The sequence below is a fragment of the Monodelphis domestica genome, chromosome 7 (genome assembly GCF_027887165.1).
Source record: "Monodelphis domestica isolate mMonDom1 chromosome 7, mMonDom1.pri, whole genome shotgun sequence".
Lineage (NCBI taxonomy): Eukaryota > Metazoa > Chordata > Mammalia > Didelphimorphia > Didelphidae > Monodelphis > Monodelphis domestica.
This window is the reverse complement of record NC_077233.1, coordinates 95667939-95812117: the sequence shown is the minus strand read 5'-3', so window position 1 is coordinate 95812117 and position 144179 is coordinate 95667939. Positions and strand designations below refer to the sequence as shown.

Below are 144179 nucleotides of genomic sequence, written 5' to 3'. Positions count from 1 at the left end.
AACATCAGGGTCTTTTCCAATGACTCCTGTCTTCTCATTATGAAGCCAAAGCATATTAGCTTCAGCTTTCATATTTGACCTTCCAGTGAACAATCTGAATTGATTTCTTATTGTTGTGGTTGTTGTTTCTAAATTAATTTATTTAAGTATTGAATAACTTGAGCTCCTTGCTGTCCAAAGGACTCTCAAAAATCAATTCTGCATCACTCAGCTTCCCTTACAGTCCAACTCTCACAGCCATACATTGCCACCAGAAAAACAATAGCTTTGACTATAAAGACCTTTGCCAACAAGTTGTTGTCTCTGCTTTTTAGTATGTCATCCAGATTTGCCATAGCTTTCTTTCCAAGGTGCAAACATCTTTTAATTTCTTGGCTGAAATTGTCATCTGCAGTGATCCTCAAGCCCAAAATCTGACACAGCTTCCATTTCTTCTCCCTCTCTTTGCCAGAAAGTGATGGGACCAGTTACCAGGAAATTAGAGATATCGAGGGAATAGTTCCTCCAAAACTGGGCATGATAAGAGATCAAAACAGGAGGGATTTAACAGAAGCAGAAGAGATTAAGAGGAGATGTCAAGAATATGTAGAAGCATGGGCTATCATAATAGCATCCTAAAAGGGGGTCTTCAATCTTTCTCCTACCTCTTTAATCCATGCAAACTGAACATATCACTAAAAGACTTGCATTCTGCAAAGATCCAGAATCTCATTTTCTCACCATCGCGCTGTAGGTCCACTACAGGCACTTCGATATTTATTGAATTGCATCATTAACTAAGAATCTCCTTGCCTTCTTTTCCCCAAGTTTTTAGCTATGGCAAGTTAGCTGATGATATTCCTTCCTGGCATCCAGCCCATTCTATGTAGCAGGAAAAGCCCTGCAGTGGGAGTTTGGGGGACTAGTTTCAAATTCCAATTCTGCTGCTAAATTCCTATGTGACTTTGGACAAGACTCTTCCCCACTCTGGGTCTCTATTTCCTAATCTGTGAAATGAGGGAGTTGGATTAGATCATCACTAAGGTTTCTATGAGAAAGAAAGAGTCTGCCTCTCAGGAGGAGCTCCCAGAAGCTTTTACTTCACTAATACAGTCTCTGAAAACCTTTGGGTCTTCCGTGTGCCATGAGGAGACATTGACAAAGGATGTTAGTGGAGAACCGCCATATTAATAACCTCCAAACCCAACTTTCATCAGGTTCCTCCACTGGCTTCCCAATCATTCCAAGAAGAATTCCCAATCTCCTCTCTCTCCTATTTTTATATTTATTTTTATATATTTATATAATATACTGTTGTAATTATATATTATATATTTAAATAAATATGTATTCATTATATTTGTATTCTGTCTCCTCCCCTATGCAAATAATACATTCTAGACAGGTTAGTCTCTTCTTTATATAGCAACACTATACACAAACACCCAGATACACACCATGCTTGTTACTGCCTCTTGTTGCTAGCTCTCACTCCTTTCTCTTTCTCCAAATCCTCATGGAGGGGACAGCACACAGTGGGGTTAGAAGATCTGGGTTCAAATTCTGTCTCAAAATTCCCTTCAAATCATTAAACCTTTCCAGGACTCAGTTTCCTTATCTATAAAATGAAGATTGTGACCTAGATGACCTCTGGAATCCCTTTCAGTTCTAAAATTATGATTCCATGACCCATCCTTCAGACTCTGGTCCAAGTGCCACCTCCTTCAAGAAGACTTTCCTGACTGTCCCCTCACAGACATCCCCCCCCCCCCGTAGACACCTGCAGCAGTCTCTGTGCCGTTGTCTAACACTATTTCCTGGTAGCTCTTCTACTGGTGTCCTGCCATTTTATTACTCTCTTGTCATTAAACTTTTCATGAGATATAACAGGAATTCCCATTTTCATGTGCTTTTAGGATTACAAAATGTTTTCCCAACAACAGTCCTGTGAGAACGGGAGTGTAATAAGCATTATTATCCCTATTTTACAGATGAGAAAACTGAGAATCACCACGGGCAGGTCCTAGAAATTAGAGATGGCAGGTAAAATATAGATAGACTCAGTGGTGAACAGGGACCATAAGGATTATCTGATCCGTATGTCCCATTTTATACCCCAAGAAGAAGCAGCTGGAGGGTGTAGATACACGTAGTGGGTACTTGAGCTGAGGTTAGAATCCACATGCTCTCACTGCCGCTATATCAAACTGTCTACTAGACTGCAAGTCCCCTGAGTGCAGGAATGATATCTTACCTGTCTTTGGGCCCTAATGAGAGTCAGGCACTTAATCAATGTTCACTCTATGAGGAAATGGGCAGCTATGTAAGGTAATGGATTGAACACTGGCCTGGAATCGGGAAGACTCATCTTCCTGAGTTCAAATTAGACCTCAGACACTTATCTGTCGTATAACCCTAGGAAAATCACTTAACCCTGTTTGCTTTAATTTCCTCGTCTATAAAATAAGCTGGAGAAAGAAATGGCAAGCCATTCCAGTATCTTTGCCAAGAAACTCCCAAGTAGGGGAGAAGCTAGGTGGCTCAGTGGATAGAGAGCCAGGCTTGGAGAGAGGAGGTTCTGGGTTCAAATGTGGCCTCAGATACATCCTAGCTGTGTTACCCTGGCCAAGTCATAGCCCCCATTGCCACTCTTCTGCCTTAGAACTGATAGCTAATATTGATTAAGATAGAAGATAAGAGCTTGGGGGGGGGGACCCAAATAGAGTCATGAAGAATTGGACATAACTGAAACAACTGAAAAACAACAATACATGAGTAAATGAATGAATGAAAAGCACTGATGTCAAAAGAATGTTGTAGGATGAAATATTCAGATAAAATCATAAATTAATCAATAGTTTAAAGAAACATAGGAATCAGTGGCTTTAGAATAGGAAGGAATCCAAAAGACTTAGCCCAAAGCCTTTCCTTTTATAAATGAGAAGACTGGAATTGAGAGAAAGGAGGCAACTCCCTAAAATACAGTCTCAAGGTTAATCCATGCTAGAGTCAAGATTCGAACCCAGTTCTCCTCACTCCAAATCAAGCTATCTTTCCAGGAGCCATGTTTGCCCTAATCTCTATAAGTTCAACATTGAGTGCCTCTTACTTGAACTGTTCGATCTCCAAAGGTGGAGACTGGTACCATGCTTGGTTCTCTGAACTTAAGGAGATATCTCTTCCTTTGATAGCAGCTTGCCTCTGTGAGCAGGCAATGAGTAGAGTTATAAATGCAGAGCCATGCCGGTGCTCTTCAGTCATTTTTCAGTCATGTCTGACTCTTCATGACCCCATTTGGGGTTTTCTTGGCAAGGATACTGGAGTGGTTTGCCATTTCCTTCTCTGGTTCATTTTACAGATGAGGAAACTGAGGCAAGCAGGGTTCAATGACTTGCCCAGGGTCACACAGCTAATAAGTGTCTGAGGCCAGATTTAAAGTTGGGAAGAGGAGTCTTCTTGACTCCAGACCTGGTGCTCTATCCACAGAACCACCTCTCTGCCCTCCACACAGAGCCATCCTTGCCCACAGACTGGTTCTGGCCATGGTGCATGTTTATGAGAAGAAGTAAAATCCACAACTAAGGGTTAGAGTTTAATCAATGATGAGGGGGTAGGTTTAGTCTATGGCTTAAGTCAAGGCTCCATCTGTAGAAGATAATAACTGGCTCATACTCTTGGCCTTAGTAAACACCAAGCACCGGCCACTTAGCAACCAGGCACAGAATTGCCCCCAAGAAAGTACTTGGTGAACTCTTTGGGGTGAGGATGAGAACACCTCCCCACCCCGGCCCATAAATGCATCTTACCCCAGCCAGAGGGGCCCCCTTGGCTGCTGTGGCCGTTCCACATGAAAGCCAGGATTTTTCTGTCTGGAAACCATTTCATTTGTCTCTGAAGAGTCATTTTTTAAAGTGAGAGAGAACTTACATCTGGTGTGAAACACAATCGCCTGGTGATGTGAGTATCAGAATGGCAGCTGGACATCTCTCCCAGGCCTCGTCATCAGGCCCACCCTGCTCCAGGAGGTCTTTCTCAGGAGAAGTGGAGTAGGGAGAGCCGCAGTGCCCCATGCTTCTGGACCCCCAGTGCTGGCCCTGGCGTGGCTAGAGCTCGAGGCAGAGTCGAGGTCTGGGGCTTTATAAAGGATCTTTCCTCAAAGAGCAGCCATGGAGACTGGTCCCCGCCACAGAAGGCTATAAACCATGAACCGGTTTCCCCAGCTTTGGATCGAGGCTTCGGACAGGCAGCTCCGGGCACTCGTCTGGTAGAGACTGGCCCAGGCAGCTTGGGGAAGGACATCGTCCCCGATTCCTCTTCTGTGGATCACCGGGGAGGATCAATTTCACAAAATATTAGAACAGAAAATAGAAAGGCAAACAGTCAGAGCCAGGAGGGTCCTAGAACATGGAACTCTTAGAATATAGAACAAGCACAGGATTAGACAGGATTAGAGCTAGAAAGGGCTTTATGACATATAGACCATCAGAGCCAGGAGGGAGCCTAAATCAGGAGGCTCACCCTGGAGACGCCCTGGCCACAAGCAGCCCCAAAACTCCAGAGCCCAAGAGGAATCAGATTAAAATGGTATTGGGAAATGTTGAACAAATAAGAATACAGTGTTGTTAAGCTGTTTCATTTGTATCCAACTCTTCTTGACCCAGTTTGGGTCGAGAATACTTGGCAGAGATACATTTCTTTCTCCAGCTCATTTTACAGATGAGGAAACTGAGGCAAATAAGGGTAAGTGACTTGCTCAGGGTCAAACAACTATTAAGTGTCTGGGGACAAGTCGTTCCCTCTCCAAGCCCAGCTATATGATATAATATAAATAATGTTAATTTGAGGTTTTCCAAGTCAACATGCTGCCACAGGAACTCATTTTTATTTTAGTTTACATCATTGGATCTTAGACTTGGGAGAGATCTTATAGAGTAAGAATAGAATGTTAGGGCCAGAAGGAAGTATAGCACAAAGACTATCAGAGCTGGATGGGATCTCAGAACAAAGACTATCAGAGCAAGGAGGGAATTTTTATATACAATATTATAGCTAAAAAGGACCTACAGACATATAAAATATCAGAGTTGAGGGGGCAGCTAAGTAGCACAATGGAAAAGCACCAGGTCTGGGTTCAGGAAGTCCTGGGTTCAAAGCTGGTTCCAGCCACTTCCTAGCTGTGTGACCTTGGGCAAGTCACCTAACTCCCACTGCCTAGCCCTTATTACTCTTCTGCTTTGGACTCAATATAGAGTACTGATTCTAAGACAGAAAGGGGGGAGGGGTTGATATTAACAGACAACATGAATAATTCTGTGATCCTCGGTGCTGTCATTTTCATGACACCTTCCCCATCTAGTCTTTTGTTTCCTGAACTGATCAGAGTTCAGGTCTTCATCACCTCTCCCTCAGACTACTATGGCAGACTCCTAAGTGGGCTCCCTGCCTCCATTCTCTCTCTTCTCCAATCCCTCCTCCACCAAGCTGCAAAATTACCTAAAGCTCAGGTACGAGTATGGCAGTCCTGCTCCCAAAATTTCAATGTTTCTTCTAAGACAAAATATAAACTTTGCAACCTGTGTAAAGTGTTCCAAAATGTGGCTCCAATCTGCCTTTCCAAACATTTTCCATCACTACTCACACTCATGCTCATGGCTTGTTACTTGGTCATCATGTGCCTCAAACAAGAGAATGAATATAAAATATCTCTGTGTGTGTGTGTGTGTGTGTGTGTGTGTGTGTGTGTGTGTGTACACTGACGTATGAGGGAAGGCATAGACAGAGAGAGACAGAGACAGAGAGACAGAGACAGAGAGACAGAGACAGACAGAGAGAGACAGAGTCAGAGAGAGGAAGGGAGAGACAGAGAGACAGACAGAGACAGACAGACAGAGACACAGAGAGACACAGAGAGAGGGGGGAAGGGAGAGACAGAGAGAGAGGAGAGACAGAGAGACAGAGGGACAGAGAGAGAGACAGAGAGAGACAGAGACAGAGAGAAAGAGACAGAGAACGAGAGAGAGACAGAGACAGAGAGAGACAGAGACAGAGACAGAGAGAGGGAGGGAGAGACAGAGAAAGGGAGGGAGAGACAGAGAGAAAGAGACAGAGACAGACAGACAGACAGACAGAGACAGACAGAGACAGAGACAGAGACAGAGAGGACAGACAGAGACAGACAGAGACAGAGAGAGATGCATGGATGGATGAATAGATACAATGATACACAGATAGATACATGGATACAAAGACTGATAGACAAACAAATAGGCAGATTTGCATGTGGTCTCCCTCATTAGACCATAATTTCCTTAAAGGCAGAACCTGAATTTTTTCCTCTCTTTGTATCCTCCATGCTTAGCCCAGTTCCTGGAATACAGTAGATGACTCATAAGTGCAGGTTGATTGATTACTATTAAGGGAACTCCCAGAGTGCTAGTCTTCCCATAACAATTGGTCTTGACATGACCAAAGGATCAGTAGAGCACATGATCGGTAGTTATCACAAACTATCCGTAGAGCACCACTTCCCGTCTTCCTTTTCAAGCATACATTCTTTCCTGGGATCTTCTTTTTAGTTCCTTATTTGGTATGCGCCACAGTAGTACACTTACACCCTCCAGTACTTCTCCATGGTCCTCTGGGTGATAAGAAGGATGGAAGAGCCTACTTTCTAGTTTTTGTGACCTCCAGTCCTAGATCAGTGCTTAGAGCTCCAATTTTCTCCTTCTCTTTGCCAGTAGAACTTCAATATGAATCCAAGGAAATCACCAACCCTCTTTCAAAATGCAACAGGTCAATGTATTCATTTTCCATTTGTAACTCTTGTGTCAGTGGCTGCCTCCTGGTCACTCTAGGGACCTCTCAGTTCTGTTTCATTCCCCCCATCTGGCTTCAGTGTATGGTACTCCCCCCAAAGCATGGTCATTAGCTCCCCTTACAAGCAGTCAGATTCATAAAACATCAGGCCCAGAACAGATTTATTTATTCAATAAGGAAAATAGAAATGACTCAAAGCCCAGCTCTCAGAGAATCCAGAGAAGCCTTCCCAGGGGAAGTTATTCCTCTTCCTGGGGATATGGTGCTATTTCTCTAGCAGGAAGACCATTGGGAGACTACAATGGACCACTAACTGACAATATAACTACTCCTCTGGGACTCCAGGCTCATAACAGCTTCAAATTTAACCTCCTGTTCTTTATCCCGGGTCCACACCACCACCTCCCAATCAAAGGACTTCTTTAATGGCCAAAGGAATGCTCTTTCCACTTTGCCTACTCAACTGACTGTCTATTTTCTACTCTTCGCTGAGTTAGGCAAAATAAATCCCTTGTGCCCTCTCCCTCTTCAGCTCCAATTCACTTTTCATCCCCTCCCTGAGTTGAGGGTCCTGAGACCTTCTGTTCTCCTGGTCCTCACTTATCTTCCAAATCCCAAGCCAAGTGAATTATTTGGGGTTTTTTAATTTATTTCAGTTAAAAAGCATTTTCCCTCCCACCTTATTCCTCCATTTAAAAAAAAAGCCAGGGTAACAAGCATTTAGGGGGAGCTAGGTGGCTAATATCTCAGTGGATAGAGAGCAAGGTCTGGAGATGAAAGGTACTGGATTCAAATCTGCCCTTAGACACTTCCTAGCTGGGTAACTCTGGGCAAATCACTTAATCTCCATTGCCTAGCCTTTACCACACATCTTCCTTGGAACTAATACACAGTTATTGATGGAACCAGTACACAGTTACTGATTTTGAGATGGAACCAATGCACTGTTATTGATACTAAGATGGAACTAATACACTATTATTGATTCTCAGCTAGAACCAATACACTGCTATTGATTCCTTTTTTTTAAACCCTTAACTTCCATCTTGGAGTCAATACTGTGTATTGGTTCCAAGGCAGAAGAGTGGTAAGGGCTAGGCAATGGGGGTCAAGAGACTTGCCCAGGGCCACACAGCTAGGAAGTGGCTAAGGCCAGATTTGAACCTAGGACCTCCTGTCTCTAGGTCTGGCTCTCAATCCACTGAGCTACCCAGTTGCCTCCTGTCATTAATTCTAAGATGGAACCAATACACAGTTATTGATTCTAAGATGGATTTTTTTTAAATAACAAGCACTTATATTAAGAAAATTTTTCCTAATTGGTCATGTCCCAAATATTGGCTTCATTTTCCATTCTGAGTCCATCACCTCTCTGTCATTAGATGGATAGCCAGCATCACCATCAATCTCCTGGAATAATGCTTGTTCATTGCATTGATCCGAATTCTTAAGTCCATCAAAGTCATTTGCCTTTTAATGTTGTTGTTATTAGATAACTTGTTCTCCTGGTTCTACTCACTTCACTCTGCATCAGTTCATAAAAGTCTTTCGAGGCTTCAGTGTGACCCATGCCTTTCGTTATTTTATGGTATGATAGTAGTCTTTTAGTATTATTATGAAAATACTTTTGATGCCCTGGATCCCTCTTAAAGGGTCCTGGGGACCCCTGGGATCTTGAGATCAATGCCGCTACTTTGGATCAATGCCGCTATGGACAAAGGCTTGTCTCCATTTTCTCATTTGTAAAATGGAGATAAGAATAGCACCTACCTTTGAGTTGTTATGAGGATAAGTGAGATATTTAGAAAATTCTTCTTCATCCTTAAAGCACTATATAAATGCTAGCTCTTAGAGACGACTACAGTAACTGCACGACCATTCAGCTGAACTGTGCTGCTTGCTAACTCTTGTGCACACACTTCATGCTTTCTTAACTTACTTCCTTTGTTGATGCTATTTTCCGTACCTAAAAGGGGCAGCTAGGTGGTGAAGTAGACAGAACGTTGGACCTGAAGTCAGGAAAACTTATCTCCTTGAATTCAAATCCATCTTCAGACATTTGTAGCCAAGAAACCCTGGACAAGTCACTTCACCCTGTTTGCCTGCCTCAGTCTCCTTATTTGTAAAATGAGCTGGAGAAGGAAGTGGCAAACCACTTCAGGATCTTTGCCAAGGAAACCTTATATGGAGTCATTTTACATTTGCATTTATATGCCACAATTTTTCAACCACTCCCCAATTTAAAGGTATCCTCCCTACTTCCATTTTCACCACCACAAGGAGAACTATTACAAATACTTTTGTACATATGGGTCCTTCTCTTTTCTTTGATCTCTTTGAAGGTATAGGCCTAATAGAGACAGGTCAGTAGAGCAATGAATAACATGCTGGATCTAGAGGACCTGAGTTCAAATCCAGCCTCAGGAACTTATTAACTGTGTGACCCTGGGCAAATGGCTTCATCTCTGTCTGATTCAGTTCCCTCAATTGTAAAATGGGAATAATAATAGCTATTCTCCTAGGTTGTTGTAAGGGTCAAACACTAGTATATTTATAAAGCACCTAGGCCAGTGCCTGGTACAGAGGGGATGCTTAATAAATGCATGTTTCCTTTCCTTACCTCATAGAGCTATTGCTGGGTCAAAGGGTCAAAGGGCACCCTTTATTTTGGTGCACTTCCATTGGCCTCTGACTCCAACAGTTCCTTTCTTGGCTGTGGAGAGCACGTTCATCATGAGCCAAAGGGTACAATTATAAGGATAGAGTTCCAAATTTCTTTCCAGCAGGCACCATTAATGGTATGCTGATGCACCTATTTTCCACATCCCCCGCTAGCTTTTTTTTTAAGCCCTTGCCTTCTCTCTTAGTGTCTAAGATAGAAGAATGTCAAGGACTAGGCAATTGGGGTTAAGTGACCTACCCAGAGTCACAAAGCTAGGAAGGGCCTGAGGCTAGATTTGAACCCAGGACCTCCTAATTCCAGCTCTGGCACTCTAGCCATTGTGCTACCTAGCTGCCCCAGCCTCTCTAACATTTGTAATTGCCTTTTTACCAATCTGGTAGGTGTGATATAGAATCTCCGAGTCATTTATTTACATTTCTTTCATTTGATGTGATTTAAACCATTTTCTCAAATGGCTAATGACAGCTTTAGACTTCTTCATTTTGAAGCTCAGGGCGAGTCCATCGGAAAGAAAATAGTCTCTTCTTCAGTCTTCTCCCTCTCTCCCCTGTCTCCAATTTTCAAGCCTAGCTTCCATTTCCTCAGACACATTGCAGGGCTCAGTGAGGAACTTGGGGATCTCAGGAAGAGGATTAGAGTCTCAGTGAGGAGTTTCAAGGGTTCCAGAAAGGGGCAGGAAAAGAATAAATATTTAAATAGCACCTACTATATGCCAGGTGCTGCGCTAAGGGCTTTACATATTTTATCTCTTCGGATCTTCACAACAACCCTTTGAGGGATGTGCTATTATTATCCCCATTTTGCTGGGGAAGGAACTGAGACACACCAATTAAGAGACTTGCCCAGGGTCATATGGCTAAGAAGTGTCTGAGAGTGAATTTGAACTCAAGATCAGTGCCCTAACCATCGCTCCAGCTGACTGCCTTTAGGCAGGAATGGAAGCTCAGCCGGTTCCTGCTGAGTGGGTATGGTGGTGTGGGGGGCCCAGTGAGAAGAGAAGAGACTGAGGAAGAAGGAAAGGGCACTAAGTTTCTTGAGAGGGAACCTCTGGTCAGCATCTCTGCCCCTATCTCCTGGTCCCTGGGGCTGCTGGTGACACCAAGCTTTTCTCCTAGGTCTCTCCTGCCACCTTGTGGACAGAAGCGAACACCAAAAGCTCTTCAGCCCTTTCCACCGGGGAGCATCACCTGTTTCAAAAGCAATCACAGGACTATCGAATGCATAACCTACAAGAGGTTTAGTCCACCCTTCTAGTTTGGGGAGAGGAAGAGGAATTTCAGCCCAGAGAAGAGTAGGCCAGGGCTCAAAGGACCCTACGTCCCGACGCTCAAGGAAGAAGGCAACTTTGAAGTCACGAGACTTGGGTTCAGATTCTCTCTTTGCTGCTCACTATTGGTGTAGCTTTCAGCAAGTCCCTTCCCTTTGGTTCAGTTTCCTCAGACTTAATGATCGCCATGGTTTCTTTCAGCTCTAAATCCCAAGTGACTATGGCTGCTGTTGGGAGCTTAGTGAGGGGACCAAGGGCTCAGAAAGAAGGAAATGAGCACTCCCTTGTTGATAGGGCATCCCTTGGGTCACAGAGCAAAGTAATAGTAGAGACAAGATTTGAACTCAGTTCTTTGACTTTGGATCCACCCTATATCTTTAGACTAGGCATAGTGCCTAGAATGCTGCCTTATTCAGTCTCTAGAGAAAGAATTCTTAACCTGGAGCCTGTGAATGAGAGAGACAGAGACAGAGAGAAGGAGAAAAAGAGACACAGAGACACAGAGACACAGAGAGGCACACAGAGACAGAGAGACACCGAGACAGAGACTGAGACAGAGCCTGAGACAGGCACTGAGAAATTTGGATAGATGAATGGATAGAGATTAAAAGGCAGATAGTAGAAATGTGGATAAATGGATGGATGTATAGAGAAATTGAGAGAGATAATAGAAAAGTGGATCTAAGGATGGAAGAATAGAGATTGAAAGAGATAGATCACAGAAAGGTGGATGGATGGATGGATGGATGGATGGATGGATGGATGGATAAATGATAGAAATGTTTATAGATGGATAGATTGAGGGAAAGAAATTGAGAGATTGGGGGCAGCTGGGTAGCTCAGTGGATTAAGAGCCACACCTAGAGATGGGAGGTCCTAGGTTCAAATCTGGCCTCAGCCACTTCCTAGCTGTGTGACCCTGGGCAAGTCACCTGACCCCCATTGCCTAGCCCTTACCACTCTTCTGCCTTGGAACCAATACATAGTATTGATTCCAAGATGGAAGGTAAGGGTTTAAAAAAAAAGAAATTGAGAGATTGATGATAAAAGGTGAATACATGAATGGAGAAATTGAGAGATGATGGATGGATGGATGGATGGATGGATGGATGGATGGATGGATGGATGGGGAGAGCAGTGAGTTTTCCTGACTCTAGGCCAGGTACTCTATCCACTGTACTTCCTAATTGGCCATACTTATCTGCATAGTAATGATAAATAGGTCCATGGGATTGATGAGGACACTAACTGAGAGAGTATAGAGAGAGAAAAGAAAGGACCCCGGTAGGTAACAATTAGGAGTCATTGTATGGATGATGAACCAGCAAAGAAAAATGAAAAAGAAAGGTCAGATAGGTGTGTTAACCAAGAGTTTCAGCTGTCCAAAAAGTAGAATGGGTTGCCCTGGGAGTTAGGGAATTTCCCATTGCTGAAGCTCCTCGAGTAGTTATAAAGGGTATTTGCACTCTGTGAGTTTGAGTGAGTAAAATGCAAAAGGACGAGGAGCGAAACCGAGAGACAGAGAGAAAGGGAGAGGGGGGGGGAGGAAGAGAGAGAAAAAGATAAAGAGAGAGAGGAAGAGGGAGAGAGAGGGGGGGAGAGAGGGAAGGAGGAAGGAAGAGAGAGACAGAGACAGAGAGGGAGAGAGAGACAGAGACAGAGACAGAGACAGAGAGGAACTGTTTCCCCACAGGGAGGTCCACCATCTGCATTCTCTAGAGATGCAAATACTGGAGGTCAAGGGAAATAATAGGGACCTAAGTTCCTCTTACACGTCTGCCGCTCTGGGGCCACCATTCAAAAGATTGTTTTCTTTCTCTCTGTGTCTCCCCACTGTACACACACACTTTCCTCTCTTCCCTCAGGATCCTCTCTGGAAGTGTCCCTACAACCAACCAAAGGAAGTCCCTTCTACAGGTATGCAGCCGCAGTCAGTCGGGAATCCTCTTTCTTCTGTGGCTTGTAGCTCCCTCACCCCACCTGGATATGAACAGGTGTCACATAGAGTAGAGATTGGAGGAAATAACAAGAGAGGGAGACAGCTTTATTTCCATCTCGCACTAAGGAAATAGCATCCAAAGACTGAAGAGCCCTGCAGACTTGTTCTAGTCTTGCCTGATAATTTGGCATACCAAGTGGCACTTCTGCATAGCTTAGAAAGATGCCTAAGTTGGAAAGAGAAAGAAACAATCTACAAGCCAGGGGACAAAGGCAGCCCTTGGGGGGTGGGGGGGGGCTCTGTGTGAAGAACCTTCTAACAGGACCAAGACTCTGGGATCAGTGTAGATCTTTGTGACTAGTCGTTTCTCCAAGTATGCTTTTTTCCCTTCCTTTTGCTAAAATTTTCTTATGAAATACAAAGTGTAGGAAACTGGCATCCAGAGATTTGCCACAAATACATTTTCTCCTGTGTCTTGAGCCAAACGAGCAAGAGAAGAAGTTGTCCTCAAATTCACCTGAGTCAAAGTATTCCTTTGAGTCATGATCATCTCTGACATAAGTATGTCATAAAATGAGACTGATGTGTTCACTCGGGGGGCAGAGAGAGTAAGGATGGACATCAGTTAAAGATTATAGAGTCAGAACCTCACCTGTGATGTCTTACCTGATGGCACCTTCTGGAGGCTGAGCTGGGAAGAGATCCAAATAGGAATATTGATGATCAGAGTAGAAAGGGGATGATCTTGCTCTGGGCTGACATCCTAATAAATGGACCCAAAGTTCTACTGACCCTTGTCTTCAGTCGTCTTTAGTGTGAACTTCTTGAGACCAAGAACTATCTCTCATCTGCCTTGCCATGTCCCCAGCACAAACTCTGAAACTTAGTAGGCACTTAATATATATGGAAGAGCAGTCAGGTGGCACAATGGATAGAGTGACAGACCTGGGTTGAGGAGAGCCTGGGTTCAAATTTGGCCTCAGATACTTCCTACTTGTGACCCTGGACAAGTCATTTAACCTGGTTTACCTAGTCCTTACCCTTATGGATGGATGGATGGATGGATAGACAGACAGATAGGTAGATAGACAGACAGACAGATGGTGGGGGTGGATGAATGAATGAATGATAGATAGATGGAGAAAGACAGAGAGTGGGGAGTAGATAGGGAGGGAGGGAGGTAGAAAGGAAGGAAGGGAGATACGTATTGACCAACTGACCAAAGATGAAACAAAGCAGCAAAGAAGGCACAACAAGGCCCTGAAGAGGATGCTGAGAAAGTGACTTGAGGACAAGTCACTGCTCTGAGACTCCTATTTCTTCTTCTCTAAAATGTAGGAGCTGGACAGTCATCTTAAAGGTCCCATCCTCCTCTGATAATCTATATCCTAAGACCCTTCCCAACTCTGACGTTCTGTGTTCTAAGATCTCTTCTAGCTGTGAAATTCTGTAATCTCTTCCTATTCTCATTCTGTGTTCTAAGGTCCTTCCCAGGAAGAGCTATGGTGGAGCCAACAAGTGAGGCCTATTATAAAATTTTCAGTGTGCACATTTAGATCTCAGAAACCAGCATACTCTACAAATCAGAGTTTTGATTTAGTGTTATATTGTTTAACTCAACTTAAGAATGTGATGGAGAAAATGTTAATAATGTAAGTTAAATATGAAAGTATATAGTACATACACTTCCTGTCAGAGAACCAATTGTTAAACATTTACCTCTGTTTCCAAGCCTTGCATTCTGTGACTCTAGAATTATACTGAAAGATCTTCTTTTTTTAAACCCTTACCTTCTGTCTCGGAATCAATATTATGCATTGGTTCCAAGACAAAAGAATGGTAAGGGCTAGGCAATGGAGATTAAGTGACTTGCCCAGGGTCACACAACTGGGAAGTGTCTGAGGTCAGATTTGAACTCAGGACCTCCCATCTCTAGGTCTGGTTCTCAATTCACTGAGCTACCCAGCTGCCCACTGATAGACCTTTGAACACTCTGGCTGGATTAAAATAAGGGGAATCATTTGCTCACATGGACAGAGATTTCAAGAAAAGGCTAATGTTTTCCCCCAAAGACCACAAGCAGAATGGGGTTTCTTCAGTGTTCTCTCACATGTTAAATTGGAAGTTTCCCAAAATGTTTCCCTTTCCTTTTTCAAATTCAGTTTTGAATGGAAGGAAAACCCAATTCAAGTTGACCGACATTCCTGAGTCAAAAACATGTTGGTAAAGCATTGCCTTCCAACTTTCTTCTGTCCTGACAGAACTCCTTGTGTTTAAATTAAGAGGGAAGGGGAAAAGGTTTTGGCAAACTTTGGTTTCACTGCTTTCTTTTCTTTTTCTTTTAAGCCCTCACCTTTTGTCTTAGTATCTATTCTAAGACAGAACAGCAAGAGCTAGGCAAACAGGGTTAAGTGACTTGCCCAAGGTCACACAGCTAGGACATATCTGAGACCAGATTGGAACTCAAGGTCTTTCTGACTCCAGACCTAGTGCCCTTTCCTAGTGCCCACCATTCTACCTAACTGTCCCAGTTTTCTTTGCCTAAAGGTGAGGATGTCCTTTGGAGTATCAGAAGTACCTGGAAGACAGACCAGAATCTACCAGAATCCTAGAACTGGAAGGGATCTCCAAGGCCTCTAGTCCAATTCACAAAAGAACCAGAATCGTCTTGAAAACATGCCTGACAAGAGGTCACTCAAGTTCTGTATGAAGACCTCCAAAGAAGGAACTCACCACCTCCTGGGTCAGATCATCATGCCTTTGGAGAACTCTCATCATTAGGAACCTTATTCTAACATCAGATCCAAATTTACTTCTTTGGAGCTGTCCCTCTGCTCCACAGTGTCCTTCTAGAACCCATGGGAGTAGGGCTACTCCCTCTTTCTAGGGACAGTGCATCCAACACTTGGAATCAAGGATCAAGGAATCGATGATACTAAGCATCACCTGTAAAATGGGCACATTGTCCTAAGTGAGATCTAAAGAGCCTCCTAGCTCTAAATCTTTGGGCTCCTACAGATCAAGACATCTGACCTACGTCACACCTCTAGTCCTGGAGAACTCTCAGTCCCACCCCCATTATCTTATCTGGTCTTTGACACAGCCCCCAGGAGGTAGACAATACGTGTGTCATTGTTAATCATTTGTTTTTTTTTAATTATATGATTCTTTTATTGATAGTGGTAATGACTAGCACTTCGAGTGTCGGACTTGGAATCAGGAAGATCTAAATTCAAATCCTGCCTCAGACATTTTGCTAGAACCCTAGTCAAATCATTTAACTTTTCCAACTTCAGCTTTTTCATCTGTAAAATGAGGATAATAATTACACTTCCCTCACCAGGTTGGTTGTACCAAATGAGATACTTTGTAAAATGGAAACAAGGAGAATAACACATCTAACTTTCACAGTGAATTTCTTTTGAGAGTAGAAACAAACGAACATTAAGGTGTTGATAAACCAATGTCCAGACACCATGCAACCATTGAAAGGGACTTTCAGGCATTTTTCAATCCAATGGGACCAATTGTTTTTTTGGCACAAGTACTGGAGTGATTTGCCATTTCCTTCTCCTGATCATTATTTTAAACCCTTACCTTCCGTCTTGGAGTCAATACTGTGTATTGGTTCCAAGGCAGAAGAGTGGTAAGGGCTAGGCAATGGGGGTTAAGTGACTTGCCCAGGGTCACACAGCAAGAAAGTATCTGGGGACAGATTTAAACCCAGGACCTCTAGACCTGGGTCTTGACCCACTATGCCACTTAGCTAAAGTCGCTCACTCCCTGGCTCCAACCCACTTTTCTGGGCTTATTATACATGACTCCCACTTACCCACTTTTCAGTTGAATCAGACTGCCTTCTAGAGGCTCCTCACTCAGGATTCTCCATCTTCCATCTTCTCGTACAGATTCTCCTCCCATTCCCGGCATGCCTTCCTCATCTCTGTCTCTTACAATCTCTCATCTCCTTCAAAGGTCAGCTCAAGCTCTGCTTTCTTGGTGAGGTCTTTCTGTGGCTCCTCCATGTACAAGTGTCCCTCTTCCCCCAATTAACTTGTTGTACCCATTCTGTATTTATTGATAGGGGCTCATTTAGGTCCATATCACCTCTCTCTACGCTCCTCAAGGGCATGGACTAAGGATCTGACTAAGGATCCACAGTGCCCAGGACAGGGTCTGCCATATATAAATGCTTGTCAATTGATTGATAAATGGATAGGCTCGTTGAAGAAACTGATGGGGGAGAACATTGATTGGTTGCCCCATAAGGTCCCTAATGTTGCTAAAGTTTGTGATTTCCATAAACTTATTTCTATATAAAATGATTTTAATTGAACTGAATTGATTTGAACCATTCCAATTTGAGAGTAGGAATGGCATTTCCATGGCTGCACTTTTCTATGTTGGCCGCTAGAGGACACAGTCTACTCTAGAACTGGGAAGGGATTCCATAAAGGAAACCAGGAACATGGGATTTGGAGAGTAGGGAAGGAACCCGTATTGCCAAACCTGGGAGTATAGTGACTGTGGTTTAGTCACTTAGGATCACAAGACTTTGGAACCAGAAAGATGATCTAGAGCAACTCCCTTCTTTTACAGAAAAGGAAACTGAAAACAAAGGGGGCAAGTGACTTGCCCCAAGGACACACAGCTAGCTAGTAAGGGGCAGAGCTGGTCTTCAAGCCCAGGTTCCCTGATTCCACCATCCTCTACTTCTCCAGTGTCTTCATTCCCACAGGAAGCATCCTCTTCCCGAAAACCAGGACATCCTACTGGGCTCTTGCCTGTTACTAGAATGCCTCCACTTTGGGTTTGGAGAGTTGAACCGAATGGCCCCTGAGGTCCCTTCCCACAAATCTTGTGAATCTGAGATTCAGCAGGTCATGAAGCAAAGTTGTCGATTCTTTCACCTCAAATCTTGAAATGGGTGGTCCAAGTTTGGGTCTGAAGAAGAGGTGAGAAAGTGTGCCTCCCTCTTTTCTTTGTAGAGGGGCACCATGCACCATGGGGATGGAACATCGAACTCCATGCCTGAGACACTATTTCCCCTCATTCTTTGTTTAAAAAAAGGTGGGAGGAAGAGATGAAAATGAAGGATATAGAAAAACAAAAGAGATAGCCAAATTTTAAAATTACCCGTCATTAAATGGATAGTTCTTCTCTGAAGAAGAGGAAACTACTCACGTATCCAACCCAAACGCAACAGTGTCCAAATTAAGATATCTCTATTCTTTTATAGTTTGGGTTTTTTCTTTAAATTCCACTGGTCAGGTCTGGGGTGTTTATTTTTAACTATGGAGATGGAATGGTCTTTGAAAAGTTAGGCACTTGCTTTTACGATCAGAGAATTTGCAAGAGAAGAGATAATGGGAGAAGCCCATTGACCCAAATGAGTTGGAATGGAGGTCTAACGGGGAGAAAAAATTAAGACTTAGAAAACAATCCCATGCAAAAGAAATAGATAGATAGCTTTTGAAAGAATTTGAATGAAGAGCAGCAAGGTGGTTCAGTGAATGGAGAGTCAAGCAAAGAGATTGGAGGTCCTGGGTTCAAATGTGACTTCAAACATTTCCTAGCTGTGTGACCCTGGGCAAGTCACTTAACCCCCATTGCCTAACCCCAACTGCTCTTCTGCCTTGGAACCAATACACAGTATTGATTCTAAACCAGAAAATAAGGATTTTTTTAAGAGAGAGAGAAAAAAAGAAAGTGCTAGAACAAGAGTGGCAGAATAAAAGTGGTGATGGATGGAGAAGAATGTGGAGGCAGAAAGATCAATTTGGAAGCTATTTTGGAGGAAAGAGTCTATCAAGGTCTGAACCAGAAGAGAGGCAAGCAGAAAAAGACAGGGAGGGGTGAATCTGAGAATGGCTAATTGGTCACTAATTCAGTTCTGTATTAAGTACCCTTGCAGAGATTGAAACACTGAGAGACGATCTCATTAGACTGTCTGGAACCTCTGTCTTTAAAGCCTTACCCCTTGCCCACTGCTCAGCTCCCTCAAGCCTCACCATCACACTGGCCTCGCTCTCTCCAAAGCCACCAAAGACCTCCTGATCACCAAACCTAATCCCTTTTTCTCTAGCCTGTCCCTTCTTGACCTCTCTGAAGCACTGTGGGCTGTCGGCCAACTCCTCATCTAAACACTTTTTCCTCATTTGGCTTCTGTAATATCACTCCCACTGGCTTCTTCTTCTATGGACTGCTTTTCCATCTCCTTAGATGGATCAGCTTCATTCCCTTTTTGTTTACTTTTTTCGTATGTTTTATTGACGTCTTTAATTTTTATATCACCCTGATTTCTCTGTCTCCTCTTCCCCTACCTCTACCCAGAAAACCATGCCTTAAAACAACAATGAAAAATGGTTTAAGGTTGAAATCTATTTTGTTTTACTAATTATATGTATTAACAAATTTTCACATAAATTTTCCAAAGTTATATGATCGAACTTGTCTCACACCCTCCCTTCCCTTCCCCCTCCCAGAGCTGGCAGGCAATTTGATCTGGGCTATACATGTATTATCACGCAAAACATGTTTCCATATTGTTCATTTTTGTGAGTGAGTAATCTTGTAAAACCAAAACCCCCAAACATAAACCCAAATCAATAAATGAAAAGGCGTCTGCTTTCATCTGCACTCCAACTCCAATAGGTTTCTCTCTGGAGCTAGATAGCATTCTATCAAAAACATTTTAAACATAGAGAAAAAAATTCAAGAAAACCAATTAATTTGTTGTTTTTACAAATCTGACTTTATACATAGTGTTGCACACTTCTGAATCACCCCATTCCCTCCACACACACATCTCTACAAAGGCGTAGAGAGGGATAAAAGAAACTGGGTGGCATGGGGAATTGAATACCGTAGACCTGGCTCTTGATCCATTGTGCCACCTACCTGGCTCCAAATCATTTTACAGATGAGGACCTGAGGCAAACTAGGTGAAGTGATACATATATTATCTCATTTGAGCCTCTCAACAACTTTGTGAGACAACTCTGTAATAGACATGATTATTTCCATTAGACAGATGAAAAAACTAAGGCTCAGAGAGGTGAAGATATTTGGTCATGGTCAAACAACTAATGAATGCTTGAGGCAGGACTCAAATATAGGTTTCCCTAACTCTTAAGTCGATCATTTTGTCCATTATACCATGATTCCATCTATTCCTTTAATATCAATATTGTCCTAAGATTGTGTCTTTTGGCCATCATCTGTCATCTTCCTACACCAAGCTCTCCCTTATGATTTAATCTGCTTCCTTAAACTCAACTACTACCTCCCTCCAGATGATTCCCAAATTTATCTATCAAGCCCTCCAAGCCCACTTTTCCGCCTGCCCAATGTCTATCTCAACTCGAGTATTCTAAGGATAGCTCAAATTCAACATATCTCAAATGCAACTCACAATGGAAAATCCTTTCAACTGAGCATCCAAGTTTGCAAAGCACTTTTCTTCTAACAACCCTGTGAGATGGCTAGGTTGATCCTTCTTCCCAGTTCTAAAGAAAAGGTAGCCTTTGTCTAGCCCTACTTGTGCACCAATCTGTAGACCATCTCCTCATACTGTCTGTCAGAGATTATAAGAGAGGTATGCCTTAAACCGAAAGGCTTGCTGCAAGAGAAAGACCACATTTCATTTCCAAGTGGTATTCCCGAGCTGATACTCAGTACTATTTGCTGGGGGACTTTTCAAAATTTACTGAATCCCTCTAAGCTAGGAGTGTTTGGTTCTTCCATAGCACAATACATCACAACACAACACACACACACACACACACTCATCTGTCTTCATCCAGCTACTTCTCTTAGGGATCTTGCGTATTTGTTATCATCATGCAATATGGTGGCCCTCTTGGTTCTTTACATCTTTTCCCTACCTGAACACACACTAAGAATGCAGGTTATGTACTGCAAAGAATATTAGGCCAGAAGTCAAGGGATCTGGGTGTATATCCTTAGTAGTGTTACACGGGACAAGTCACTATTGAAAAGTGAAGAGGAGATGGAAGAACCAGATAATCTGCTTGGTCCCTTCCAACTCAAAAGCTATGATCCCAAACTTATTATCCCATTTTACAGATGATCTATACTTACAGTTCTATTCCAATTCCTCATCTCAACATGAAGGTAACCATGAGGTATCCAAGGCTGTCAGCAGCCCAGAAACCCTGGCAATTTCTACCAATCTGGAAAGGTTTTAGGTAGAGGCTCAGTGACAGACTGTACATCCACTTGTCCCTGAACCAACCCAGATAACTTTAAAAAGGCATCACATCTATTGGCATGTAAGAGGATGAATTTTTCAATTAAAATGAACACTGATGACCTTCTCTTAGATTACAGGATGGTTGCAGTCTTCAACACTTTCCTCACTGTACAGATGATATCACAGAACTTTGATATAGTGAAGAAATATTCACAGATGAGGAAACTGAGGTTCAGAAGGGAGTTAATTGTGCAAAATCACATATCTAGAAAGTAGAAGATCCAGAATACAAAGTCAGGTCCCCCTGACTCTCAGATTTGGAATTCTTTCCACCATCCCACAGTTTAGTAATATCTGGTTCCTCCCTGTCCCTCTCAGCTTACATCTTATCAGTTACCAGGTCTATTTTGGAAATATTTTTCCCATCTCTCTCCTTATTACAACTTCCAGTGACACCATGAGGCAAGACCTAGTCATTCTCTCCAGCCTAGATTGTTTTTTTATAACTGGCTCCTAATAGTTGTCTCTTTCTCCAGCTTTGTCCCTTCCAATCTGCCCTTCACCCTTTGCCAGAGTAATGTTTGTAATGGCAAGAGACAATTAACATTTGATGAATTTAAATTTGAAATCCACTCCTCTACTCAAAAACCTTTAGTACCTTGCCCATTAATTAACTCCCTAGAGCTAGACCTCTAAAGTTTAAACCCCCTATCATGGTCCTCCAAAATCTAGCCTCCATGAATCTCTCCAGATGGGTCTCACACTTCTTCCTTCCACAGCCCTCAGCACAGCACATAGTTCCTGGCACATATATGTGCTTAATAAGTGTTTGTTGGACTATTTATCTCTGTAGCCTCCAAACTGAGGTGCTTGGAGTGTTCAAGGAGGACCAGCACCTCTGTGAAGTCTTACAAGAGATTGTTCAGACATCAAAGATGCCAAAGTCATCCATTGCATCCTGGATCATCACCAGTCATTGCGCTTTTGTCTCACCATTGGACTTCGTGACTCTGGAGAAGAAAATAAGGCTGATGACTTTGTGCAATTCTGCCTCACTTAAACCCAATGCATGCTCAAGTCAAGACATCATCCCATGATGTCACTGACCCTCTTTGAAAATGAAGGACAAACAACAATAGGTACTTGACAAATGTTTGCAGGATTGCATTGAATGAGGGTAGAATCTAGAACTATAAGATACATTAAAGATTATCTAGTCTGAATGCCTCATTTTACAGATGAGGAAACTGAGACCTCAAGATGGAAAGTGATTTGCCCATGGTCATACAGATAATAAGAGCAAAGCTGGGTTCAAATCCAGATCTCGTGCCTCCAAACCCATTGTTCTTCCCACTACATGCATGCTCCTTTTTAAAGATAATTGAATTGATTGAACTCAATTCATGACACCAATTAGCTGAATTGATCAGCATTGCCTCATCTCTTTCTTTCATCCTTCTACTGATGGCCTAATCCTATAAAGGGGATTCACGGGGCCCTGGATAAGCAGCTCCCTGTCCAAAACTCAGCATTCTCATCTGCATCCTTACTCATAAGGGAACGAGTAACTAGAGTGATCATTAGAACTCCTTGAGACTCCTCCAAGATAGCTGAGCATATTCCACGGGTTGGTACCCACATTCTGGCACCTTGCTAAGCTACCTGTGGTTCCTGGTTGGTGCTTGCTTGTCCCTTGGTGCTTACCAGGGGGCTGTGCCAAAGACATAATCATCCCTGGGACCTAAGGAAAATACTTTGCAAACTTTAAAGGGCTAAAGAAATGGAACTTACTCAATTATCCATGATTACTTCAAGGAGCCATTGTAATAGGCCCACCCAGTCCATGCAGGCCTTTTCCTAGCTCAAAGGATTCTGGAAGGGCTTTCTTCCAGGTATTCAGTTTTCTTTCTTTCTTCTTTGCCTTCCCCCCTCCCCTCCATCGTCCTTGTTCATCTACCTACTCCCTACACTTCACCAGAGGAATTGGGGGGGAAAGAAGGTAAAGTGTTAGATCAGATTTTGGTCACAATTCCCCATCCCTAACTCTAGCCTCTTCACCAATGCTGGGACACAAGGCAGAGACAGGATTAAATTGCTGACACTTCCCACTCCAAAGCTACATATTTCAGTTTCCTTTACTGACCAACCTAGGAACTTCTCTGGCCCTTCCAAAAGGTACGGCCGTGAGGAAAAAAGAGGCTTGTATACCTGAATGACACAGCACCTAACAACTTCTAAAGCATGCTGTGGTTGTTCAGTTGTGTCCTACTTAGAGCCTCAAGTTGCCTGGTACCCTGAGAGCTTTATCCAGGCTCATACAACCAGAATATATCAGAAGTTAGACCTGAACTCAATCATTCTGACTTCAATTTGGGTTATCTAGCCTCTATAGATGTTCCTTTCCCATCTCTTGATGCAGCCAACATCAGAATTCTCTTTTTCAGCCACCATATCACCATGTTGATTTATGCTATTTGCAATTTACTAAAAGCCATAGATCTGTTTCAAGTACATTACTATCCAGCAACGTTTCTCTCTCTCTCTCTCTCTCTCTCTCTCTCTCTCTCTCTCTCTCTCTCTCTCTCTCTCTCTCTCTCTCTCTCTCTCCCCCACACTGCCTTGTGTCTATCACTCTCTCTATATATGTGTGCACATATACATATAAGTATGTAATAGCTGTACTAGATTATAGATATGTTAAAAATTATTCCTTGAGTACAAGTATAGAATTTTACGTTGGTCCTTATTAAATATCATCTTCTTATATATGGCCTGGCATTTTACACTATCAGTGTCTAATGAATGAATCCTGGCTTTGTCAACCACCTCATTGTCTTCCTATTCCAATTTTAAGTCTCCTTTGCCTTTATCCATTTCATTGATAAAAAAAAAAAAGTTAAACTGCAAAGAGCTGATCAGAAATCACCGCATTAGAGACCTCCATGCAAAATGGATTTGTATCCTCAATGACTAATCTTGGGGCCCAGTCATTCATTCACTTAGCAAGCTACCTTCCTTCAAGTCCTACCTAAAAGTTCACTTCCAACAGGAAGCCTTCACGATTCTCCTTAATTCTAGTATCTTCTCTCAACTCATTATTTCCCATTTTTCCTATACATAGTTTGTTTGTATGCAGTTACTCACACAAATTCTCCCCTCTTAGATTGCGACTTGCTTATGGGAAGGGGCTTTCTTTTACCTTTCCTTGTATCCCCAGGGCTTCACAAGGTGACTGGCATATAGTAGGTGTTTAATAAACATTTATTGAGTGAATGAATAACTATGATGTAGCCCACTCCCTCAACCTTGCTCACAAGGATGTTATGAGGGTCCCAAATCTTCTGTTACCTAGATTCCAACCAGTGTCCCCTTATTACCTATATATTCCTCCATTTTCTTTCCTGTTCCTATTTAATTGTTATGTGTCTTTGCTAATCTCTCCTATAAATATTCAATTTTCTTCTATCTACTCCATGCAAATGGCTGATCTAAACTTATAGGTCATTGATCAACTGGTGGCTAACCAAATTTCTTCATTCCATCCAACTCATCTCCTTTCCCTAAATCTCAATCCATCCCAAGTCCCCACATTCACTCCATCCATCTAGTATAAGTATTCTTATATAGCATCTTTTTAACTTCATTTTCCATGCCCTGCCAACAGCTCTGATTGCAAGGCCCCTTGGAATTTGGCCTGGGGAAGGGAGAACCCCATATAAAGAGTGCGTTGAGCAATCTTCCCATCAATTGGTCCTAGAATGATGGAATTTGAGGATTTACGACTATAATCTAGAACTCACTTAAATACATAAGCAATTTGGTGGGGGGAGGGCCTGGGTCTTTGATTTCCTTGGTTTAAGCAATTCCTTCCACCAATACAGATTGCTCTATACCTTATAATCGTAGTGCCAGGAGGCACCGATTTGCCCAGGCTCAAACAGTGCATATTGGAAGCAGGACTTGAACTCATATCAGCTTGACTCCAAGACTGGCCCTCCTTCCACTGTGCCTTGTTATCTAAAACAAATATATTTTTAGTAAGGATGATGAGTGAAAATTTGATGCTTCTGATTCAGATCTCAGGTTCAAAGTAATCTTTTCACTAGAAAAACCTACATGAATTGATGCAGAGTGAAATAAGCAGATCCGGGAGAATAAAGTAATTAAAATATTGTGGAACAATCAAATGTGATAGATTTTGCTACTAACAGCAATGCAATGATCCAGAACAAATCTGAGGGACTCATGAAAAAGAATGCTATCTACCTCCACAGAAAGAACTATTGGGATAGAAGTGCAGATTTAAAAAATATGATTTATCACTTATTTATTGGGGTTTGTGTTTGGGGGGTTTGGTTTTATAAGATTATTCACTTAAAAATGAAAAATATGAAAATATGTTTTGCGTGGTAATACATGTAGAACCCAGATTAAATTACTTGTCAGCCTTGGGAGTGAGGAGGGAAGAAGGGAAAGAGACAATTTAGATCATATAAGTTTGGAAAACTTATGTGGAAAATTGTTATTAAAAAATTTTAAACTGAGTGAAAAACTTACTCTTTTCAGCACTTTTGCCAATGACTTGGATGAAGGTATAGATATTGACTAGATTTAACAGGGTAGTTGATGATGCAAAGTTTGAAGGGAATAGCTAACGTGGTAGATGACAGAACTGGCATCCAAAAAGACTCTGACATGTCAAGTGAATAAGCCAAAACTAATAAGACTGAATTTAATAGAGAGAAATATTGAGCTCTATATTCAGGTCAAAAAATTCATTGTATAATGTAGGATCATTCAATCAATCATAAACACTTCTTAATCACCTACTATATTCTAGACAATGTCCTAAGAACTGAATATACAGAAACAAGTTGTATCATCATTTCCCTGAAGTTTATATTCTATCCAGAGAGATAATATGTATACATATAAACAAAAAAATATATAGATATGAAAACCAACATTCTATCCAGAGAGACAATATATACACATATAAACAAAAAATCAATATACAGATCCTATAGTCTGTCCAGAGAAACAATACATACACATTTAAACATATAGATACAATGTGATAAAAGAAGAAGGAAGGCTGATTAGAAGAATGCAGAATCATCTGTATCTGAAGAGCTGTCTGGGCTTGTTACCTTTACTGCCCTCTGTGGGTTAAAAGGGGAAAACCCCTCCTAGCCTATAGAGAACAGACCTGATTAATAAGGCAAATTCAAAACTTAAGGAAAATTCATTTTATTAAGAGAATGTCACGCTGTCCTGTTTTGCTAAATATAAGTAAACAACACTTTATCAATGCTTTACCAGGAGTGGCTATGTGCTAAAAGAGTTTCCAGAAATAGCTTGGTACAGGAAATAGAAAATGTTGTACATCTGTGAGGACCAGAAGGGGAACAGCTAGTAGGGAGGCAGTTTTCCCCAAATGGTACATGGTGCAGCCTGTTCTCCAAAGAGATTAAGAACATCAAGGCCTAAAATGCAGAGTCATGGATTGCCCCAGGCACATGAATTTTCCTACTCATTTCCTACTCACTAGTAGATTTCTATAAGTGTATGCCCATCTCCCACAATACTGTATGCTTTGGTAGGGAGTCTGATTCAGATACATGGGTGAACTATGAAGTTTTGATTATTCTTGCTTTTGCCTTTTATTACGTAAATGTGATTATTCTTATATTTGGCTTCTCCTTTTGCAAATGGTTCATGTCTTAAGATAATCATGTCATTGTAACTGATTTTGTATAAATTGGAAGCACCCTCAATAGGTTGTCCCCCCCCTCCATATCAGGGTTCCTTCTAGGACTCTAGGGCCATCCCTAGGGCTTCTTTTTATTGTTCAGTCATTTTAGTCAGGTCTAGTTCTTTATGACCCCATTTGAGGTCATAACTGGAGTGTTTTGCCATTTCCTTCTTCAACCCATTTTACAGATAAGAAAACTAAGGCCAACAAGGGTAAGTGATTTACTCAGGGTCACACAGCTAGAGTTTAAGTTGTAGTAGCTTGGCTGCCTGTACCTTTTGGGAAAATCCCTAGACCTACCATGGTAAAGGAAGACTAGAAGTGAGGGCACCAGTGGTGTGCTGCCACGATGGACACTAGTCCTGGACTACATATACATTTTTAATTGGGAGGGGAGTTTGGAACTGTGATTTCATCAATGTGGGGAACTCTGAAGGTGGACACTTCTTTCTCCAAAGCTGAGAATTATAACCATATCTTAGAAAGTTTCCTGGGGCACTAATAGGATAAGTGACTTGTCTAGGGTCATGTAACTAGCATATGTCAGAAGGAGGACTTAAACTCAAGTCTTTCTGACTCTAAAGCCAATTCTCTCTTTCTAAAAGTTGCTTCTTCAGTATATTAATGGGCTGAGCATCTAGTAAGGACCCCCATAAAGACACTAAATGAAATTGGACTGAATTCACTTCAACAAACATTTCTAAAGGGATCTAAAGGCCCTGCTTTCACTCGATCTCTCATCTCTCTATCTTTGTAGTGGCAGTCGCTAATGTCCCTCCTCACTTTCTTTGCTTAGAATCCCAGGCTTCCTATAAGATGTAGCTCAAATGCCAGTGTTTGCAGGGAAGGGGACATTTTCAGGGCCCCTGAGCTGCTAGTGGCTCCCCTTCTCAGGTGACCTTGTGTCTGAATCTCATATTGACTTTTTCATAGGAATGTCATCTCCAGTTAGAATACAAGCTCTTTTCCACTCGGGACCTTGTGCATTCAATGATGGAGTGCCTAGAACTTCAGAGGAGCTTATTTAAATGCTGGTTGGCTGATTGATTGGTTTAATCTACTAGGAGATATAATAAAAATAGTAGCCAACATTTATATAATGCTGTAAGATCCACAAAGGCCTTTAACAAATATTATCACATTTTGTTCTTGCAAAAATCATAAGGTAGGTGCTATTATTATTTCCCCATTTTACTAAGGAGGAAAGTGAGGCAAATATCAGTGAAGTATGGGAGGCTAGATTTGAATTTAGTTCTATGCTGATTCTTACATAAGGGCTTTATCCATTGTGCCACCTACCTGCATCAGTAAGTGCAGTATGAAGGGAACAAAGGAGAAATTCAAAATGCTCTAGGAAAATTTATGGATGGAACAAACACATTTAGCCGAGCAATGGTGGGAAGCACGGCTCTGGTAAAGATGGAATTAAGCTGACTTCAACAGAACTGATAGACTCTTCTCATATCCTCCCTTCTAGCTTCCTGGGCCATCCTGAGGGCTTCTAGTTATTATTCAGTCATTCCAATCCTGTCTGACTCTTCATGACCCCATTTGGGGTTTTCCTGGCAAAGATACTGGAGTGTTTTACCATTTCCTTCTTCAGCTCATTTTAGAGATAAGAAAATTTGAGACCAATGGGGTTAAGTGACTTGCCCATGGTCTGAAGTTAGATTTGAACTCAGGATGAGTTTCTGGAGTTAAGGAAGTTTAAACCTTCAGGCCTGACTGCCCAAGGTCTAAATTTTCCAGGACTTTTGCTGCGGGCAAAGTTCTTTCTCATCTCGTTTTCCTGGCTGGAGGATGCAGAGAAAATCATCCCTTTTCCTAGCCTATTCCATGACATTTGCAATCTTCTGAGAGTTCGTCAACTGAATGTTGGAAAAAATAAAATGATTTGTTATCAATTCCCATTTCTATAACACTCTAAGATTTACCCTTGGGATTTATAGAAAGATTTCTGCACAATATCCTGGAAGTAGAGCAATGGCTATGCCACCATTCCTGTTTTACAGATGAGGAAACTAAGGCAGCCTAGGGAATCGTGTTGGAACTTGGCATCTGGAAGACTTGGTTTTGAATGTTCCCTCAGTTTCTTACTGGCTGACATGATGCTGAGGTCAATGAATCCTTGTCTTCCTTTCAGTCTTTTCATATGTACAATGAAGGAAATATCCCCTGTCATGTTTCTCTAACAGGACTGTGGAGAGGCTCTCATGAGACAAAGTAGGTACAGTGCTTTACTAACCCTACCATGCCCTATAAATATCAATGATCATAATTATTCACAGTAGGTGAACTAACAGAAGAGGGAGGGATGAAGCTTGGAGTCCCGGACTCTTAAATGCAAGGCTTATTCGATATCATACCACCCTTCAATGAAGATCATGCCCAGCACCTGAATTAGCTCCATTCAATTCCCCGAAAGCATTTGCTCAGCCCATCCATCCAGTGAGCCTGCCAGCCCTATATCCTGATCCTCCAACAGGAAACGAGTCTTCTTACCCCAAGGAGCTCCCCCTCTAAACAGGCAATGGAGACTCACACAGAGCACAATAATGGCCTTGCCCCTTGCTCTGGGCCCTCAGGAGGCACTTTGCCCCTTTCTGATGGGCTAGTTTATATTTTGACTCTCTGGGTTTATATTCCCTCCCACTATTAGCCTGTAAGCTCCAGGGGACCCTGTCTTGGCTAAACTTCTCTCTCCCTCAGAGCTGGCACACTGAGTGTTCTTGAGAAATATTTGTTGAATTTGAATGATATCAAATTCACTTTGGGATTCTCTACAGCACTGAACATAAAGTCCAGTTCTCAGGGGGACGGAAGGAGGAAATAAAGAAGGAGGGAGGGAAAGAGAAAGGAAGAGAAGAGGATTTAAGGAGGCTTTAAGGGATGAGATGTTAGCGGCAAAGGCTATAATGATAGGTAACAACATTAACCCTTGATGGGGATATGATTGGGGATGTAGATTCTAAGCAATCACTCTAGTGCAAATATTCATAATATGGAAATAAGTCTTGATGGATGACACGTGTAAAACCCAGAGGAACTGCTCATTGGCTATGGGGGAAGGGGAGAGAACATGAATCTTGTAACCATGGAAAAATATTCTAAATTAATTAAATAAAAATTTCCAAATTAAAAAAACTAAAATAGAAATAAATAAATAAATGGGCTAAAATACACAATTAAAGCTATAAACTAGTCTAAAAAAACCATCAACCCTGCTTACAAGTAAATCTTCAACATACCACATACAAGATACATAACCTATGCAGCCATATTCTAGGGTCTATGTGGACTTCCTTTCTACTCTTTTTCTTTTCACCCTTACCTTCTGTCTTAGAATCAAAACTGTATATTGGTTCCAAGGCAGAAAAGGATTAGGCAAAGGGGAGGAACTTTCTGAGGCAAGATTTGAACCCAAGACCTCCTATCTCCAGGCCCTGGCTCTTAATTCTCTAAACCACCTAACTGCCCCCCTTTTTATTCTTACAGATCGATGTCCCTATAAACCTCAGTAGGCAAATTCCAAGAGTTATTATAAACATTCCAATTCATACCCTACTAAACAAACCTCTGGAGATGAAGTTCTCTGCATTTAGTCCATTAAAAGTGCTATTCTCAAGGCCGGTTCAGTTTTCATCACCTCAGTATCTTTTTTTTTTCACTTTTACCTTCTATTTCAGAATCAATACTAAAGTATCAGTTCCAAGGCAGAAGAGGGGTTAGGCTTTAAGTGACTTGTCCAGGGTCACACAGCTAGGAAGTGTCTGATGCAAGCCAAGGACCTCCCTCCTCCAGGTCTGGCACTCTATCCACTGAGCCACTTAGCTGTCCCGTCATCACCTCTGTATCTTTTTAAAAGTTCATTCATTGCTGGAGGGGACGTGGCAAAGTGGGGACACTAATTCATTGCTGGTGGAGTTGTGAATTGATCCAACCATTCTGGAGGGCAATTTGGAACTATGTCCAAAGGGCGATAAAAGACTGTCTGCCCTTTGATCCAACTATAGCACTGCTGGGTTTGTACCCCAAAGAGATAATGGACAAAAAGACTTGTACAAAAATATTCATAGCTGCGCTCTTTGTGGTGGCCAAAAACTGGAAAACGAGGGGATGCCCATCAATTGGGGAATGGCTGAACAAATTGTGGTATATGTTGGTGATGGAATACTATTGTGCTAAAAGGAATAATAAAGTGGAGGAATTCCATGGAGACTGGAACGACCAGGAAGTGATGCAGAGCGAGAGGAGCAGAACCAGGAAAACATTGTACACAGAGACTGATACATTGTGGTACAATCGAAGGTGATGGAATTCTCCATTAGTGTCAATGCAATGTCCCCGAACAATCTGCAGGGATCTAAAAAACACTATCCAAAAGCAGAGGACAAACTGTGGGAGTAAAAACACCGATGAAAAGCAACTGCCTGACTACAGGGGTGGAGGGGATAAGACTGAGGAGAGACTAAATGAACACTATAATGCAAATTCCAACAACAGGGAAATGGGTTCAAGTCAAGAACACATGTGATAACCAGTGGAATCGTGCGTCGGCTATGGGAGAGGGAAGAGGGGGGGGGGGGAAGGAAAAGAAAATGATCTTTGTTTCCAGTGAATAATGTATGGAAATGACCAAATAAAATAATGTTTAAAATAAAAAAAAAAGTTCATTCATTCATTTTTCAGTTCCATGTAGAAATAATTTTTGACCATCATTTTCTGACATTTTAGGATCTGAATTTTCTCCCTCCCTCCTTTCCACTCCCCTCCCCAAGGCAGTAAATAGTCTGATAGAGATTATACCAGGACTTTCCAATCACCTCAGTATCTTCAATTCCCTAGTTCTCTTCAAGGCTCCACACAAAGCCTTTCCTGTTCCCTCCCTTGCTGGTAGCACCTTCCCACCACAATAAAAATCGATTTTATTTATGCCTGTACGTGTTCATGTCTCTCCTGGATCAATCGTGATGGCAAGAACTGCTTTGCTTTTGGCATTGTCTGGCAGAGTTGGTACAATGAATGACTGGCACTTAGTAAATGTTTGTTAATTGATTGATGGCTCCACTAACATTATCTTCAAGAATTAGGAGTCTCTTCTATTCCGCAAGAAGATATTAAATGAGGAGGTAGTAGAAGACTGGACATGGAATTAGGAATGATTAGGAAGTGGTCAATTGGGGAGTGGGTCAATGGGAACAGGGTCCCATGATATAATGCTAACTCCCATTTTTCTAGCACTTGAAGGTTTCCAATGCATTTTCTTCACAACCTAGGAAGTAAGAACACTACTATCCCCACCTTACAGATAAGGAAGATTTGGATAGAAGATAATGGAGATTTGAAAGGGGAGTTGACTTGCCAAAGATGGCCCAGGTAGTAAATATCAGAGGTGATACATGAACCCAGATCCTTCTGCTTTTGCTCTTGTACCCTCTCATTCCTCTATGCCACAGGCAACTCCTGGATAGAGCAATCAGAGGAGGAGGCTCACAGGTTGAATCGAACTGATCTAGAGAACCTGTATGTCCCCATGATAGGAAGAGTCAGAGATCTTCTCTCAATCCAGACTCAGGGTCAGAGGATGAATGAGGGATCTGAAGGACCTTCTGACTAGACTCCCACCAAGAGTGAGCCCCATCCATTTCTACACAAGGCAGGAAATCCTTTTCTTAGCAGAGCTGGGAGAACATTGTACACAAAAATGGCAATATTGGATGATGGTATATAGACTCTAAACGATCCCCCAGTGCAAATATCAATAATATGGAAATGGGCCTTGATCAATGACACAGCTATGGTGAGAGGATGGGAGGGAAATGAATCATGTAACCATGGAAAAATTTTCTAAATTAATTAATTAAATAAAATTTTTCAATTAAAAAAAATATTGGATGATGGTTATTTGTGAAAATGTGGCTACTTTTGGGTGGCTGTGATCTAGAACAATCCTGAAAGACTCATGACAGGAAATGCTATCCACCTCCAGAGAAAGATCTGTTGGAGTCTTTCACCTCCCTGTATTTATGGTTTTATTTGGGGGTTTTGGTTACATATGGCTTTGCTCTTACAACAATGGCCAATATGGAAGTGTACTTCTCCCCAAACAAGCAGCCCTCTCTAGGTCTGCTGATTCACTAGATTATTCCTTGGTTTTCCAAAGACACCACTCCCCCACTTGCTTCTGGCAGCCCCTCTTGGCCATTCCTCCTAGTTAAGGTTTTTACCTATGCCAGGAATACCAGGTCTAGGGTAAAAGCTAGAAGGAAGTGAGGCAGAAAGATCTCTTTGGAGCATGAGCAGCAGCCAATTAAGGTAAGGATCCTAGGATTTAGAGTTGATGGGACCACAGAAACGAATCCTATTGGTGGACATATGCTGAAATTGGGTCTTCAAAAGGGACCGTGTAGCTAGCAGGAAAGAGCAGAGGTAGCATTTGAACCCAAGGTCTCCAACTCATTTTTTACCACCCAGTCTGGAGACCAAACATCCAGATCTCCCTATGCTGAACTCTAAGCTTCAGGACTCTGGCACAGAACAGAGGAGAGTGTGTGGCTCAACTCCTCTGTCTCTTATCTCTCCTTTAAGCTTTCCTTGGCTCAGATCCCAAAGGAGATCCTTCTCCATGGAGAATGGGACCTCTAGGCTGAACAGATCATTTCAGCTGCAAGTCGGCGAACTCCTCCAGTCCCCATTCTCCACCCTCTCCCTCCCCTCCTCACAAAGCCTGGGGTTCCTTCCAGTAATGCTATAATTGGGTGGGATTTTCAGAGAGACAGAGGGAAAGTCCACAGGATGAGCCTTCTGGCTCCTCCCCTCCATGGGGTGGGGGGCAGAGGTGACTCAAATACAAAATAATAACTTAATGAAGTCGGTTGTTTGCTTCACTAGACTAACAGGCAGAAGGGCCCGGTTTGGACCCCAGCTCTGCACCTACCAATTATGTGACCTCAGGCATCAAGAAGTTCCATTTCTAGAGTGTTTCAAGATTGACAAACTGCTTTTGCCTGAAGTGCAGGAGGGGAGTCGCCTTGCTCAAGGTCATATACACATACAAGACCACAGTAGAACCAAGATTCATATCCACCCTCCTGATCCAAAATTTTTCTACTATATTATGCTCTCTGAAGTCCTGTTTCTCTGGGCCTCAGTTTCCTCATCTGTAAAATAAAATAGACTACACTTCCTAGCTGTGTGACCTTAGGCAAGTCACTTGACGCAAACTGCCTAGCCTTTACCACTCTTCTTTGACTTGGAACTAATACTTAGTATAGATTCTAAGAAGGTGAGAGTTTTGTTTTGTTTTAATAAAAATAAAAGGCAAACTCTAGATGGTTTTCAAGGCCTCTGCCAGCTCTGTTCTAAGTTCCCTTCTGATGATCCAGTTATTTCTTCTTTCTCTAGTACAGTGCCAGTTGGGAGAAGAGGCAGTACTAATCTAAATAGGAGGGGGGGGAAATGCCCTTATTTACCTAACTCAGGATCAAATTGATTAAATGATTGGCTCACTGATAGGTACACAGAATTTCTGAGATGGGGAAAGGGATTTGAAAAATCTGGAAGGTGAACAATCTAATCTAACCCTCTGGTTATATAAAGGAGAAAAAGCTGAAGCCCAGAGCAAATGACTTGCTCAAGGTCATATATAAAGGAATGGTGGGATTAAAGAATAGAACTCAAGACTCTAACTCCTGGCTTAAATTAAACTCCATTTTCTTCCTCATTTCCTATTGCCACATCCCCCAAATAAACCATTCTTTCTCCTTCCCCTAATAGTGCCTGCAGAGAAAAAGAGGCAGGGAGGGGAGAGTTGGCAATAATCATGTGATCAAGTCCCTATCTGAAAAGTGGAATTTAATGGTTCATTTTGGTAGGGGCCCTAAGGACCTCGGGGACCACATTTTCCAAATTTCAGTGTTATCTATAGCCTCGATCTCTTTTTCTCTTCTACCCCCTACAACTCAGGAAATAAAAGGCAGTCAGTAATAGTACTGGGAGTGAGGAGATCTAGGTTCTAGTCTTCTCCATTAACTAATTGTGTGACCTTGGACAAGTCCCATTCCTTCTCTGGACCTATGGGGGGAGAAGGGAAGAAGGAAATTGAAGCTAGATGCTTTCTATTGTCTTTACCAGCTGCAGTAGTATAAACAAACAAACTGACTGACAGCGGGGAGTCAAAAAGAGATGTGGCCAAGGGAGAAACCTGGGGGCTTTGTCTCAGGAGGAAGTATGGGGGAGGGGGGACGCAGTTGAATCTAGTACTAGAGACTTCTCCAAGGTCAACATTGGAGTAGGGAGGCACTAGGCTGAGGTGATCTGACCAACTCTGGAAGGGCAGATTTTAAGGGGTCCTATCGTCTAGAACCAGACACGATCAATTGGACAGATGAGGAAATGAAGGCCAAAGAGGAGAAACAATTTGTCCAGGGACACCAGCATTCTAGCCCACCTCCAAAATGAGTGTCCTTCCCATTGGATCTTGGCCTCTACTCAATCTCAGACATGCAAACTCAGACAGACTCCAAACCTTTTCTCCTTAATATTGTGGGTTTCTTTTTTACATTGAAAAGGTAGAAGAGAAAAACTGACACAACAGCCAGTCTCTCCACAGCAAACACCCCACAGAGAGATAACAGTAAAATAGTGTGAGTGAAAACCACTGAAAAAACTGATTGCTTTCCCTTAGTCCCTCCCCATCCCTTCCCCTCCATTCACCCCACACACACATATGGGATATCTATCTCTGGCTTCTATCTCTATCTCTGTCTCTCTGTGTCTGCCTCCTGTGTATCTATGTGTATGTCTCTGTCTCTGTCTCTTTCTGTGTCTCTGTCTGTTTCTGTCTCTGTCTCTGTCTCTCTGTCTGTCTTCTGTCTCTATCTCTGTCTCTCTGTCTGTCTCCTGTGTATTCTATGTATCTGTCTCTGTCTCTGTGTCTCTGTCTTTTTCTGTCTCTGCCTCTGTCTGTCTCTCTGCCTCTGTCTTCTGTCTCTATTTCTGTCTCCTCTGTGTCTGTCTCCTGTGTATTCTATGTCTGTCTGTGGGCCTTTGGGTGTCTGTCTCTGTGTCTCTGTCTGTGTGTTTCTGTCTCTCTGTCTCTGCCTCTGTCTGTCTCTCTGCCTCTGTCTTCTGTCTCTATCTCTGTCTCCTCTGTGTCTGTCTCCTGTGTATTCTATGTCTGTCTGTGGGCCTTTGGGTGTCTGTCTCTGTGTCTCTGTCTCTCTCTCTGTCTCTGTCTGTGTGTGTGTATGTTTCTGTCTCTCTGTCTCTGCCTCTGTCTGTCTGTCTCTCTCTGTCTCTGTCTCTATCTCTGTCTCTCTGTGTCTGTCTCCTGTGTATCTATATCTGTCTGTGGGCGTTTCTTTGGTTGTCTGTCTCTGAGTCTCTGTCTGTCTCTCTTGTCTCTGTCTTTCCGTCTCTGTCTCGGTCTCTGTCTCTGACTCGTTCCCTCTCCCTCTCCCTCTCCCTCTCCCTCCTTTTGCATTTTAGCAGCTTCGACCCCGGGAGTGAAATCCGGGGAGGTTGTTATAGCTACCCAGATCCGCAGGGGTTCCGTCTGTCTATTTAAAGCCCCTTAAATCTTCCTCCCCCTTTAAACACCATCTTCCCCGGGACTCGCGGGCCAACTTGTCTTTAATGAGTATTAAAACCCTATCTCCGCGCAATTAGCTCATTCCAGCCCGGGCGGCTCTGACTGACAGAGACGAGGGAAGCATCCGCGTTTTCCCTGTGGCGATCAGTGCTGATTGGAGCCTTCAAAGGGAGCTCCTGCTACCTTTTTTGTTTTTGTTTTTTTTCTTCTTCTTCTTCTCTCCTTAAATATTTGGCTCTCGGGTTCTTCACTGTCTTGGCTGGGGCGCAAGGAGCCCCCCCTTTACTTTCTCTCCTCTCACACTTGCTCTCTTCTTCTAACCCCCCCCACCCCGCCCGCTCCCGAAGGCGCCCGAGGAAAGCGAGTTGGCTCCCTCTTACCTGCTCTAGTCTCTCCTACGAGAGTTTAGCTTGGGGAGGGAGGGGGGAGAGGCGGGGAGAGGAGCCGATCGCACACCTCGCTGCCAGGAGGGGGACGCACAGGAGCCAGGAGGGGGCTCCAGGGGAGGGGGGAGGGGGGCGCCTCTCCTCTTTTCCCCCTCTTTCTCTTCTTTTCAACTTTTCCCCGTGTTTGGGGTGAGAGGTCCTGAAGAACCTCGAATTTTTCGCTTTAAAAAATCTATTTTGGGGGTGAGGGCTTGTTGCTGTTTTTCCTGCTCCCGTGGCGATGGCCCCGTTTGGATATTTCTTTTTTCTCTGCGGGCTGAAGCAGGCGATGGGCAGCTACCCGATCTGGTGGTGAGTGTGGCTTCCCCAATTTCACCTCTTCCCTTCTGGCCCCCCATTCCTGCTCCCCCTGAATACACGCCCCAGCCGCCGCTCCCGAGTTTCGATCCTGTGTGTTTCCCGGGTCCAGATCCCCTCGAGGTCCAAAGCTCGGGTTGGGGGAGGAAAGGACGGAATGTCTATAACTTAACTCTACCCCCCCCCCCAGCCAGGTCTCCCCACTTTAGAGCTGCAGCGACGGGGCGGAGATTGAGTAGAGTCCAGTGGTTGTTTGTTTCTTTTGGTTGCTTCACTTCGACCTGTGTGCGTCGGTACCGCGACACCCACATACACCACCCCCCAACCCCGCAATCCACACCAGTGGTCCCAGTGGGACAGAGTAGTGAAGGGAGCTTCCGGGGGCTTTGATCTGCTCGAGCCAGAGGCTGCTGCCGAATTAAAGAGCTAATGATCCCAGTTGACACCGGCACTTCAAGGTGATTTCCCTCGACATACGGGAAGGGAAAAGCTGGAAAGAGAGGGCAGAGGATGGACGAGGCAGTCGAGGCTGGGGAGAGTAGAAGAGAAGATGCGAGAAAAAGAGAAACGAGAAGAAGTGGGGACCGGTCAGTGAAGAGAGGAGGAGAAAGGAGAGGAAACAGAGATAGGAATAGAAAAAGGAGGGAGACATGAAATGATGAAGGAGGAGAAAGGACTGAGATGAAAGACTTCTTGAAGGAATATGTTTCTTTTATACGTTATGTATAATAGCCATAGACATACATTAGATACACAAACTTTTTTTTAAGTTGGTAAGACAAGACCGAACACTTCAGAGGAGAAAAGTTACGTAAAAAGAAAGGAAAAAAAAAAACAGGAAAGAGGACCAGAGTGGGTGAGATAGGGGCAGGACCAAGGCTTGTGCAATCTCTCTCGGCCCATCTCTTGCCTGCCTCTCCCCGGGCCTCAGCCGGAGATTGGGGTGTAAAACCTTCCGCTCCGGCGAACTTGCCGGTTCCTCGTTTGCTCCACGGACGCTACTTGTGCTTCCCCCTGGGTGCCTAGTCCGGGGTGTCAGTGAAGGGGGTCTTTTGGGAGGCTGAGATTGCGCCCTTTGATCGTAATTGGAGGTAGTTATAGAACGTCCTGAACAAGGAAAGAAGAGAAGCCGGTCATATGGGAATCTCAGTCTTGGGAGAAGGAAAAGATGAAGGGGGTGACCTGTACTTTCCTGCTCTCCAGGACCTTCTTTAGTCCCAAAAGAATTAAATGAAATTAAAGCGACAGAGTTAAAGTGAGAGAGAGAGAGAGAGAGAGAGAGAGAGAGAGAGAGAGAGAGAGAGAGAGAGAGAGAGAGAGAGAGACTGTCCCTTCAAAATTTTTCTTCTCCCGAACCCTTCCCAGGCGGATACATAGACAGAAAACGGGGAGAGGGGGGCGTTGTTGAAGAGGGAAGGGGACTTGAAGTTACTGATGTTGGCCTCAATCTAATCTAACCCCGACGGAAGCCCAAGTTAAAACCCCAGCTGCCCTGGGCGCCTATCCGTCGCAGTTGACTTACTGCTGCGCCTAGGGAGGGCCGGACTACCTAGGGGAAACCCTGGAGTTTTCACTTGCAAAAAACACGGGGTGGGGAGAAGTGAGGTGGTGGGAAGAAGGGGAGTATTGAGACCGAGAGTAGAGAAAGTCTCCTAATTCCACTTCTCCGACCTGCCTGTGCCTAAGATTTAGCATAATTATGCAGGGGGAGGTGGCAGAGAGAGAAGAGAGACAGCCGAAGTACATTTAATCCGATAATAATTTTTCTTTCTTTCTGTTTTTTTTCCCCCTAAAATGGTTCACGGGAGGAGGTGGGGCGGAGCGGGAGTGGGGGGGGGGGGAGGAGGAGTGATATAGTTGTTATGGGTGACTCGGATTCTGTCTGCTCCCTCTGACCTGTCAGGCGGTAGCAAGGTCCCGAAATCAGGCGGGGGACTGGTGGGGGGTGGGAAGGAATGAAAGTGACGAATGGGACTAGATATTGGGCGGGGAGGGGTGGGTGGGGGTGGGAGAGTCAAGACTTGAGGGAGGGGATGAAAATGACGAATGGGACTAGATATTGGGAGGGGGAGGGAGGAGGGTCAGGACCAGAGGGAAAGTGACGAATGGGACAAGATTCCCTGGCTGGGGCTGCAGAGGGCCGTAGGCACTATCTGGGGTGGGACAAGGAAAAACTTGGGAGAAGTTCCCCAAGATGTAAACGAAAGTTAAAGGGAAGAGAGGAAGGGTGCCCCAATCTGAGAGACTTGGGGGGGGGGGGTGTTCAGAGAGACAGTCTGTCGATTTCCTTTAAGAAAAATAATCACTCCTTCGGAAGTCCTGGTGCCTCCGGGAGACGTGGGTGGAGGGAGAGTTAGTGCTAGTGTGTGTGTGTGTGTGTGTGTGTGTGTGTGTGTGTGTGTGCGCTAGCGTGTTGTAGGAGGGAGTGGGGAGGGGACATTCGGTGCACCCGGAGAGCTAAGCGCCCCGGCTTGGGAGGGGGATGAACACTGGTGAGATTACCCCCCTTAAGGAGGCTGCGGGGTGGGAATGAACGATTTCGCTGCTCAGGGCGCAGTCCCTCTGCTCTGTTTAAGACCCAAGAGAGCAGTCCCAGTTAAGAACTTGCTAGGCTTGAGAAGAATTAGATCTAGACGGGGAAGAAGGGCTTCGCCGTGGAAGGCCCCTTCTCCGGCAAGGACACCTTGTCCGGGAGAGCAGGCGCAAGGCAAGCAAACACCGCTGCCCGGGGAGCGGAGCGGTGACGCTGAATCGCCGATTAGGAAGTACAGTAATGGCCCGCCGAGCTGCGCTAGGCTAATTCGCCGTAATTGCACCACGGAGACGCGCACGACACGGGCATACGCACTTCACTGCAGGCACACTGAACACCCCCCTCACACACACACACACGCGCGCACACATACCCTGAACACCTCCCTCCACCTTGGGGCATAAGCACACACATCGGGAACATACCCACGGAATGCACAACACACAGACAATCCAACACGTGGAGCCACCCCACAGCGCCCACTGTCACATGCACAGACACACAGTGACCGGAACCTGCACACAGACCCCCACCCTAACATGCACAGACATACGTGCAGAGACACGCAGGCCCGGGGCTGCAGCACCTGTGGCTTCAGTCGGCCTGGGCTCTCGTTCTCCCACCCCAGGAATGTGACGGTGCGCAGGGTGTGGACGTGTGTGTAGCTCCCGGATTAGAACCCCACTTAGAAGGCCAACCGGACGGAGCCCCAAACCTGAGCAGGTGTCACGGGTCTCCCTCCGCCCGGGGTGGGGGGAACCGAGCCAGAATGAAGGGCCGGGGCAGCGGCGGCGGCGGGAGGGGGGGGGGAGGCGGGGGACAGGGCTCTAGGAATCTACAAGTGTTCAGGAATCTAATTGGTGTGCAGTGATGAGAGCAAAAGCAGTGGAGTCGGGGTCATTGGCGGGGTGGGGAGCAGAGGACACCTGCAGGGGGGGAGCGAGGGGGGGGGGCGGAGGCGGGGAGGTGTGCCGCCGCCGAGGTTTGTTACTTGGAGCCAGATCCCCGTTCCATAGCCCTAATTAGAAACCCCGGGGCAGCCGCATTCCTGGGGCGAGAAGGAAGCACGTTCCGCCCCCAAACTACTGATATAAATATCCCTCCTGTCACTGGGGAGCCTGATCCCCGGCCTGGCCTCCCCAAGTACACCTCCTCCTCTTCCTTCCTTGGCCAGGGGATACCCAGTGACTTGCCTTTGAAATCGTTTCTCTTGGACAGCCAGAGACTTTCTGCCTGGGACTCCAGGGCCTCCTTCCACCACCATTGACCGCCTCCCTCCTCTCCTTTCTATTTTGTTTCGTTTTCCCTCAGAGATAGTCCCCAGGAGCCCCGGGTCGCAGGGGGTCCCTCTGCCTAGACACTCCAGCCTGAAATGTCTGACAAGTCGAAGGGCCAATGTCAGTCTGCTCTTTTGAGGGATCTTGGGGCTTGTCCCAAGATCCTTGGCCTGGGATTTCATAGCTTTTAGAGTTGGAATAGATCGATTTGGCCACCCCCATCCCCAAAATTTGACAGCTGAGGAAACTGAGGCCCAGATTTACCAGAAGTCAAAAACCACTAACTAGATCAGCTCCCAGGTCCTGTAATACCCAAAAAAAGGTCGTCTTGCCACTCCCCCACAACTGCTACCTCTTTCTGGTTTCGAATCTCTGAAACATACTCCCATTTTCTTCCCCTCCCCACTTCTTCCTCTTCCCCCCTTCAACAGCAGCCTGCTATCACAGAAAAACAATGAACATTTAATAATGTCTTACTGAGCATCAGCAACTGGAGATAGGCACTGGATTTGTGGTTTTATTGGTGTGGGGAACTTCTGGAAAGCAAACTCTCTACTAAGGGAATCAGCATCTTCACAACTTAGTGGGCAAGAGCTGCATAGAGCATTAGGTTAAGTGACTTGCCTAGGGTCTTCTAGCCAGTAGGAATAGGTAGCAGGACTTGAACTCCAGGTATCCCAGGCTACAGGCAGCTAGCTGGCTCTCTATCCATTAAGCCTCTCTGGTGACCTGAAGACAAGCCAAAAGACATTTCCTCACTTCATATTTATCTTCTGCTGGTGAGAGACAGTGTGTATGTAGAAATAAATATAAAATATTTAGGGGAAAAAATACAAAGCAATTCAAGAATTTGGAGAGGGAATACAAGGGTTCAAAGTTACCTCAGAAGCTGAGCTACATGAACATATATATGTCACTTATGAGCCTCAGTTTCTTAATCTGTAAAAACTAGGACTAATCATACTTACATCTAAATATTTCCTTCCTGAATCATCAGTTAAAATCTTCTCTCTTCAGACATCATATAGCACTTTATAGTATACTCCTCTTAAGTATTCACCATGTAATATGTTGTATTTTAATGATTGGTGCTCGTATCTAACCTCCCCACCACCACTTGCTCTCTTACCACAGAATTTTCTCTAAATTTCTCTAAATATTTCCCAATGCCTAATTTAAGGCTATGTATACAATAGATACCAAATAAATGTTAACCAATCTTGAAGTGATTTAGAAATATTAACTACTATTATTAGAGGGAATTTTTTCCACATTTACCTGAGGAGTATTAAAAGAACTGAATTAAATGGTTTTGGAGGTTCCTTCCAGCCTAGGATTGCCATTCTGCCCCTATCTATAAGACATATATATATATATATATATATATATATATCTTAGAGCCCCCAACTCTCTCTCTTTTTCCTTTAGCATATAGCAAGCATTCTTGTCTGTAAGAGAGGTGTTTGAGGTTTGAACTAGATTTCCTCCAAAATCCTTTTAAGTTCCAAATTTTATGATTTGGAAATAACTAGGATTTGCCTAGTCTAATTCATTCCATTTTAAAGATGGGGAAACTGAGGCCAGCAGAGATGAAGTGACTTACCTAAGGTCACACAGAGTAAGAGCATTCTCACCTTAGTGTGAGATTCACACCTAGGTTTTCTGACTTCTTTGGAAGGGGTATTGTTTCTAGTCTTTTAAATTCTCACCCCTCCTTTTACCCCTACTTTTACTCTCTGCCTCCCTAATTATTCTTTTGTTTCATGCCTTCTGCAACCCCCAACCCCCCCAAAAAATTACAACACCTCTAAGCCATTACTTCCTCTCAAAATGCTCTCCCAAGCAGTGGAGAGGACTGATAGCTGGGGCATTGTGGTAACAACCATTGCATATAAAAGTGAAACTGACCAGGGAACCTCCTCACCTGAGAAACAAAACAAGGAAACAGCCCAAATCAGGGGCAATTAGGCTTTTGAAGTTGGTTCGTCTGGGGGTGGGGGTGGGGGGTTGCTGAGAGGGAGGTGTTGGCAACACACTGAGGAACTTTGAAAAACGGCCCCATCCCCCAGAACCTGATCTGGGCTTTCCAGGAACAAAGCTGGGAAAAGTTGAGTGTTCCTTCCATCAGAGCCCTCCTTCAGAGGATCCTGGGAAGAATTCTCCACATTTTGAATCATAAGACCTAGGTTCAAATTCTTGTTCCAACACCCATGGGCAAGTCAGGTCAGTTATCAGAACCTCCCTGTTCTTCTTGGGTAAAACAGGGATAATAATACTTGTAGCTTGAAGGGTTTCTGGGAGAAAGCCCTTATAGAAAGATGAGTTGTTAAGGTTGTCTGGCTCCAGAAGCTGGGCAGAGCAAGGAAAGAGAGGCCCATCGAGTTAGAAAGACCCAGGAATATGAAATTAGCCAAAGGCTAATCAAATCGCCAAATCACAAAAACAAAGATCCCTGGATAAGTGTGAGGAGTGAGAGGAAACTCCGCAGAGAACCCCCAGGCTGCCAGCAGCATCCAGAAGTCATCGGGTTCAGCCCCAAGCCTCAGAGACAAATCAGGAGAGGAGAAATGAAAAGGGCCTGAAAACAGAGCCTTGGACATGGAAGGTGCCTCAGAGAAGAGGGCATCAGAGCTGAGGGGAGACTCACAACATAGAAGGTTACAAGATCTAGAGGGGACCTTAGTTAGCAATGATGTAGCCTGACACATGTGAGCAAATTAAGGCTAAGAAAAAGTGGCTTAACAAAGTCAAACAGCTGGTATTTGGGACAGACTTAGGACTCAACCTCGGATTCTGGGATTTTCCATTATCCCAAGAAGCCTTCGAGAATAGTACAAGCTTGTCCTGGCTTTCTCTTAATTTCTCTGGACACCCTCCAGTTCCTCTTTGCTACTATAAACTCCAGTGACCCAAAGTAGGCATGGCCCTCTAATGAAGGTATGAGTAACAAAGTATACTGGCCCTTACATGCCACTCGCCTTCAAATCCATGCTAACGTCCTGCTTATTCTTTGCATTGCTGTGATGCCATGGCTGGTATCAGGATCATAGAAAAGGGATCAGAGAAGTCACAGAGTCCAAATTCCCTCATTTTACAGAAGAGAAACTGAGGCTTCTTCAGGAAAGGTTAAACGACAGTCTAGGTCATATATACAGGAATCAAGAGAGTCTGGATTTGAACCCAGATGCTCTGACTCCAAATCTGTGTGTAGTAGAAAGCATGTGGGCTAAAGAGTCAATTCAGATTAGAGTTTGTCCTGGTTCCACCACTTACAGGCCAATTCGCAGAAAGTCCACAAAATGCAGTTTCTTTTTCTAGAAAACATGAATAATTCTATTTGCCCTGACTACCTGCAATAAGCTAAAGCCATAAAGAAGCAAAATTGAACTAACTCATGGCATTTGTGCCATCAGCAGCATTATATCATGGAATCATGGAATATTCAAACTTAAAGGCAATTTAAGAGACCAGTCCTCTTCCTGCATTTTCTACATTACCAAGCCAGTTACTGAACCCTCTGAATTCCTTTTCTGAAATACCTTTTAATCCAGGGGCTTTTAACATTTTTTGTGTCAGACACTTTTTGACAATCTTCTGAAGTCTAATATTACTGTGGTCTGTTGTCTATATTTATGACTGACAAAAACACTAAATCTCAATTAGAGGTGAGTAGCAGCTCAATGGATTGAGTCAGATCTAGAGACAGGAAGTCCTGAGTTCAAATTTGAACTCAGACATGTCCTAGCTGTGTGACTCTAGACAAGTCACTTAACTCCCACTGCCTAGCCCTTTTAACCCTTCTGCCTAGGAGATACTTAGTATTAATTCTAAAACGGAGGTAAGGTTGTTTGTTATTTCGATCAGAGGCTAGTAAGAATTAAAATGTAATTCTTCCCACCCAAAGTTAACAAAATCCCTGAAATCTGTCCATGGCCCAAGAATTCAGAATTCGGGCTTGATCATGCCCTCTCCTCTGTTTCTGCTGGATTTGACTTATTGAACTAGAATCCTATCAGGTCTTCCTATCTCTACTCTCTCCCCATTCAAAGCAGACTATTGGAGCTACCAGAATCATGTTTGATATTGACCTGGTCATATCAGTGTTCTTAAAAAAAAGATGCAATTCAACTAAATCCAATCTGACAGTTATTGAATAAATGCTCTCTACTATCTGCTAAACTCTGGGAATAGAAAGACAGGAATGAAAGTTTCTGTCCTCAAGGAACTTCCCTTCAATTGGGGAAGAGGGAAAATACAAAGTGTATGTGAGTCAGTAAATACAAAGTACATAGAAAGTAACACAAAGTAATTTCAAGAGAGAAAAAGCACTGAAAAGTAGGGGAACATGGGAGGTTGACACCCGAGATGTGCTGTGAAAGAAGGCTAAGGATTCTAAGAAATAAAGGTGAGGAAGAAGTACACTCCACACATGGAGGACCCCAGAGATGGAATGTGGACAGGAAACAGCTAGCTGGACAATTTAGGTGGAAAGAGAAAAATATAGAATCACTGGCTAGATAAATAAGAGACTGACTGGCTGTGTATATTTTAAATCTTAGAGGCAACGGGGATCCACTAAAGATTTTTGAGTGAGGGGAGTGGTATGATCAGAACTGTATTTGAGGAACATCATTCTGACAGCTGTGTGGAGGGTGGAATAGAAAAGGGGAAAATTGGAAGAAGGGGAAACAATAGGAGGGTTCGAAATAGCCTTGGCCAGAGCTGATGAGGTTCTAAACTACCTGAGGAATGGATGAGACAACTGGAATGGAGGTAGAATCAACATAACTGGGCAACTGATTAGATCTGGGTATAGGGCTGAGGCCTACAAGGATGATGGTTTTCCCAGTAGAAACAGGGAAATTCAGAGAAGTCATGGGTTTGGGAGAAAATATGAGTTCCATCTTGGATGAAATCTTGAGTAGTTCCCTTTTGTCTACCGAGTACAAGGCCAGACAAATTCTAGCATCACCCTGCCTTTCCAGGCTTCATCTTTCTCCTCTCTAGACATTGTAGGCTCTACCCAAAATGGACCAGTGTAGGCTGGAGGGGTCAGGGAAGGTTTCTGGGAGAGGATGGGGTTCAAACTAGGACTAGAAGGCTGACTAGGATGTTGTGAGGCAGAGAAAGTGCAGGCGGCTGCTATCCCAGGTTGGGACCAAGAGGAATGAATTAACCATCAAATTCAATACGCTTTTCTAAACTGCTTACTCTGTATGGGGCATCATGCTAGGTATTATTACGCTTATAAAGATGAAAAGGAAACAGTCCTTGACCTGGGAAGACTTCCCATCCTATCAGAAAAAATAACATACACAAATAACTAAATACCATCTATACATATTTATATGATAAATACAAAATAATTGTTTAGATAGTGGCTGTGCCCTAAAGGGAGGGAAGGTTTTCAAGAGGTTGTGGTGAAAGCATTCCATTCAGAAGGAGTAGGTAGACTGTGCAAAGGCATGGAGATGGGAGATGGAATGTTGTGTATATGAAACAACTAGTAGGCCAGTTTGGCTGGAATGTAGAGTGCCTGAGGGAGAGCAGTGTTTAATCTACCTGAGAAGAGGGATTGGAGCCAGACTGTGAAAGGCTTGAAATGCCCAACCGAAAAGTTGGGGAGTGATCTTAGAGGCAATAGGGGACCAGTGAAGCTTCATGAGCATGAGGGGGCCACGGCCAGACCTGTACTTTAGCGCTATCAGTTTATTGGAGGACAGAGAGGAGCCAGCACTGGCCATTTTTATATCTAGGACAAGCTGGGGACTGGAAAGAGCAGAGATGGCAGCTGGAGATCATCCACTACCTGAGGAAAGAATTGCATCCCAAGGTGACTTGAGCTTTCCAAGTGGCTTAAAGGAGAGGAAGTATCCTGGTTCCAGGCTACCACCAGAGGGCTGGTTGGGCAGAGGCCAGGAGCTACCCCAGGTCAAAACTGCCACTCTAGGGAAGAGAACTGGCAGGGGAAGAAGAATGGCTGAGCCTGGTGTTTTCAGGTTTAGTACTCTTTAAATTTCTCGCCGTAGGGCAAAGCCCCATGACATCACCCTAGCTACAACTCTAGAGGAGAGTCTTGATGAAGGGACACCAATCAGAAGGATATTAAAATAGTCCTCATAATCAATAACAGGGGCTTGAATTGGGCTTGTTGTAATATGAGTAGCGTGAAGGGAGGAACTCCTTGAAGAGACCAGCAATCATGTCATCCAAAGATCAGTTGAAGAAATTGGGGGTATTTAGACTTTGGTGATAAACAGATGCTGTCTGCAAGTCTCTGAAGGAATGTCATGGAGAAGAGGGAGCCGATTTGTTTGATGTGATACCAGAGGGCAAAACCAGGACAAGTGAGTGGGCAGAGGAAGGGAAGGGAGATGGGAGAATCAGTATAGGTTACATGAATTCATGGGCACAATGTTAAAAAAAAAAGCTTCTCAAATAATTGGAGACATGCAGAAGTCGAATGGGCTATTAGGTAATGAGTTCCTTGTTGCTAAAGGTATTCAAATAGAATGGGTGACCCCTCTGAGGGGAAGAATTAAATAAAAGACTAGGCTCCTCGATCTAAGGTTCTAACCCTTCCAACCCTTGAGATTCTCATTCTCCAACAGGTTTTATTATAGCTAGTGCAATCTCTTCTCTTCCTTTTCCAAGTCCACTGCCATCGCCGTAGCTTCTTGCCTAGATTGATTCAACAGGTTCCTAACATCTTTCCTTCCTACTTCTCTGTCCCCAGTCTGCCTCACCCACTTTGTTCACAGACTAATGTTCCTACAATGCTACTTTCTTCTTGTCATTCACCTGCCTAAGAACTTTTTCTAGCTCCCATTCCAAGGCCCAAAGACAGAATGCAAACTCCTTTGCTTGGCACTTTTTTCCATTGCTCAACATCACAAACACAGGGGAGTTTCCTCGTTGTTCCTGCCACATATCAAACAGATGAGAATGGGCACCTACAACCAGTGTTCTGAATGAAATCATTCTCTCCTTCTCCGTTCTTCCATTCCACTTGGAACTCCTTCCTCCACATCATCCACTCAAATGCTCATTTGGAGCTGTAGAGGGAGAGTGCTGGATGAGACCCATCCAATCTCCCCATTTTATAGATGAAGAAGTAGACTCAGAAGGGAAATTGGCCTTGGCCAGAGTCCCACGGAGAATTCATGGCAAAGCTCGGATTGAATTCAGAATCATCTTTCTAGTTCCATGTTCTTTCCCCTACATCGTGGCTCCCTGCTTCTTGACCACCTCAACCCACACAAAGCCCTCCCTCTTTTGAGCCTCACTCTAACTTGCCCCAACTTGGCACGTAGCATGAGTACCCTGACTCGATGGCTAAGGACAAAACCAGAGAACAAAAGGTAGTCTGTGGTTTGATTGGAGGCGTAAGATTAAAAATTAATATCCAAATACTCCAAGTATTATTTTTATAAGATTTAATGATAATAGCTTGAAGCACAGGAAAAGAATAGCCTCCGTAAAGAGAAAGCTTCCCAGTCTGCCCACCCGGAAGAGTGCGCAGAGCAGCCAGAGAACCACAGCTGTAACGCTTTACCAGCACAAAAGCCCAAAGCCTTGCAGCATGGGTTTCAGCAAAATGTAGCTCCCAGACGTCAGGATGCAAAGTCAGGACATAACTTAAAAGGATGCTGGGCAAATGTAGTTCAGCTATATCAATTTTCTGTTTGCACAGAGGGTAAGTGGAGTATGTAAAGAAATAATATGCCAGAGCAGCTAGGTGGCTCAGTGGACAGAGATCCAGACCTGGACATAGGGGGTACTGGGTTCAAGTTAGACCTCTTAGCTGTGTGACCCTGAACAAGTCACTTAACCCTCATTGCCTAGCCCTTACCTATCTTCTGCCTTGGAACCAATACACAGTATTGATTCTAAGAGAGAAGCTAAGGGTTTAAAACATACGTAGAGTATATGGAGAAATCCCCATTACCTCTAGGTTTTTAGGAGGAAATGGAAGTCTGTGTTTTAGGCACTTGCTCTCTTGATAAAAGCAGGAATGACTCCTTAACCTCTTTTTTACATATAAGGAAAAACATAGAGCCACAAGACGTGGATTTCCTGAGATAAATTCAAGCAGAAGGGGGGAAACCATCAGCATCAACTCTTTAGTAAACTCCAATTTCCCCTCTAGCCTTATCTTCTCCTCCTTGCTATAATAGAGTAGCAAGTAGGGTCCCCTACAAGGTATAGCCAGACTAGTCTCTTTATTCTCTCCATCATGGATCATACGTGTTCCTGCCTCTGGTCCTTGACTCATGCTATTTTCATGCCCCATCCTCCAAAAAATGTTCCTTCATCAAAGTATGCTAAATGTAGATAAGATCATTTCATACTACATTATTTTATAGATGGAGAAACTGAGATACAAAGAGAGGACTCAACATCACTCATATAGTTAGTGGGAAAGCAAGGATTTTAACCCAGTACCCATGACTATTTTCTTTTTTTTATCCAGTCCTTTCTTTCCAAGGCCCAATTAAAGTATACACACTTCAGAGCTTAGGAAGGACCTTAAACATAATTTAATTCAAATTCTTCTCCATTCTATTCTTCCGTAATACAGGAGGTCCTGGGTTCAAATCCAAATACATAACCCCTTTTAAGATATATTTAGGCCCCTAAACCAGCCTCTGCTAAAAAGACTTCCAATGCTAGAGAACTCCCATCTTGCCAAGGTAGTCTGTTTCATTGCTGGACAGCTCTCATTCTTAGAAAGTTCTTTGTTCTTTCCAGATGCAATCTGCCTCTGGTAAACTGTACCTTCCACTGAGCCTCATTCTGCCTTCTGGGGTTAAAGAGAACCCTTCAAAAACTGGAAAAGAGTCATCATGGGCTTTGTCCCCTTAGTCTTCTCTTCTTCAGAATAAGAAAACCCACTTTCTTCAGCTGATGCTCCTATAACCTTCCTCCTTCTCATCATCTTCTTCTGAAGGAGGCCATTAAAAATGATGTAGAATTAAGCAAACTTGGAGGCAGCTAGGTAGCTCAGTGGATTGAGAGCCAAATCTAGAGACAGGAGGTTCTGGGTTCAAATCCACCCTTGGACACTTCCTAGCTATTCGACCCCGGGCAAGTCACTTAACTCCCATTACCTAGCCCTTTCTGCTCTTCAACCTTGGAACACAGGCAGTGTTGACTTAGTATATACAGTATTGACTCTAAGATGGAAAGTATGGGAGAAAGAAAGAAAGGGAGGAAGGGAGGAAGGAAGCAGCAAACTTCAGGACCTCGATTTCCCTTATTCTGGGCACTGTTTTCCTGATACAATCTAAAATTGTGTTTGTTTTGTGTCTTTTTCTTATGAACCACTATGGTCAGATTCCCTCTTGTCCTAAAATAGATTTTAAAATGTTACATTCGTCTGTGCTAAGTTCAATTATGAGAACTCTGGAAATCATCAAGAAAACCGGGGGAAATGAGATGCTTAGGCCTATGGTAAAATAGACTTAGGGAGAACATAGCAGCTGTTTTCAGCTATCTGGAGGATTGTCGTGTGGGAAGATGGCTTAAACTAATTCTTCGTGAATTAGGACTAGAACCAGTGGGTGGAAGTCAATCAATAAGCATTTAAGAAGCGCCTGTTATGTACTGGGCAATATACTAAATACTGGGGATAATACAAGAGATAAGAGTCACAAGGAACTCCCAATCTAATGGGGGAGGCAACACAAAAACAAGCTACCAAAAAAAGATAAATGGGGAGTAATTAAGAGAAGGGAGAAATATTAATAATATGGAAATAGGTCTTGATCAATGACACACGTTAAACCCAGTGGTACTGTGCATCGACTATGGGAGGGGGCTTGGAGGAGGAGAGGGAAGGGACATGAATCTTGTAACCATGGAAAGATATTCCAAATTAATTAATTATTTTTTTTTCCAAAAGAAAAAAAAGAGAGAGAGAGAAGGGAGACACTAGAACCGAGAGGTTGGAAAAGACTTCCTTTAGAAAATGGAGTTTTGAGGCAGCTAAATGCCATAGTAGATAGAGTACTGACCCTGGAGTCAGAGACCTGAGTTCAAATCTGAACTCAGACATTAGCTATGTGACCCTGGGCAAGTCACTTAACCCTATTTGCTGAAAGAGAGAGAGACAGAGAGACAGAGAGACAGAGACAGAGAGAGAGAGACAGAGAGACATGGGGTGGTTACTTAAGACTTAAAAGAAGCCAGGGAAACCTGTAGTTGGAGATGAGAAGGAAGAATATTTCAGGCATGGGGGACAACCAGAAAAAATGCCCAGAACCCAGAGCTGGAATGTCTTGTTCATGCCAAAGCAAAGGAGTTACAGGGAGGCCGATTTGCCTCAACAGGGGAAGAGCTTGCTTACAATGAAAGCTAATAGTGGAACAGGAAGTCTAAGAAATAGGTAGTAAGCTTACAGTTTCTGAAAGTATTCCAGCAGAGGCTTTGACCCTCTTCAAGTTATTACAGAATGGATTCATATACTTAGTGGGAGCTTGAACTAGATCTCCACTCTATGGTTACCATGGTTTGGAAAAGGAAATTTCAGCAGCCATACCCATCTGCCAAGACCTGTTGAATGGAGCATCTTAGGTTCACTCACAAGTCTCACTTTGAATCCATTTTAGGGCAGCTAAGAGAATGGAGCAAAGGATATGGAGTCAGGAAAGACCTGACTGAGTCACTTAACCATTCTGTGCCTTGGTTTTCTCATCTGTATAATGGGGCTAATAAAAGCACCTATCTCTCAGGGTTGTTGTAAGAATAAAAATGAGTTAACTCATGTAAAGTGCTTTGCAAACCTTAAAGCACTACATAAATAATGGCTATTACTATTACTATTACTATTATTCATTCCTTCTGGTTACATTTCCAGCCAGTTTTATTTAACAGATATAATGAACAGTACCCCGAGCTAGGTGCTATGAGGAATACAAAGCCATTTAAGACGGGGTCCCTCTGCTAGTTGTGGAAATGGCATATACACACACTTACACAGGTTCAAATAACAATATAAGAGGTTCATAGGCTTCATAATATGAAATGTGGGACCAGATGGTTCTGGTCCTGCTCACAGTGGAAAATATGGGGAAGAGCGAGGCAATATTTCATGGCTATAGATTTTCTAGGCTAAACAACTAACCCACCAATTCCCCAACTGATACAGCAGAAGGAACCGTGTATTTGGGTTTTTTTAATTTTTTAAATTTTATTTAATTAGATGATTTAGAGTAATTTTCCATGGTTACAAGACTCATGTTCCTTCCCTACCCTCCCCCCACCCCCTCCGACATATGACGCACAATTCCACTGGGTTTAACATGTACCATCAGTCAAGACCCATCTCCTTATTATTAGTATTTGCACTAGGGTGATCTTTTAGAGTCCACTTTCCCAGTCATAGCCCCACCGACCCATGTGATCAAGCAGTTGTTTTTCTTCTGTGTTTCTGCTCCCACAGTTCTTCCTCTGGATGTGGATAGCGTTCTTTCTCATAAGTCCCTCAGAATTGTCCTGGATCATTGCATTGCTGATAGTACAGAAGGCTATTACATTTGATTGTACCACAGTGTATCAGTCTCTGTCCACAATGTCCTCCTGGGAACCGTGTATTTGGACTGGGGTTCAAATCCCATCCCTATCTTTTGGTCAGGGTGGGAGACAGTTGATCTCTCTGGGTCTCAGTTTCCTCATCTATAAAAGGAAGGAGTTGCACTAGATGACTTCTAAGGGCCCTTCTAGTTCTAAATCTATGGGTCTTGTTCATCTTTTTTCCACTAGTCAATGTTGAACAGATGAGAGATGAGGTCCTTACCCTCTAAGGAAATCCCAGTGCAATGGGAGGAGAAGCCAAGAAATAGGTCCCCACCCTTGAGGAACATCTAGATCTCTATCTCTTTCTTGCCTTGAGTTTTGAGAAGTGACTTACCCAAGGTCTCACAATGAGTGAGTTAGTGGCAGAGTTGGTGCCAGAGTGAGGATTTCCTCATCTATATTTTTGTTTATTTGTCTGCTTTTTAGACTGACAAGTTTTATTGTATGAGTCAAATAAAGAGGGGTAATATATACAGAGAAGAGAGGAAAAAAATTTCCCAGTCTCCTCCTCGAACAGAGTCTTGGTGATCCCTATCTTAGCCTGTAGACACTGGTTGTGACACTTTCTGGCTTCCTTAGTCTTAGATGTTTGAATCCTGTGACCCCTTCTATGACACTGCAGGGCAAGTGGACATATACATGAAAGGAAAAACCAAACTCCTTTTTTTTTTTTAATCTTTACCTCCTTACAAGTTTCATAACCTCTCATGCACCAGATAATTCTAAGATTTCAGAAAATTGGTAGGAGTCTCTTTACCAGGGAGTTCTTTGAACCAGTGAAATTTCAAATACAATCCTTTTGTTATCATAATAATAATAAGAGGAGCATGTTTCTAGAGTATTTTAAGGTGAATAAATGGTTTCCTCACAGTAATCCTTGTGAGGCAGCTAGTATACATATCATTATCCTTAATTTTTATTAAAAATATTTTATTTTCCCAATTACACATTATCTCTATTTTACAGATGAAGATACTGATTCTCAGAGAGATAAATTGACTTGTCATTAGTGGCAGAGCCAAGTTTGAACTGCAAGTCAACTATAGTTAACTCTAAGTCAAGGCTTTTTTCTATTAAATTCTATTCTATTTTAAAACTCTATTAAATTCCAATAAATACATTCCCATGAAGGGGTGAAAAGCTTAACAAGAAGATTTGGGAATATTTGGTAAATAACTATGTTATCCTATGAAAATACTCCAACTTGAGATTAAACCCTTTTTTATTTCTTAGGTAAATATGCTTGATAAACTCTAGAGTTAATTTCTTTTCATACTGAATCATTGGGGAAGAAGGTTTTACTAAAAAGACAAAAGGAGGGACAACTCAGTGACTCACGGGATACTTTCTAGCTATGTGACCTGGGCAAGTCTCTTAACCTCAATTGCGTAGCCCTTACAGTTCTTCTGCCTTAGAACCAATATACAGTATTAATTCTTGTTGGGATGTTTGGAGATGTTTGGAGAGGTAGATGTGGAATTCAAATGCTAGACAGGGGCTTTTCAGTTTATTCTTTTAAATCATAGAGAGTTATTGATGATTCATGACCAGAACATATTTCAAGAAGCAGGATATCTCAATTTTGCCTCGGTTAGGTAGCTTGGGAAGCTCTGAGTTCAAATTCTCCCTCCCACCAGGGCCTCAGCCTTTCTTAGCAGAAGTAGAGGTGGGTTGACATTTTCAATGGAGGAATTTGGGAGGAGATCCAAGGTAATTCTAGATCTTTCTAACAGTCATGGGAACAGGGACCCTAGGTGTCTTGGTGGATTGAGAACCAGGCTCAGAGATGGGAAATCCTAGGTTCAAATCTGACCTCACACACTATCTGTGTGACCCTGGACAAGTCACTTAACCCCCATTGCCTGCCCCTTACCACTCTTCTGCCTTGGAACCAATATCCAGTATTAATTCTAAGATGGAAGGTGAGGGCTTAAAAAAAACCCACAGATCCTTTTTATTGAACCTAGGAGAGCTAAAGACCCTTCTCATGGTGAAAAGTAGCTAGTGGAGTAGCTACTATAAGCATTAGTATCCTTATATTGCAGATAGGGAAACTGACTCCCATAGAGGTGGTATTTTGATTAAGATCAGAGAAACTTTTATCAGAATTGGGAGGTGGAGAAGAAAAGGGTCCTTCTAGAGAGAAGGAAGCCTAGTTGATTTCTGCCCAGGTGGAGGATGGATCCAATGCCTTCCAAGATCTCTCGGCAAGTCTGTGGAGGGAATGATACCTGTTACCACATAAGCCAGGTATTCCCCTTCCATGGGACATTTTGGGAGTAAAAATGGCATGTCCCATAGTGTGCAATGAACTTAGAGTCAGAGGACTGGAGACCAAGACCAGGCTCTCCCCATTTATCTGTCTGACCTTGGACAAGTCATTTCCTCTCTCTGAGGTGAGATGGTCGGACAAGATAGACTGTAAAATCCCTTCCAGCTCTAAATGGAAGAGGAGAAGGGCCTTTCCTCAGCTGTTAAAGACAAAGAAATTAAGTGATTTTTAGCATTGGAGGTGGGGGAATGGGTGACCCAAATTTAGCACTTCCAAGTAGGGATAAACACCCTACATCGTTCTGCACCCTACTCCTTCTGCTTCCTTCTCCTCCTCCTCCTCCTGTTCTGCCCCTGAGACCAGAGGTCAGCAGCCAGCTGCCCACCCACAGTGGGGTGGGGTGAGGTGAAGGGAAGGGCCTGCCATGGTCCAAAGCCATCGCTTCCCTTTTCCCCGATTCATCTTTCTCCTTCCCTCCCTCGCTCCCTCCTCCCCTGGCTCCCTCCCTTCTTCCTCAGCGTCCTGGGTGAAATCGCTGGAGGTGTAGTGCCTTCACATTCTTTACCAAGCGAAACGTGCCACCGATGGAAGCGGGTGAATGTGTGGCCCCGGGCAGAGAGCAGCGTCTCGGCCTGCCTGCTGGGACTTGCTAGAAGTATGTGTCAGTAATCCCAGCAGCAGGCCCTGGCTCGGGAGGAAGAGGCAAGGACTCTGGTGGAGGGAGAAGGAGAGAGAAGCTGAGAGAGGAAGGAAGGGGGACCCTGGAGGCTGCCCCCCATCCCTTTGGCCCAGACTCTGTGGGGCTCCAGGGCCATCACCAGCAGGGGCTAATGGATTCAGACCATCTGAGCTTAAATCCCACCTTTCCACCTGACTTCCTGTGGAATCTTCCTGTGGAATCCCTTCTGGGTCTGTTTCTTAGGGGTCACAAGTCTTAAGGATAGAAGGGACCTTACAGATCATTTAATACAACCTTCTATTATTGAAGAAGGGGAAACTGAGGCCCAGAGAGGCCTCTTGCCTCTTATCTTGCCCAGGGGGACATCAGAAGCAAATAGAGGAGTTTTCTCTGTAAAATAAATAGGTTGGATTGTATATTCTCTATAGCCCCTCTAAAGTTCCAAATCCAATAATCCCGTTGTCCTTGTGCATCCTAGGACCTAGCTTTGAATCCCAGCTCTGTTGTTTACAACCTCTGTGACTTCAACAAGTATTTTATTGGGTCTCAGTTGCCTAATTTGTAAAGTGAGGGTGAGGAGGAGAGGTGGACCAGACAGTCTCTTAAGGTCCCTTCTCGCTCTAGTGATGTCCATCCCAAAAGAATGGCGGAAAGGGGATTATACAGTGCAACGTAGCTGCTAGAAAAGGGTCTGAGAGATTAAGGAAGACGATAGAGACTCCAGGTGTTGCTGTGATTATTTCAGGCTAACTAACCCTCCTCCCAGAGCCCAAAATAGAAGAGCAGACAGTGTGCAGGTTGGCAGGCAGGGCAGGGAAGTGGCAAGAATGTTAGATACAAAATCAGATTTGGGTTGGAGTCCAGGCTAGAGTCTCTGCTACCTGGGTGATGAGTACACCCTTTCTGCTCCCATTTCCTCCCTTGAGCAAGTTTCTACCTCAGTTTCTTTTTCTATAAAATGAGGGGACTGGATTAGCTGCCACTACAGTTCCGTCCAGCTCTGGTGCCTGGGAATACCCACGGTGAAGCCTTTGGTTCAGAGGGTTTTCTATGCATGACCCAACCACTTCAAAGACCTGACCAGCCAAGTGGGTAGGATAGAAACACGTCACCTTCCATCTCTCGCCCCAGAATGCCCCCAGCACTTGGCCCTCTCTGATCTACTTGCCATACACGTATGGATCACATCTCCCTATCCAACTGGGAAACTCTTAAGTGTCAGAACTATGCATTTTCCCATTCTAGATTTCTCCTCCCCCAATAGAGGGCTTTGCTTACTAGATGTTTGTCTAATTAAATTGAGTGAAATTGTCTGCTTTGGGTGGGTTTCCCAAGAGAGAGCCCATAAAGCAGAACTTCTCTTAAGGAGAAATTGAGGCAATGGGAGGGTAATAGACATGGATTTCATCCTAGCATTGCCACCTCAGCTGTGTGATCCTAGCCAAGTCATTTCCATTCTCTTGGATTTTCTATCCCTCCTCTTTAAAATAGGATTGGTCCATCTGATCTCTAAAATTCCTTCCAGGTCTCTGTCCCTGATGTAGCTCCTCCATCGTTCCTATTGCTTAGGTAGACGCATTTGGAAGAATAACCTTTTGATATCTCTCCATCTCCAAAAGGGGAGACCGCAATTTTGTGCTGAAGTCAAGGGGAAGGAGAGGCGGGGGGGACGGGGAGGGTGGGGAGACACAGAAGTAAGGGGCTTTCTTAGTCCTAGTTGATGGCAAGTTGGTTAGAAACACAAGGGATGGAGAGGGGCAACAGTCACCGTGAGGCCATGTTCCCCTCTGGCTGCTGTTTTTGACACTTCTCCCTGGCAAATAATTCCTCAGCCCCTGCTCCTGCCATAGCCCAGGAAAGGGAAATCCAGCGGTCACTCAGACAGGGCCAGGCCAGCCGCCACTTGCTTAAGATCACCGTGCTGGACATCCCACGCCTGAAGAATCTGAACTCACCCCCTTGACCCCTTTGGCTTCCTGTGGCAGGCCGGACCCCAGCCCCATTTTGAATTCCATTTATACGGGGCTTCACAGTACTATCGCATTCCATTTCCACCACAAGCCTTAGAGGTAGAGAGCACAAGTGTCTTTATCCCCATTACACAGAGGAAAAAATGAAGCCTCAGAGGGGAGGACTGGCCCAAGGTCACACAAGGTAAGCGTTACAATTTCCTGACACCGTGCCCAACGCGGATCCTGTCTTATCACAGCCCTTATTGGCATCAGGCTGGGCTGCCGAGACATTCCATCCGTGGGAAAGGAGGAAGAGGAAGGCAAGATCATGGCCAGCAGAGGTCCTGCCTTTTCTCCAGGGGCGAGATAGGAAGGCTGGGAGCGAGGGAAGACTGAGTGGTCCAGGGTTCGAGGCTGGCGCCGCCCTTTCTCGTACACTATGTTGTTTTCATTTGAGGTTATTCTATCTCTGTCTAAATGGAGGAGCCTGAAAGGGTGACCTCTATTAGAATTGGTTCAGTCATTGTTTGGGCCACCCCAGTGCCCGGCAGTGCCCAGCCCATGGTAGGTATTTAATAAATCCTCTTTGATTGACTATTAGAGGAAGGAGTGGGACCAAGGTAGGGCGCCATAGACTGATGGAGACAAGATGATGCCAAGAGCTTCTGAGGGACTGACTTTTGCCCCTTGACACGTAGGCAAAAGCATGTTTGACTTCGAATGCCATTTAGGGGGCTTTTTTCCCCCTTTTCAGATTTACCTTATAGTTGTCTGATTGGTGCTAAAAGGAAAGTAATGTCTTAATGGTAGGTGAAGGTCTGGTATAGACTTTAGAGGTGGAAAGAACCTCCGAGATCTGGTCCAATGACCCACTCCCCCTTTTACATATGAGGAAACTGAGGCAGGGGGAGGTTGTCACCTGCCCACAGTCATGCAGGTAGTAAGCATCAGAGGTGAGAAACTTTGGTCCTCTGAGGCCCTTTTCTATTATTTTAGTGCTCCCAGAGCTGGAAGGCCCTTCAAAGGGCTTCTAACTAACCAGAGCAAAGACTCTCCCGCCATGCTGGCAGCATCCTTTAGGAGTGGCAGCGTTCACCGAGTACTGATAATAGTAATAGCCTTAGCTTCTATTTCTGGGGTGCTTTCAGGTCTATGAAGTACTCACCTAACAGGCACCCTGCAAGGTCGGTGCTGTAAGAATTTCTAACCCACTCTGGACAAATGAGAAAACTGAGTCTCCAGAGGGGGTAACTAATGACTCATCCAAGGCCACTCTGCTAATAAAACTGGGATTTTGAGCCTGATTTTCTGTCTCAAAGTCCCAAGCTCTTGACACTGCACCAGACTGATTCTGGGTTTGGAGGGAATGAATGACTACCCATATGCCCAAGACAGCCCATTCCATATTCACAGAGAGAATGAACAGCTCTTCCATCCCACCATATGCAAAGAAATGTGAGTGTACTGGTGTGGAAGGCCCCACCCAAGGCTATGGGACAGGCATGGAGATGAGGTTGCTGGGACTGGTTCAGCCACTTGGCTGACTAGCTTTGAGACCTTGAGCAAGTCACTTCCGTCTTCTACCTCAGCATCCTCCCAGGTGGAACGAAGGGGCGGGATTAGGCCACAAGATCATCGATTTAGAGTTGGATGGACCAGGTAGCCCCACATCAGCATCCCTCCGGTTTCTTCTGATTCTACGAGACCCTTGGCTTCTGTGACTACGCATTTGCCATTCCTGCTTGCTAGTTAGTGTTGTTTTTTTATCAAATGTTCCTTGTCATAATCTGACCTCAGAATCTTTTCATTGGGCAATAGTTATTTGTAGCATACATATTTATCGTGAATGGGTGTGTTGTATACAGGCTTTGGGGAAACTGCCGCACATCACTAGCCTATAGAATGAGAGCCGAGTTTGTCATCAGAGGGATCCAGCTCTGCTGTTTCATAATTGCATAAGCTTGGGCAGGTCCCTCCTCCCTCTGAGCCTCAGTTTCCCCATCTGTCAAATGAGAGGACTGGACTAGACAATCTGTGTGGTTCTCCTACCCAAGAAGCTGGTCTGGCAGCTCCCATTCATGCCACGCTGGACGGTATGCTGAATTTAGAGTCAGCTGATCTGTGTTCAGATCCCAAGCTGACCGCTTCATACTTGTGTGGCTTTGGATAAATCACTTAATGCATCTGGACCTCAGTTCTATCATCTGTAAAATGAACCGTGTGGGCGAGGTGGTCTCTAGGATCAGCTCAAAATTCATGATCCATTCCTTCATGGAGGATTGTAGATTTAGAAGGTACTGTGGAGGTTGTCTAGAGCCACGGATAATGTGCTTCCTTACTCACACACACATATGGCAGCAGTGCCCAAACCACATCCCCTTCCTCATAATATTCTTTAATGAGACAGCTCCTTCCTCCAATTCCCCTCGCTCCTGATGGAACAGGAATAACCTTAGAGGCCCAGGAACTGAGGATCATTAGACTAGTGACCCCAGCTGAGCCAGGCTAGCATTTATTCCCATAATCCTCCAAGACTGTAGTCTTTTCAGAGAACCCCTCCCCCCAGTCCCCATCCCACAATCCCAACCCCCAGACTTTCCTGATGATCTTAGACATTGGTTTTCTTCCAGTATCTTTTGGACCTCTTCTTCCCAGGCCTTCCCCCAGCATCCTCTGGAGCCCTCTGCCTCAAATCCTCTGTAGTAACGTTCCCAGCCTCAGCTAACTCACCCATCTTCTGATCCTTTCCCAATAACATCTTAGCTCAAGTTTTCTCCTCTCCTCCCAGAATCCTCCAAGTTCTTTTGCAGCATCCTATGGGTCTCGGGAGCCCACTCCTTCCACCAGAATCCTATGGGTCCAAGAATCTTTTAGACTTTAACTCTCCTGTATGCCTAAATCGAATTGCCCCCACCAACAAAAAGAAACTCCCTCCTACCTCCTATTAGCCTCTTTCATTGATATGATATACATAGGAGACAAGAGACCTGTATTCAATTCCTGTCCCCGCTGGCTTTATGCCCTTCCCTTTCTGGGCCTGTGTCATCCCCTTAAAAAATTAGGGGTTTGGAATATATGGTCTCGAAGATCCCTCAGAGCTCTAACATGCTGATCCTGTAATAAAGAGATGCCCAAAGAAGCCCAAGCACAGTAGAACAAAGTTTCATTCTTTGGGGACATTGTTCAGAATCGTAGGTCTTAGAATCAAGGGAACCTCAGAAATCCTTCTGGGAATGAGGGTTTGAGGCCAGTCTTTGCCACTTATTAACGGTGACTTTTGACATGCCATTTCCTCTCTTGATATCTCAATTCCTTCACCTGTGGAAAGAGGGGGGAGGAGGGCTGAAGTGACCCTGGGGTCCCTCCTGGCTCTGATGATGCTCTATGGAGTCCAAACTTGGCTTCTTTTCATGGTTCATGGTGTTTGTGAAAGGTTGTGGCTAAAGAGTGATGGAATGGAACACTTCAGGTCAGAGGCTGGAGGAAAAGAAGGATGCTTCCTGAACCTCATCCCCAGGATGCTGTGGAAAGATTTTTGAGGTTTCTTTTTCTTTTCTGCTTTTACATTAAAATCCTTACCTTTTCTCTTAGAGTAGATAGCTAAGTATTGGTTCCAAGGCAGAAGAATGGGTAAGGACTGAGGAAATTAGGGTGAAATGATTTCTCCAGAGTCACAATCTAGGAAGTCAGATTTGACTGAGGTCAGATTTGAACCCAGGACTTCCCATCTCTGGACCTTGCTCTCAATCCACCTCCACTTGACTTTTTAATAGCAGACATTCACTATTTATCTTCCTTTGTTCTATGACCAAGAAGCAAGAGGAGAGACCCCAAGAACCTATCACTAATTAGCTATATTTCCTTAAGCAAATTGCTTCTCATTGCTGGGCTTTTGGGGTATTTCCAACAAGACGGGCAGGATGGACTAGGAAATTAATAAGGTCTCTTCCAAAGCTTGTATGTGCAGTGATAAACTTCCAGCTGGAAGGGTCCCTTATAACGGAGCTAACCTTTATTTTACACATAAAGAACTCAGGCCAAAACAATCTAAGCCATTTACTTACCTAAGGTCACACAGCTCGTAAATACCTGACATAGGATTTAAACCTAGGTCTCCTTGACCCTGAGCCCAGCTTTCTACCTACTGTGCTCCATTGCTCTGAGATCCCTTCTAATTCTGATGAGAAGTTGGAATAGGGTGGGAAGAGCACAAGATCCAGTGTCAGTGGTCCTGAGTTACAGTTCCAGCTTTGGTTTTACTGTGGGTGGCTGTGGTCACATCATCCTCAGCCTTAGTTTCTTTATCTGTAAAATGTGGATACTAATGCCCATTACTCAAAGGGTTATTATTGTAAGGAAAGTTCTTTATAAATCATGACTCTACAAAAATAGGAATGATGTTTTTCAAGTTGAAGCTCTGACAGTCCATGTCCCATACTCTATGGTCTAAAGAGCCTTCCAGTTCTGACCTTCTCTGATGGTGATAATGACATATCCCTAGGCAAGAGGAGACCACCATCTCCCTCCAAGCCAGGCACGTTCAGGTCAGCAAAGGCTTCTTGGGATTTCTGGGGCCCCATGTGCTATTCCTGGGCAGGAACAACTGGGATCAATGCAGCATTACCTCCTTCTTCTCCCCTCCAACATCACTTCATCACCTTGTGTCTTAGAATCAGTTCTAGGCATTGATTCCAAGAGGGGTAAGGATTGATTTTCTTTTTTCCTTAAGCCCTTATCTACCATCTTAGAGTCTATACTGTACATTGGTTCCAAGGCAGAAGGGTGGTAATGACAAGGCAATGGGGGTTCAATGACTTGTTCAGGGTCACACAGCTAGGAAGTCTTTGAGGTCCAAATTGCACCCAGGACCTCCCATCTCTCTAGATCTGGCTCTCAATCCCCTGAGCCATCCCAACATCCTTGCTCTTTGTTGTTGTTTTTAAATTCTGTTTACATGTTGATACAATTTTTAATAGTCATTTTCTGACATTTTGTGATCAGGTTCTCTCTCCTCTTTCCCAAGATAGCATACTATGATACAAGTTGTTCCACCACGTCATTACTCTTAAGACTGGGCACTGTTCTGGGTGCAATGGATACATACTCTGATGTGTACTGGTGTGTTCTGTGCAGGGCTCTGGGGACTAGAGGTGGGTAAATAAAGGCCGTCTGTAGGTTATGGGAGAACATGAGCCAGAAGTGAGCTGCGTTTGTCTTGTTACCCACAGTTGGACATCACAATCCCCATTTTTAGATTCTCCATGATTTAGTGGGTTCTTTAATCTTGCGGTTATCGGTTCCTCTGTAGTCACAAAAATCCACAGAATATAGCCCATACCCCTGGTAGTAGTTGCCTTCCACCTCTACCCCTCCTCACCCAAGAGGGAACCCCCTGGGCTCCCCCGCCTCCCAGCATGGGCCAAGGCAGAAGACCTGGAGGGAACATGGCTCATAGCCCTGGACACAAGAAAGAGAGGGAGCATGGCAGCTGTTGGCGGGGTTTGAAACATCTGGAGTGGCGTCTGGAACTGGGGCGGCTCACTCTTCAGCACCCTGGCAGGCTCTCCAAGGAGGCAGGCATGCCGGGGCCTGCCAGGAGCATGCCCAGGGAGGAGCGGGGCAGGGCGGAGTGGGGGCAAGAGGAGAGGGAGCCACACTAGGATGGAGGCTGCTGACTCAGCACAGCCTAGCGAAGGAGCTGGAGGGGGAGGATCCTGGATTCCAAGGGGCACCCCCCCTCCTCCAGTGTCCCCGGGGAAGTGGTCTTCAGGGAGTCTTTACCCCAAAGGAAAGATGAAGACTTCAAATGGTAGAATCTGAAGAGTTGGAAGGTCATCCAGCCTGACCCACACCTGAGCAGGAACCTCCTTGATGATTGCCTGGTCATTTTGCCCCCATTTGTGATGGCCTGGGCTGATGACAAATTCACTCCCTTATTTCCCCTTTGGACAGATCTGGCTGATAGGTGTATTTTCCATAGATTGAGTCCAAATCTGCCTTCTTGAACTCCTCCGCCCATTCGCTCTCGGTTTTGCCCTCTGACGCCAAACCCAATTCCTTTTTCACTTGACAGCCTTTCAAATAATTGACGACAGTGCTATTCCCCCTGAGTCTTCTCTGAAGTCATCATTCTCATGTCTTTCAGCCAGTCTGTGTATAGTATGCATTCTAGTCCCCTCTCCATCCTCTTCCCCTTCCTGGATAGTCCCCAACTTATCAATGTTCTTTCTAAGATCTGTGCCCCCAAATGGACATAATGCCCCAGATGAGGTCTCAGCCAGAAAGAACACAGGGCAGCAAGAGCATCTGAAGAGAGCCCCCAAACTCACTCTCCTAGTCAACCCCAAATTCTAAGCTCTCTGCATAGGCAAAGCCCAGAGGGTTTGTGACACCTGGTGACATGGCTGATTTCAGGTTTGTTGAGGAGAAGAAGGCCATTTCCTCTGTTCATTCCTTACCCAATGAACCAGTGTGATATAGTAAATAAAAGCCCTGGACCTGGGGTGCTCATTGCCCTCAATCACTTAACTCTTCCAGGATCTATTTTTGTCATCTGTTGGATTTAATGACATCTAAGATCCTTCCAGCTCTGAATCAATGACCTTGTGACCATTAGAGTGGAGAGTTCTTAGAAGGCTATAGACTTTTGCAATTGAGATAGTACACTGGGTTTGGGGTCAGGAAGACCTGAGTTCAAAACCTACCTTAGATACTTACCATCTATGTAACCCTCAGTTTCCTGGGTCTTAAGTCCAAGTCCCTCCATTTTCCTAGGTCTTCGTTTCTTTACTATTAAATGAAGGAGTTAGACTTGAAAAGACTTTAGAATTCTGCTCAACGATGTGATCTACCAGGAGTTGAGGGGACTGAAGATGAAACAGACCACCCACTTTATGCTAGAGAAGTGATAGACTGAAAAAATAAAATACCACATCAATTTTTGAAAATGGTCAATGTGGGACTTGAACGAAATAGACCCCAAGATCCTTTTCCAGTTCTATGTCCATGACCCTGTGAATTGTCTTTTAAGGTCTTCGAGTCTGGCCCTTCTTGTCGAATTCATCTGGGCTATAGAGTACCCAGGTCCTGCGATAAGTAAGCCCAGTCCGCCTGACAGCTTCCTACAAAAGCTCCCTGACTCCGTGGTCTCCATCTACAGCCTCACCCAGGCTGCCCCATTCTTCTTACATTCTGCCTCTCTCCCACTCAACAATTCCATTGACTCCGTGGTCCATAGATACAAGACAAAACTGATCTCCCCGCAGCCAGTGCTCCCTTCTCTCCTTCTTGAGCAGCTCGAGTGGGAAGGCATGCTCTGGGGAATTTTGATCTAGAAGAAATCTTTTTTGTCACTGAGTCCAAACCTTTCATTTTATGGAGGAGAAACTAGATCAAGAGAAATGAAATAATTGCTCTAATGTCATCAAGAAATTGTCATGCCTTCCCTCTGTTCATGATCTCCTATTTAACCTGCCTACAGCTTGTTTGTATGGATTTGCTGACTTGTTCTCACCCCTAGTTAGATTGTGAACTTGTTACAGGCAGGGACCATCTTTTGTCTCTTTTTGGCTCCCCTGTGCTTAGCAGAGTGCCTGGCATGTAGTCGGTGCTTAATAAGGGCTTATTAACTGATTGACTCCAAATCCAGCACTCTCTCTATGGCACCAGGCCCCTAGATTTTCAAATTCAACCTTCCTTGTCTTACCACTGATCCCCAAAACTGTTCACCTTTATCGAGTCTTACAGTCTTCTCACATGTCAGGCTTATTTCCAACAATCTCCCTTTCCTTCCTAGAGGGCTTTCCCTGTTCTCTCTCCCTATCTAGAGCCTCCCTTTTTTGCTTTGTTTTGCTTAACTCTTTCCTCCTCCAGGAAGCCTGCCAAGGTCTCCACAAATCAAACTGATTTCTCTGTCTCAGTTCCATTAGTGTCTTTGAATCTCTACCAATTGTTTGACTCAAGGGGTTATACATAACTGGCGACCCCTCAGTTGTCTTTTCATGTGTCTTGGTACATTTCTGCCAAGTTCCATCTTTGTTTACAACAATGGTTTTTATTTAGCACCATCTATTAAATACCTACTACGTGCAGAGTTTTTTGTTGGCTAAGATACAAAGTTTAGGTAAAGTGTGTGTCTTGCTCCCATAGTTCCTTACTATTTCACAGGAAAATATGGCACATGAACATAAATAACTATAATAAAATGATGTGTGCTAAGTATAGGATTTGAAGCTGGAAGAAACATCCAAGACCACCTTCTGCAACCTCTCTAATTTTTTAAACCCTTACCCTCTCTCCTTGTAATAAGTCTAAGAAAGAAGGGCAAGGGCTAGGCAAATATGGTTCAGTGACTTGCCCAGGAACACACAGTTAGGCAGTGTATGAGACCATATTTGAACCCAGGTCCTCTCTTTTCCAAGCTTGCCATTCTATCCACTGTATCACTTTGCTATCTCAGCCTCTCTAATTTTTAAAGTGTTTTTTTTAATTCTTCATTTATTTGTATGAGCATTGATTCCCTTCTACTCTCTCCTCTCTTTAAACTATTAAAAAAGGAGACTCTCAGAGTAAATATGCATAGTCCAGCAAAACAAATTCCCAATTGGCCATATTAAAAATGTGTATTACATTTTGTGTTTTATGCTAGCATAAAGTGAGTGGTCTGTTTCATCTTCAGTCCTCTCAACTCCTGACTAATTATTGCACTGAGCAAAATTCTAAAGTCTTTCAAAGTCTAATCCCTTCATTTTATAGTGAAGAAACTAAGACCTAGGAAAATTAAGTGACTTACCCCAGGTCACACAGGTGGTATGCTTTAGAGATGTAACTGAATGATGACAATAACTGGTGTTTATATAGCACTTTGAGGTTTGAATAGTTTATTTTATTTTATTTTATTGATTAATTAAGAGAATTTTTCCATGGTTACAAGATTCATGTTCTTTTTCTCCCCTTCTCCACCCCGTAGCCAACAAGCAATTCCAATAGGTTTTACATGTGTCATTGATCAAGACCTACTTCCATATTAATATTTGCATTAGGGTGATCATTTAGAGTCTACATCCCCAATCATATCCCCATTGAACCAGGTAATTGACCGTATGTTTTCCTTCTGAGTTTCTACTCCCACAGTTCTTCCTCTGGTTGTGGATAGCATTCTTTCTCATAAGTCCCTCAGAATTGTCCTGGAGCATTGCTGCTAGTAGAGAAGTCCATTACATTCGATTGTACCACCGTGTATCACTCTCTGGGTACAATGTTCTCCTGGCTCTGTTCCTTTCACTCTGCATCACTTCCTGGAGGTCATTCCAGTTCCCATGGAATTCCTCCAGTTCATTATTCCTTTGAGCACAAATAGTATTCCATCACCCACAGATAACAAAAGAAATTTTAGCCATTCCCCAACCAAAGGGCATGAGTAGTTTTTTATATATATTAAGTTAACCTTTTGGGGTCCCAGTTTTCTCATCTGTAAAATGAGGAGGTTGGACTCAACTCCTCTCTTCTAGCTCTTGAGTCTATGGGCCTATTATCTTATTTGATTAATTGAACTAGAGAGAGAATGTAGGTGGGCAGACATTTTAGGCAGTAATTACCATAGGCCAAATGGGCATCAGTGGGGGCCTGTCCTAACTTGGTGGTTGTGAGGATGGAGAGAAGAGGATGAACTTGAGTGAACCCCACAGGATTTTGTAACTGATCCAGTATAAGAAAGGAGAGAAAGGAAAGGATCAAGGCTAACTCCTAAAGTTCTAAACACAAAAGACAGTTGAATGATGACTGGCATTGATGACACTGACAGAAATGGTGAAACCAAATAAGCTTAGTTGAGTACATGTGAAGTGTGAGATACCAGTTGGATCTCCAGTTGAAGATATCCTTCCTGGAGGCAGCTGAAAATGCAGGTGTAGAGCTTGATGCTAAAAGGTCAAGACTGGAGATAAAATTGGAGAGTCCCCTGTCTGAAAGTAGTAATCACAGCTTAAAGAAAATATGGTTGACAAGGGGAGGGAAGAAGAGAGAGAGAGAGAGGGAGAGAGGGAAGAGAGAGAGAGAGGGAAAGAGAGAGAGAGAGAGAGAGAGAGAGAGAGAGAGAGAGAGAGAGAGAGAGAGAGAGAGAGAGAGAGAGAGAGAGTTTATATAGCTCTTTAAGGTTTATAAAGCATATCATAAATATCTCATTTTATCTTTGCTAAAACCCTGAACCATCAGTACTTTATCATTCCTATTTTACAGGTGAGAAAATTGAGGCAAACAGAGGTTGGTCCCCCAAGGTCACACAACTAGTAGTAATAGGCTAGATTTGATCTCAGCTCTCCCTGACTCCAGGATTCTTATTTACTGTTCCAGCTAGCTGCCTTTACAAGTTATCAACTCACAGTTGCAGCTTGGTCTCTATTTCTCTCATTCATTTTTCTTCCTCCTTCCACTTTTCTGCTCCCACTTCCTTATTTCTTCTTTCTTTCCTCCCTTTTCCATGTGCTATTGGTTTATGACCAAACCAGAATTTTATTGATAGAAGGAACTCCCAAAGAAATTCTCACTAAAGGCACCTGCTGTTTAATTTATTGTCTTAGAAAGCTGAGTTGCCTAGGACTCCAAGAGGTTAAATGACTTATCCAGGATCACATAGCCAGTATGTCAAAAGCAGAACTTGGACTTCCTTCATCCTGGTTCTGAGACTGGTTCTCTATCCACTATACCACACTGACTCTCTTCCTTTGTCTTAGACCTGAATAAATGAGCTTTCATCCTCTTCCCCTCCCTTTCATAGCCCTAGGAGATATCTAAGTGCTTCCAGGACCCAGAATAGAGTTTAAAACAGAAAGATGCCTATCCAGTCTAACCTCCTCATTTTACAGAAGAGGAAAATGAGGCATAAGACAGGCAAAATAGCTTGCTTGGAGTCACAGAAATGATCAGGAACAGAGCTGAGCTTTAGACTCAGTTTGTTTGACTATTTCCAGCACTCTTGACATTGGAAAGGATCTGTGTGTTGGGTGGAATCAGAGAAGGCTTCCTGGAGGAAATGTTTGGGAGCAGATTTGGGAGCATGGACTCATCCAGCAGGTACATTAAAGGAAGCTTCTGGGTTAAGAAGATAAGCTAAACAAAGCCCTGAAAGTGGAGAGGACCTAGGTGGGAAGGGTATGAGGCCACAAGTCAGGCAGAGCAGGGAAAGAACTCATTCCTCTGTCACAGGATAACCTCAGTGCTAACCTTGCTGTGGAAACTGCTCCTTATCCCATCCCTTTTCAGCATTTTTGCCACCATACTTGGCATTCACAAATGAGCCCCTGGTAGGGATGTTTGTTCTTAGTAGAGCCCAGGCACCACTGACTTGACATTTCCTACCTTTCAAGAGTAGCAAGAGAGCCTTAAGGAAGAACTTCAGGGAAGTTAAGAAATCATTTTCCCTTGGAACTAGCAGCTTCCTACAGAGGCTCAATTGTGCTGGAGAATGAGGATAGAGGAGATTATCTCCAAAGGGCCTCTCAGATTACTTGTGAATGAGTGCTAGAATTGTAAAATCTCAGATCTGAGCAGGAAAGGACCTCCGAGGACAGCTAGTCCAACCATTACCCAGAGCAGCAATTTCCGCTACAATAGCCCTAACAATTGATCATCCAGCCTCTGCCTGAAAACCTCTAGTGACAAGGAATTCCCAGAACCCAAAGGAGCCTCCTCTACTTTTGGGAGGCTCAAATCAGAGTCATGAGTGTGTATTTGTGTGTATGTGGGTCTCTTCCCTCTAAATTGAATGCAAATCTGCCTTCTTGTAACTTAGATCTAGAAAGGACCTTAAAATTCATTCCATCCAACTACATTCCCCCCATTTTACAGATGAGAAAACTGGGGCCCAGAAGGGTGATGTGATTCACCCATTAGGCACACATGGTACCGGTACATATAAACACAGGTTTTCTAGCTCCCAGTTCCGGACCCTTATTCCTATGACATGCTTTTTCTTCTTCTACCCATTGCTCATAGTCTTGTCCTCTGAGGCCAAGCAGAACAAATCTGATCCCTCTACCATGTGGTAGCCCTTCAGAACTTTGAAACAGTGATGGACTGTGGGACAGGGACAGACTGACAGACAGCTCTCATATTCCTCCTACATCTTCTCTTTCCCATGCTTGGCATTCCCAGTTCCTTCGACCAATCTTGTATGTCAGCAGTGGTGGGACTGAATTCTGATCATTACCCAATCTCTAATTTAGTCATCCCCAGGTGAACACAACTCACTCCATGATGGAAATCATTCCTTCTACAAGATCTGGACCTCTGGGACCTCTCTCTGTCCTTTCATCTCCCCCACTATCTTGCACCTCCCTTCATGGTGACTGTTGGTCCCTCATTCTTCCTCTCAGTCTGACACCTTTCTTCTTCCTGTCCAGTCTTGGTGCTATGAGGGACTGTTACTCTTGAACCCTTTACTCCCTTGGCCTGCTGCTCCCATCTATCTCACCCTCAACCTTCTCTCTGTACCACCAACCATGCTCAGGCTATACATATGAAACTCAAAGTCTAGGGGGAGGAAGGAGTTAAGACAAATATGGGAATGAAGCAGAGGATTGCCCCAGATCAAGAACCTGCTGTACAGATAATGAACACAACCTCTAATGTGCTAAGTGCCGGGAAAGGGCTAAACAGTGAAGACATAAGTAAGGGAAAGATGGAGTGTTCAGAGTTGGGGGGCAGGAAGAATCCAGGAAAGCTTCAAGCAAAAGGTGGCATCTGAATTGGGTTTTGAAGTAAGGAAAAATTTAACAGGCAAAGGCAGGGGATTTAGTTCTAGGCATAGGAGGTTAGCCTGCTTAAATACACACAGGTGAGGACAAGGATCAGGGAACAGCCAGTTTTGCAATTTGTCAATAACACTGGATAGGGAAAGGGAAGCAAGAGAAATGAGACCTACAGGATCTGAGAGCCTTGAATGACCAGCTAAGGAATTTGTACTTTATCCTATAATCCTCCTGGATTTGGGAATTTCTCCTAGATCATGGGTCACTTTTTATATCCTACTGCATTGCCCTCTCCTTAGTCTGATTATCTCAGACATGTTTGGATCCTGGGTCCCTGCTCAAATCCGGTTGTTCAATATTCAGTTGAGCGTTGAGCCTTCAAAAACTGACAAATGCTACAAATCAGGACTTGCTTTATTGTTTTGTTGATTATCTAGATTTAAGAAAATGATGGAGAAAATGTTAATGCAGCTAAAACTTAAATGCATATGTGTACATCCCACTCCCCCCTGCCCCTGGAGCTCCTGGGGCTGGTTGTTAAACATTTACCAGTACACCTCTGTGTGTGTCCTCCCCCCCTCCAACCAGTGACTCCCTTAGAGATTGCACCTCCCTCATCAGATTCCCCTCTCTGAGTAGGGAACCAACCATTCATTATTTCTATCTGTAGCGCCAACATTCACTCATCTCCTGTGTTTGAAACTTTAATGTTACCTTGGACTCTTCCCATTCCCTCACTACTCCTATCCAATCAGTCATCAAGGCCTATTGATTCCATCTCTGAAATATTTCCCACATCTCTCTCTCTCCCCATCTGGATGATTCAAACAGCCTTCTAACAGGTCCTCTGGCTTTCACTCTTCCTCTTTAAGGCATCCCTCACACGCTGCTGGAGAGGCTTCCGTATGTCAGCTCCAGTGGCTTGTGTTAGTCCTCTGATCTCCAGGAGATCCCCAGTGACCTACAGAGGAAAAGCTAAGCTCCTTTGTTTGGCAATCTAGTACTACTTTACCTTTACAGATTTAGCTCCTCCTATACCCCAGCCCACTCTTTGGTCCTCACTGAACTACTCTATCTACTATACCATATGCACATTCTCTCTCTCTCCCTCCCTCCTTCTCTCTCTCTGTCTCTCTCTCTCTGTGTCTGTCTGTCTGTCTGTCTGTCTGTCTCTCTCTCTCTTGTCTGGTTTTGTCTCTGTCTCTGTCTCTGTCTCTGTCTCTCTGTCTCTCTCTCTCTCTCTCTCTGTCTCTGTCTCTCTCTCTGTCTCTCTCTCTGTCTCTCTCTCTCTCTCTCTCTCGTCTGGCTTTGTCTCTGTCTCTGCCTCTATCACTTTCTCTGTGTGTCCCTGTGTCTTTCTGTCTGTCTCTGTCACTATCTCTCATCTGTTTCTGTCTCTGCCCCTCTCTTTCTCTGTGTGTCCCTGTGTCTCTGTTTGTCACTCTCTGCCTCTTCTCTATTTCCACCACTCTGTATCTTTATGTCTCTGTCTCTGTCTGTCTGTCTGTCTCTTTCCCAATTCTGTGCCTTTGTTCCCATTCCCATTAATGTGCTCTTCTATCCATTGACACTGGCCTCCTAGCTATTTCATGAGCATGACAGTCTCTCCACTCTAAACATATTCTCTGTCTGTCCCTTGTGCTTGGAACACTCTCCTTCCTCTTCTTGGGGGACTGATCTCCCTAACTTCTTTCAAATCCCAATGAAAATCCCACCTCCTCTAAGAAGCCTTCCCCAACTCTTCCTAATTCTAGTGCCTTCTCTCTGTTAATCATTTCCCCTTTATTCTGTAGCTAGCTTGCTGGGTATATATTTATGTTCATGTTGTCTCCCCCATTAGACTGGGAGCTCCTTGAGGGCAGGGATTGTCTTTTGACTCTCTTTGTATCCCCAGCACTTAGCACAGTGTCTGGCACAGAGTATGTTCTTAGTGTTTATTGAACTGGATTATTAGATTTCATTCCCTCTCCTTCGTTTCCTGATAAATGCCTACTCAGTCCCTTGGTACCTTGCTCAGAAGTTAACGCCTCCAGAAAGTTCCCCTTGGTCTTTCTCCTTTCAAGGACCTCACGTTTTACTTTGTTTGCCCTTTTCTAAAGCTATTCTCTTGTATTATTTGGCATTACATATGTGTGTGGCATCCCCTGCCAGACTAAACACTTCCTGAGGATAAGAACTATGGCTTATTTCTTCTTGTTATCTGCCAGTTGCTAGCATAGTATACCCAGTAGATAATCAATAAATGCTTATTGACTCTGAACTCTATCAAGTAGAAACGATGTATCAATCATCTTGGCATCACTTCTAATACCAAAGAAAATGCTCTGTGGTATACAGTAGGCACCTAATGAATTATCTTGACCTGAATTGAAGAGAAATGGATTTAATCAAATTACATCATTAACTAAGGGTCTTCTTGTTTTTCCCCACCTCCCAGGTCTTTGGCTGTGGGGCATCAGTACACCTCGCTGGGCACTCAGCCCATCCTGTGTGGGAGCATTCCCGGCCTGGTGCCCAAACAACTGCGCTTCTGTCGGAATTATGTGGATATCATGCCCAGTGTGGCTGAAGGTGTGAAGATTGGCATCCAGGAGTGCCAGCACCAGTTCCGAGGTCGCCGATGGAATTGTACCACTGTCAACAACAGCCTTGCCATCTTTGGCCCGGTACTGTACAAAGGTACTGGCTGGGGTGTGGGATTAGTGAAAGATGGGGACCATCCCTAGCAAGTTGTGGGGCCTGGGATGCATCATGCTGTGTCATCAGTGGTTTTGGGGAAATTCTTTGCTTTCTCTTGGCCTCAGTTTCCTTGTCTTTAAAATGAGGTCATTCTGAATAATCTTTTTGTGCCGCCCTGGAGGACTCTAGTAATAGGCAAATAAATCTTCCTCCCTCTGCTGTGGGGTAGATGATGGGGAAATGGAGACACTTTCCAATGGCAGGAGGAGGCATCCCAACCAATTAACCCCTCAGCTAATTGCCAAATGATGACTCACTGAGTAACCTATTTGTGGACTTGTCCAACCCTCCTGTCAGGCTATAAGCATAAGGACACATTGCTCTAGCCTTTGTGTCCCACTGCCAGCCTCAGAGCCTGGCAAAATCAATATGTTTGTTGAATTGAGTTGACTACTAAGTGCTAGAGGGAAAGGAGAACTATAGAATGATCCCTGCCCTCAAGAGACTCACAATTTGGGGAGGGGAAACAGGACTCACACATATAAAAATAAAACTAGAAACCACTTATCCCCTGCCTGGTCCTATCTCCACGCCTGGCTCTCTATCCATTGAACCACCTGGCTGCCCCCCAAGAGCTCTCTCAAATGTGCACTCCATTCCAGTTCAGCAACCAACAAAAGAGCTTCCATTATCTTGCAGTAGGCAGATGGGAAACAGTCACAGAATACCTGTCCATGCCCTGATGAGAAGGGCATAGCCTCCATTACATCTGGGAAGCAGGCTCACCAAGCATCCACAGAGCAGATGGCATGTCCCTACTGGCCAGTCGCCCATGACCTTCTAGCCCTGTGACAAAAATCAGCAGGTCTGAGGTCCAAGGTCCTTTTCAACTCTGACACTGTGTCCCATCCAAGGGCTGCTGTAGACCTCTGCTTCTTGTCATTCCGTGCAGTTACTCTTCACGTCCATCCTTGCACAAATCTCTCTGGGGCACAGTGCCCCGCTGCTCTGTCCATCTGTTATCTTTTGGTCCCATCCCTTGACTGGGGCTCCTCCCTTCTGGGTCACACACATCTGGGAAGATGTATCTTATGACATTTCTGGCTTGCAAGTCCTCACTGGTAATATTCTGCAGCATTCACCCAATGCACCATGAATCTTTCCATGGCCATTTACTACCTTCCACTTTAATTCTTCTGAGGGGGTGTGTGACTGGCAACTCTCTAACGTCACCAAGGGAATATTGGTATTAAAAAGATGGGGTTTGAGTGGCAAAGAATAACTTGGAATAATGAAAAGTACCGCACAATTTCCCAAATGCAGTCTAGTTCTCTCTCTTCTCCTATTCAATTCTAAGTCCATCTCTATGTCTATCTGTTGTTCACCTTTAAGATGTATGTGCCAGAGTAACATCTGAAGATATTGCAAGTGCAGGTGAAGTGATGGAGGATAGAGTGTTGGACTTAGAGTCAGGAAAATCTGAGTTCAAATTCTCCCACAGATACTTACTATCTTGTGGCCCTGGTCAAGTCATTTAACTTCTCTCAGCCTCAGTTCTCTCAGCTGTAAAATGGGAGTGATAGGACACACCTTACCAGGTAGTTGTGAGTATCAAAGTGTTTTTCAAACCTTTAAATTCTATATAAATGACAACTACTGCCATCATTATTATTGTTGTTGTTATTATTCCCTTTGGGTTTTGTATAGGATAGCCTCTATGACACTGGCAAATACCTTTAGCAAGCCAATGTCGCTCCATTTTGTTTCACTTGATTATTGATCATAAGAGGATCATTGAACAGTCACTTCTGTATTCGTATCTATTCCTTAAAATGCATAGGGAAGGGGCTGCTAGGTTGCTCAATGGGTAGAGAGCCAGACCTGTAGAAAGATGGGAGGTCTTGGGTTCAAATATGGCCTCAAATACTTTCTGGATGTTTGACCCTGGACAAGTCACTTCACTCCAATTGCCCAGCCTTCATCACTCTTCTGCCTTGGAACCAATACTCATATCAATTCTCATAATTGATAATTTAAAGGTTTAAAAAATAGAAAACATGGTGTAAAGAATCTTGGAGGCTCCCTTTTGATCTACTGAGTCAAACACTTTTGGGGTGGGGGTGAAGGAGTAATAAAAAAGACAATGGCTACTTGAATTCTTAACATCTCTCAGTCAATCTGGTGACTATGAAGATATTGTCTATGATTGAGAGTTGTCTGCTCATGTTTTCATCAAGGCTGCCCTTCGTACATGCGTAGATCATTCTCCAAATGATTTCACAGAGAAGAAGTAGAGCTAGGGGACAGGTCATATGACATTTTATTTTTTTTCAGTAGTATTACTATCCACAATCTTTTCCATGCCCAGTTGAAATAATGTGCTTTGCAAGCAATCAAGCACTCTATTAAAGTCAATTATTATTCAGAATCAACAGTCTAAGTAGGGCAGGTTGGAGCTATTTTAATTGCATATAGCATCTTCTCATCTTTATCCTTTCTTTTGATTTGTTATTAATTTAATTAGTTAGTTTATTTAACTTAATTAGTTAATTTGTTATTTGTTTTGCCTTTTGCTCTAACCAGTCCATCTGGCTATACACAGCTGAGTCTAAAATGACTCCCATGTTAGTAACCAGTTGTTTCCTGTTTGTTACCATTTAATCAGTTTTGGGGCAGCTGGGTGGCTCAGTGGATAGAAACCCAGGCCTAGAGATATAGGAGGTCCTAGGTTCAAATTTGGCCTCAGATATTTCCCAGCTTTGTGACCTGGGCAAGTCATTTAACCCCCATTGCTTAGCCCTCACCACTATTTTGTGTTATACCACTTAGTATCAATTCTAAAACAGAAGGTAAGAGTTTATATATATACAAAATATTACATATTATATAATAGTATATACTTAATATTATATAATATCCTATAGAAATATAATAATATACAAATATATTTTTTCATTTTAAATGTTAAAATTCTGTTTCCTTTTTTTAAGATGTTGATAGAAGGTTACCATGTCCACTGCCTCTCAATCCTTCTTTTTTTTTCCTTTTATTTATTTATTTTTAATCATTATTTTATTTGGTCATTTCCAAACTTTCTTTCCTCCCCCCCCCCACACCTCTCCCCTAGCCGACACGCAATTCCACTGGGTATCACATGTGTTCTTGATTCGAACCCATTTCCATGTTGTTTCTCAACCCTTCTTAAAGAAAGTATCCTTAATATATAGAGGGGCATGCTTTGGAACAATCTACAACCCATTCATTTCTTAGTGAAGCATATTTTCTCAGCTCGTTTTCCTTATCCTCCCCTGTATCCACCATCTTATCCAAGGCCTTGAGTATAGTGTGCATGTTGACTTGGTTGGCAGTGGAGGGTGGGACGGATGGAATCTTGGTATTTCTAGGATTTCTTCATTCTCACCAGCAGAAGTTGGTCTATAAACTCCAACAGTTATGGTAGTTCCCTCGCCTAAATTCTTCTGGAGGACTAAAAGGCAAGAAGAGCACTTAAATGTACCAATGGACAGATGCTTCTTCCCACCTCTAGACACAGGATGAAAACCACCATGCCAGATCTTTTATTTACCTCTGGGAGGAACTGGGAGCCATTTGACTCCCACTTATTTAGGCCAGTGTGGAGGTGGCTTGAGTCCTCCATTAGAGTATCAATTTGGAGATCATTGGGCAAAGATCTGAACCTTGGAGTGCCAGCAGTTAAAGGAATGCTTGCAGAGGGTGGGAAAATTACCACTTGTAGATTTCCATGGCCCCTTTTCCATCATCCCTGTGAGAAAAGAATTGGGGCCACCCAGAATTGAGAGTCACTGAATATTTTTAATTGTTTCCATCTTCATGGCGGACACAGTATTCATCAGCTAGTGGCTAGCCAATCAATGTTGAGTTTCTGGGTATTTAGCCAGGATAGTCTTCAGACAGGAGACACCGACTGTCTCTGGGATTACACTTGAAGCAGATCCTGATTTGGTTGGACCTGAGAGAGTCTGTACTCTATTCACTCAGCTTTAGAAAACCCTCTATGCTGGGATGTCTCAGCAGAGCAAGACTTTTGTGGAATGAAGTTGTGTATTACGGACAATAAAGGCTATTGGGGACTGAAGAAGAGAAAGATCAAAGGGGCCGGGAATAATAAAAGGAGGCTTATGGGAGGAGGTGGAACTTGAGCTGGGCCTTGAAGGATGGGAGGGATTGGGCTCCCCAAGGAAAAGAGAAGCTATTTCCAAGCGAAGGCTAGAGATGGAAAATTTACAGATATGTTGGGAAGGAAGAGCCAAAAATTGGAAATATGAGCAGACCGGAAATATGGTATTCCTCTTTTTACGTGGACTTTCCATCTCAAAAGTGGGTTGTTAATTTAGGAAAAGCCAAATTAGCCTACAATCTCACATTTTGGGGAAATGTTTTCCTCCTTTAGTCTTGAAGTGAGGGAAGGAGAATGCACGCCACAGTTTTCTCTCCCTGTTGTCTCAGTAGCCCCCAAATTGTTCCTCTTTTCTCTAATAATGACAGAGGAACACTCCTGTTATGTATAGTTTGGGTTCTTGGAAAATCATCTCTTTGGTCATATTTCCAGATGTAAAGACCTATGAAACCCTGACAATATTCAAGAAAATAAAACTCCTATCCCTTCTTTTTTTTAATTTGGGAGGAAAAGATTAAGAAGTAGCTCTAAAAAGATGTTCTCATCTTCCTCCCTGGCTTTCTTTTTTCTTTTTCTTTTTCTTTTCTTTTCTTGGGGGGTCGATTGTTGTCATTGTTCTAAACTCTTACAGCTCTAGCAAAGGTAGAAATGCTTGGGAGCTCCACTAGCCTATAAGAAAGACTGGAAGAAGGAAAAGCCATGCTTGATTCCCTTAAGGAGTTCTCAGTTGGACAGAGGGGTAAGAAGAGAGAGATACTGGATGGTCACACATTCCATTTAATTATTAAATATGGCTTATGAAGGGGACAGATAGACGGTTTCAGTGGATTGAGAATCAGGCCTAGAGACAGGAGGTCCTGGGTCAAAATCAGGCCTCAGACACTTCCTAGGAAAGTCATTTAATACCCACTGGCTAGGCCTTATTGTTTTTCTGCCTTGGAACTAATACACAGTATTGATTCTAAGGCAGAAGGTGAGGGGTTTAATATATCTAAGCAGATATAGATATATTGATTATGTACCTACTCCTTACAAGACCCTGGACTTTGGCACTAAGGAAGATATTGTTTTTCAGTCATTTTAGTCACACCTGATCCTTTATGATCTCCTTTGAGGTTTTCTTGGCAAAGATACTGGAGTGGTTTGCTATTTCCTTCCCCAGCTCATTTTGTAGATGAGGAAACTGAGGCATACAGTGTTAAGTGACTTGCCCAGGATCACACAGCAAGTGTCTGAGGCCAGATTTGAACTCATCTTCCTGACTTCAGAAATGGCACTCTATCCACTGTACCACCTCCCTGCCCCTCTAACAGAAGCAGAAGAGAGGGAGCACTCTTAGAAGTAGTAGAAAATAAAGAGAATAATATTGGCTCATTTTTTCTGGTCTTTGAGTCTTACAAAATCCTTTCCTTACAATTGCACTATGAGGAAATTAGTGTGTTATTGTACCCATTTTATAGAGAAAAAAACTGAGGCTCAAATAAGGAAAAATGAATTGTTCAAGGCCAAGAAGCAAAAGTAAAGCCAGAGTTCAAATCTAGATCCTCTGAGCCTGAGCCGAATGCTCTTTCTTTCCTTTACTCCCACTGCATTTCTTTAGGAAAGTAGGTTTGGGCCAGATTAGAGACCTTGAAAATATGGCCTTGGTGTGGAAGGCAGTAGGGAGCTACTGAATATTCCTGAGCTGGAAGATTGTTCTGTCAACATCATAAAGGATGGATTTGGGGCAAGAGATTAAAGAATGGGGAAGAGACCTTTTGTGTATGTGTGTGTGTGTGTGTGTGTGTGTGTGTGTGTGTGTGTGTGCTAGTGGCACAGTAGATAGAGAACTAGGCTTGAAATCTGGAAGACTCAACTTCAGATGAGAGCCAGGCCTAGAGTCAAGAGGACCTGGGTTCAAATCTAGCCTCAGACACTTCCTAGCAGTGTGACCCTGGGCAAGTCACTTAACCCCCATTGCCTAGCCCTTACCGCTCTTCTGCCTTGGAACCTACATACAGTATTGATTCTAAGATGGAAGTCAAGGTTTTAAAAAAGAAAGAATAAATTGAATAATAAATGAGTAAATGAAAGAATAAATAAGTTAATGGAATGGAAAATTGCTTCAGGAGGTAGTGGGTCTCCAAAGCAGAGGCTGGCTACCCCTTATCAGCTGGGATACAAAGGAGATTCTTTAAGTTAGGGTTAGCCTTCATTGGGCTGGTTAGATTCAGAGATTCTGGGAATTTTAGAGCTGGAAAGATCCTTGGAAGGTAGAGCACAGAATTCCAGAACCAGAGAAAACCTTGGGACATAGAATATCAGAGTCAGCAGTGAATTGAGCATCCAGAACTTTAGAACGTCACATCTAGAAACCAAGTTCTGGGAATACTAATGCAAGCAGAAAGAAGACAGTGTCTGCCCTCAGAAAGTTGCTGAAAGGGAGCCCTGGGGGAGGAAAGAGGTGAAGATTCCATGAAGAGGTATGAGAGGGAACGTCTGGAAGGGAATGAAGCCAAGCCTGGCCTCAGCATCCTCCTTCAAATGGCATTTCTAGAGAGAGTCAGCCAGTCAGAGGCAAAGGCTACAGGTGAGGCAGCTAATGCTAGTGTGAGAAATCCAGGGCTAAGGTGAGCTCTCAAGAGAAAGAGGAAATTCTTCAGAGTCAGGAACGAAATTGGGAGAAGAATGAATCCTAGAAAGGACTTTAGAGATCATCTAACCCAAACCTTCATTCTTTTTAACTCTTACTTTCTATCCTAGTAACAACTTTGAGGACAGAAGGACAAGGACTAGGCAAAGTGAGTTAAGTGACTTGCCCAGGGTCACACAGCTAGGAAGTGCCTGAGGCCAGATTTGAACCCAGATTCCCCCCAATTCCAGATCTGGTGCTTTATCCCCAGAGCCACAGCAGCCCTTAAACAGTCACCTTTGATGGAGGAGGAGATTGAGGCCCATAAAGAGAAAGTACCTGAATGAAGGATAATACACATAGGGAAATGGTGGTAGAATTTGGATGGTGGTAGACTGGAACCCAGGTCTCCTGTCTCCAAGGTCTGTTCTCCTTTACACCATCAGCCTGCCAGAGAAAAATTGGGTTTTCTTTGAAAACTTTCAAAGCAACTGAATTCCAGAGTTCTACTAACACTGCTAGTATGCCCTTTAGCAAATCAACTTTCATTCTCTCACTTTCCTTATCCAGAAAATGGGAGAATTAGATGGAGATAATCTCCAAGGTCTCTAGAAGCAAGAAATCCTACAATGTTGGGCTCTTTTACTCCTTAGTAAAAGCACTCTCTAACCCACTATTATCATTTCAGTCTTCATGACCCCACTTGAAGTTTTCTTGGCAGAGATATTGGAGTGGTTTGCCATTTCCTTCACCAGATATAGATAAGGAAATGGAGGCAAACAGGGTTAATTGACTTGCCCAGGATCACACAGCAATTAAGTGTCTGCATGAGGATTTGAACTCAGGAAGATGAGTCTTTCTGATGCCAACCTGGGCACTCTAACCACTGTACCATCTAGCTTCCCTGTTGTATAAATTACTTCTGGGGGAAAGAATTAGTGTCCTAGGTGTCAAATCTGGCAGCATGACTTTGTCGGGAGACAGAGAAGCTAACCTTCTTAGAGCAGGAAACTTGTATTAGGGAAGAAGTTGATAAGACAGAAACTAAAGTATTATTTAATTGATTAAACCGAGGACCTGAGGCTTTATAGGAAGAGTCCCTGAAGGCTGAGTCAGAGGGAAGAGGCATTTCCAGGTGTGGCTCCTAGTTTCAGGAAAAGAAAAATGCCCTTTTTGTTGAGGAGTTACAAGACAAATATGTTCCTTGTCATACCATGAGTCCCAGCATCGGGTTTAAAACATGATGTCATAGTAGTTGCCCTCACCATTGGGGTCCACATTTGTGGCTCCAAAAGACCAACTCTATCCCTTTGTTAGGTGGGGGCCCCTGTATTCACCATTTTTCCTAGTGGCATTTTGATGGGTTTTGTTGGAGAGAGATGGATTCTGGGAGATGTCCCCTACTATCCTAAGTGGATGGAGAGGGGAAAAGTGACCCTTTCTTATATGTCCTTCCCCATCCCTTCAAGGAGCATCAGAGTGGGAGTCAAGAAACCTTGGGTTCTAGAGACTTTACTACCATCTTGCTACAGGGACATTGGATGAGGCTCTGAGACTTGGTTTCCCCATCTGTGTAAAAGGCAGATAATAATCCTTATCATGTCCTTCTCACAGGGTGATATAAAGGCTTTGGGCTGGGTGATGGGGAGAATAATCTTACAGAGGGCTGAGGAGGGGAAATGGAAAACTTTCTCCTGATTTATTCCCAAGACCAAGATGTGTAAAGATAGTATAACTTATGAAATCTAAACCTGTGGAGAAATACGGGCTGTTATTGTCAGCATTTGTCACAATAGGCTTGTCATATGTGGATTTGAGAGGACCCCGAGACCAATCCTCCCCCTCTCTGAGTTCTCTGTCTGGGTCATTGCAATGTAGAGGCAGCAGCAGGACCCTGAAGTGGGGTCCAGGCTCTTGGACAAGGTTTGGGGAGGGAGGACTGTGGCTGGTCATATCCCTTTTGTGAGGGGGAGTTGTGGGAGAGTATGTTCATTGATGGGTGTTTGTAGGCTTTCACAGCATGTGTGATGTGAGCATCTGAGGTAGGGTTTGGAGGGAGGAAGAGGAGAATACAGAAGATGAAGATCTGTGTTGCACAGGAGCCTTCTTTTCTCAAACCTCATCCCGGCATGTACCATCCTGGGCCGGAGCCCTGCCTGCCTCTGAGAGGTCAAACCTGTTCCTCCTTGTTGGGCTAGGAGATAAGGGACCTAAACAGATTCCAGGCCCACATTACTCAGGTCTGCCCCAGGCCAGGGAGGGGACCCCCACAGCTATGCCTCCTCCCCCTACGCCCTCCCAAGGACAGAAGGTACAACTGTAGTAATGGGTTCTGTTGTAAGAGCTCTGGGTTAGAGGTGCCATGTTCCACATCCTTACGTCCCCCCAGCTCTGATATTCTCTGTTTCAAGTTCTCTTCCAGCTCTGATATTTTATGTTCTAAGGTCTTCTTGAGGAGGAAAAGGTGGTTATCAGCTCCATTTTACAGATTAGGAAAAGAAGCCCAGAAATGTCCTAGGATTTGCCCAAAATAATAAATTAAGTCAGGGAATGAACTAGGTCTAGAACCCAGGTCTTTGCCTAACACCCCACTAAATCTTTCCAATGCTCCAAATCCAGGCATGGGCTCACTGAGGCAAATATGTGTTCTTGTTACCATGTGGAAGAATTATGGCCACCATTGCTAGAGGAGGTAGGAGGTTAGAAGAAGCAGAGAAATTCCTCCTCAGTGCTGGCTCTATCTCCAAAGAGAGTGGGAAGGAAGGAAGGAAGGAAGGAAGGAAGGAAGGAAGGAAGGAAGGAAGGAAGGAAGGAAGGAAGGAAGGAAGGAAGGAAGAGAGGGAGGAAGAGAGGGAGGAAGGAAGGAAGAGAGGAAGGAAGGAAGGGAGGAAGGAAGGAAGGAAGGAAGGAAGAAAGGAAGGAAGGAAGGAAGGGAGGAAGGAAGGAAGGAAGGAAGGAAGGAAGGAAGGAAGGAAGGAAGGAAGGAAGGAAGGAAGGAAGGAAGGAAGGAAGGAAGGAAGGAAGGAAGGAAGGAAGGAAGGAAGGAAGGAAGGAAGGAAGGAAGGAAGGAAGGAAGGAAGAGAGGGAGGGAGGGAGGAAAGGAAAAGAAAGAGACTTTCTTTCAGGTACCACTACCACTACTACCTAATTGCTGGGAACTCTTCAGTCTCTCTCCTTTTCAGCATATCAGCTGATATTCAAGAGAGGAAATGGAAGTAGAGCAGCAGGAGGGCCCTAGAAAGAGAAGAGGTTGATTCCCACAGTTCCCAGAGCCCACTATGCATAACCATCATCTCCAAAGAGTTAGTGAGAACTCTTTAGCTCTAGTCTGGGTCTCAGCATCTGAGCTGATCTTGAAAAGAGAGTCTAGGAAAAAGAACCCATAATTCATGCCTCTGTCCCCAGACAGCCCTTGGGAACTCCATAAATCTGATTTCTCTAGGTAGCCTGATGAAGGGAGTGGGCTGGGTTAGGAAGAAGCAGTGACCTGAGAAACCTGAGAATCAGACGATCTGGGGGCTAGTCTTAGCCCTGCCACAAACTCAGTTCGTGAGTCAGGGAGTCCAACCCCTCCTTAGTCAATCAATCAATCAATCACAATATGCTTCCTGTGTGACATACATAACATGCCTTTCATCCAATGGTCAAAAGTTCACCTTAATTTAGAAAGAGCTGGTCCACGTATTATGATGAAGTTATAGGAAAGTCCCTTAATTCCTTTTTACTCCATTGACAATTGGTTGGGGAGAAGGACACAATCCTTACATTATTATCCTGCTTACAGCCCCAAAGCATAGGAAAACTTAAGAGTATATCCTCAGGCACCAGTTTCTTCATCAGTCCAGTGATAACCATAGCAATTGAACATAAGGTAAATCAGTAAGATTGGGCCCAAGCAGAGGCTGAGATCCTGAAGGAAAAGTGGCTGCCTGCTTGCTACCTGTCATGCCTGAATCTCTGTGCATGCTTGTGTTCATATTCTTGTGTAGTTAAATATGCATTTATCCCTCAGTGCTTCTGTCTGCCGGCCTGTCTGTCTGTCTGCTCTCTTTCCCTCCTTCCCTCTGTCTCTGCCTGTCTCCTCGATGTCTCTGTCTCTGTAGTGTGTCTCTCCCTTTCCTTCCCTTCCTCTCTCTCTCTCTCTGTCTCTCTCTCCCTCTGTCTCTCTGTCTCTGTCTCCTCTCTGTCTCTCTGTCTCTGTCTCTGTCTCTCTGTCTCTCTGCCTCTCTCTCTCTCTCTCCCTCTCCCTTTCTCTCTCCCTCTCCCTTTCTCTCTCTGTCTCTCTCTTTTTCTGTCTGTCTCCATCTCTCTCTCTGTCTCTGTCTTTCTTTCTCTGTCTCTGTCTCTTTCTCTTTCCCTCCCTCTCTCTGCATCTTTGCCTCTTTCTGTGTCTCTGTCTCTCTCCCTCTTCCTCTCCTTCCCTTCCTCTCTTTCTCTATGTCTTTGCCTCTTTCCCTCCCTCTCTCTGCCTGTGTCTCTGCCTCTCTTTGTCTCTGCCTCTCTCTGTTTCTGTTTTTCTGTCACTGGATGTGTGTGTGTCTCTCTCTCCCCTTCCCTATATGGCTATGGCTATGGCTATATATATATATATATATATATACACAGAGGTGGGGGCAGCTACCTGGCTCAGTGCTACCCACTCCAGTGCTGGGCCTGGAGCCAGGAAGGTCTGAGTTCAAATCCAGCCTGAGACACTGTGTGACTGAATAAGTTATTTAACCTGTTTGCCTTCATCCTCTACCAAAGGAAATGGCCCACTGCAGTATGGTCCACGGGGTCACAAAGAGTCAGATAGAACTGAACAACAACAACAGGGGAGGGAACTAGCCTTGGTGGTTTCTTTGGAAGAGAGAACTCCCAGTGGAGAGAACTCCTTCCAACAAGGCAGGTCACCATCCTTCTCGGCACCTTTAGTGCTTAGAGAAGCCCCTAGAGCACTGTAGAAGTGAAGTGACTTGTCCAGGGTCACCCCACATCCTGCCTCTCCTGTGCCTGTGTATGTTGTGGTCTTGTCTCCCGATGCGTAGGGGAAACATGCGTGTGTGTGTGTGTGTGTGTGTGTGTGTGTGTGTGTGTGTGTGTGTGTGATCTCTCCCTTCCTGGGCTTAGGTCCCTCCTGGCCACACGGGGAGGAGGGAGGGAGGGAGGGAGGGAGGGAGCCCACAAAGATTTCACGGCAGAAGAATGTTGCTGCTCAGGGAGAAGGGAGAGGACCCTTCAGCGGCGGGAAGCAGGAGGGGGTGGGAGGCTCCTTCAGCCGCATTCCTGTTGGAGTTCCCTGAGGGGAGCCGCTTGGGCCATCTCGCACACACAGCCCGGCACCCCATCCCAGCGGGCCTGGCTCCGTTCCTCGGCCGCCCGTCCCCCAGCAGGCAGGCCGCTGAGCCAGGGCCTGGGGCTGGGCGCCACGAGCCAGCCCGCGGCTTCCCAGAGGAAGAAGGCAGTGGGAGCTCCGGGCCGGCTCCCCACTGAGGACGGGGATGAGGTGCCCGCAGGCAGGGGCAGCTCCCTGCCAGGGAGTGGGGGCCGCAGGCTCCCCAAGCCCCCCTGGAGGGCCCTGGCTGCCAGCTAAGCTGCCTGGAAACATGGGGTGCCTGCAGGTCCGGCCCCGAACGTGTAGAGATAAGGAAGGAGCCTCCGAGTGTCCCCAGACCTTCGGAGCCTGGGCCCGGCCCAAAGGCAGGAGTCTGAGGCCCAAGCCTAGAGGGAGGCCGGCCGTGATCTTCCTGGTGGGCTCGCCCCTGCAGGGACCAGATTCCTCGTGCCAGGCGGGCTCCGGGCCCATAGCAGCCGCGCGGCTCTAATGTGGGCCCCAGAGGAGCCTGGGTTCAGTCAGGAGAGCCCGATTCCGGTCTCTCTGCCTCCTGGGACAAGTGGCCTCCCCTGGTGCGGCTCCTGTTCCTCTTCCCGTGAGATGAAGAGATTCAGCCGCATAACCTCTCCGGCCTTCCAGCACTGCCATTGCAGGACTCCTGTGAGACTAAGATCGGCTCACAGGAGCCGATGGGAGTCAGGCCCAGGGACCGGAGGTCCTGGGTTCCAATCTGGCCTCAGGCACTTCCCAGCTGGGTGACCCTGGGCAAGTCCCTTCACCCCCACGGCGTGGCCCTCACTGCTTGGAGCCAACACACCGTATTGACCCTCCCATGGAAGATAAGGGTTTATTTAAAAGAAAAACTTGGCCCACTCAGTCGGCGCCCGGGCAAATTCATGGGGATCCCTTCCCTCTCCTAGTGCCGTCCCTGGGGCTGCCCCTAGGACGGAGGTTCCAGGGCGTGGTATCCGGTTTTTATTTTTTGTTGTTTCTTCCTTGGGCTTTACATTTCCCAAAGTCAAGAACTTGAACCAGCTTCCTGTTGGGCCCGGGCCGACGGGCTCTTCCTAAACACTGGCTGAGCCCCGGGAAGAATGGGGGGCTTGCTGGGATTAGACACGAGCCAAACGGGAGGTTCCATTCCTTCTAGCTGCGAGCCACCAGCCCGGGCCACGTCCTGCCCACCCAGGCACCTGGGTTGGAGATCTCCCCGCCGCCCCCCCTCCATGAGGCTACGAGGCAGGAGTGCGGGCTCCCCTGTGTCCGTGTGTCTGTCTCAGTGTCTGTCCGGGTGTCTGTCCCGGTGTCTGTCCGGTTGTCTGTCCCGGTGTCTGTCTGGGTGTCTGTCCGGGTGTCTGTCTGGGTGTCTGTCCGGGTGTCTGTCCGGGTGTCTGTCCCGGTGTCTGTCCCGGTGTCTGTCCCGGTGTCTGTCTGGGTGTCTGTCCCGGTGTCTGTCCCGGTGTCTGTCTGGGTGTCTGTCCCGGTGTCTGTCAAAGTGGAGAGGAAGAAGCTGGGGAGGGAACTCTTCCGTCCCATTCAGTGGCAGGAGCGGGGCGGCAGCCCACACCCCTGAGGGGAAGAAAAATGTCAAGAGGGAAGGGAGGTAGTGAGGCGGCTCTTCACGACATACCTCTGACCAGGCCACTCCAAAGAGTCACGCTATCACCCTGGGGGGGGGGGGGGGGCAGGGGGCAGGTCTCTCATCTCACATGCAAGGAGCATGGATTGAATGGAGGGGGGGAAATTGTGGGGGAAAACCTCTTTAGAGTGAGAAAGATGCTTTGGAAACCATTTCTTTAACTCTTACCTTCCATCTTGGAATCAATACTGTGTGGAATTGCTTGCCAACTCCGGGAGAAGGATCCTGTAACCATGGAAAATTTTCTAAAGATTTAAAAATTAAAAAAGAATCCGTATCGTGCGTTGGCTCCCAGTCAGAAGAGTGGTAAGGGCTGGGCAATGGGGGTGAAGTGACTTGCCCAGGGTCACACAGCTGGGAAGTGTCTGAGGTCAGATTTGAACCCAGGACCTTCCAGCTACCGATCTCCCTAAACCTCCCCTCCCCCCTCTATTTCAACCCTTTCTACAGAGCAGGAAGCTAAGACCCCAAGACGGGAATTGATTTGATCAAGTAATATAACCCCAAGGCAATACAGGATGAATACAGGCAGCTAGGTGGCTCCATGTATGGAGTGCGGGGTCTTTTTTTCCCCCTAGAACTGAAGTTTCATTTGTAAATCATTTTTACCTTCTAGAACATCCGTATTTAAGTTTGATAGTAAAAAAGGTATAAAACAGATGACACAAGCAAATTTCAGATGTGGCTTGAGCTTAGCTATGAGGAATAGTATTAAAGGCATTTAATTTTATAGAGAGCTTTAAAGTTTGCACTCAGAGAGATCTGAGTTCAAATTTGGCTTCAGAGATTTCCTAGCTGGGTGACCCTGGGCAAGCCACTTAACTTCTGCCTGGGCCTTCTCCTTCTGGGCTCTTCGTCTGCCTTCTCCACTAGAGAAGGAAATAGTAAGCCACTCCAGTAAGAAACCCCCAGAGTCTGACAAGGAACAACAGAACTAGTAAGTACTTAGACAAGGAGCTTTTATGGAGCCCTCTGTTTCCAGGGGTTACTACCTGGATGGCCTTGAACCCGTCCCTTCATGTCTCCAAGAGGTCTGTTTCTTCATCTGGAAAATGGTGGGGATGGACCAAGAGGGCTCAGCTCCCTTTCAGCCCTATTGCATGATGGGGACAATTTGCAAAACAAAATCTGCAACGATTTGCAGGCACAGAAGGGCCACCTTGTCACCCTGAGTTCACGCTGACTTTCTCTTCTTTTGAAGAGGGCCATTGGCACTGCCATAATCTAATAATAATTAAATGAAAAAGCTTCCAAAAAACGAGACCAAAATGATCAGTGGGGACCCATCATATCCCTGTAACTGGGCTTGCTGATGCAGGTGTACTGAATGGGCTATCAGAGAGCCCACAGATGATGAATTACAATTAGATTCTAATACTTTTATTTTAAGTGACTCAGTGGATGGAGAGCCTGGCTTAGAGGCAGGAGGTTCTGGGTTCAAATGTGACCTCAGACACTTTCTAGCGGTGTGACCCTGGCCAAGTCACTTAACCCCCATCACCCAGCCCTCACCACTCTTCTGCCTAGGAGCCAATATACAGTATTGATTCCAAGATGGAAGGTGAGGGTTTAAAACAAAACAAAACCTAAAGAAATAGATTGTCTCCAAAGTATCTTTCTAACTTGACCAAGTTTTTTTCCCAAAAATTCAATTTTCTAACTTTATTTATTGTGCTGTAGCTATGAAATTCATGTTACTTGCATGTGAGATAAGAAACGTGGGCCCCAAGGGGTGATATAATTGCCATTTTCATTTAAAATAATGATTTTATCCACTTATCTTTAATAAACATGTTTAATAAGTATTTATTAATATTTTAATGTTAATTATAAATATACAACAAATTAATATTTATTGATATTTAATATATAATTATTTAATATTTAATAAGCATAAATAATAGGATAGTAACTTGTCTCCGAACAGTTTCTGAACCCTATCCTAAAGAGAAAAATAAGATGATGATTAATGATTATAATAATAAATCTATATAGTACTTTAAGGTTTAGGTATTTATCATCCCCATTTTAGAGATAAGAAAACTGAGCCTCAGAGAGGATAAGTAACTCGCCCATTGTTGGGCAGCTTGGTTGGAGGCAGGATTTGAACCCAGGTGTCCCTGATTTCAGCAGAGCACTCTCTACCCATTCTGGAGACTTGAGAAAGGGGAAAGATGGAAGGAAGAACTGGATGACCCCTCTCTGTGAGGGTAGCCTGCCCTGGAGACTGTGGGAAAAGTCTGATGGGACGGCAGGAGACCTCTGGTCTGGGGGGAAGTGGTCCCATTGGCCAGACAGTGTCGGGGCACTTTCTTCTGGGAAGTTTACAATCAAAGAGAGCAGACATTTGCACATGAAACAACCTGAGAACACTTGCAGCCCAGTATGCCCAGTGTGCATAAGCTGTGCCCCACTTTGCTAAAGCCAGAACAGGGAAGCGCTGGGTGGGGTCATTGGAGAGAAGACTTCCTGGAAGTAGGCAAGGGGAAGGCGAGAGATGAGAGGCAAGAGCACTGGCATTTCCATGAGCCCTAGGACACAGAGGGTGATGGAGGGCTCCTGCCCAGATCTACCTCCCCCTTCACTGCCAGTGACGTCACCAGCACAGCCGGGTGCCTTCAGGCCCAGCTTAGTCAGGGCTAGGAGGGCTGGGGAAAACGCCAGGTGCTGCAGGAAAGGGTTGAGCAGGAGGGGCCCTGTGCCCTGTGACTCACGGCTCAAGCATTGGCCCCATAGGGCACCCCAAGGGTGCTGGGTTTGGGGATTTGCTGTCAAGGCAAGCAGAAGAGCCCTGCCATATGCAGCCGGAGTTTAGACCAAGCCTCTAAGCACTCCCTCCAACCCTAAGGTAGCATACCCTTTGCCCTAAATGTCAGACCCTCAAAGTAATCGAGTCCTTGGGCCAGCTCTGTGGCCCAAAGGATAGAGCACCAGACCTGGAAACGGGAGGCCCTGGGTGCACATCTGGCCTCAGACACTTCCTGGCTGTGTGACTCTGGGCAAGACACTTAACCCCAATCCCCTAGCCCTTACAGGATAGAAAGACAGACAGACAGATAAAGAGACAGACAGACAGAGACAGAGAAGGAAGGGGACAGACAGAGAGGAAGGGAGGGAGGGGGGAGAGGAGCTGTGACTTGTTGGGTGGAAAGTATACTCCACCTAGAATCTGGAAAATAATAGTTTCAAGTCCTGGCTTAGAAATGATTAGCTAAATGATCTTGGGGCGATCACTTCCTTTTTCTGAGCCCCAGTTTCTTCTCTGCAAAATGGAGCCAATGATCCTTATGCCTCCTTCAGAAAACTAGGGAAAGGGTGAAGGACATTTAGAGTGCACAAAAATCAAGACCAAACCTTGGCCATAAATCTCTACTAAACAATTCCTTTGCTAGGCACTTCGAGCTAAAAAGGAAAAGAAATCATTGGTCTGCTCCTCAGAGTGTTCCCTGTCTGACTGGGCAGATGCTACTCACACAACATCAAATAGAGAGAATATTACTAGGGAAACTCAAAGGAGGATGATCCCTATTCACCAGGGTAGTCAGAGGTTTCCTACAGGAGGTGGAACTTGCCAAGGAAGCCCTGTGAAATATAGGGAAGATTTAGATTGCAAGAGAACGAAGGTTGGAATTCTAGGAGTAGGGAAACTGGTCCTACTGTCAAAAGGCAAAGAGGGTATCTGGGGAGGAAGGGAAGTCTATCCATCAGGATGGCCCAGGTCTACAGCTAGAGCTTAGTCATATGATGAAAGATTTACAGATGGAAGGGAGTTGAGAGAACGTCTAGGTCAATCCCCCCATTTTACACATGAAGAAAGTGAAACCCAGAAAAGTCAAGTGACTTGCCCAAGGTGTACAAATGGCACAGTCGGGATTCAAACTCAGTTCTGATACCAAACACACTTTTTTTAACCCCATACCTTCTATCTTAGAATTAGTGCTGTGTATCATTCCCAAAGTAGAAGATCGGTAAGTGCTAGCTAGGCAAGGGGGGTTGAGTGACTTACCCAGGGTCACACAACTAGGAAGTGTCTAAGGTCAGATTTGAACCTAGGACCTTCCATCTCTAGGCCTGGCTCTCAATCCACTGAGCCACCCAGCTTTCTCCTGCTGAAGGCATTTTTCCATGGTACCATATTTATCAGGATCCCCAATAGGAGTTCTACTGTAAAAGTGAAAAAGAGAGGAAAAAGAAGAGAAAAAAAAAAGACTGGAAGAATACCTGGACCATATCCCCAGAGAGATTTCTGTTATGTTGTTAGGACTATGGAAAATTGTATATATGCAAGTTCTGAGATGTATCAGGGAAAGGATAGATCATCTAGGGCAAGAGCAGTCAGGGAAGACTTCTTGGAGAAGGTACAACTTGAACCATTGGTAGAATTAGGGCTAAGGAGAAGGTTCTAGGGACCTTTCAGGGATAGCACTTGGACCAAAGGCTGTGGCTTCTTAGATTGTCCTTCGCATTTGTCTTCACTAATTTCCCTTTACCTCAGGACCTTGCTTCTATAATGTGGGTGGGGCTTCAGACTTCAATTGGGGAGATTTTGGCCACGCTTCAGGAAGACCCTTGGAAGGTGGGCAGAATAGTAGGAACAGATGGCCAAGAAGTTTAAGTGAAACACTTCTAAAATATAATTTAGGGAAAGAGAGGTTAGAAGGGCAAAGAATATCAGAAGAAGGAAAAGCTTGTTTCTGGTTCTCATCCCAGAAGCAGGGGGATGCCCCAGATGACCTTTACAAAGTTATTTCTCCACCACCATACCCCTACCCATTCATTTCAGAACTCTCTACTTTCAGTCCTGAAAAGTTCCCTCTGTCTAGGGCTTTGCTGTCTTCTCTTACTCCACCCCCACCCCTCTTCAACCTTCTTTGGTCTCAGTGAGGCAGTGATTCCCTAGGACTTCAGCTGAGGTGGCTCTGAGCCATGGGGCGGAGAAGCGAGGATGTACAGCAGGTCCAACCCCCACCCCATGGCACACCCTTCCCCTGTATTTCTCATCAGGCACCCAGCCAACTGGCAACTGCTGCATCCCCTGTAGGATGGAGACCAACTTAGACTTCACCCCAGACTCCAGCCTAGAGCTTCCGAGAGGACAACTGTGTGTAATAAGCTACAAGTCCATTCCTCTCTTCTACAGGGTCATCCCAGCCATGGGCTTCCCACAATAGGAAGGATTGTGGTTAGATATCAGGAAGAGATTCTACTTGGATGGTTTCCCCAAAGAGGTGACTGTGGAGCCCTCTGTCCAATGTGTAGGGAATCTCTTGGTATTTGATTAAGGTAGAAGGTGGTGGGAGAAAATGACTGACCCTCAAAGAGAGACTGAGGCTGAGGCTGCTCTCAGAATTTGTTCCTCATTTTGTTTCATTACATTCAACAAGCCTTTAGTAATTTTCCTGACTTTCAGTAAGCTTTTCTGACTACTATATGGGGCTGTTGTTTGGGGCACTGGGAAAACAAAAACAAAATCAAAAATTCTTGGGGAATGATATGGATATAGATAAATACAGAATAAATGCAAAACTGAGCATTGAGTTTCTGGGGTGATCAGTTGGGATCCGTGGCACTAGGCAAGTGGACCCTGTGCATCTTCAGCAGAAATTGTACATGTCGGGTTCCAGCTCTTAGCAAGCCCCAGAAAATCCGTATGGGGTTAGAAATGGGCCCCACTCTGAGACCATAACCAAGACACCTCTGTCTCACAAGGCCACAGGGAAAGGAGAAGCCTCCTCACTCTGCTCCCCATAATCAAGTGTTTCTGAAATTCTATTACTTGGCCTCTCCTCTCCTCTTTCTTCCATTCTCTGTCCTCCCTCTGAGTTCCTTCCCTCCACCTCCCCTCCCTCCCCATTCTCTATCCGAAGTCTACCTCAGTCCCCCTTTCTCAATTTCTTTAACCTATTTTCTGTCCCTTTCTCTTTTCTTTCCTCTCCTCATTCTCTCTCATCCTTTCCTTCCCTCCCCTTCTTTTATGTCTGTGTCCTCTTTATCTCTTCTCATGTCCCTTCCTTCCCACCTCCTCATTTTCTCTCTCTCCTCTTCTGGCCCACTTCTCTCCCTTGCTTCTCTCCCTCCTCTGTCTCTCTTTCTCTGTCCCTGTCTCTTTCCCTCTCTATCTCTTTGTCTCTGTCCCTGTCTGTCTCTCCCTCCCTACCATCCTTCTCTCTCTTTGTCTCTCCCTCCCTCCCTCCTGTCTCTGTCTTTCCATCTGTGTCTTTCTGTCCCCCTTTCTCTCTCCTTATCCCTCTTCCCCTTCTCTATCCTCTTTATCCCATTCTCTTTGCCCCTTTTTTCCATCTCTGGCCCTTTCCCCACCTTCTCTCCTCCTCCTCCCCTTCCTTCTCCATCCCTCCCCCCACCCCTGCCAAGAAAACGATCTTCCCCCTTTTCATTGGCTTTAAATGGGAAAAGTAAATCTGTGCGCCCTACCCCCTGCGAGGGGCTTATGGCCGGGACCTGCCACCAGGGCTGAGAAATGGCTTCTGCCTATTGTGGGCCCTGCTCTCGAGCTCCACAGGGCCCGGAGGAAGGCGCGGGGGCGGCGGCGGCGGAGGAGGAGGAGGCGGCGGCGGCGGCTGCCCGCCGGGGGAGATGCAGGCGCCGGGGCGCAGCAGCCTCTCCACGCCGGGGCCGCCGCCGCCCGCCCGCCTGCCTGTGCGCTCCCTGCCCGCTCTCCTCCCGCTCCCCGCTGTCAGCAGGCGGCCGGGCCGCCGGGGCCCACTCCGCTTGCCCTATTCAGTCTGATTGGATTAGGGTCAGCGAGACCCCTAATAGTGTCAGGGGTCACCCAGGGCTTTGTGTCGGGGGCGCGGGGGCCTGGGCCCCCCCACTGAGGCGGGCCATGTTGATCAGAGTTTAACACTCCTGGGCCACCTTTGAAGAGAGGCCCCAGCAGCCGTGTGTGTGACTGAGTGTGAGTCTGCCTTGTACGTCTGTGTGAGAGTGTGGGACTGAGTGTGTCTGTATCTGTGTGTGCGTCTGTGTGGAACTGTGTGAGTGTGTCCCAGTGCCCAGCCCCGGCGTACCTAGGAGAGCGGCCAAGAGGCTTTGTGCCGGGGTTATTAGGCCAGTCCCTCCTCAGAGCCTCCCTTTACCTTCGGTCCGTGGCCAAGACTAAAGGAAGCTTATTTAACCTACTTAAGGAAACCCAGGGGCTGGGGGGAGGGGGTGATGGATGGGCTGAAGCCATTGTTTCTGTCCATTGAAGCAGGCCCCTTCAGGCCCTCACAGAAGCCCTTACCGTGGCTCCGGAGCTGGAAGAAGGGGCCTTTGAGCCTTCTCTCACCTGAGCCCTATTTGATCCATAGATCGAAGCACCCTGGATTTCAAAGGCTCAGAGCTTCCCTAGAGCGGCAAAGGACTCAAATCAGCTGGTCCAGTGGTGGCAAATACAAATATAGACAGGGGCTACTAATTCAGACCCAAGGATCCCTGTGGGCCACATATTGACTAACAAGCCACCTGGGTGCAACCAGGGTGACCCAGTGGATGGAGAGCCAGGCCCAGAAATGGGAGGTCCTGGGTTCAAATCTGACCTCAGACACTTCCCAGCTGTGTGACCCTGAGCAAGTTACTTAACCCCCATTGCCTAGCCCTTACTGCTCTTCTGCCTTGGAGCCAATACACAGTATTCATTCTAAGATGGAAGGTGAGGGTTTAAAAAAGAAGAAGAAAAAGCCACCTAGCTGTCCCTGGTAGGATGTTTTTCAATGAATGATTTTCACTGGGAGCTTTAGGGTTGACCAGCCCACTGCCCAACTTGTATACAAACTCTGGTCATCCCCCTCTGTGCCTTCCCTGAGAATCTGTGCTCAGCAGCAGCAAAGAGGGCTCAAGTCAAGAGAGGACCAAGAAAAGCTGAAATGTTTATTTCCAGGGCAATAAGCATTTATATAGCACGACTATGTGCCAGGTACTATGCTAAGAACTGTACAAATATTATCACATTTGATCCTCAGAACAACATGTCATGTGATTTGCTCAGAGTCACAGAACTTGTGTCTGGATTTGAACAAAAGTCTTCCCAACTCTAGGTCCATTCCTCTGTCCATTGTGCCACCTAGATGCCTTTAGCCGGGATACCCAATCAATTGAGCTCAGGATCCCCTTTACACTCCTAAAAAGTATTGAGAACCAGGGCAGCCAGGTGGCACAGTAGATAGAGAGCCAGGCCTGAAGTTGGGAGGTCCTGCGTTCAAATATGACTTCAGACACTAGCTGTATGACCCTAAGCAAGTCATTTAACCCCATCTGCCTAGTCCTTGTCTTTCTGACTTAGAGTTGTTACTAAGAAGAAAGTAAGGGATTTTATATACATATATATAGTTTTTGTTTTTATATACCAAATCCCTTAATAATGAAAGCATTAGATAACATGTTTATGAAGAAGTTTTAGAAATAGTATTTTAAATAGAATATTTTAATGAAATAAAACAATGACATTTTAAATTAAAATGATTAAACAATAGAAATAGCATTTTATGAAAAAATAACTACATCTTCCAAAGTAAAAGTGAGAGTGAGAGCAGCATTATTTGACATATTACAACTATGACATTAATAATAGATCTCTTTAATATCTGACTTAGTAGAAAGAGCAGCTGGATTCTCATATCTGCTTCCACACTCAATCTATTGTAATCTATTATTTTGGTTGAAGGAGATGAAGAAAATCTGGCCTCACACAGAAATGTAGTTGGAAAAGGGAGGAGTATTTTAATAGGCAAGTCATGTCTTAGTATTATTATGAAAATAGTTTTGACCTCAAGGATCCCTTTAAAAGGTCTCAGAGACCCCAGGGGTCTTTAGACCACACTTTGAGAATTGTTGGATTAACTCATCTATGAGATTCGGTGACCCCCCATAGGTCCTCTGTTCCAGGGGTTCAGAGCCAGGAAGTGCTGCATAACATCTACTCTAATAGCCTTCTGGTTGCCATTTTCCTCTGTATATTTCCTTATGTTATAGCTTTAGTAGAGATAGAGAATAGTGTTGTTATTAACCTGACTTTCAGCCTTTACTTTTCAATGCTCAGTGCCTGCCTCTTCCTCCTCAGAGGATTTCTTTGATCTAACAGTCTCTAGCCAAACTATGGACTGAAAGGGAGTTCCTTGGGTCAAGGGGATGAGGGGTTACCCCCCTATGTTTCTTGATCCTCCAATCCTAAATCTTCCCATTTCACTACTTACCACAGACACATTCAGGATAGATCAAAGAGACAAGTTTGATTGATCCTCTCTGAGTCATAGTTTGCCCATCTGTAAAATGGGACTGGATGGTAGCCAAGGACTCTTCAGTGCTGGTGTTCCATGAGTCTATGAGGGTCTCCTTCTCTTGGGTAACACTCAACTCTGAGTTCTTCTTTATGAGCCTCAATTTCTTTATCTGTAAAATGTCTCGGCTCATCTACTTCCTAACTGACTAGCCTTGGATAATGTAAAAATTAAATTATATATCTAATAATAAAAATATTATATTTTATGAGGTTTATTAAGGACTATTAGAAATCAAGGAATAAAGAAGATACAAAATAAAAACCACGTGCCCATGGCTGATTAGCCAATTCAGAATCCCCGAGCTTAGCTTACCACTAACTTCCTACATCATTGCAATGGAAGAGAAGAGAGGGAGGCATTACTGCCAGTTAAATACCAATTGTGATCTCACCAACCTGGGGACTCAGGTGAGATTATAGGGAATTCTGGGAAATACCAAGGACTTCTGGGAATTGAAGTCTAGGGTTCAAAATCTCCATTTTTAAGATAACCCTACTTTTTCCTAATGAGCCTCAGTTTCCTTATCTGTAAAATAGAGATAATAATTATTCTGCAGCCTAAATCACAGAGTTTTGCGAGGATCAAACAAGATAAAGCAAATACCAAAGGAATTACTGTCTTCAAGAAATCCTGCCGTGAGAAGAGCATGATAGAATGGGAAAAGGAATCAGTCTCTTGTCTGCTACTGAACTTTTTCTTTTAACCCTTCTCTTCCCTCTTAGAATCAATACTGATTCTGACAGCAAATTAAAACAATGCTAGGGTACCACCTCACACCTATCAGATTGGCCAATATGGCAGTAAAGGAAAGTGGTAAACGTTGGAGGGGATGTGGCAAAATTGGAACATCAATGCATTATTGGTTCCAAGGTAGAAAAATAGTAAGGGCTAGGCAATGGGGGTTAAGTGACTTGTTCAGGGTCACACAGCTAGGAAGTAACTGAGGCCAGATTTGAATCCAGTACCTCCCATCTCAAGGACTGGCTCTCCATCCACTGAGCTACTGAGCTGCCCCGGCTGCTACTGAACTGTAGGCAAAACTGTAGGCAAGCCACTACCCTGCCATCTCTGTATGCAAAAGGCCAAGATTAAAACACAGAGACTTTAACATGTGGTGAGTATAACTCTGGACCTGGGATCAAGATCTGAGTTTGAATCCTGTCTCAGATGCCTACTAGCTGCGTGGTCCCAGGCAAGTCACTTCACCTTTGTCTACCTCAGTTTCCTTATCTATAAAATGAGGATTAATAATAGCAGGTTTGCTGCAAGGATGAATTGAGATATTTGTAAAGTGTTTTGAAAGCATTCAAGTACTATATAAATACTGTTATTACTCAGGACCTCTTCCTACAGTAACGTTCTATGATCCTATGATATTCTTCTGTTTTCTATGTCTGAAGACACCTTCTAACTGATATCTTTTGTGATTATCCCTTAATGATATTTCAAAAAACCCTACCTGCTAACTTCTCTATTATGTAAGTTAGTTAGAGTACCTGGCCGACAGTTTGTCTTGGGCACTGGCCTCCAGAGAGAAATATAAACTAATATACGCTGGAGGGAAGGAGATCTGCTCCACTCTCTCATGCTGAGGAAAAAGAGGACAGTGGAGACTCTCTCCATACCCAACAAGCCAAGTTGTCAGATCTAGAAGGAGAACTTTCTCGGCTTCTCCTTAATTTCTTTTCACAGGCTTCAGTGTCCAGAGAGAGGAAGATGGATGTGCCAAGATAGCCAGGGTTTCTCACTTTAGAACAAAAACTAAGGGAGTCTAAGTGGGCCTAAAGCTTTATCATTTCAATTCACCTTTGGCTGGATTGAGGGGAACCCCCTACATGTCTTCTTCTTAGGGGAGGGAGCTCCCTTTTCCTGGTTAGTACAGTAAATAGATTGCTCCATCTTTAGTCAGGAAAATCTGGTCTCAGACACTTCCTAGATGTAGGACCCTGGGCAAATCTCTTAATCTTTGTCTGTCTCAGTTTCCTCAGCTATAAAAAAGGGGATAATAACAGTACCAACCTCCCAGAGTTGTGAGAATCAAGTGAGATATTTTTATTTTTTTTAAACCCTTACCTTACCAATACTATGTATTGGTTCCAAGGCAGAAAGGTGGTAAGGGCTAGGCAATGGGGGTCAAGTGACTTGCCCAGGGTCACACAACTAGGAAGTGTCTGAGTCCAGATTTGAACCCAGGACCTCCCAACTCTGGGGCCTGACTCTCAATCCACTGAGATACCCAGCTGCCCCCCAAGTGAGATATTTTTAAAGTTCTTAGCAGAGTGCCTGGCACACAATAGGTGCTTAATAAACACTGTCTTTTTTTTTCCTTCCACTTTTGGGAGGCAGGACAGGGATCAGTTTGTGTCTAAGGTTAGGACTCAGTGGACAGGGTCAAGGCTCAGGCTGAGACTGGGGTCATGGCTCATAGATGGCTGGAGTTTGGGCTCCATCTCTGGTCAAGGTCAAGGCTCTGTCATTGGCTGGGGTTTGGACTAAGTCTAGATATACTGTTAGAGTTCAGCCCTTGGCTAGGCTCAGGGACTTTGTGTGAACAGAGGTAGGGGATCAGATGACTGAGGCTCCAAGTTAGTCTCTGAAATAGATAAATAGAAATAGAGCTTTTCTGTCTGCGATGCTAACTGACCTGAACATAGTCGTCACTATAAACTCGTCCTTCTTAATTCAGCCCTTAAACTAAGGGAGGCAAATGGCAAATTGGTCTCATCTTGAGCCTGCTTCAAGAAGGATCCGGAATTATCCCCATCTGTTGATGGGGCCCGAGCACTTGGTACAATGTCATTTTATGGAACAAGAAAGACTAGTTCTCTGCTCACAAAGAATCATCAGGTAGAAGTCCCTCCAATGTGGAGAGCCAATCAATCCATCACTGAGCATTTTATGAAGTGCTACCATGTACCAGTCACTGGATGAGAAACTAAGGATACAAAAACAAAATCAGAAACAGGCTCTCCTCTTGTATCTCCTGCTCCACAGAGAGATACAAAAGGAATGCATAGAAATTGATACAAAACACGCACAAAGGAAATGCAAAGGAATTTCATTTGCATGGTTGGGGGAGAAGGGAGTAAGAAGAACTGGAAATCAGAATGTAAGAAGTGGCACACTTTAAGGGAGGTAGGGGAATACTACCATGCTGCAAGTAATGATGAACAGGATGATTTCAGAAAGACCTCTGTGAACTGATGCAGAGTGAAATCAGCAGAACCAGGAGATCATTATACATAGTAACAGATATATTGTGGGATGATCAAATGTTGAAGACTGCTACTAACAGCAATACATTGATCCAGGACAATTCTGAGGGACTTATGAAAAAGAATGCTATCCACCTCTCTAAAGAAAGAACTGTTAGGGTAGAAATGCAGATAAAAAATATGACTTAACACTTGTTTATTTGGGTATGTGATTTGGGGTTTTGGTTTTATAAGATTACTTACAGAAATGAATAATATGAACAAAATTAAATATTTGCTGGAAAAAATAAAGTAAAAGAGAGGCAGAGATTCTAAGAGGCAGAGGTGAGGAAGGTGTACATGATAGGCACCTGTGCAAAGGCATGGAAATGGGAAATGGAACACAAGCAAGAAGGATCATTTGTCTGGATTGGAGAGGAGTGAAGGGAAATAAAAACATAGAAGGGTAGGCTTGTGAAGGGCTTTAAATACTCAATAATTTGTAAGAGAACTAACCAGGTTTCCCAAGAGTTTTTAGAGAAGGAGAGTGACTTGGGCTGACCTATGATTTAGGCATTAGACTTTGGCAGCTGAGTGGAGGATAAATTGAAAAGGAAAACACTGAGGCAGAGGGATCAAGTAAAAGGATATTACAGCAGCTTAGATGAAGACTGATGAGAGGCTGAACTAGAATAGTGGACCTGTAGGTCAAGGAGGGATATTATGGCGACACCAGGCTAAAGGACCCTTATCCCAAAACTAGCAGTCTACAAAGAAGGGGATTGATTGCCTTGAAATGCCAACCCTGGAGTGAAACCCAAAGAATGAAAGTGTTCTGGGCAGGGCAAAGAGGGTGGTGGGTATGAGATGCCAGACCTGTGGGGCTCCCCTAGAACTACACAGGAAAATTCTTTTTTGATGTATCTAGAGGTAGCAAGGCATAAGAGATAGCACACTGGATTTTTATCATTTAATACAACCTAGGTTTTGTTCCCTACTCTACCATTTGCTAGCCCTATGACCTTGAGCAAATCATTTTTAATCTCTCTGGACCTCAGTTTCCCCTTCTGTAAAACAGAGAGGACAGTTCTTGAACTTCCTACTGTATAGCTCTGGAGTAAGACAAGTGCTTTGTAACTGGCAAAGGGCTATAAAAGTGGGAGCTGTTAAAGCAATGGTTGTGGTGTTTTAGGAGCGGAAAGATCTGAATTTGAATCTCAGCTTCACTGAGTGACTGCAGAAAGTCACTTTGTCTCTTCCATTTCGGATATGTCATATTTCCTAAGGCCCATCTAGATGTTAAGCTTTCCTCCAGCTCTGATATTTCGTGTCATGGGACATTTTTTTATTTCAAGGTTTTTATTAAACATGTTCCCTCCCAGCTCTGACATTTCACATTCTGAGCTTCTCTCCACCTCAGAAACTGCATATTCTAAGCCCTTTAGTCCTGACTTCTCATGTTCTGAGCTTCTTTCCAGCTCTTAAATTGCATATTCTAAGCTCTCCAGTTCTGACATTTTCATATTCTAATCTCCCTTCTAGCACTAATATTCCAAATTTCTTTCCCACTCTAAATCCTACAATCCTACAAAGTTCTGTTGTAAATAACCAGCTTCTTTGCCCTCTAGGATGGGTTCCAACCACTGGTGACATCTCAAGAAGGACCTAGGAATCAGCAGGATTCAGTCACCAAGTCATTGGTCCTAAATATGCCAGACAGCTCAAAAACAAAATTGGCAATTGCCTGGGCACTGCCAGGAGAAGGGCCTGGAAAGCAAACAGACTGTATCTTCCTCCCCTGTGCCAGTGCCCCACAGGGCTGCCTCGGGAGTACTGAGTGTAGGACTAATCAATCACCACCCAGAAGAGAGAGATCATGGAGATGGGAAGGACCCAAGAAGGGGGAAGTAGAGGAGAGGAGGAAGTGGGGCAGTGGACTTGGCTGCTACAGGAGGTTGTCCTGAGACAATCAGGCCTTCTCCAGGCCACAGGCTCCCTGGGGGAAAGAGGCTCCAGAGGACATCTATAATCTGCTGGAGGAGTCTTGGGACATTTTACTTAAACTCCAGATGTAGCAAGAGCCCCCTTGGGGCTAGAGTAAGTGATTTTTGTTATAATTCCTGCCATATCTAAGGTGCTCAAAGGTTTACAAGCACTTTGCTCACTTCTTGCTCAGTCATTTTTCAGTTGTGTCTAACTCTTCGTGATCCCATTTGGGGTTTTCTTGGCAAAGCTGCTGTAGTGGTTCACCATCCCTTTTCCAGCTCATTTTACCTTTGAGAAAACTGAGGCAAACAGGGTTAAGTGAGTGACTTGCCCAGGGTCACATAGCTAGTAAGTATCTGAGGCCAAATTTTAATTCAGGTTTTCCAGACCACCGGCCTGGTACCCTATTTTCTATGCCACTTACCTGCCCTTATTTCCCTCATACTGACCTCGAAAGAGTCAGCTAAGTGGACATTTCCTAGCTTTGATTTTTCCTAACCCCAGTTACCTAGCCCTTACCATTCTACCTTGGAACCAATGTTTAGTATGAATTCTAAGACAGAAGGAAAGAGATTAAAAAGAGAGGGAGAGGGAGAATGCTAAAGGAGTGTTAGATAGAAACTCTCTGGTCTTCTCTGCCTTCTCTGGTCCTCAGCGAAGAGATGGGAGAATCAGTTTGCTTAAAGACAGAAGGGATCTTATAGGCCTTCTGGCCCAAACCCCCTGCCCCATTTTATAGAAAAGAAATTAAGGCCTAGAGGGGTCAAGTGATTTGCCTAATGCCATATAAAGGACAGTAAGGGACAGAGACAGGATTCCAATATGAATTCTCTAACTCTGAATCCACTTCTCTTTCCATTCCACCACCGCTGACATGATGCTATATGCTTCCTTGCCGCTCAAGATCCTATGCTCCTATAAAATTATTTCCAGAGCTATCATTCCCTGTTAGAGTTCAGTCATTTCAGTCATGTCTGTCTCTTCATGACCCCATTTGGGGTTTTCTTTTCAAAGACACCAGATCAGCTTGTCATTTCCTTCTTAGATCAGTTTACAGATGAGGAAACTGAGGCAAACAGGCTATTGCATTTTTCTTTTTAAAAATGTTTAGCTCCATGTTGTCTTCTAACATTTTTAGAATCAGATTTTCTCCCTCCTCCACCCAGGCAGTAAAGAGTTTGATAAAAGTTATAACAGTACTTTGATGCAATACAATTTTCCATATTCCCCAAGTTGTGACTGAAGATACATATCACTTATATAATGATAAAAACTCATGAAGGAAATAAAGTGAAGGATGGTGAGCTTTGATCTGCAATCAGACTCCAAGAGTTCCTTTTTTTTTACTTCTTTTCATCATGGGTATCTTGTGGTTATCTTGGAGACTTGCTATTATCACATAATATTTCTTTTACTGGTTCTGCTCACTTTACTTTGCATCAGTTCATATAAGATTTTCCAGGTTTTTCTGAACTCAACTTGTTCATCATTTCTTATGACATAATAGTATTCCATTACAACTATATGCCATGACTTGTTCATCTATTCCTCAAGTGATGGACAAGCCCTTGGTTTCCAATTTTTGCCATTACAAAAAGAGCTACTAAAAATCTTTTGGTTAAGATAGGCCATTTCCCCTTATGTCTGATTGGGATACAGACCCAGTAGTGGTATTGCTGGGTCAAAGGGTATGCAGTTGTGTGGTCCTTTGAGTTCCATATTGTTCTCCAGGATGGTTGTATCAGTTTATAGCATCTTTCTAACCATGGCCTCTCTGGCCTACTGATCAGATCTGTGGAAGATCTGTAGGAGATGTTAGACAGGAAATGAATAAGAATGGAAAGTGTGGTAGGTCCTCTCTGTACTAGTAGAAGGAATGCCCATAATGCTCAGAACACAGATCCATTGAAGTCTATCTCCATTTTAGAGGAGAAATGAAGCTTAAAAAAAAAAAGAAAGAAAAGAAAAGAAAGGCGACAAATCCAGGACTCTTGAGAACAAGAGTTACTCCAGAAGAAATATAACAGACAAAGTAAAATTATGCAGGTTTTCATTTTGGGGACTTGTTATTAGATGATGTTGGGTGACTGAGAAGTTGTTTGGCATATTACTGTCTCAAATTAGAAAGGAAGCATGATCTATGGCAGGGTTGTCAAACTCAAATTAGGAAAGGGGGCCCCTACATGTACATAATATCTGTTGACTTGGGAAACCATGGATTAATATTATTTATAGATTTTTTAAAACACTTACCTCCTATCTTAGAGTCAATACTATGTATTGGCTCCAAGGCAGAAGAACAGTAAGGGCTAGAACTTTGGGGTAAATGTCTTGCCCATGGCCACACAGGTAGGAAAAATCTGAGGCCACATTTGAACCCAGGACCTCCTATTTCCAGGACTGACTATCTATGGAGTTACCTATCTGCCCCACTCCCAAACTATGTGTTTTATTGTATTATTATTTAGTTTAAAATTTCCAAATCACATTTTCATCCAGGTTAGTTACACTCAAGAGTGTTGCCTGAAATGACCCAAAATCTAGGAATCAACCAATCCCAGGATGCCTTCTTTTCCCCACGAAGGTGGGGGCCTTGGAGAGTTGCTCCTTTGAGAAGGACCCTCAAACTGGAGAGAATTCTTTGACAGGTCATAGAGGGAAGCTGGAAGTGAGGTGAGGGGAATAGGGTGAAATGAAGCCTACCCTTAGCCTGTGAGCATTGTGTCAGGAAGAGCAATACCAGCTCTCTCAACTTTCAAAGCTCCAGTCAGAGTTCCTGCCCCAGACTGGAAGGGGGGCCATAGGCGTGGTCTCATGAGGTCAAGTCTCCTTCTCCTGTTTCCTAGCCTGCCAGGGTAGATACTACCTGAAGGGTCTGCTTTTCCTGTTTCCTCTGAACCCCTCAGCTGCCAATTTTCTGGACAGATGGGTGGGGCTGTCTACCCAAGCCCCATTTGGGTTAATAGCATGTCAAGGTGGGCTCCTAATAGGTTATTAACTAGCTGTTGTCAGCTGGCTAATTACAGAACATCTCCCAGGGCAGGGTCCCATGACAGAGGCTGATATCATCATCTTTATTGTGGCTCAATCAAACCCAGGGAGCCACTTTCAAGAATCACAGAAGGCTAGAATTTCCAGGGAACTTATAGATCATTGGGTCCAATTGCCTCATAATATTTTATTTCGTGGTGCTTTTATTTTTTGTTTTGTTTTCTTGATGCCTTTATATCACAGTCATATGCTTGCACCATTCTACACACATAGTCCCCCACTAAACTGGAGAGGCCTGTACTAAATGACCTACCGCAGAGCCTGGCACACAACAGGCACTGAATACTTGTAGACTTGGCCATCTGGTTAACCACCCAGAGAATTATGATGTAGCATCCTCTGCTCCTTCTCAAACATATGGGGGTCTACTTCAGTCCCTAATTCAACCTTTCCATCTTTTCTTTTAGGAAAAAGTGATATGAATATTGAGGTGCTATCGGTTTCCTCCCCATCAATTGAGATTGTATTAGATAAACCTGGCACACAGTGGTGCTTGTTGATGAAGGACTTAGGTCCTTCCATGCAGAGGCCTCCCTCCCACCTTACCTTCCTTACCCCCCAGGTCCTCATTCCCCAATAACCGGATCCAGACTTTGAATTTTGTCTCCAGCAGTAGGGATGAGCCATTCTCTAGAACTAGAAAAACTGAGTGGTAAAATGACAAGAATGATGGTTTTCAGGACAGGTAAGTAGCACAGTGGATAGAGCACCAGGACCTGGGTTCAAATTTGGCCTCAGATACTTCTTTGCTATATGATCCTGGATAAGTCACTTAACCCTGATTGCCTAGCCCTAGAATTCTTACTAACAAATGATGGGGATTGCCATCTCCCTCTGGAGAATTATGGTTCCATTTTGGGGGTTTTGATTATGTATGAGTGTGCTCTTACAACAATAACAATATGGAAATGTGTTTTACATGGCAATAAAGAAATACAATTTTTAAAAGAAATGCAAAAAATAATTGATACTAAGATAGGAAATAAGGTTTAAAAAAAAGAAAGCAGGTTTTTAAGTCAGAGGATCTGGGTTCAAATCTTGCCTCTGACATTAGCTTTCTGACTATGCAGTTTCTTTCTCTCTCTTAACCACAATTTCCCTTTTCTATAAAAGAGGAATAATCTGCCTCATGTTGTAAACTGGCAATACATAAATACAAATTGTCATTGTTAGGGGTCAGCCTACAACCAAGGTTAGTGGAGAAGTCTCTAAGTTTGATCTTGGGGAGTGGAGGCTTTTCTCTGGAGGGGCGGCAGTTGATGCTCATCTGTGCTGGACTCTATCTATACACCTTGATTAATATTTATTAACTGTGTTTCCATAGGCAAGGCAATTCAGGCTTCCTAAGCCTCAGTCTCCTCATCTATAAAATGGGGGCAAACGCTACTCATTTCACAATGCCTTTTCTGAGGAAAGCATTTCGTACACATTAGTGAACTAGAGACATGTGAATTATTATTATAAACTGTCCCTTTTCCGCGTCACCCTCCTTCATCCTCCTGTTCTCTGGCAGTAATTGCTAGGTGTCAGGGAAGCAGAGAGAAAGCTAATCTAGTGAGTAACAGGCCTGAGAGTGCAGACACTTTGGTCCTCGGCCTCACCCGAGGCTCAGGGAGTGTTTCTGGTTAATCATAGCCTATAAAGAGCCGTGGCCTCAGAGTCAGGAGAGACCTAAGTTCAAATCCTCTCTCAGATATTTACCAGCTGGTAAATGTACCTGGTAAATGGACAGTCACTTAAAGCTCTCTGAGCCTCAGTCTCTTCACCTATGAAATGGAAGTCTGTTTGGTTTTTGAAACTCTTAGTATCAATTGTAAGACAGAAGAGCAGCAAGGGCTGGGCACTTGGGATTAAGTGACTTGCCCAGGGTCACACAATGAGGAAGTAGCTGAGATCAGATTTGAACCCATGTTCTGCCAACCCCAGACCCGGCACTCTGTCCACTGTACTATCTAACTGTCCCTGAAATGGAAGTTCTGATAGCTGAAATGCCTTTTTTATAAAGAACAAATACATTTGTGTGTATGTGTGTGTGTTGTCTCAAAAGAATTGGTGCAATTTTAAGCTATATACATATTATGTAAAAAGCTTAAAATGCATATATTTTAAAACAAATTATTAATAAATATATTTATTTTTTAAAAACCTGTTTTTAAACTTTGACATCTAGGACATCCTAAAAATTGTGGTGCAGTTTTCAGCTTTAACAACTTTAAAAGTATAAATGTAACAAACTTATGAAAATCATCCTTTGAAGGTTAATTATTTTGGACAACATATACACATACATAAACACTTTTCAAACCTTTGAATTCTCTATAAATGCCAGCTGATCTCATAATCACGGTTATCTTGTTCTGGGTTCAAATAATCCCAGGACAAGTTAGTACCCTGTAATTATAATTATTACCTTCTTGTTCTCGTCTCTTTACCTGGATCTCTGATTGAAACGGTCCCAGGAAAAGTCACCGTCTTCCTATTAATCTTTGACACAATGTCCTCAGGACTGTTGCACAGGTGGAAAAAATCCAACCACTTTCCACAGTCAAATCAAAGTGTAAACATGTCAGTTTATCCTCTCAAGGCTGACGGAAAGCCTCCTTAGTACCAAGAAATCAGTCAATTTTTAAAATTTATTTTATTCTAGTAACAAATCCACACCTAAGTTTTCCAGGGTTACATGATTCATGTTGTCTCCCTCCCCTCTCCTATACTTGACAAGCAATTCCACTGGGTTTTACGTGTCAATATTTTTTTAAACTATGTGCCAAGGGGCAGCTGGGCAGCTCAGTGGACAGAGTGAGTGCCTGGCCTGGAGTCAGGAAGACTTGAGCTCAAATCTGGCTTCAGATACTACCTAGATGTGTGGCCCTGGGTAAGTCACTTGACCCTGATTGACTAAGTTGCGACCAAACTTCTACTCAGTGCTACACTTTAGGTTCTAGATGTAATTCACTTGTCCTGGAATATTGTGGGTCACATTCATCATTGTTTGTGGCCTGCATCCCTACCTGGCAGTGAGGCCAGAGGCTTTGGATCACCTCTAGTCCTCAGTACACAGCAGGCATTTAATAAATGTTTATCAATAGTAGTGATGTACAGGGTCAGCCAAATAGTCTGTTTGGATAGTCTTCTATCTCTCTCCTCACAAATCTGTGGGCTGTGATTCTGGGCCTTTCTACTATGTATAACAATAGCTAATGTGTGCCAGGCAGGTGCTATTATTTTCCCTGTTTCACTTTCCAGTGGGGAAACTAAGACAGAGGTCAAGTGACTTGCCTAGGGTCACACAGCTAGAAAATGTCTGAAGCCAGATTTGAATTCCAATCTTTCTGAATCTAGACCTGGCATTCTACCCACTACACCACGTTAGCTACCTATCTTTTCTTTCTAATCTCACCTGCTCCCATGAGTTCAATGATCATATCTATATAAATGATTCCCAATTCCATATAACTAGCTGTCATCTTTCTTCTGCCCCATATCACTAGCCACCTGGACCCAGCTGCTGCACTGGCATCCCAGGCTTATCATGGCCAGAAGCGAGGTCACCTTCTCTCTCCCAGCCTTCCCAAAGCTTCCCCTCTTCCAAACTTCCTCATTTCTATTTCAAATACCACCAACCAGCCTTCCAGCCCCCCAGAAGGGCAGGAACTGTCACTTCTGGGGTCACTGTGCCTCCTCTAAAGTAGATGCGTAATGTCTGCCCTGTTGAAGAGGCAGATGAAGCATAATAATCATTGCTCCCATTTCCTAAACATTGTCTAGGGCGACAAAGCATTTCTCCTCCAAACAACACCCTGCAGATAGTCTGATATCTGTCTGGGATATCCAAGAAGGGATTCTTGAGTTGCTTGGGCCAGTGACCTCAAACATTCCTTCCAGCCCTAAAATTCCATGACAGATTGTTGTCCCCATTTTATAGATGGAAGTCTAGAAAGATGAAATAATGTACCCAAGGTCTTCTAGTTTGTTAAGTGGTGGAGTCTCCCAGCATCATTTTCACCATATGCCACTGGCTACTCACAACCTTCTGTACCCTGCCCAGGGACATGCTTATCCTGAAATGCTGCCCATTCCATCCCCTTGCCTCGGTTGGACCGAATAAAAGGACCCTAAATCTGAAGCAAAAGAGGTCATCTCACCCAACCTCCTCATTTTACAGAGAAGGAAATGAAAATGGGGAGGAGGGGGAAAGGAGAACAGGAAGGGGAAAGAGAGTATCTCTGCTAAATTACACTTTTGGAAAGTGCCTGAGAGGGGAGGGATTTCGCTTAGGGTGAGGAGGAAAAGAGCATCCCATAGTAAGGGTGGTGTCAAGCAAGGGGCAGGGAGTATATCCATAACAAGCTGCCTACATCACCAGTTAGCCTGGGCAGGGTAGGAGTAGAGGTTGGTAGTTGGGCAGCTCCCACCCCCTCCCGAACTGTTTGTGAAGAGTCTGGGGACTCATGCCACCCAGGGGTGTTCCCCCACCAGGATAGCTGGGTGTAGTCTCCCTCCCTGTCCCGGGGATTTAGATGGAATGATTAACCTGCTTTCCCCTCCCTGAAGATGTAGTGAGTTCCAGGGGGAGGGTGGTGTATAGGGTGGTTTGATTCCCAATAGTCTAGTTATCATACTCTCTCCCTTCCCCGGAAGAGCAAGAGGATGCCAAGAGCTGGAGGTGGTAGTGGGGCAGGAGAGAGTTATTCCCCCTCTTCCCTGGTCTAGAAGATTTCTAAGGTTCCTTCCAACTGGATCTGGTGATTCCTCAGGAGAGAGTAAAAGGGGTGAATGGCATTTTAATCTGGAAATGGGGCAGAATGGGGGAAGGCGTGCCTTTGAGGAGCCCCTCATCTATCAGTGCCTCATGGTGAAAAGAGCCCTGAGCCCAGAGGCAGGAAATTTCAGCACTTGCTAGCAGTTACCCAGAGACAGGGACAGGGATGAAATGGCCTTAAGGGAGCTTGGCCCAGGCAATGGATGGTTCTCTCCACTGGACTTCCCGTTACATCTCAGAGAGATTCTTTTAACATTCCAGCCCAATCTTCAGTGGGCTTCTCTGGCTTGACTAAGAACGTTCAGATGCCGTGGTCTACACTCTACATAACTTACCTTTCCAACTTTATCTGCTCTTTCTCTCCTCCAGGACTCCCTGTCCAGATATTCTGTGCTTCCGTCAAAGTGGACATTCCTCTGTCTTTGAACATCCCCTGCATCCCCCACCTTAGCCCTAACCCATTGCCTTTGCTACATCTATTTCCTAGGCCTAGACTGTCTTCTCTTGCCCTCTTTGACTATTGAATTTCTTCTTAGTCCAACTTCAAACCCCGCTCAAAAACCCATGCCTCCATGAAGTTTTTCTTGCCTCTTCCTTGATAATGACCTTCCCCTTTGGATCTTACCTGTCTGGATGCACATATCAAATAACAGTGCATATTGTCTCACTGTGTTTGTCTCTGATCCCAGTTAGATTTTCAGCTCCCCAAAGGGAAGAACACTATGCCTGGGAGGTATTTTGGAGGGTTTAAGTCCCTGTGTGACCTTAGAGAAGTCACTTCCCATCCTTGGGACTCAGTTTCCTCATTAGTTAAAGCAAGGGTTTGGATTCAATGAGCTCTCCAACCCCTTCCAGCACTAAATTCTATTATTCTATAGATCAGGAAACTTGGGATTCCACCCCCCCCCAGGACCTAACCACTGAATATAGTACCCTGTATAGAGTAGATACTTAATAAGTGTTTTTTGCTGCATTGAGGGTGGGGGGACCAGCTCTGCCACTTGGACTAAATTAACCATTTAGGATTCAGTTTCCTCATATGTGGAATGAGAAGGTTGAATGGGATGATCTCTATGGACCCTTCTAGCTTAAGATCGATGAGTGGCCATGCCACTCACCTGCTCCCTTCCCCTATCATAGTGAGACCAGGGATCAAAAATTTCTACTGCATGTCACCATCATTCATGCTCAACAAACTCATTCTTTTTTTAACCCTTAGCTTCCGTCTTAGAATCAATACTGTATATTGGTTCTAAGGTAGAAGAATGGTTAGGACTAGGCAATGGGAGTCAAGTGACTTTCCCAGGGTCACAGAGCTGGGAAGTGTCTGAGGCCAGATTTGAACCTAGGACCTCCCTTCCCTAGGCCTGGTTCTCAATCCACTGAGCCACCTACCTACTGCCCCCCCACACACACATTACAATCCACAAAGAGAAAACCATGTGGATGAAGAATGTCTGCTACCCTGACTATAATGTGAACAGCTAGCCCACTGGGTTAATCCATCCCCATATGCATCTTGGACAGGAACTACAAACAGGCAGTGAGTTGGGCCTGGAGCTGAATAGGAAGATTCAGAACCTTCAAGATGGACCTCTAAGAGGTCATCAGAAGTCATTAAATACAGTCTCTCCCTAAACAGCAGTCTATGACAATCCCAACCAAGATATGTAGTCTTTGCTGAAAGACTTCTGGTGAGGATGCATTTACTACCTCTCAGGGTAGCGCATTCCGATTTTGGATAACATTAATTGTTAGAGGTTAGATGAGGCTTTATGTCAGACCTGAGCCTGTCTTTCTCAGGCTGGCTTTCACTGATTGAGACTAGTTCTGTCCTCTAGAGCCAAGTGGGCCAAGTGTAATCTCTCTTCCACTTAACAGTGGTTCAGATACTTGAAGGCAGCACTCCTTATTTTTCTCTTCTTCTCCAGGCCAAACATTCTCAGGTCTTTCCCTGTGGCAAGGATTCAAAGCCTTTCACCATCCATGGTATCCTCTTTACTCCACAGGTCATCAGTGTTTCTTAAAATGAGATGCTCAGAATTGAAAACAAGACTCTGGGGTTTGACCAAGGAAGATTCCAGTGAGGAATCTATCACTTTCTCTTCTGGACTTTTCACAGTGTTGAATCTGATTGAGTTTAAAGTTCACTAAAACAAAAAGTCAGGACAGCTAAGTAGCACAGTGAATAGAGTGCTGGGCCTGGAGTCAAGAAGACTCCTCTTCCTGAAAATCCAACCTCAGATACTTCCTGTGTGACCCTGGGCATGTCACTTAATTCTGTTTGTCTCAGTTTCCTCATCTGTAAAATGAGCCAGAAAAAGAAATGTATTCTAGGATCTTTGCCAAAAAACCCTAAGTGGGATAATGAAGAATCAGATACAATTGAAAAATGACTGAACAACAACAAAAAACAATTATTTCAGATGAACCGTTATCTATCCATAAGTCCCCTTCATCTTGTGAATTTCTGAGCCCAATTATAAGACCTTACCCTCATCCCCATGAAATTCCATCTTATTAGATTCTGTACAGTATTCTAAGCTGTGAAGATCTTTTCAGAGGAAGCTAGATAACACAGTGATAGAATGTTGGAAGGACCTAGTTTCGAATCTGGCATTAAATGTTTCCTAGCTATGTGACCCTGGGAAAGTTATTTAATCCCAATTACCTATCCGCTCTCCTGTCTTAAAATTGGTACCAAGATAGAAGGCAAGGGTTTAATTTTTTAAAAGATATTTTTGGACCCCAACTTTGTCATCCAGTCTTTCTAAGTCTGTCACCTGCAAACTCAAAATGCATACCATCTACATCCTTATACAAAATGTCAATAAAAGTGATAAGCAGCATAGGGCCAACAACAGATTCCCTGGAGAATACCAATAGAGACCTTGCAGGTTGACCATCATCTATTAATGACTAATTTTTGTGGGGGTGGCATGACCTAGATAGTACATTCAGTTTAGAGTTAAAAGGAACCAGTGACCTCAATAGCAATGGAAGGACAGGTAGCCCAGAGCAAATTACTAACAATGGACATTATATGAAAAGTGGAAAAGAAGGGTCATATTTAAGAATATATATCACCAGAAAAGGGAATGAATCATTCACATGTCAAGAGAGAATCTGAGGTGGCAACTAGAGCCAAGCCTGGAGACAGGAGGTCCTGGATTCAAATTTGACCTCAGTCACTTCCTAACTGTATAAACTTGGGCAAGTCACTTAAACCCTGTTGCCTAGCCCTGCTAAGAACCAATGCATAATACTGATTCCAAGACAGAAAGAAGGTAAGGATTTGAGAGAAAGCATATGGATAACCCAAGCATTGCACTAGAAGCTGGGAAACAGTAAATGGCTTAGAGCAGGATGTCACGTTGGTATAGTAAATAGGAAGTATTGGATCTGGAGACAGAAGACCTGGGTTCTAATTCTGTCCCTGCTACCTATGTGATGTTGGGCAAATCCCTTGACCTCTTCTGATCTCCCTTTCCTTATCTGTCAAATGAGAGGCATTGGCTAGATGCCGCTCTAGGATTTCCTCTAAATCTGTGATCCTCTTTCCCATGTTTGGGTTAGATTCCCTGTGGAGCATTTTTTGGAAAACATAGACAATGGGCTGAAAAGACCTCAATGGGCTAAAGTCTCTCATGGCAGAGGAAATAGCCCCATCTATGAAATCTTGAAATCCTTTGAAATACCCGAGTATAGAGTGTTAGAGAGAGAGGAGGTCGTGGGGTTCAACCCCTTCTCTGTTGTAAGGATCACTTCCGAGCACTTCTGCCGGCTCCCCTTTGCCCTGGTGTTTCCAGGGATGGGGAGTGCCCAGCCCGTTTTGGTTTTGGAAAGCCCTCACTAGTAGAAAGTTCTTCCTTTTATTGAGCCAAAATATCCTCTGACTTTGACCTCTTGGTCCTCCCAGCCTTCTTGCAGAGTCCTTTGACTCTGAACCAGCCGTCCTGTTCCTGCGCCCTTCTGGTCCCCCAGTCCCCTTCCGAGGTGGTTCCCCGTATCCTGAACGTCCCGCCTTCTCTGGATACTCCTGAATTCGTCTCTTTGGGTTCTAAACTGGTCCTTGGGGCCCCGGGACTTCAACTTGGGTGGGTTAAGTTTGAATAAGCATCAGTGTGTGGCTGGAGCGGGGTTGGGAAGGGAAGGGAAGGGAAAATTGAAGGCAAGCAAAGGAAAGAACAGCTTGTCACCCCCTGCCTCTTTTCAGGCTGGAAAACAGAACCCCTTGCTCCTTTCTTCCCTGTACCACCACTGGCCCCTGGCCCCTCAAAACGGATGTGGTTCAGTGGCTTGTCCACCTTCCCACCTGTCCATCTGCCCCAGCCATCCCTCTGGCCCGGAGCCTGCCAAAAAGTGAGGGGGAGGAGCTGGCAGGCGGGCGGGGAGGGGTGGGGGCGGGGGTGGTCTGGCCTTAGTGTCCCCAAATCCAGGTTGTGACCCTCGACCCCCGACCCCCGGGGACGAGAAATTGTTGCCACTCGGGCCCCTGTTCTCGGGCTGGCCGCCTGCCTCCCTCCCTCCCCGGTATATCATTAACCGGCCGCCAAGGGGGGGGCGCTGTAAAAGGGGCTGAGGGGAGACCTCGGCCCGCACCCCGCTGGGCCCGGCTCGGAGCACAATATCCCAGTGACGACGAGATTAAGCGAAAGAGAAAAGTGAAAATGCTGTTCGCGATTCACACGCCCTTTAGATTGTTTTATTAAACCATTTCAATAGGGATTTCCCCTCGCGCCCGACCGCCGAGCGGGGCCAATGCATACTTGCGGGTTGCTATGACTTACTTGCACCAGCCTAATCACCGGAGAGGGGAAAATTCATATAAAATATCTGGGCCCATTGTGGGCCTAACGCGGCGTGACAGTGCCCTCACAAAGGCAAGATTCATCAGCCCCAGCAGGTAATAAGGACGATTTGCCATACCAACTGGGCGGTGGAAGGGGGGAGCGGGCAGCAACAATCCGCCCACTGAAGCCCACATTCCTCTCTCAGGTGGCTTTCGACAATCCCTTTGTCCCCAGAGTTACTCCTGATTACAGAATACAATCTTGTCCCCCCCCCCAAGCTAAAGGGCCCCCCACCCAACCTCGGCCCATTCCAGTGGCCTCCTCTGCCTCCCTCCTCCAGCCCTGTCATGCCCTAAAGAGGATGAGGACTATTTAAGAGGGGAATTTAAAGACAGAAGGAACAGATCGAATGCTGACCTTTAGCAGCTGTTGGGACCCTACCGGGCACCTGGCAGGCCAGAAGGATTCCCCCTTTCCTGAGAAAGGAAAAAGGCTTCTAATGGGGGAAACAGGACTGCTGGACCAGGTGCCAGGACAGCTGGCATCCAGTCCCCAGCTCCGTTCTGGATTTGTTGTGTGGCCCTGAACAAGTCACATCCCCTATTGTTTTCATAGCATTGACCCTTACCCAAAACACATCTCCCTTACAACAATTCCTCCATTCAATGTAGTTCCCAAAAAAAGCATTTATTAAGTCCCTACTATACGTCAGACACCACACTAGGTGTCTGTTGGAGTTAGAAAGATAAAAAATAATCCCTCCTTTTTAAAAATGAGATCCGGCCAGACGGTCCCCAAGACCTTGAGAATTCTAGTGTTAGAGGCTTGTTGGACTCTGGTAAACCCTCCGGGAACAGACAGTTCTGGTCAAAAGAGCCCTCAACTCTTTTACTTTCCTCATCTGTCAAATAACTCATGTCTTTCCTCCATCGTGGCATGCCTATGGTGAGGTTCCCACAAGAATGAAGAAAGATATTAAAAACTGAGAAACTTCATTCTGATGCCAGGGTTTAAGGCCCATTTGGGGAACCAGCATCAGCGCCTCTTACCGACATTCTATTGAACTGATATAGCTCTGGAAAGTGAGAGTCTCTTGTATTTTCCTTTTAGAGCTCTTACAGTTATTAAGTGTGTGATTGTAGTTTGTAACATGTATAATAAATCTAGCACAAGCTCCTGGCTATGGTTATAAACTCCTTTTGGCCACAGATCTCACAGTAGCCTCTTGTTAGTAGAGAAAGCTCCTGGCAATAGGACAGACATCTTGAAAGAATACCTTCAGAGTTGGGTCTTTAGATGTTTGAAAGATTACAAAATGCTTTTTGTGCTGTGACAAAAATAATACAACTGTCGGCCCCATTTTTAATGTGAGAAAACTGAGGCCCGGAACTTGCCCAAGAAGACCCAGCTAAGAAATTTTTCTCTGGCTCTGCTGGTACCACCACCCAGAACTCAGGATGAGGAAAGGACTTAGCCTGAATGTTTCTCCTTTTAGAGATGATTCCACATTCGTTTCTATGCCCTGAGAAGGTCAGCCCTGAATCTCCCTCCAGTAACTTGCTTCAACACTTCAGAATGTTTCCTTGTTGTGGACACAGATCTTAGCCCTCCCCTTCCTTGGCATGGGGTCTTCATGAATTGCTTTGGCTGAAAAAAGTCCATTCCCTGGTCACCAGGCTTCTGGGGATGAACCTCAGCCTCTTTACCCGGGAGTCCATGGAAGACTGATCCGTGGCCCATCCTTTGGCTTTCCATCTTAGGAGATCCCACTGGCATTTATACATATATATTTACATGATATACATACTATATACATTATATATAATATTACATATATACATATATATTTATATCAGTAGGAGTCTCCTCACTTAGTAATTCCCTCTATTGATAGCAGTCCCTATTCATTATCTTTGTATTCCTGGTACCTGGAACAGCACCTTGGATATAGTCAGTGCCAAATAAATGCTTATGGGATTAGATGGAGGTGTCAGTGCAAAATGAATTCAGTATTCTGATAGAGGTGTGGTCCTGTACATGTAGATACATCCTTTTATTTTTAAACCCTTACCTTCTGTCTTAGAATCAATACTAAGGAGCGGTTCCAAGACAGAAGAGCAGCAAGGACTGGACAATGGGGGGTAAATGATTTGCCCAGGGTCACACAGCTAGGAAGTGTCCAAGATCATATTTGAACCCATGAGGACCTTCTGTCTCCAAGTCTGACTATCCATTGAGTCACCCACTTGCCCTCGGTGCATTCTGCTCCTTCATCCCTCTCCTCATCCTCAGAATAAGACCACGTCAGAATTTTCCTCAGATTCCTTGACATTGGGTTTTTGCCAATGGAGCATGAATGCTAAACATTCCTATTTCCCTCAACCAACTCTGTATGTTATGGTAGTGTCAGGCTTCCCTTCCCTGGTCACTGCCCTCTCAGTGGTCTCCCAGCTCATGGCTAGTTAGAAGCATTAGATTTGTGTAAAAATGGGAGGAAGGGGCAGAAGAGGTGATCCTAGTCAAGGCAAGCAGACTGATAGCAGGTAGGGAATGGGAAATCCATAAAACACACATACACAGAAATGCAAAAAGCCAGGCTTTGGGGATGGCTTGTTGCACAGTGGCAAACAGCCTTATATAGTCCGAAAACATCACTGTATATAACCCAGTGAAATGACAAAGAGATCATTTTCTTTCAGAAACACCCTCTGTACTAGCTCATGTATTTTACTCACGGGCTTTCACTCAAAGCCTATTGACTCATTTCACAATCCTAACAAGTTTAATTTCACAGAATCTCAATGCTAGAATGACCTCCCTGTCCAGATCACTTTTATAGTATCCCAACAAGGGGTCTAACAAATGACCCAGATTCTACAAGTAATAAACAGAAGAACCAAAATGGAAATTGATCTTCTACTTTTGGTGAGCTCCAATGGTCTTCCATCACTGAACCATGATCTGCCCCCTATAACTTCCCTTGCTTTCATACTCACCAGTTAACCTTTTCTATCCAGACATCACTGTTGGGGTGGCCCTTTCAGTTTCCTATTTCCATTTGTTGGTGTTGTTCAATCATTCAGTTATATCTGACTCTTCATGGTCCCATGGACCATAGCTCTCCATAGGGTCTTCTTGGCAAGGATGCTGGAATGGTTTGCCATTTCTTTCTCCAGTAGACCCCTTTGTCAAGCAATCAGATGTTAAGTAAGGGACCTATCCAGGGTCACATTGATGGGAAGTATCTGAGGCCAGATTCAAAATCTGGTATTCCTGATTCCAGACCTAGCATTCTATCCACTGAACCACCTAGACATACAAAGGTTAGGTGACTCACCCAAGGTCACACAGCTAGAAAGTATCTGAGGCTCAGATGTGAACTCGGGATTTTCTAACTCCAGGTCCAGTACTCTAGCCACTGAGTCACAGCTGTCTGTTCATGTTTCTCTACTCATATTTCCACATCTAGCCTCAATACCACGGTTAGTCACTTTAAAGCTTGGGCCTAGAATTCATTGCCCCTCCATGCTGATCTTCGGCTGAATTTCCCCCACCATAAGATACCTCCACACCCTTCTACAGTAAACTTTGGACCCCATGTCTCTTCTTTCAAGTGCCTTCCCTCTGCTGATCCTTGCTGATTTATCTTGTATCTGGTTTGTTCATTGTCATTCACATGTTGTCTCCCCCATAAGATTTGAACTCCTTGACCCCAAGGACAATCTTTTAGCTCTCTTTGCACCTTTGGTGTTTATCACAGTGTCTGGAACATAGTAGCCTAACTAAATGTTATTGACCTTCTGGACCAACCTACCCATTTTACAGATGAGGGAACTGAGGCCCAGCAAGGGAAGTGCTACAGCCTAAGAAAGAAATACAGATAAGGGGTGAACTAGGATCTCCTTCACATCTGGATCCTCAATACCACCAGGCGAGCCTTTGAGCCTGCCCTTATTCTCTTTTATTCCCCTTTCCTTCTCTCCAGTCAATGTCAATCTGACTCTCCTACAGACTGCCAATCTCCAACTAGTCACAATTGAAGCTCATTATCTTCTCTTCCCTCCTCCCCTAAATTTACTCCTGACTCCACTATTTCTGTCAATTCCATTTACACATCTTCTATTCTTTCCCACCGTCCCACTCTAGTACTTCTGTTATTAGTAGATTAAACTATTGCATTGGCTTCCTAATAAGTCTTCTGAGCTCCACTCTCCGTCCTTCCAACAATCCTCTCCACTACTAACTGGATACACTTTTGGATATATAGATCTGGTCATCTGTCCTCTTCTCAGAAATCTTCAGTAGCCCCCTGTGGCCAAAGTTCAAACACCCTTCCTTGGCATTCAAAGCCCTCTCTGACTTGGTGCCATCTTGCATTTCCAGTCCATACTTTCTAGCTGTGTGACCCTGGGCAAGTCACTTAACCCCCATTGCCTAGCCCCTAGTGCTCTTCTGTCTTGGAACCAATACACAGTATTGGTTCTAAGTGAAAGGTAAGCATTTAAAAAGAAAAAAAAAAAAAGAAAAAGAAAAGTCATCTTCAGATGAGATTAATGAGCTAATCTTTGCAGGAGGAAATGGCTGCTTTCAAAGTCAGCCTGGAAGAAAGGTGAGACCACTTGTTACAGTTATTTCTTAAATCATGGATTTAGATCCTGAAGAGATTTCAGAGGTCATCTGATCCACTGATTCTAAACTCATAGAGGAAGGAGGATTGCAAAGTCATACATAAGGATCTCGCTTAGGAAATCACTTGTTAACATTATCCGTGTTTTGTTATGTTTTTATTTAGTTTTGTCAAATATTTCCTAATTTCATTTTTAAAAAAGCTTACCTTCTGAATTAGTATCTATTCTAAAACATCAAAGCACCAAGGGCTAGGCAATAGGGGCTAAGTAACTTGCCCAGGGCCACACAGCTAGGAAGTATCCGAGGTGAGTTTGAACCCAGGACTCTAGACCTGGCTTTCAACCCACTAAGCCACCTAGCTGCCCTCCAACGACTGAACAACTTTCATGACAACTGAAAAAAAAAAACATTTATTAAACATGCTCTGTACCAGGCACAACAGTAAGAGTGTCCCTGCCCTCCAGGAGCTTCCATTGAGTCCCAGAGATGATGAATGGAGCCCCAAGATAGTCAATCCCACGCCGTTTCCAGCAATAATAATTTAATTTTATAGCCTCTCTCACACTTGACTCACTTTCTTCTCCTGTTGTGAGTAGCAAGGTAGCTCAGTGGATAGAGTACCAGTCTTGGAGTCTCATCTCCCAGATTTCAAATCTGGCCTCAGATTGTTACTAGCAGTGTGACCCTAAGCAAGTCACTTAACCCTGTTCACCTCAGTTGTCCTTATCCCTAAAACAAGCTGGAAAAGCAAATGACTCTAGTACCTTTGCCAGGAAAGCCTAAATGGGGTCAGAAAGAGCTGGACACAACTGAAAAAAAATAACTAAACAATTTCTAGTATTTCCCAAATTCAGGCCCTTTTTACATCTCAGACTCCTCACTGGTCTCCCTCCTTCCATTCTCTTCACACTGATGACAAAGTGATTCTGCTTATGCACAAATATAGCCATCGTATTCTCCTATTCTGTGACCTGTGGTAGATTCCTTTTCCCTCTTAGATGAGATATAAACTCCTCTGTTTTGCCTTTAAAACCCTCCCAATCTGACCTTAACTTACCCGTCCAGCCTCATTGGACTCCCCTTCTGAACGGTGACATCATACTTTTCCCTCAAACATGGCACGCCTCTTCCATCTCCATGTCATTGGACTGGCTACCCTGCCCATCCCTCCTCACCTCCACCAATAGAATCTCTCTCTTCCTTCAAGAGCTCAAATTAAATGCCATCTTCTACATGAAGCCTTTCTCTATTCCCATCCTCTCACCAACTGCAAATGCCTACTTTTACTAGCTTTCATTTCCATCACTTGTCTGTCTATTCTGCCTTTTATTTCTACATGTACTTGGCTCCCCAGAGAGAGATGGATCCTTAAGACTAGGACTTATTCTATCCTTTGGGTTTGCATCCTTAGTTCCTACCCCAGTGCCTAGCACATAGAAGGCCTTTAGTCAGGACTTATTGATTATTTGGTTAATTGATAAAATATAGAAGATTATCTGAGTTAACACTCACAAACTGGGTCATTCCAGTCCCAAGACAGAGAGTTCCAAGGATACAGAGACTCTACAATCCGTGACTCCTACCTACCCTAGGCCTGCCTATACAGATCATCCCAGCAACAACCTCTATTTGACTATCAGTAGCAATAGGGAATTCACTCTCTTTCTTTTTTTTTATTTTTCTAAATTAAAAACAAAATTTAGACTTTTTTTCAGTTCCATGTAGAAATAATTGTTTTCTGGCACTTGGCAATTCAGATTTTCCCTCTCTCCCTCCCTCTACACCCTTCCCAAGGTGGTGAATGGTCTATTAGAGATTATACCAGTGCTTTCATGCAGTACATATTTCCATATTCCCCATGCCATGACAGAAGACTCATATCACACACACAATAAAAAGCTCCTGAAGGAAATGAAGTGAAGGACGACAAGTTTTGATCTGCAATCAGATTCTAATAGTTCCTTTGGCTGTGGATAGCATTTTCATCATGAGTCCCTTATGGTTATCTTGGAATCTTGTTCTGTTGACAGTAGGTTAGTCCTTCCTAGTTGATCATCATACAATATTTCATTTTTAATTGAAATTTTTTATTTAATTAGTTAATTTAGAATATTTTTCCATGATTCCATGATTCATGTTCTTTCTCTCTCCTCCTCCCCCATCTCCCCATAGCCAACACACAATTCCACTGGGTTTTACATGTATCATTAATCAAGACCTATTTCCCTATTATTGATACTTGCACCAGGGTGATCATCACCGACGTTTCTGTTACCATATACATTGTTGTCCGGGTTCTGCTCATTTCTCTTTGCATCAGTTCAGAGAAGTCTTTCCAGGTTTTCCTGAACTCACCCGGTTCATCATTCCTTATGGTGCAATAGTTTTCCATTCCAACAATATGCCACAACTTGTTCAGACATTCCCCAAGTGATGGGTAACCCCTCAGTTTCTAGTTCTTTGCCACTACAAGGAAAGCTGCTAAAAATATTTCCCCTAACTGTGATCTCTGGGATACAGACCCAGTAGTGATACGGCTGGGTCAGAGTATGCAGAGCTTTATGGCCCTTTGGGCAGGAACTCACTGCCTTTCAAAGCAACCCATCCCATTGTAAGAAGTTCAGTTGGCAACATCTTCATCAGGAAGCTTTCCCAGAGGGCAGATGTTTTTCCTGAAGAAACAGTTGATATTTTTCCTCCTTAAACCCTGTGCGGAAAAAGGATAAAGTATGCCTTTGTCTAAACCAGGGGCTGGTTTAGACTTATGCAATGCCCGGAACATGATTCTGAGCTCTTCATCCAGGACTGTCCCATCAGCAAAATTAGGAAAGAGGTGAAATTTACCTTTGTCACCCTCCTACCCCACCCTCCCTGTCTTCCCCCATCTCCCCACCCCTGCCTGCCCTTCCCGTTTTTGAGTCAGCTAATCCCTGCTAAGGGATGCCAAAACCCAGAATGGTATCATATAAGGGCCTTCCCAGTGTTTTAGGGCTTAGAGCTGGAAGAGTCTCAGAAGATATTTAGGCTGACCCCCTCATTTTGTGAACAAGGAAATTTAGGCCCAAAGAGGTTAATTTGGCTTATCTAGAATTAGATGGCTAAGTGTCACGGTGGATACAGTGCAAGGCCTGGAATCAGAGACTCATCCTTCTGAATTCAAATCTGGTCTCAGATACTTCACAGCAGTGTGATCCTAGGCAAGTCACTTAACCCTGCTGGCCTCAGTTTTTTCATCTATAAAATGAAACTGGAGAAGGAAATAGCAAACCACTCTGGTATCTTTGCAAAAATAAAAAACCCATATGAGATCACATAGATTTGGACATTATTGAAAAACAACTGAAAAGGTACAGAGGAAATAATTAAAATTATGGAAAGTAACAATTTAAGATTCCATAAAGAAAAGATCTATTACTTCTTTATTCCAGTCTTTGATTAGTAGATTAGGAAATACTATAGGTATAATTTTCCTAGATTCCAGAATTTTTTTTAAAATGTATTTATTTAATTAATTAATTTAGAATATTTTACCATGGTTACATTATTCGTAATTTTTCCCTCCCCTCCTCCCTTCCCACTTCTGTAGCCAACAAGCAATTAACTGGGTTTTACATGTATCATTGATCAAGACTATTTCCATATTATTAACATTTGCACTAGGGTGATCATGTAGAGTCTACATCCCCAATCATATCCCCTTGACCCATGTGATCAAGCAGTTGTTTTTCTTTTGTGTTTCTACTCCCACAGTTCTTCCTCTGGTTGTGGATAGTGTTCTTTCTTGTAACTCCCTCAGAATTGTCCTGGATTATTGCATTGCTGCTAGTACATTAGTCCATTACATTCGATTGTACCACAGTGTATCAGTCTCTGTATACAATGTTCTCCTGGTTCTGCTCCTCTCGCTCTGCATCAATTCCTGGAGGTGGTTCCAGTTCACAAGATTCCAGAAAAATTGAAAAAGTCTCTTCTACTGTTCTCATAGACAAGATGGAGAGATTGGAGCTGATAATTATAGAGTTTAGTGGGTTTGGGACTAGCTGAATGCTGGACCCAAAGTATCGTCATGAATGGCTCAATTAGCAACTTGGAAAGTGGTGTCTCTACTATAGTGCTCCAGGGATCCACCCCTAGGCAAATGGCCTGATCCTGGGTACCAGTTTTCTCAATGACTTGAATAAAAGCATCAGTGGCCAGCTTATTGGAATTGTAAATGACATAGAGTTGGGGAGGATAGAGAGACAGACAGAGATAACTAGACAGATAAACAGACAGACAGACATTTCCCAAGGCATTTCTATTTTAATGAGGTAATGCAACATATAAAAGGAAGCTGAAAAGGGTAAAGGAGTAGAGAAGGAAGGAAGATGAAGTACTCAGCTCTGGAGATCATAGTAGAAAAAATCCTGAGAATCAGGAATCCAGACTGGAGAAGAATAAAGACATGGTGAGCTTGGGCATCTCTCCTTAAAAGGGAGAGTCTTAAAGGAACCAGTCAATCAGAGAAGAAGGCAAGGCTTCCAGGACAGAAGATTCTTCCATGGTGGGAAACCCTGCTTCCAGAGTAAAGAGGTTTCTATAGCATTGTGGAATCAAGAATACAGTCTGGAGATGAACTAGATCCTTCATTTTATAGGTATAACAAACTCCCAGTGAAGAAACTCCCTCAGACAATACAGATGCACTTTCTCTACAACTTAGAAAATTAGAGTTGCCTAGATCCAGAAGAGTCCGAGTTGTCTAGGGAACTACAGCCAGTAATGGTAGAAGGGGCAGTTATTGACGACTTATGCTAAGCTTGTGGTTCACTAAAACCTCTAGATCTTTTTCAGACAAACTGCTAGCTAGCCATCCAAGCCTTCATCATCTTATATACCTGAAGTTGAGTTTTTGAACCCACATGTTAGACTTTACATTTATCCCTGTAAAGAAGCACCTGGGTAGAGCAGGTAGAGAGGGAGCCCAAGAGCCAAGAGGAGATGAATTCAAGTCCTTCTTCTGAGGCCTCCTCTGACTCTGAGTTTCTGTGATTCTTCAATGTTCAGCTTAGTTCAATAACTACATGCTGGCTGTGTGCACTGAACTTTGCTGCCTTCTAAAAGAGCTACTAAGAAGACCAGCAACATAGTCCCTGCCTTCAATGAGCTTATAGTCTAATTGGGAGGAATGCCATAGTCTTTGTTGTTGTTCAGACCTGTCATTTCCTGGGGTAGAGGACTTCAGTTAGGAAATGCGTCTCTCCCTGCAATTCCCTGACTGTTTTGTTTTTTACCCTTTACACCTAGCACAGAGACTGGCACCTAGCAAGCTTGCTGATAAATGCTTGCTGATGGTTGGAAAATTGACTCCAGTGATTTGTCCAAGGTCACACAACCAGTATGTGCCAGTTACAGAATTTGACCCTGGGTATTTTTTACTCCAAGACCAGTCCCCTGTCCACACTACATCTCACTAGCTCTCAAAACATATATAAATATGAAAGGACTAAGGATAGGGACAGACCTGTGGCTTCATTGACATAGGGAACTCCCAGATGAGGAAACTCTACTCAGTGTGGGTTAGCATCTTCTCTGCCACTTATGGGACTCACATAGTTGCCTAGAGCATGGAGAGATTGTGTCTTGTCCAAGTCAAACAGACAGTATGTGTCAGAGACCCAACTTCAGCCTCCATTTTCCTGACTTTGTCATTTCTGACTCTTCATGACCCCACTGGAGATTTTCATGACCAAAATATTGGAGTTGTTTGTCATTTCTTCTCCAGCTCATTTTATAAATGAGGAAACGGAGGCAAACAAGGTTAAGTGACTTGCCCAGGGCCACACAGTTTATATAGTATACAAGGCTAGATTTGAACCCCTGATTCCAAACCCAGTGTTTTATGTGTTGGGACACCTAGCTGCCCATGACTGTCCTGATTTTTTTTAAACCCTTACCTTCTGTCTTAGAATCGATACTAAGTATGGGTTCCAAGCAGAAGAGTGGTAAGGGCTAGGCAATTGGGATTAAGTGACTTGCCCAGGGTCACACAGCTAGGCAGTGTCTGAGATCAGATTTGAATCCAGGACCTCCAAACTCAAGACCTGGCTCTGAATCCACTGAGCCACCTAGCTGTCCCTGACTGTCTTGACTTTGACTAACCCTCTATTCACTACTCTTCTTTGTGTCTCAAGTCATACAGCAGTCTTCTACAAGGCAGAATGTGGTAAGTACAAAGGAGTGACCCACACAAAATGCCATGAAAAAGTTCAGGAAGGAAAGATCATTGACAGTGAGGGTTCCTAGGATCAGAGCTTGAATGTTCAAAGCACTTTAGAAGCCATCGAGTCCATGAAAAAAAGTGACTGAGCCTAGGACTCAAGGCCCTAAAATTCTCTAAGTCAGTACAGTACAAGACAGAGAAGGTTCTTGGAGGAGATGCTATCTGAAAAATGATGAAGGAAAAGAAACATTCCAAGAGATGAAACCAGAGGGACGGGCCATTCTCGGTATGGGTATGTAGGTAGACAAACGCTGGAGAGGACCAAATGAGAAGAGAAGACAGGGAATAAGCTGATTTGACTGCAACTTATAGTCCATGAAAGGCAGTAATTAGGCAAGAAAGGCAGGTCGAAGCCAGATTTTCAGGGACCAGGAAAGAGCACTTATTTAAGCTTCTAAGCAATAGGGAGCCACTGGAAGTCGTTTTTTTAGCAGAGGCATGGCATGGTCAATTCTTTGCATTAGGCTTAATCTAGTAGCACTATGAAAGTTGAATTAGAGGAAGGAGAGAAGGAAGAAAAGCTAAGTTGGGAGGCTCTTACAGGCAGTCCCAGTAAGGAATGGTGGTAGTTATTGTTCAGTAGTTTTCAGACATGTCCAACGCAAAGATACAGTACTGGTTTGCCATTTCCTTCTCCAGCTCATTTTATAGACGAGAAAACTGAGACAAACAGGGTGAAGTGACTTTTCCAGGGTCACCCAGCTAGGAAGGGTCCAAGACTGGATTTGAACTTGGGAAGAAGAGTCTTCCTAACTCCAGGTCTGTCGCTGTATCCACTGTACCACCTAGCTATGGTACACCTGAGAAGTGATTAAGGTCTCTCTAGTCTAGTCATGGCAGTAGGAATGGAAAGGAGGAAAGCAAATGGTAGATATTTTGTGGAAACATTATGAGCCAGAGTGGTATAGTGGATGGAAGATGCTGAACTTAGAAGTCCTGGGGTCAAATACCATCTCATATACTTGCTAGTAGCCCAATCCTTGGCATGTCACTTCATGTTTCCTAGCCTCAGTTTCCTCATCTGTAAAATGAGAAAATTCAACTGGATGGTTTCTAAAGTCCATTCCAACCTTGAATATGTTCTCTATAGAGCATATGAGACAAGAGAGACAAGGAGACTGAAGGGTCACAGATGACCAAACTTTTTAATCTATTGGGAATGGAAATATGGTGGAACAAACAAACAAAAAAAAGACAGGAGTGGGAATATGGTGGAGCCATTAACAAATATAGTTAACAAATGCATTAAAGTGAGAATTAAAGAAGGTGTTCATTTCAGGTTAGGATGAGTTGAGTAAGCCAAGGTGGCCAAAGGGCATCAGATGAAGACATGGCATGATCTCTGAGAAGTCAACAGCCCCTAATTTGGACAGAGGAGATGCCAATCAACCATCCATGAGGAGGATGAAAAGAGTTTCAAGTTCAGATATCAGAAGGAACTTATTGAAAGAAAGAATGGATGAGTGAGGAAGTAAGGCTAGAACCTCTACTCCCATGGTTTTGTCTATGAGGAACCTCATGGAAATCAGCCTGGATACAAATCGAAATGAAATCACATCTTTTCTCTACTGTGTGTGGGCTCTGCCTCCATGCTTTGGGAAGACTGAATAAATGTAGTTTTTAACTTCTAAAATCCCCTTCTTCCTGTGGCTAAGATCAATGACCCCAACAAGCTTAAGAACTTTAAATATGTGGCTTGGAGGAAGGAGCTCTCCTTCCAAGCTGGACCAGGGCTACTTTGCCTGGATAAGAATCTCAGTTGATGGGGACTTTAAGGGCATCTGGTCTAGCCTACCCCCAAATCAGGAGTTTCCTCTACCCTGCCCCTGTCAAGTGGCCACCCAGCCTTCACTTGACCTCCAGAGCAGCAGGGGAATGCATTTTCCCAATTCCACTCTGGGACAACTCTAATTGTTGGTAAATTCTTCCTGACAGAAGTAAAAGTCTGCATTTTTGCAACTTCCCCTCCATTTTCTTCTAATTCTGCCCTCTGGGCCAAGCAGAGTAAGTCTAATCTTTCTTCCACCTGACAGCCCTTCAGATACCTGAAGACTGCAATCCTGTCCCTGCCTAGGGGCTGCCCTCACCCAGGTGAAAAGCTGTGAAGGAGCTGTGATTTGTCCCGGGAGCCAGAAACCTAGTCATTATGGGGGCCTGGAGATCTCACCCAGGGCCTAGGAAGGGCTTTGCTCAGGTCTGGGGAGAGGAGCCAGTCTGGGACTTGCTATGTGGCGAGAACTCCCACTGTGCCCTCTCGCTTCTCTCTTTTGCCCTGTGTGGATTTTGTATTCAAGGCTCCCTTTACAACCTCGGTCTCTGCTGGGAAACATGGAAAGCAAGATGGCCTGGGTATGACTTCTAAGATCTGATGTCTGATTCCGGGAGCCCCTTTACAGATAGGCCTGCCCCCCACTCCTCTCTACCCCCCACTCCATCAGCCCTGGATCTGTCCCCAACCTCCCTTGTCTCTCTCTCTGCCCCTCCACAGCCACCAGGGAGTCAGCCTTTGTCCACGCCATTGCCTCAGCTGGCGTGGCTTTCGCCGTGACCCGCTCCTGTGCTGAAGGCTCTGCTGCCCTCTGTGGCTGCGACACCCGCCACAAGGGCTCCCCAGGTGAAGGCTGGAAGTGGGGGGGCTGCAGCGAGGACGTGGAATTCGGCGGTATGGTGTCCCGGGAGTTCGCCGATGCCCGAGAGAACCGGCCTGATGCCCGCTCGGCCATGAACCGCCACAACAACGAGGCAGGGCGGCTGGTAGGTGGAGGCCTTGGGTTGGCCCCTGTGCCAGCCTCCTCCCCACAGTCCCCTTTATTCCTTCCCCCAGCTCAATCACCCTGGTCTCTGTCCTCTTATAGCCTCTACCTGGCTTGTTACCTCCACCCTGACCCCCTCTCATTCCCTGTAGTCCTTCTACTTCCCTCAATTCCCCCCACCTTCTCTCCACTCCTTCCTTCTACCTCTCCCCCTTCTCTCAGTCTCTAGCCCGTCATTCTCAGTCTCCCTAAGTAGCTCACTCTTCTCTATTACTTCTTCTCTGTCTCCCCCTAACAGCACCCCTCAGTGTCTCACAGGCCCAGAGGGCTGTCTGAAGAACTACGAAATCTACCATTTTTCCTGTTTTCTTGACCCCCCCTTTAAGTCCCTTCGCCTCCATGGCTCCGAGGGGAAGAAGGTGGAGAGGTGGTCTCTCAGGCTGTGTTCACTGGTTGGCATTTCCTCTGCCAAGCCTCCCCTCCCCAGCACTTACAAGTCCCTCCAAGCTATCCCATGAGCAGGGAATGGAGGCAAGATAGTGGAGGGAATGAGAGAAGGGAGAAATGAAGGGAGTCATTGGGTCAGTCATAGCTTGACTTGAGTGGCAGGAAGATTTGGGAAAATAGGGTCCCACCCTCCACTCCCCAGAGTTCTCCCCAGGAAGTCCCCTCCCTTGAATTTAACTAGCTTTGAGATTCCCATCCCAAGCCCAGCCTCCGGGCTCTCCCTGCATGGGTCACCACTCCCTCCTTGGCACACTGAGTCTCTGCCCAGTCAAACAGCTAGATAAATCTCTGGGCAGGCTCTTAAAGGATTAATACATCAAATCATTGCATCCATTGAGCGCCTGCCTGCCCTTTGTTCAGCGATACCATAGCAGGGGTGGGGAGAAGGGAGGAAGCAGAAGGTTCACTAGCCCCCTGTCTAGTTGGGAGACCCCAACCACCTACCCATGAAACAGAGAATGGGATGAGAAAGGGTACCAGAGAGGATGGGATCCTGTCACGGGAGCTCAGTGGAGGAAGAGATCCCCCAGGGCTGAAGTGGTCAGTGAAGGATTCTCAGAAGAGGGGGGACTAGAAAAAGGCTATGGCCCCCTGCGCCATGTCCTCTCCATCTTAACACAGTAGGACCAGCTGCCCCGTCCCACAAAGTTATTAGGTTCCTGTTTGGATAGAAATTGCATGTGCTGCACCCTGGGGGACACAGAAAGATGAAACAAGACACCAGCTCGCTGTCCAGGAGCCTAGAGTCTTCTAGTCGGGGAGGGTCCACGTGGACCCTAGAAGGGATACACTCCTACCTCCAAGTGTAGAATCATGAGGCTATTGACCTGGAGCTGAAAGGGACCAGAGAGGTCATGGAGTCTAATCATCCCCACGTCCTATTTTATAAGTGAATTCACTGGGAGTGGCTGGATGGCACAGTGGATAGAACACCAGCCCTGGAGTCAGAAGGATCCAGGTTCAAATTTGGCCTCAGCTACTTCCTAGCTCTGAGACCCTGGGCAAGTCACTTAACCCCATTTGCCTACCCACTACCCTTCTGCCCTAGAGTTTAAAAGGTTTAAAGGATAAAAAATAAATGAGCTAACTAAGAGAAGATAGAATTACTTGCCCAAGAGGAGTAACACATACACACACACCCCACCATCACCCTAGTCCTCTGATTTCCAGCCATGAGTCCTTTCAATTGAGTCTAATTTCATAGAGGAGGAAAAGAAGGCCCAAGTTGATAAAGAAACTGGAACCACAGGATTTATCATTGAAAAGAACTTTTGCAATGATTGAGTCCATCTCTCCTCACCTCCCCATCACATTTTATAGGCTGACATGTTTTTCCCACTATAACACAAACCAGCAGGTAGTAGAGTCAGGAATTGAACCCAAGTCCTCTGGCTCCAAATATAACATTCATTATATTTTCCCATGCTGCTACTGTCATGTCTCAGCAAGTGTTGGGCCTGAAGTAGAAGGCTCTGTGGGACAAGGTGGACGACAGAAGCTATTTAAGCAAAGTTAAAGAGCCAGGAAAGTAGATACATTTTTAAACTGTTGCATCAGCATGAACTAAATGTAGCAGAAGGGTGATGCAAGTGGAAAGAATGCTGGAGTCAGGAGGACCTGGGTTCAAATCTTGACTCTTCCTACTTTCTCTTACTTCCTCAGTTTGCTCATCTGTAAAATGGGGAGAGGGATAGAGAAGAGGAGATTAGACTAAGCAGCCTAACTTGTAATTCTGTGATCCCTAGGAGTTACCCAATTTGACTAAATGAAGGACAAAACTAGAAAGATCAGTCAAGACCAGACTGGGACCTTGAATGCCAAGTTAAAGAGTTTAGACTTTATCCTTTAGTCAGTTGGGAGCCTCAAAAGATTTATAATCAAGGGGAGAGCTAGGTGGCTCAGTGGAAAGAGAGCCAGGTCTGAAAATGGGAGACCCTGGGTACAAATCTGGCCTCAGATATTTCCTAGCTGGGTGAAACTGGGCAAGTCATTCTGCCCCAATTGCCTAGCCCCTGCTATTCTTCTTCATTGGAACCAATACTCAGTATCATTTTTAAGATGAAAGGTGAGGATTTTTTTTTACCTTCCATCTTGGAATCAATACTGTGTATTGGCTCCAAGGCAGAAGAGTGGTAAGGGCTAGGCAATGGGGGGTCAAGTGACTTGCCCAGGGTCACACAGCTAGGAAGTGGCTGAGGCCAGATTTGAACCTAGGACCTCCCATCTCTAGGCCTAGCTCTCAATCCACTGAGCTACCCAGCTGCCCCCAGGATTTTTTTTTAAAGGTTTCTTATCAGAGAAGTATGATGATAGTTATGCTTTACAAAGATTCATCTGGCAGCTGGCTTCAGGATGCACCAAATGGAAAGAGAAAAGGCAAGGAGGCCAGGTGGGAGGCTGATGATGAGGCTTGAGTTAAACAGGGGGCAGAGGGAGTAAGAGGAGGAGGGGGATCTAGAAGATGCTGCAGAGCTAAAAGCACGGGACTCAGTGACAGCTTAGCTGCTGGGTGGTGAGAGGGGGAAGAATCAAAGATGATCCTGGGACATCTCTGGCAGGGAAATGGGGGAACAAATTGCAAGGGACTGAAATCACAATTGCCCCACTTTCTTTGGAAGATGGGGAAAGGGAGAAAAGAAGTCAGGTGAACTAGTCTACAATAGGGATAAATGGCCAGCAGGTAAGGGCAGGTGTCAAAGATGCAAAGTAGCAAGAAGAAACAGTCCTCTCTGAGAGTTTGGAGGTGACCAGAAGGAGGATACAGCGGTGGCTGCAGGGAATGTCAGGGTCAAGGAAAGAAAGGGAAGGCCTGGAGATGGCTCTAGGAAGCAGTGAATGAGCCAGTTAGAAGGGGAGAGATCCAAGATCCAAGTCCCTGCAGGCCCAGAGAAGAGGAAGGGAGCTTAATATAAAAGAGTAAGGATTGTGTGCAGACATAAGACAAAATGTTCACAGGTCAGGAAGCCCTACCCTGGAACAGGGTGCCAGGCAGAAGTTAAGGGAGTTAGGAAAGGGAATCAAAAGAGAAAGATGGATAATAGCATAATAGCTGGAATGGCCCTCCAGGTGACCCTATCGGGTACAGACCTTTCATTTGACAAAGGAGAAAACTGAGACCCAGGGAGGGGGAAGTGACTTGCCCAAGGTAATAGAACTAATTTAATAGAGGTACAGGTATCCTAGCCCCAAGTACAGCCCTCTTTCCATTGGTTTGGAGGTCTCTGAGGCCAGAGAAGGGAAGTGACTTTGCTCAGTCACAGAACTTGAACTCAGATCCACTAACTCAAAATCCAGCATCCTTTCCATTTTATCTCCATTTCCCCACTTTCTTTGGGATCCAGGGGAAGAGAGAAAAGCAGGCAGAGAGGTCTTGGTGGACTGGTCTACAACAGGGATAAATGGTCATCAGGGAAGGGACAGGATCCTGTGGGACTTCCCCAGAGAAGAAGCTTTCCCAATACATCCAATCCACCCTCTATAATCTCTGCTGGGATCCTACTGCTGTCCATCTTGCCTCCATCACCACAATTAAGGAAGCGCCAGAAAGAAGCCTGACCTAGGGTTCAAATCCTCAAGCTTCTATTTGCTGCTTGTGTAATTCTGAACAAACTGCTCCACCCTGTGTGCCTCAGTGTTCTCCTCTGGAAGATGGGGGTTTGCCTGACGGCCTCTCAGATCTCTTCCAGCCCTCAGTTCTGATATCCTGTCTTCCGCTCTCACTACCCCTCACTAACACACGCGGCCCCACCCCCACCCTCTCCTCAGGGCTCCGCCCCCACTGATGCCCTTCCTCCCTTTCCAGGCCATCATTGACCACATGCACTTGAAGTGCAAATGCCACGGGCTGTCTGGCAGCTGCGAGGTGAAGACGTGCTGGTGGTCGCAGCCCGACTTCCGCGCGGTGGGCGACTACCTGAAGGACAAGTATGACAGCGCCTCGGAGATGGTGGTGGAGAAGCACCGGGAATCCCGGGGCTGGGTGGAGACGCTGCGGCCCCGCTACAATTACTTCAAGGCCCCCACCGACCGGGACCTGGTCTACTACGAGAGCTCGCCCAACTTCTGCGAGCCCAACCCCGAGACGGGCTCCTTCGGCACCCGGGACCGCGCGTGTAACGTCACGTCGCACGGCATCGACGGCTGCGACCTCCTCTGCTGTGGCCGAGGCCACAACACCAGGACGGAGAAGCGCCGGGAGAAATGTCACTGTGTCTTCCACTGGTGCTGCTACGTCAGCTGTCAGGAGTGCACCCGCGTCTACGACGTCCACACGTGCAAATAGACGCGGGCCGGCGCCGGGAGGGCGGGGGTGCCTTCCCCCCCACCCCCAGACCAGATGAACCGAGGATGCCTCTTGTCCTCCCTCCCGCCCCCTCCCCATCCCAGGGCCCCAAAGAGGAAGAGGTCATAGAATTTAGAGCTGGACGGGACCTCTGACAACCGCATTTAGTCCAAGCTCATTTTACAAAAGAGGGGAAACTGAGGCCGAGAGAGGGGAGGATCACACAGGAAGTACGGGACAGAGCTGGGATTCAAACCCTGTCAAGCAGCCCTTCTGCCGGGCCACACTCTCTGTATTATACCATGGGGCATGAATGAGGGCACTCCATAAAGGATTTTTGTTGTTGTGGGGAGTGGGGGGAAGTGAGGGAAGCAGGGTGTCATCCGGATTGGGTCCTGGTGTGGAAACTCCTTCCACCCGTGCAGATCTGCAACTCATCTGCAGCTGATAGTCTTCCATAGCCTCCTGAGGAACACAGAAAGCTGGGGTCACACTGAAGAGTATAAAGTTACACAAACACAAGGAGGTCCTGATATTATAGGATCCTTCATAGGAAAAAAAGAGGGTCCTAGGATTTAAAGTTGGAAGGGACCTGAGATCATCCAAACCAAGCCCCTCATTTTAGAAAGAAGGAAACTGAGACCAGAGAAGCCAAGGGACTTGCTCAGTCACTCCACTAATAAATAAGAGGCCAGAACTTGAACTCAAGCCCTCTAACTCAAAATCCAGCTTCCTTTCCATTTTATCATGATTGCCTCCTTGTCTTTGGGAGCTGGGGGAAGAGAGAAAAGGAGGCAGAGGTCTCAGTGGACTAGCCTCCAACAGGAATAAATGACCACCTGGGACAGGCTCCTGTGGGGACTTCCCCAGGGGGGCGGAAAAAAAAGCTTGTCCTAATGTGTTACTGCTATGATTTCCATCCCTTCATCTCTGATAAGATCAAAGTTCCCAATAAATGCTAGCCCTATTCTATAGGTGCAGAAAAGGGGGGGGGGGATTGTACAAGCAATACCCAGAAGGTGATTTCTGCCCAAGATCCATGTTCCCAAAGTCATATATGTTTCCAATTTGTTTTGTTTGTCCCCAGAGGTCAGAGTTAGGAGTAGGGGTGGGGGGAAGCGGGGAGTGATGAGGGCAGAGTAGAAAGAAAGGCAGGTTTCACCTCAGTATAAAGGCAAACTTCCTAATCGTTACAATTGTCCAAAAGGGGAATGGCCTACCTCAATGGAAGTCTCTAGACGATGACTTCTCATCGGATGTAATAGAGAACGATCCTTTTCAAATATGAGCCAGATGGTTTGGAAGGTCTTTTCTAGCTCTGAAACTCTATGAGTGGGCAAGAGAGTCAGTCTGGGGTGAAGATGCCAATTCATATGTATCTTCCTGAACAGTTGGGGGAAAGAGTTCAGAAACACTGAGTGTTGGGAAACCATTGTTGGGGGAATCACTTGTTGGGGAGATTGCAAAGAAAACACCTGTTCAAGACGCTGCTGGACCAGATGCCCTCCAACGCTCTTCCCAGCTGGAATATTCCAACTTGGAGATGCTGTTATTCCAAAGCAAGACTTGACAGGAATATGGACTAGCTGGGGTCCCAAACAACCCCAGCCCTCGCCCCCTTGGAATTACCAGAAGAAACCACCAGCATTCAGCGACATTCAGACTAGCTCAGAACATCACCATGAGTCTAGAGACTTAAAAGTTGTCCTCAGCTGGGCAAGGAATCATGCCAGCTGGCTCACAGAACTCCATCTTCATTCATTCCCACCAGAACACACAGGTGTGTGTAGATTTATGTACACATATGTGCCCACCAGATGCCTTCCATGGTCTTCATTTTGAGTGGGGGAGTAGAAGGAGATTTCTTCTATAGTTTCTGGAGCAGCAACAGGACAGGAATGGGTTCTGAGGTTGGAACATGCCCGACAGAGCAAGATTTCTGTTAGGTCTTTCTGAGGTGTAGAATTTTGACTTCCTAGATCTTTACTGATCATTCTCAAGAACCAAGAGATGGCTCTGTATCCCTCTCCTTTTAAAAACAAATGGACATCGAACCCTTAGGTTTGGCTCATGCCCTCCATAGTCACTCCCAGTTTTCCCAAAAAAAGATGTGACCCACACGTAGCTGCCAAGGGTTATGGAGCTGAGGGGATTATTTCTCCCATTCTAGCTTTCTCTGTACCCCAACCCTGAGGACCCTATACCCATTCATTCCATGGCTACCTAGAACACTTCCCTCACCCTTTCTTCAACATCTTTCTACTTTCCTGCCCCAGGTAATCTCTAACTTCCACAGTGCCACCTCCAAAGAGAAGAAGAGGGGAATTTGGCCAACTAAGTATCTGCCCCCATGTAAATCCAGGAATTCAGTTGTCCAAGGTCAGATTTGGTGTGAGGGATGGTCTCCCCTCCTCTTCCCATCCTTTAAAACAAATTGGCGGCTACACCCAGCACAGGGAGTCACCAAGCTAGGACCTCTGAGAAAGAGTTATTCTCACCTCCCATCCCTGCTGTCCTTCCTCCATGCTTCCACTCATCCCTCACCCACTCTTTTTTGGACTGCTCATTGGGCTCAGTGGGATAGTCTGAAAGTCAAGCCCATCATGGATCCTGGAGTACGGAGAAGCATATACATGGCTAGATGTTCCAGCTCTTTCACTTCTCTTCCTTCTCTATCTTGATCCTGGCCTTGAAACAAATTCCCTGAGAGCTCCACCTGACCAGGCAGAGGCTGGGGGCAAAGCCCTCTGGTGTATAGGTGATTTATAATGTTTGATCTTTTGAGTGACACCCCCCTCCCTTGTTCTTCATCTGGAAAATGGAGCAAATACCAAATTAGGTCTTTTTCTTCAAGGCCTCACTTTCCCATGGTTTCCCTTCTACCTTTGCACTCCCATCACTGATAAATGTGAAACTGATCCTTCTGACTTCCAGCTCTCTAGCAGAGACTTGGACCCTCCGAGATCAGAGGTGGGACTAGTAGGAGATGTGCAGTTTTGCAAAGAGAAAAATTTGCAGGAGACTGAGGGAGGGAGACAAAAATTCCTCTTCCTTTTTTATTTTAAACTTTTATTTTAAATGCTGCTATATCCACCATACACTGGAACTAGACAAACAGACAAGACTTATTTTTTCTTTTCTTTCTATGAAAGAAATTGTTTTAGACTTAGCTTTAGGAAAATTTTAAAAGAAAAAAAAGAAATGTGAAGTTGTGTGTTCATTTCCCAAGGTTCCAGGAGCCTGAATCTAGGATCTCCCTGGAACGTGACAGCCAGTGCTCAGGGAGTCTCTGGATGTCACCTGATTTAGCTTCTGGGAAAGGGTGGGGCTTTCTGGGCTTTGGTGATGCCAGTGAACCTTGGCTCACTACTTTGTTTGACAGGACACAGTAAGGGCTAAGAAGAAAACATGGACAGGCTTTGAAGCCCCCCAGTGCTGTGGCCCATAGCTGTTTGCCCATCCCCAATGGGGGAAAAGAAGATCGAGGCCATTTGTTCTCTACCCCACCTTCCCATGCCTTTGGAAGTTGACATAGTAGCAGTGGCCCTTGCCCCTGAGAAGAGAATGGCCCTGGGAACCAATATAGATAGGGGGTGGGGTAAGGCAGACTAGCTTCCCACATTTGATATCCAGATTCTAAAGAAGTCTTCCTTAGGCCCTTCTCTGAGTCCAAGAATTCTGAATCTAGTCTACCTGGCCTAGCTCCTAGCCTTGACGATTTCCATGCTAAGAACATGGGAAGCCAGCAGAGCTCTGTGAATTACACTAGGAGTCAGGAAACTTGGGTTCTATTACTCACACACACCCCAATACCTCCTGCCTCGATACGTGGCCTGGCCCTGTATGATGTGGGAAGCTTCATCCTTGTCCCTCTGGGCTTCTTGGGGCTGGGGCTGGAATGCAAGATGATTATTGTAGATAAGAAAATCTTCAGTAATTCAAGATATGTTTCTCTTCCCTGCTGGCTCATGCCAAATCAATATTGGTGTCCCTAAAGGCAATGAGTTAGCAAAGGGAGGTAGTAAGTAGCTTCCTTTCCTTGGAAATCTTCAAGCAGAGGTAGGATGACCACTGGTTAGGAACATCATAAAGGGGAGACTAGTCAGACAAACTTACCTCTGAGGTCCTTTCCAGCTCTGAGATTCAATAAGACGATGTATTTAAGTTCCAAATGGTTTGGCCAAGATGGTGGAGCTGGCCAAGATTCCTGATGAGAAAGGAGAGATCTGCCAAGCTTCCCTTCCTGGCAAGTGCTCCCTCATAAAGTACCCTCTTCTGAAGAGAGGGCTTTTAAGTATGTTCTGCATTCCCAGCCTCTTGTCTTGGTTTGGCCATATCTCTCCCTTCCCTGGGCGATGTGGACCCCCAAATCTTCTCTTCTATTGGCCCATATTTCCAGGGGTGGCCTCTGGTCTTAAGGGGATGCCTGAGGCCTCATCTCACCCATATTCCTCATTGCCCCTTCCCTACAGCTCACAAGGGAACTCCTCAGGAAGCTGGTCTGATTTTTCCCGTGATGCCAGCCAAGACCTTGTTTGTTTCTTCTGGGTGACCAGAAGTCTTAGACACGGCCAACAAAGGAGTCGCTGCTATCTCTACCCAAGGCCTCCTTCCATCTGTTCCAATCTCAATTGTCAAGGCCCCAACCTCCCTGAGAATCTTCTGTATCCTCCCTTTCCAGTAACACATTTCTATAGCACTTTAAGGTTTGCCCAGGACTTTCCTCACAATGACCAACCCTGTAAAGTGGATACAGCAAAAATGATCATCCCCATTTTACAGTTGAGGAAACTAAGGACCAGAGAGCCGAAGTTGATCTGTTCACACTATTACTAAGTGGCAGAACTGAGGTTCAAACCCAGCATCTCCCAATTCCAAGTCTGTTGTTCTTTTCATGCCACCACACTTAACAAATGTCAGAGCTGAGAAGGGACCTCAGAGGTTATCTGGTCCAACCCCCTCATTTTACAGAAGAAGAAACTGAGCCCCAGAGAGGGAAGAGTATTATCTAGGTCACATAGCCAGTCAGGGGGTAGAGTCAGGGCTTAAACCCATATCTCTTGACTCCCAGCCCAGGGCTCTTTTCATTACACCAAAATCTCTCCCATAACAGACAGGCCCTTTCTTGTGAACTAGGCTCCATCTATTGCTCTATCCCTATGTCTAAAAATACTACCCTCTCTCATTTTTCCCAGCTCCTCTGCCTCATCCAGCCTGGTATCCCCTGGTTTCTGTACCCCTTGGTCATTTCTTCTGTTTGTGGCTTTTTGTTTTTACAATTATTTATTTGACAGACAAGTGTCTTCTGTATTAGGGAGAGTTTATATTTGCAAAAGGTGGTGGGGAACAAAGAGGAAGAGGAAAGACCTCCTCAGCCTCTAAGGGTTTTCTCCCCACCACCGCTCACCCACCAGGACATCGGTGATGGATTGGGTCTCTTGAGGCCGCAGCAAGTTGTTAGATGTGTTAACTTTATAATGATAATAAAAAATGTGTTAATGTTCAATACATCTGGCTTTGACCCTGCTCCTTTTTCCAGGTTCAAAGGGCAAATCAGTGAAATCATTCCCCACAAAACTGAATTTCATATCATAGGAGATTTAGAGATGGAGAGGTCTTCTAAGCCAATCCTCCTTGGACTGAGGCTGAGAGAGGGAAATAATTTCCCTAAGGTCCTAGAGCTAATAAGTAGCATAACTAGAATTTAGATCTTAAGAATTAAATCCAGAGACTGGAAAACATGCAACAAACACTGTATTGGTGATTTCCTATGGGTCAACCAATGCCAAGCTCTGGGAATCCAATTAAAGGCAAAGAGAAAGTCTTTGCCCTCAAAAAGCTTACACTGAAATGGAAGAAGACAAGAGATAGGGCAGGTATGAAAGAGAAGGAGTAGAGGGGAGGCATGATATTGAATTCGGATAGCTAGAAGCACAGCTGAGAGTAGAGTGAGAGTTGATTGGCCTGTTCCATTCTCCACCCCCTCAAAAAGAAAATGGAGGCACTCATTAATGGGAGGAGATCTGTTATATGGCAGAGGGATGTTCCAGGGTAAGAAGGCCCTAGATCCTCAGGAACTTACAGGATAAGGGACTAGACAATGAGGTGCAGTGTTAAAGTCCAATAAATATGGAGGGTGGAAGAGGAAGATTCTTTGAGATCCTCTAGTTCAGTAGGATCAAACTCAATTCAAAACAGAAAACCACAAATTTACATTATCTATGTTGTATTCTTTAAAATGTATTTTGTTAAACATTTCCCAAATACATTAAAAAAAAAACTTGTGGCAAGAGTGGCAAGGGCCAGGCAATTAGGGTTATAGTAACTTGCTCAGGGTCACACAGCTAGGAAGTGTCTGAGGTCAGATTTGAACCCAGGTTGTCCCAACTCCAGCCATCTAGTTGCCCTTCCCAATACCATTTTAATCTAGTTCAGGCTATACTAGGGGGTCAGGAGCAAGTTAGACACCTCTGATCTAGTCCAATACTATTTTGCAGAGGAAGAACTGAGGCCCAAAATGATTAAATAATTTGCCCAAGGTCAGAGAGAAAGGAAGAATCAGAGTTGGGATTCAAATACAAATCCTCTGATTCCCAATCTGGTGAACCTTGTCTATAAATCTTATAGGATCAGAATATTTACAGATAGATCAGACCTTAGAGAGAATATCATTCTGTCTTCTTCATCCACTCTCTCCTCTCCGCCCATCAGCATTCTGTAGAAAAAGGATCCAAATCCATCAATGAGAAAAGGCTAGATGTTTGGATCTGGGAGGATCCCGGTCTTAATTCAAGTCCATAAGCATTTATTGTGTTTCAGGTATTTGTACTGGGAGCACTGGGGATATAAAAACAAAAATGAAAATCTCTGTCCCCCCCAAAGGGGCTCACACTCTACCAGGGGGAAGCTTCAGGTATATAGATAATTAAATATAAAATGTATATGAAGTAATCACAAATTAATTGGAGGTGGGGGAAATAGGAATAATGGAAAAGAGGATCAGGAAATCCCTATGTGGGAGGGAGTATCTGATCTGAACCTTGAAAAAAACCAGAAATTCCAAGAGATAGAGGTAAGGAGGGAGAAACTAAACATGGGGGGGGGGGCGTTGGGAGGTTGAGAGGAGGAAAAAACTAGGTGCATTCACATAAATCAGGGAGAAAGGAAAGAGACTGTGAATAAAATGTCTAAATGAGTAGGCATGGCTTGGAAAGTCAATGGGATTGAAAGGAAGAAATCAATGTGACGTCTGTCTCGCTCAAGGTCATTCCCAGAGACATTGTGGTAGAAGGAACCAACTGAACCAGCAAAAGGCCTGGAACCAACCACAGGGCCTGGATGTGTGTGTAAGTGATAGAGAAAGAAAGGGGGAATGGGAATGGATGAATGAAATGGCTGTCCCTCAATAGCCCCTGCACCATCCAGGGCAGGATGAAGGACAGGCAGAAGAGCTTGATCAATTCCAATTTTTTTTAATCACTGTACACTGGTGAATCAACCCCATAGCCTTCATGACCCACTTTCGTTGGACTGACAGAGCAAGGGAGCAAGATCCAGGCTCTGCCTTCAGTGGCAGTATATGATACACAGACTGGGAAGTTGGAGGAAGGAAAGATCCTTTCTAGCTAGAAGATTCAGAGAAAGACTCCCAGAGAAGAGGTCTCCATCAGGGGCTTCAGAAATGGGAAGGATGTCAACAGAAGGGAAAGGCGTGGTCAGAAGGTAGACACAAATGTCAAGGAGAAAGTCTCCAAAGCCAGGAAGTACCAGATAGGTAGGTACAAACATTAAATTTGACTCACATGTAAGAAGAGGGATGGAGACATGCATGGGAGACATGGTGAAGAGCCTTAAATGTCTTGCTAACAAGTGCCTAGAAGGGCCTTGAATGGACTTGGAAAAGCACATTAGATGGGTCACTTGGTTCAAGATGATGAATTAGTAGGGTGCTTCATGGTGTCCAAAGAAAGCCTGATGGAGAAAAGGCCTCCAGGGTGGCTTGAGGGAGGGGTAATAGATATTGAGAAGGTTTTGGAGCAGAGCTCAGGGCCAACAGGTCATGGCTAGGAGAGAATCCAGTGTCTCCTACACAGAGACCCAAGCCTTGGAAGCTAACCCTTGGAAAGACCATTGGGGATAGTCTTCTCTCCCATGTGGCTAACCAGCCCTTAGAGGCCAGCAGGTCAGGAAAGGATTTTTAAAACAGAATGTGGGAGCTGGAAGAGTTATATGATAGGAGAGAATATGATATTTGTTGAATGGATGAATGAGTGAATGAATAAATGACCTCTAGTCCAGCACTCTTTTCCCTGGAAAAATAAACAGGGAGACACAGATAACTGCCTCTGTCCCTCCCTTCAGCTTTCCCTTTCCTCCCTTTCTCCAGCTATCCTTGGTCCCCCTTAGAAAGCAGCAGGGTAACAGTCTGAATCTCCAGCCTCCTGTCCCGAAGCCAGCTGGCACGGCCTTGGAAGGGGGCCTGGAAGTGTGTAGGGGGTAGAGGGAGGAAAGGGGTGGGGGACTAGATGAATGGAATGGCTATCTCCCAGTAGCCCTTGCACAGCCCAGGGTAGAATGAAGGACAGACTGGAGAGCTTGTGTGGACTTCTACTAATTCTTCCCGGCATCTATAAGAAGAAAATGTGGCCTATTCACAAATCTGACCTAATTTTAGATCTCTCCTTAGAACCCAAGAGGAACAAAATGGAGAGAGATGATTGGAGTCACCTACAGTCCCTAACTCTGTCCCTTGACCCCTGGATCTTGAGGGATGGAGGGGGGGCAGGAAGGGGAAGAAGGGTCCCTGTGGGGACTACTGGCACAGATCCTGCTGCCCATCCAGGTCCCTAGTGTTCACCCCAGTAACCAAGCTGGGAGAAGAGCCTTCTCAGAGATCAGGCTCCTCTTGACTTCTTCCTCCCTACAATGGCTCCCAGCCTTGGTCTGGGCCTCTTTTTCTTCTACCCTCCCAAGCTGAGAGTCACAGATGGAATCACTGAGGCCTAGAAAAAGAGAGTGACTTGCCCAAGGTCTCACAGGCCCTTACAATACAAAAGTTGGGGTTTAAACCCAGATCCTGGAACTACAATGTCCCTTCTGGGCCACTCCTGGCCCCTGCCAGATGGGTCAAGAAGAGGAGGGTCAAGCCAGACCAATTGCAGGCCCCAGAGCCCAAGCCCCACCTGGACCCAGAATAAGTAGCAAGCAGGAGTCAGGGCAGACTCAAGTTGTCCATTTGCAAGCCGGTTGGCCTCGTGGGGGCCAGCCCTTGGGGGAGGGGAAGCCTACAAGAGAAAAAAAGAATAATCTCTCCCCCTCCTCGGTGGCAGTGGCGGGGCCTGATTTAATAGTGTGTTTTCTCTAATGATTAACAAGGAGCCCTTTAATTTGAGAGCTCCCCACGGCAGGGGGACGGGGGTGGGGGGCAGGGGGGAGATAAATCGCCTGCAGAAGGGCAGAGCCAGCCAGCTAGGCCGAGAGAAGGGCCCTGGTGGGGATTAGGGCCGAGAAAGGGAGGGAGTATTTGTGCCGGCGCTAAATATGGTTTGGGGCTCTATTGAAAGGGTTAAGGGGACAAAGCCCCAGGGAAGGCCGGACAGGCTGGCCCCCGGCCCCTGGCGGGTGCGGGCACAATGCCATCATTATTGCCTACGCCCATTCTCTGGGCGGATTGGCCACCGGCGCGGGGATCATCAGATTCCTTTAAGGCCCCAGCGGGCAGCCCCGGCGCTTAAGAAAAGGGGAACAAAACCCCCGAGGCCCTGGCGAGCTGGGAGAAGGGCCCGGCGGGTCCCCCCAGGGCCAGGGCACTGGCCCCCTCTGGCCCCATTCACCGACAGCACAATGTGCCCTCCTCCCCCCAGCCGAGCGGGCCCCCAACACTCTCAATCTCCATCACACTATTATCCCAGCCGGGGGCTCTGCCCCACAGGGCCACAGGAGCCCGGCTGGGAGGGGGGCACGGGGAAGGGGGCAGACAATGGGATGCCGGGCAACCTCCCCTGCTTTTTCTGTTTGGAAGAGTCCAACGCAGGCCCGGAGGCTGCCCCCCTCCTAATCTCGGCTCCTAGACACACATCCCACATACACATGCACACACAGCCCTAAAACACGCCTGTGTGGATGCCTAAACATGCCTGCACCCCTACGTGTGGACACGGACACACGAGCTCTGAAATGACCCAGGATAGGCACACAAACACGCGCACTGTGGACGTGGACCCTGAAACACGCAGGGGAGACATTTCCATACACACGTATGTAGACGGACTGCGTCCCTTGCATTTGCATCTTTCTCCATGCTTACAGACAGCACAGAACCTGGCAGATACAGAATTTCTGCCTCCGTAGGGACTGACTGACTGACGGTCGGACCCAAACGTATGCCCATTCCTTGGCACGGACCGCCAAGGCACGGCTCGAACAAGAGCCGCCTCTGAGACGCCACCCACCACCCGGAAGGGGCTGAGGACCAACGGAAGACTAAGATGGCAGCAGGTTGGAGGAAGGCTCTGGGAAAAGCCAGGGCTATAAGTGGGTAGTGTTTTCTTCCTGCGTCTGGGTGACTGCCCAGAAGACTCAGGAGGCGGCGATCCCTGGAGAACTTTGAACAGCCTCCCCCTAGCTCCGCGCAAAGCCTTCTCATGCTCCAGATTTCTGGGACTGCCAGAGGAGATGGAGATGGACTGTGTGAACATTTCATCTAAAGGCTCCTTCCTGTACAAACGCGCGCAGAGGCACGAATATGCATACATACACATTTCCACATAAATACATGCCTGCGCTGTGGAATCACAGGGTCTCGGGCTGAGAGGAACCTTAGTCCAGCCTACATCGTCGTAGCCGGAAGCCCCTCTGGAGAGTGTTCATTCAACCTCTGAATCTTTCCAGTAATTCAAATCCTCCTAATCCATTTGTGGACTGCTCCAATTGTTTATAAATGTTTTATTTCAGGTCTTAAAACTGATTCTCTGCCACTTTCTCCCACTACTCCTAGTTAATAGATTCTTCAGAGTTGAAAAGCATATCAATGACTTAATCTGGGCCTAAGGGCACCCCTCTCCCCAAAGGGTCCACAGAGAGATTTTAGGGGATCCATGAACTTGGATGGGGAAAAATTAGGTCTTTATTTCAAAATAATTGGTTTCCTTTGGAATAAATCCTATGCCTTTTATCCTATGTGTTTTAAAACATTATTCTGGAAAGGATCCATGAGTTTCTCCAGACTGCCAAAGGGGCCTATGACACACAAAAAAGGCTAAAGGCCCTTGTTCTAGTCTAACACCCTAGAATAAGAAACTGCACCCTGTCTCCCACCCCACCCCTTGCCCCTGCTCAGGCAACATTCCAACAAGTGGTTCTCCAGCTTTGGCTTGAAGACTTTCATGGGGAGGAGCTTACATTCATCCCATTTCACTTCTGATCAGCTCTCACTGTTGGAAGTCGTCCCTCCCTTCCCTTCTTCCTTCCTCTTTTCCTCCTGTCCCTTCTTCCTTCATTCTTTCCTTCCTTCCTTCCCTCCTTTTTTCCTTCCTTCTTTCCTTCCCTCCTTCTTTCCTTCCTTCTTTTCTTCCTTCCTTCCTTCCCTCTTTCAAGCCTAAAGATGCCTCATTGCAACTTCCACCCATTCATTTTCATTCCATCCTCTGGGACCAAGGAAGACAAGTCCAATCCCTCTACCATGGGATGGATGGCCCTTCAAGTAAGTACTTCAAGAGAGCCATTGTGTTCATCTCCTGAGTCTTCTCTTCTCCATACTAAATTGACTCCTTTCTAATGCAGCCTGAAGTCCACACTATGCTCTTACACTCTCCTAGTCTCCTTCCTCCAAATATTCTTCAATGCACATTCCAAATAGAAATAGAATTCTAAAAATATATTAAATAATATGACATATAATAATAGTATTATATATGGTTTATATATGATATAAGATGGTATAATGTGATGTAATAATGTAATATAATCATACAATTACAATGATATGACTTGTTTTTCCCCCTCATACACACACTCTCTCTTCCTCCCTCCCTTCTTCCCTCCTCTCTCTCTCTCTCTCTCTCTCTCTCTCTCTCTCTCTCTCTCTCTCTCCCCCCCCCTTTCCTTCCCTTCTTCCCTTCCTCTGCCTATCTGTCTGTCTGTCTCTGTCTCTGTCTTCCTGCCTCCTTGTCTCTCTCTCCTATTTTTTAAACTTTTTTAAAATCCTTACCTTCTGTCTTAGAATCAATACTAAATATTAGTCTCAAGGCAGAGGAGC

General features: G+C 44.9%; 1 protein-coding gene and 1 long non-coding RNA gene across 3 annotated transcripts; both read left to right on the top strand.

Annotated features, from left to right (window-relative positions):
* The first annotated feature begins 4468 nt into the window (after positions 1 to 4468).
* LOC130455489 (uncharacterized) lies at positions 4469 to 16845 on the top strand. 2 transcript variants are annotated; one of them, XR_008913491.1, is made up of 4 exons: positions 4469 to 4563; positions 10594 to 10842; positions 12611 to 12662; positions 15232 to 16845. It is a non-coding gene; the product is annotated as an uncharacterized LOC130455489 (long non-coding RNA). The 2 variants fall into 2 exon arrangements; XR_008913490.1 differs by having other exon boundaries at positions 10594 to 10873.
* A 19323-nt stretch (positions 16846 to 36168) lies between these two features.
* Positions 36169 to 137429, top strand: WNT3A (Wnt family member 3A). Its single transcript, XM_056805173.1, has 4 exons — positions 36169 to 36983; positions 72463 to 72704; positions 126870 to 127135; positions 131444 to 137429. Exons 1-4 carry the CDS (start codon positions 36913 to 36915, stop codon positions 131921 to 131923), a joined length of 1059 nt encoding a protein of 352 aa, XP_056661151.1. The 5' UTR covers positions 36169 to 36912; the 3' UTR covers positions 131924 to 137429.
* Positions 137430 to 144179: the final 6750 nt, after the last annotated feature.

Bases quoted from the DNA above. Each gene is read 5' to 3' on its own strand.
- WNT3A (XM_056805173.1), top strand. From the start codon at position 36,913: ATGGCCCCGTTTGGATATTTCTTTTTTCTCTGCGGGCTGAAGCAGGCG. The intron at 36,984-72,462 runs GTGAGTGTGGCT...CCCACCTCCCAG, and splicing joins GGCAGCTACCCGATCTGGTG to GTCTTTGGCTGTGGGGCATC. The intron at 127,136-131,443 runs GTAGGTGGAGGC...CTCCCTTTCCAG, and splicing joins ACAACGAGGCAGGGCGGCTG to GCCATCATTGACCACATGCA.